The 137281-nt window shown below is 41.0% G+C and overlaps 6 protein-coding genes and 3 long non-coding RNA genes across 11 annotated transcripts; 3 read left to right on the top strand and 6 right to left on the bottom strand.

The window, feature by feature from the left end:
* Positions 1 to 3493: 3493 nt before the first annotated feature.
* Positions 3494 to 6543, bottom strand: LOC120438249 (programmed cell death 1 ligand 1-like). 2 transcript variants are annotated; one of them, XM_039608696.1, is made up of 5 exons: positions 6400 to 6543; positions 6162 to 6213; positions 5982 to 6077; positions 5400 to 5747; positions 3494 to 4873 (listed from the first exon to the last, which is right to left on the bottom strand). In XM_039608696.1, exons 3-5 carry the CDS (start codon positions 6049 to 6051, stop codon positions 4716 to 4718), a joined length of 576 nt encoding a protein of 191 aa, XP_039464630.1. In that variant the 5' UTR covers positions 6052 to 6077; positions 6162 to 6213; positions 6400 to 6543; the 3' UTR covers positions 3494 to 4715. The 2 variants fall into 2 exon arrangements, with proteins under 2 accessions (XP_039464630.1, XP_039464629.1); XM_039608695.1 differs by having other exon boundaries at positions 6162 to 6543.
* A 6149-nt stretch (positions 6544 to 12692) lies between these two features.
* Positions 12693 to 15423, top strand: LOC120438286. Of its 2 annotated transcripts, none has more exons than XR_005611774.1 (3): positions 12693 to 12748; positions 13163 to 13258; positions 14929 to 15423. It is a non-coding gene; the product is annotated as an uncharacterized LOC120438286 (long non-coding RNA). The 2 variants fall into 2 exon arrangements; XR_005611775.1 differs by lacking the exon at positions 12693 to 12748 and adding an exon at positions 12884 to 13014.
* Positions 15424 to 33236: 17813 nt separating this feature from the next.
* LOC120438287 lies at positions 33237 to 40147 on the bottom strand. The gene is made up of 3 exons (XR_005611776.1): positions 39958 to 40147; positions 36807 to 36909; positions 33237 to 33297 (listed from the first exon to the last, which is right to left on the bottom strand). It is a non-coding gene; the product is annotated as an uncharacterized LOC120438287 (long non-coding RNA).
* Positions 40148 to 43794: 3647 nt separating this feature from the next.
* Positions 43795 to 45282, bottom strand: LOC120434349. The gene is made up of 4 exons (XM_039602255.1): positions 45181 to 45282; positions 44906 to 45077; positions 44556 to 44683; positions 43795 to 44150 (listed from the first exon to the last, which is right to left on the bottom strand). The coding sequence occupies exons 1-4, from the start codon at positions 45280 to 45282 to the stop codon at positions 43830 to 43832; spliced, it is 723 nt and encodes a 240-aa protein (XP_039458189.1). The 3' UTR covers positions 43795 to 43829.
* Positions 45283 to 72941: 27659 nt separating this feature from the next.
* LOC120438239 lies at positions 72942 to 76590 on the top strand. The gene is made up of 6 exons (XM_039608681.1): positions 72942 to 73022; positions 73475 to 73608; positions 73736 to 73883; positions 74390 to 74638; positions 75303 to 75573; positions 75685 to 76590. The coding sequence occupies exons 2-6, from the start codon at positions 73566 to 73568 to the stop codon at positions 75877 to 75879; spliced, it is 906 nt and encodes a 301-aa protein (XP_039464615.1). The 5' UTR covers positions 72942 to 73022; positions 73475 to 73565; the 3' UTR covers positions 75880 to 76590.
* Positions 76591 to 77839: 1249 nt separating this feature from the next.
* Positions 77840 to 80355, bottom strand: LOC120438243 (G2/M phase-specific E3 ubiquitin-protein ligase-like). The gene is made up of 4 exons (XM_039608686.1): positions 80191 to 80355; positions 79445 to 79617; positions 78743 to 78957; positions 77840 to 78277 (listed from the first exon to the last, which is right to left on the bottom strand). The coding sequence occupies exons 1-4, from the start codon at positions 80332 to 80334 to the stop codon at positions 78030 to 78032; spliced, it is 780 nt and encodes a 259-aa protein (XP_039464620.1). The 5' UTR covers positions 80335 to 80355; the 3' UTR covers positions 77840 to 78029.
* A 6-nt stretch (positions 80356 to 80361) lies between these two features.
* Positions 80362 to 92148, bottom strand: LOC116326768. Its single transcript, XM_039602242.1, has 13 exons — positions 91970 to 92148; positions 87205 to 87357; positions 85700 to 85894; positions 85383 to 85612; positions 85165 to 85265; positions 84873 to 85011; positions 83843 to 83923; positions 83451 to 83498; positions 83195 to 83320; positions 82931 to 83101; positions 81333 to 81448; positions 80932 to 81094; positions 80362 to 80367 (listed from the first exon to the last, which is right to left on the bottom strand). Exons 2-13 carry the CDS (start codon positions 87323 to 87325, stop codon positions 80362 to 80364), a joined length of 1497 nt encoding a protein of 498 aa, XP_039458176.1. The 5' UTR covers positions 87326 to 87357; positions 91970 to 92148.
* Positions 92149 to 115549: 23401 nt separating this feature from the next.
* On the bottom strand, positions 115550 to 130015 carry LOC120438230 (zinc finger protein 665-like). Its single transcript, XM_039608669.1, has 3 exons — positions 129704 to 130015; positions 119341 to 119441; positions 115550 to 117101 (listed from the first exon to the last, which is right to left on the bottom strand). Exons 2-3 carry the CDS (start codon positions 119356 to 119358, stop codon positions 115929 to 115931), a joined length of 1191 nt encoding a protein of 396 aa, XP_039464603.1. The 5' UTR covers positions 119359 to 119441; positions 129704 to 130015; the 3' UTR covers positions 115550 to 115928.
* Positions 130016 to 131909: 1894 nt separating this feature from the next.
* Positions 131910 to 136102, top strand: LOC120438263. The gene is made up of 3 exons (XR_005611742.1): positions 131910 to 133598; positions 133756 to 133896; positions 134053 to 136102. It is a non-coding gene; the product is annotated as an uncharacterized LOC120438263 (long non-coding RNA).
* The last annotated feature ends 1179 nt before the right edge of the window (positions 136103 to 137281 follow it).

Below are 137281 nucleotides of genomic sequence, written 5' to 3'. Positions count from 1 at the left end.
TGAAAGATTCATGGTTCAGTCTTAAATAAACACCTTCCTCTGTCAGCTACAAGGACTGAAAACTTGTGGAAAAAAAGCCAATGTCCAAAGAAAAACTTTGAAAGAGCCTCAGAAAGCTGCCGCTTAAGATCACTTTAAAAATGAGAAAAAAAAAAGGCTGTTTCCTTGGAAACAAAACATAAAGAAGTCACGGGTGGTTCAAGACTTTTGCACAATGATGTGTTGTTTTCATAGTATTTTAGCTGCTGACTTGTTCAGAAAATCACATGAGGTCAAAGTGTCTGCAAAGCACAAAATGGCCTCAGCAGCTGTTTATCAGTTTATCAACTGGAAGAAATCAATTTCTAAGATGTTGCAATTCAGATGCTTACAGTGATGATGAGCCTAATTTCTGTTAAGGAAAATCACACTGCCTCCACCAATCAGCAATCTGCACCTATCAGTGCAGCGATCAGCGCTCTCCACGTCGTCTCCACACTTTGACTTCATGACCCACCTGCTCTAGTCAGAAGGAGTTTTCTGTTGTTTTTGATTCAGGGTAAAGGAGAGTAACTGAGTAACTTTTCTTCTTTATGTTGTGTCAAATAAAGTCTGACAGTAACAGCTCCCAGTTTTCAGGTCAAAACAGCTTTGAGCAGTGATCAGCAGGATTCTGGTGCACAGCTGTTCAGGTTTAGGACGGAGCTCAGACTATCCTGGTCACACTGAGCAGTGACTGTTTGCTGATCTGGACTCTTTGTGTTGCACGTCCTTTGTTGCAGCAGCTGTTGTCATGATGTTACCTTCTGTACATGTTTATTAATGTTCAGGTTATTTTTCATGCTGTTGTTTCCATTCATGTGTTTATCAGGAGCTCACAGACAGCCATGAGTGAAGGTGTCCTTCACAGTAACACTCCATGAATCCTCCAGTGATCACACTCCACCTGTCAGCTGGTTACAAATAATCTAGTTACTGTTAATCTGTGAGACTGATAACACAGATTTCATCTACAACTCTGTACATAATAAATAAACAGATAAACTGATGCAACCAGCATCTGTCTCTGCCGCCTCGCCTCAGCACTGTCTGTGGGACAGTCCACAGTTGGTTTTGAGTGTGGATCTGTGACCGTGAGAATCAGCTTCCTGACGAGAGCCTCTATCTTGAAGAAACACACAGACTGGAAGTTGAGGTTCCATCAGCATCAACAAGTGTGAACATTTCACAGATTATTGTGATTGGTTATTATCAGGATGTCCTAAAATCTCCCTGAAACACCTTCAGCTGATCCAATGCTGCAGTAGAGTCCTGACAGGGACAAGAAGGAGTGAGCAGCTTTCTCCTCACTGGCTCCCTGTTAAATCAACTATTTAAAATCCTGCTCCTCACATACAAGGTGTTTGATGATCAGATCCATCTTATCTCAGAGACCTCACAGTACCAAATCTCCATATCATGGGTCAACAGCAGCTAGGTGGATGTCAGCAGGTTACATGGTGGAAATAAATCCAGGGTTTGGGTTTGCTTAGTTATAAACTCGGCTTTTAGAGACTTTAACATAATTACTAACAGATAACACACTCGGAGTAGAAACACACGGTGTACAGGACTGTTTGTTTTTTGCACAGATGAAAATTATGCAAACTGCTGAGCTGTTGAACCAGCTGATCCAGCCTTTTGTCTGAGTTGGAGTCAGTCATGCAAACAGATTGAACAGGATGTGTTCTGTGCAGCAGCTGCATGTAAAACAGAAGCAAAGCTGTTCCTGTGAAATGAAACTGAAAGCCTCTCTGAGCGTCTCCCTGTAGAAAATGGAGGCTGAGCTCAGTCAGATCACTCAGCCTGCAGACAAATGGAGGAGTGTTTGAGACGTGCAGATAAACAGTCACAGCTTTGTGTTGATCTCTGAGGGCTCAGGGCCGTCCTGTTGTCATGTTATCAAGTGCATGACGGCTCTCTGCACACACTTTGAGTCCTTGTTCACATTTTCTATAAGTCCTCATCTCTGTGGACCTGAGGGATTACCCACAGTTCATAGTGCTGTGATGGTCAAAGCATTAAGAACAAGAATGGAAATAAATAAATAACAAACATGGAAGGAAGAACCAAACCAAAAGTTCAGAGGACTGTAGCTCATTAAAAACTTGCTTCATGATGAAGTTTTAACCATAATGAATAATTTGATTATTTTACAGTTTCTTCGTGTAAAGTTAGAGCCTGACAACAAACAATAAATGTCAGATCACATGACGAGGTCTGAGGGACCACGACAGTTAACATCACAGCATAGGTGACTTTTTGTGGCCTGTTTATCTTCAGTTCTTTGAATTTAATTAGACATTGAGCAAATTCATTTCAGTACATTAAACATTAGCAGAAGGATGGAGAGCGTGCTATATGCAGCTCTTCTTTCTGTTGTCATTGAATCCAGAACAGAATTTAGATCAAGAACATTTCATGATCATTATGATTTTATTTTATAGGAAATGCAGTTTGACATGTTTCCAATACTGAGGATGAAACTCATGCTCTGTACAAAGATTTTAAAGCCACTGTAAATTTTCCTGAATGCGTTGTAACAATAACATTTTTGTTAATTCACAGAAAATGACGGGGTTTTTTTTCACATTTCTTTATACTGTTACTTTTTTGTTTTGCTGAGGTTAAAACGATGCCACCTTAAATGAAACTGAAAAATAATATTGTTGAGTCTGTGTTTCCACAGGCCCCGCTAGTTTAGAGACTTATTCCTCATGAAGAACAAAACCAAGAAAGAACATCTTCAACCAGTCTTTTACTTGCTAACGAGGGAGAGCTTGGTCATACGTGTGTGTGTGTGTGTGTGTGTGTGTGTGTGTGTGTGTGTGTGTGTGTGTGTGTGTGTGTGTTGTATCCTGTATTGGTTCAGCATACACAACACAGGTGAAGCCATAACAGGGCAGGAAGCTTATCAAACAACAAACAAACCTTCACAAGGGATGTGCTTGTGTCACCATCGACATGCTGGGGAGGGGGACAAAGGAATGCCTTTGACCACAGTGTTTGAAACAATGTAGAGATGGTAAGCATAAAAATGACAACTTTTAACAATTCACTTTAACAAATATGTCACGTGATGCCAGGGCAAGCCGTGTGAATTACTAAAGGACCCAAAATGCAGGTGGCTTCTGAGGTGAGCGAGATTTATTGTGACAGTGATGTACAACACAAAAGAAAGGGTGGCGAGAAACAGAACTGAAAACACTCTAAACTGGGAAAACTAAAACAACAAAACCTGAACATGAATGAGGGAGAACAACGTGGGGAGAAGATGGAGGAAAATACACAGAATGACGGAGGGGAATAACACAGATGAACCAGCAACAAGGACGAGGGAACACACACTATAAATACACACACCAGTATTCAGGGGATGGGAAACAGGAGGGAAACACACCAGGGAGACATAACAGCTGACGAGGCAGGGAAAAATAAACAGAACACACTGACATCAGACAGAGACCTTCAAAGTAAAACAGGAAACACACCGACTGAACACAACACACACCAACTAAACACAGACTGGGGGACACAGACATAGGAACAAGAAACGTGAAACAGGAGAGTACAAAAACCCAAGATAACCAAAACCACAGAATAATAATAAACTTAACATAAACACGGAGTCACAGACTCCGGACCATGACAAAATATTGTAATTGAAATGTATTGAACATTTGTCTTGATGTTAAAAAAAAAGATTAATTGAAACTGTAAATATTGACATTAAAACAAAAAAACTCATAACTAAGTTTTCACAATTACATCTTTTTTTTCGCTTACAGATTTGTTTTTTCAGTTTCCATTTGCTGGCATTGTTTTGGCGTCTGTGGGCTCGATTGTCAAAGACACGGATATTAAATCTTTTGAATCTGTGTTCACATGTGACATGATGATGATATTCACATGATTTAGCTTCTCTGCCAATGAAACAAATTAAAAAATGAATAATTTAAACCAAAGTGACTGAGACTCATTCATGAAATAAGAGGATCAGAATTATCCAATAGTTTATTGTTCAAAATACAGAGACACCCTTCACACTGATCTTTGTTCTCTGTCCTTCATGCAAACATTTGGAGCTCACAGACTCTGTAAACAGTGAGTTTTCAAGCTTTTCTAATGCTGTGTGTGAGCAGCAGGAAAATACAGTCAGAGCACAAACATACATACATGGTCAAACATACAAAACAAGTAGCTACACTTTTTAAACACAACTCAGACGAAGAAATAACTGATCACTGATGTGAAGTCAGGGAGTATCGAGGTAAACTTTTCTTATCTTTGAGAACTACTGAAACAACTACCAATGACATTAAATTGTACTGCTGAGTGACAAATGTACATGTAGTAAATACATTACAGGGTTACCCAAGCGACCAGGAATGCCTATAACCATCTGTCAGCAGCAAAGTGATGCATGAAGGATGGAATCAGTTTATACTTGGATGTAATTTTATTGAAACAGCTGATTGAGGATTAGTGTTGTTGAAGTTTTGTGGTCCAAAGCTCACACTCACATAATGAGGTCATATTTGATCTTATAAACAAAAACACTGATCCCAGGTCTGTGACACTGTTCATGGATACTGAGGGTAAACAAACCACACAGCTCACAAAGATAAAGAGAAACTGAAATCAGATCTTGATTGAAACATTCAGGTGTGAAAATATTTCATGTTCAAGTGTTGCCTTCATTTGTTTGAAGATGTAAAAGTTCTTTTTGCTGACAGCAGTTGTAGAGAGCTGTCTCTGACTGCAGTTTCAGGTTTAGTTGAGCCAGCTAACACAAAGACAGTCTGACTGTGTTGAAGCTGATTTGTAGTCACAGCCCTCTGGATGTTCCAGTGAACTACAGAGCGGAAATGTAAAGACTGTTTTTAAAGATGAAACTCTTCCACTGAGATGAGCTGTCAGCAAAAACAGAAGCAGCCGTTAAAGATAAAAATGAAATAAACCTACAGTACTGTGGGCCTGCTGTCTGTGCTCAGTTCATCTGTTTCTGCAGATTTTAAACACTGACAACACCCAGAACTGTGAACAGCAGCAGCAGAATCAACGCTGGAAAAACCTCTGAGAGATTTAAACCTGCTGCACTTCAACAGGAGGCTGATTTGTTTCTACACTCTGTTGTTGTTTACGTTTGTAGATCAAAAAACCAACAACAGCAACAACAACAAGAAGCACAGCAGAAACTGACAGACCAACTTTCAGTCCAGTCAAACTGCTGTCAGACATTATCTACTGCACTCTGATCACATCACTCAGACCAGCTGCTTTCTACAAAGTCTCATCAACAACATCTTTAGAAACAAACATCAACAACCAGGAAGCAGCTTCACCTCTGATCACACACACACTCAACTCTACTCACACACCTGGAGGAACAACATGAAGGTGGATGATGCTGACACCCAGATTAGCTCCCTTCCTGCGGTTTGTTCCTGTTGTGATTACACGACACTCGTATGTTCCAGCATCATTAATCGTCACATTCTTCAGAATCAGAGACACGTCTCCATCCTTCATCTGTCTGTCCTGCAGATCCACCCGGTTCTTAAAAGATGGATGCTGGTCGTCTGGATCAAAACGATCATTGTGGTACAAAAGCACATTTTCATCTCCCAGGTCAGCTCTGCTCCACTCTAAAACTGTGATGTTGTTGTTTGGACCTCGACATGTCAGAGTGACGTCCTGTCCAGACTCAGCTGTGATGGTTTTCTGCTCTGAAAGAGGAAACAACACAGAGCAGAGAGGTTAAATTAACTGCAAAAGCAGCCAGTGAGACAGAGACCACTGAGCTCTGCTAGAGATCTTAGAAACAACTATACTGGAATAACCAGATACACGGAAACTAAACACCATTCCAGATATGTTTCACTGCCCTAATACAGACTGATTTAAAGCAGTCCAGAAACAGAGCCTGTTTAAATTAGGTTTTAAAATTATTTTAATCTCACCTGCAGAGACGAGCAGGAGGCAGACAGACAGCAAGGTCCAGCAGAGAGATGCAGAAGCTACAGCAGACATTTCCCACAGATAACCAAAGGGTGCGACTGTTTGAAAATGTCAGAGATAAAAACCTGACCAGACCACAAGTTAGTGAATAAAATGAATTTGAAAGTAATTCAGAGTTTTACCAGTTGTAGTTGTATGTGTGGGTGGGCGGGTAGATGCCTTCAGCTGATCACTCTGAAAAGAGAAAAGTGAAGTCAGAGTGATGACAGCATTTCAGAGCCCTGAGGCCTGATTAGCATGCAGCGATTTTCATCACACAACCAGATCGGTTTTTAATACAGTGTTGCCCAAGAGCCTGCGTCACAAGTGATAGTCAGTCCGGTTTTGTAGCTTTATCCTGGTATGCAGAAATTTTCCTACATTCTCTGAATCTTTGAGTGACACTTGAAGACAGAAGGCTAACAGATCACCAGTTTTTCATTTTAACCCTCACAGCTCGTCCGACTGTGAGTCCCAGCAGCTCAGATCTTCAAATTAGACTTTGCGTCTCTGAGCTGTGACGAGGACGACAGCTCTGCTGGATGGACTCTGAGGAGAAACACAAGTAAACAACACAGGACTCAGTGTGGAGATGGGTGGGGAAAACCAGCTCCTCCCATAATATCAGTCAAATTTTCATATAGTACACTGGAGTTTACTGGTGTGAGCCCAGAGAGGTAACATGGTTAACCTCACAGGTAACCTTAACCTCACTTGTAAGCTGAGTGTGTGGAGTTTCTCATTATAATTCATTATATGATCAGGTTTTTCAATTTTCTGTGAATACAAAGTAATAGTTTTGACTGTTATTTAATGAAAATAGAAAATAACCATTTGAACATGTTTGAGAACATAGACTCATAGTTTTATTATATATTAGTTGCACCAATTCCAATTATGTGGTGTAACAGAAAGAAGAGTAAAGCTATGCTATCAGTTTAGAGATCCCTGTCTGGGTGAGGCTTCAAGTGATCCGGATTCACATTTAAAGTCTTCTGCCACCTATTGGTAACCTTGGTGTATTGCAACAGAGCTGCATATTTTTGCCACAAGAAGAAACTTAAAAGTTATTTCTAAATACATTGAAAAATTGTAACCTCAAAGAACTTGACGTGACACATAAGTTCACATTTGACATTTTTATTTTATTCACAATGTCACTGTTTGCACTGTGCAGCGCACACTGCTGCGACTCCAGATCTGCGCCGGTGCTTTTCTCCAGCAGTTTTCCTCCTCTCTCACCCGGCCGCTACTCAACTAGGGAAGGCATGATTAAATAATGCTCGCCGGCTATGAAAACCAGCCTTCCCTGACACCACACCCTGAACCTGCTGCTTTACTCGTTCCATGCAGCCGAGCCACCAACCACACCCCGCCTGTCGTGGTCCTGGGCCACGTTGGCCCAGTATTTTTAGTTTTCATGTATTTTGTTCCTTATTTAGGCCATGCTTCCTGGGTTTGCTCTGTTACGTTGTTTCCTTATGTGTTTTCCCCTTGTGACTCTTACCCCCTGTGTGTCCCTCTGGGTCCCTCTGTGTATCTGTGAGCCCTCGTCTCTCCTTGTGTTTTATTCCATGTTTTCCCCTGCCCGTTATGTCTGTGCTCTCCCCGTGCTCTCTCTCTCCTCCTGTCTGAACCTCTGTACTTCCTGTTTTACTTTGACAGTCTCCCGTCAGTGTTGCGTTCACTCCTGCCGTGTCTTTTTATGATTATCAGTGTCACCTGTGTTCCCCGTGTGCTCCCACTTCCCTCATTAACCCTCTGTGTATTTATGTCCGCGTCTCCCTCAGTTCTGTGTCGCGTTCTCCCTCATGCTGTGTGTGAGATTCTCCCTGTGTTGCCTAGTGTACATTATAATTAGCTTTTCCCAGTTTAGTTTGTATGGTTTTTTCTGTCCAGCAATAAAGCTGTGTTTTCAGTTCATTCCTGCCTCCTTGAGCTTGCGTTTGGGTCCTCATCCTGCCTGCACACAGCCTAACCATGACACCGCCACAAAAACATTTTACAGATCATTTCATGACCATGTTTGGTTGTGGATCAGTGATGGTCTGGGGAGGCATATCCTGGGTTCCTCCTGGTGCACAATAATGCCTGGTATCATGTAGCAAGAGTATTTAGGCAGTTCCTGAAGGATGAAGAAAGGATGGATACCACTGACTGGTAAAAAAAAAAAAAAAAAAAAAAAATCCAAATAAACACCTCTGTGACTTTATATTTGGGTCGATCTCAGATGATCCAGGAGCTCAGTGATGCCTTGGACCATGTCTTAGAGGAGATCCCCAGGATACAATCCATCATTAGCATGACCTGATGTTGTCAGGCAGACATACAAGCACATGGTATGAGTTACTAGTACTCATGCTATAAAATTGACTAACCTGCCAAATCTTTTTTTTTACTTTGATTTTCGGCGTGTCTTTACATTTAGCCCACTGTAGGGTGATTGGTTTTATCACTATCAAATTAAATGGTAAATGCCCTGTATTTGTATAGCGCTTTACTTGGTCCCTAAGGACCCCGGAGCATTTACACATTCAGTCATTAGCACTCATCAGGCAATGTCTATGGGCCACTGACTGCACTCAGACCAAAGGGGGCTGAATAATTACACACACCCCACTTTTCAGTTATTTATTTGTAAAAAAAAAAAAAAAAATGTTTTGAATCGTGTATGATTTTCGTTCCACTTCTCATGTGTGCTGCACCTGTGTGTCACACCTCTTTGATACATTAAAGAGAAAAGAAGCTTCTGGAAAGGATCACCTGTGCAGCCTCCTCTGTCCTCTGTCCTCCACATGTGTTTCTAATACATCCTTCAACATGATCTTATGAGCCTGATTTCTGGGTCACAGCAAGAGAAATTAGACAAGCATCACTGATGGTCGGTTGAAGGGGTGGCTGCTCAAAGTTAAAAAGGGGCACATAGAACCAGGTTGAATAACAACAACCCATATTCTTTAATAATCTAATATGGAATTGCATCATACTATATCACTGTCATCAGGTGCGGACAAAGCAAATGTAGACTATGTCTTACCCACAATGTTACTGTTGAGGGGTTGCTGCTGCTCTTCAATTTGTTTGACTATCCTCCCTGTGCAGGCAGAAATCTTTAAACTGTGGAGATACAATAATGTTGCTACTGTAAAATCAGCATTTTGTCCTATTTGAAATATAAATCTAATATAATCTGTTTCTTAATGAACTTTTAATACAGTGTTCATAATATCGTAGTTATAATAATCCATATTTATGTGCATATGCATATTAGATCGTTTTTAGTGAAATATAATACCTCCAGAAAGGCAGGAAAAGCCCTGTAACTTCCTTTAAAACTAAACCTAAACCAGTGGACAGAGTTACAGACCCATGACATCCTTACCCAGTACTGCTAGCAGCTAATGACCAGGACAGGTAATGTTTTGTTGCACTGTCACACATATGTGCTCATTAGTTTCAAGTAGCCAGTTGTCATACTTTGCCAACATGTACATAACAACCTAATACTGCTGTGTGCTGTAGACTTTAAAGTACGCTGTACACCTACTTACTGGTTTTTGTTGCATCAGTCTAGGTCTCCCAATTAACTTGTTTTTCTCCTACTGCTCCGCACCTCTCAGACGGCAAAAAAATGCGTGTGGTCTTTGCAAACTTGTTCCCAGTTAGTAACCAGCGTGCTCTACTGTCAAGGGCGGACATAGTAATAATAAAAATAAAAAATAAAAAATTTGCCACAAGAAAAGGGCACTTTCTTCCCCCCCCCCTTTCTGCACATGCCTAGTGTTTAAAGTCCAACATCTCCCTCTAGTGGCCATATATAAACCATGTGTGAGGATGGTGTTAATGTAAAATGTGAATCATAGTGTCAAGTGATCTCTGTCTGTGAGGTGCCCACACTTTTGCTTCTTGGAAAGCTCTCCTTACCAGGATGGCACCCTTCTGTTTGACAGGAGTCACAAGACCGAGTGGGTCATATAGGCCGGAGACTTGGCTTAGCAGTTCTCGCCTGGTGAGTGGATCAGGTGTTTGCTCTCCGACTTCTTCTCTGAGCAGGTCTTGACCAAGGCGCATTTTCCTCCTTTTCTTTGAAAAGTTCACTGCAACCATGACATGAAGTTTGTCATCATTGATGGTGTAGCCAAGGCCAAGGGCTTTGTTGTCATCTTCCGTCAGCTGGTTTGGCAGGATCATAGTCTTTGGCTCTGATCGATGCAACTCTTTCTTTGACTCCTCCCTCCCACTTTGACTGGAGTAGACCCAAGGCTTCATGTAGAATCCTCTAGCTCTCAGGATGTGCTCAATGTTGGCCGTTAGGCATCTCAGATGGTCGAGGTCATTGTGTCATGTCAGGATGTCATCGACATAAGCATCTTCTTCCAGCACACGTTTCTCTTCTTTGAAGTGACTGAATGAAGGTAGGTTTGCAGTTTCTCTCATGGCGACTTGGCCTACGCAACCAGCAGGTTTGTCTCCAATGTTGACTCTTGTTATGGCATAGTCTTCTATGCCTGCATCTTCTGTGTCACGCCACAAGAATCTGTGCAAGTGGACCTCTCGATCTTCCATCAGTGTGTCTCTGCACAGCTGTAATTAAAATGTGTTCAGAGGGCCTCAGTGTCTGAATGGTTCCAGTTCAGCTCCATAACAGCAGCGTCCCTGGTTTGATTCCTGTGTTTCAGCTCATATCTGCCTCTCTCACTGAGGGGGACGTAACTACATGGAAAGGGATTTGTTCATCAACCAAACTACAGATCACTGAGAGCAGAGGACATCTGATTGTTTTTAGTTTTTCCTTTTCATCTGTAGGAACTCGTAAATGTCTGATGTATGTCACTGTGTAAAAATTATATGTTTAAGTACTAAAAAAAATCACTTATGTTTCTTTTAGAATTTAGTCCCCCACCTCTGTGTTTGAACCAATAGAAAGCTGGTGCTCAGAGGAAGAGGGCGGGCTTTACTTGGTGTCAGTGAGAGAAATGAAAAAGCTGAAATGAGTGAGAAGGACGATGAAGGAAACATCTGTGCTGTGTCTGCTCTGTAAGTAGAATCTCTGTGTTTGTTTGAATTCTTGTACTTTGACTGTCTGCTCTCCTGATAACTGATGATGGAGGAGAAGACATGAAAAACAAATCAGGCTGAATTCAAGTTCAAAACACCACGAGGACCAACTGCAGGTCTGAACTGACTCTTTATCTTTGCTCTGGAGTCGAGGAAACACAGCAGGCAGTGAAAAGATCAAATCATTCACTCATTATAATCAACACAGCTGCACAGTTTAAGAGAAATATTTATAATTAGTGCATATTTTGCCTTATATATCTCCACAGTGCAGTCAGTGCACCTACAGTAACAATAATGATGGTTTAAAGAGCTCTTTAGGTAAAAAGGAGCAGAGACTGTTTAACATTTGGTTTCTCAAACAGAAAACTTGGTGTAAAACGTTAAAACATGTTCACTTATTGTTTGAGGTTAAACAGGTACTAAATCAGGTTAAGTTGGACTGAGGTGTCATTATTGTTATTGTGTTTTATACATTGTCAAACCTCCATTGGACTTTAGTGAAGTGTGACATTAAGGGTTAGCTGTCACTGCTCAACCAGTGACAGCTGGGCTCCAGCTTTGAAGACCCGAAGATGAGAAATTAGTTAAGAAGATGGATGATCTATCACATGTTCTTTCTTCTGCTTTGTTCGACCTCACACACACTTTTCAGTCTTTTGTCAAACTTTATTGAAACATGTTGCTGGCATTAAATAGAAAATGACCAGATATTTCAGACAGAGACAGAAGAAGTCACTTTGATGAGTGACGAAACGTTTCTCCCATTGAAAATGCTACGTCTCGATGAACAGAATCAACCTTTTAGGATTTACTTACCTGGATGATGCATGCATCAAGCCAGAGAGTGTATTTGTCAGCTGTTTGTGTTGAGTTGTTCTTTATGTTGACCTCAAATCAACCTGAGTGTCATTTCTCTTTAGTTCTGATCTCACTGCTGAGCTGCACAACAAACCAAGGTCAGTAACCTTCTTCTGTCACAGTTTAAACCTGAGAAATGCTCACTGATATGACCTGATTCATGTTCATGTTTCACAATGTAAAGTCTAACAGATCATCAGTTTTTCATTTTAACCCTCACAGCTCGTCTGACTGTGAGTCCCAGCAGCTCTCAGTTCTTTGAAAGAGACTTTGTGTCTCTGAGCTGTGAGGAGGACGACAGCTCTGCTGGATGGACTCTGAGGAGAAACACAAGCAAACAACAGAGAACTCTGCATGGAGATGGGTGGGGAAGAATAGCTGGTTCTTACTGTAAGATCAGCTACACTTATCCATTAGACAGTGGAGTTTACTGGTGTGAGTCCAGAGAGGGTCCCATCAGTAACATGGTTAACCTGACAGTCACTGGTAAGCTGAGTGTGTGGAGTTAGTGTTGATGAAGCTGTGTGTAAATGGATGAAATGCTGTAGTTTGTCTCTGTGTTGAGGTGGATCAGTGATCCTGCAGAGTCCTGTCCTCCCTGTGATGGAGGGAGATGACGTCACTCTGCTCTGTAAAACAAAGACCACTCCCTCCAACCTCCCAGCTGCTTTCTATAAAGATGGCTCCCTCATCAGGAAGCAGCCTACAGGTCACATGACCATCCAGCATGTTTCCAGGTCTGATGAAGGCCTCTACAAGTGTGACATCAGCGGTCATGGAGAGTCTCCATCCAGCTGGATCACTGTCACAGGTGACACACTCACCTGTCTGTGTTTCTGCAGCTTTCAACATTCACAATGTGACGACAACTTAATGACTGTGTTTGCTTTATTTTAGACAAACACACCACCACACCTCCACCTACATCCACACCTCCACCTACATCCACACCTCCACCTACATCACTCTCTCGTCCTGCTCTCTCTGTGTTGTCATTTGTTGGTTCAGTCTGTGTTGTGGTTCTACTGGTGTTACTGGTTCTGTTGGTGAAAAAAGATGTTCATGGGAAATCTGAAGGTGAGACTCAGACTTTCTGATCTTTCATGTCTGAGTTTGTTTAGTAGAATAAAGTTGAAATTCATTATGATCACAGTAACAACTTTCCTAAATGCAGTTTCTGTTTAGATAATTAATTTTTATTATTATTAATTATTTATCATTTCAGCAAATCAAAAAGAAGCTGGAGAAGATGACATCATCACTCATGTCATGTACATTTCAACATCAGGTCATCAGCAACATCCAGTCGGACAAAGCAAAGGTAGTATTGTGTTTCCTTCAAAGTATTGTACTTACTGAGTGTTGTTCACTGTGAGCTGGACTGTGTGTTTGTGGTCTGTGGTTAACTGAAAATAACAGCTCTGCGGTCGTCCAGCATCCTGTTTCTGATAGAAAGAAAACACTTCAGCTGCAGGTGTTTCAACACAGGGCTGTTCATTTTAACAGGAAGGAACATGGAGACATCATTTAGAAACTCTGCAAACAGACATTTATAATCATATTAAGAACTTTCTGATGGCAAGAAAAACACTCCAGCTGCAGGTGTTCATTTTAAACACAGGAAGGAACATGGACACATCATCAATCATAAATTTATACAAAGAGAATATTAACAACATTAAGTACTGATAATATCACCTATACTCATAATTCTTTGAATACCCTCACGCACACACAGTTTTCCTTAAAAATTAACCTTTGACCTTTTGAATTTATCAGACGCTAAAATGTAAATTTCTGTCTCAGTGTCTTTACTATAATTCTTAATCTGACTTTTATAAATTCAACAATTATATATTTTCTGTGACATCCTGCGTTGAACTATGTGGCAGTACCCAATCGCAGGGCTGCGAGACATGGGATTTAACTAAGTATGTAGCTTTATTCACTGTTATGCAAAAGCTAAAAGAAGTACAAAAAACAATAAAGGACATAAAGAAAATATAAACAAGAAACTAAGACTCACAACTTGGCACAAACCAGGGAACACACACAAGAACATAGCTAATGTGGAGAACACAACAATAAACAGAGAGATCCTGAAGACTTAAATACACAAGCACAGTGATCAGAGAAGTGGGGGCAGCTTGGGAACACAGGAAGAATTAATGAGGCATAATGAGAGTAATGGGGTAGCAAACATAAAGACAATGAACACAAGACAAAAGACTTCCAAAATAAAACAGAAAACACAACAAGCATGAAAATTAAGACATGATTGTGACCGGGGGAGAAACAGGCAAGAGGAAGAGAGGGAACACGGACCAGGAAGACCGAGTTATATAGATATGAAGACAAGCATGACAAAATGAGAAACGTGGAACACAAGACACTGTAACAGAAAACAAAAGACTAGAAACTACAGGTGAAACATAAGTAGCAAACAACTAAAAGAACTCAAATCACGAATGACACTAAATCAACAAATATTAATTAAACCAGAAAACACATAAATGCTGGATCCCAGATCCAATACCCCCTGACATGTTGAACCTTCATCCTGATGATGAACTCTTACAGCTCTGTGGTTATTCACTTCTTCCTGTATTTAATTTATTTGTTAAACTAACAGCACTTCCTGGATACTCTGCTTTCTCTGTGGCTCCTGATAAACCCGGAAAATTCATAATCATACAGATTTATACTTTTTGTTTGTGTGAGTCACAGTAACCTACATTGTGTGCTGTTGTAGCTCATAATCATGTTCATGCTGCGAGAACATGTCTGCTCTGAGCTGAAGGAAGTCAAGTCGTCCACTTTTCTTGTTCCACTTCATTGTTCTTTGTGCTCGCTCTGTGTTTCACAGCAGAGATGTTCAGACCAAACCAACTGTGAAGAGCTGCTTAAAAGAAAATAATAAAATGTATTGCTGTCGCTGTATTGTAATAATGTGTCAGTACTGTGTCAGTAATTTTACTGTTTTATTTACAGAGACTGATTCAGCTGTGGTCTACTCAGCAGTGAGAACTGAAGACGTCAGTTATAGATAAGCATCCATCAGAACAAGGAAGCCCCAGTACAGCTGCTCTTTCTCTTTGACTTTATGATCTCAGATTTCTCACCTCTGTCAGAAATAAAGTGTTTCCTGTGAAGTTGACAGTTCCTTTAAAGAGACATGAGCAGCAGAGTTTTAGGGCAGTTATAGATCTGTGTTCCTCTTTGTACTCACACAAAATAAAACTAATTTCTACGCAGAGTTTATTTTATGTCACATCACATGTAATGTGTCAATGTTCTAGAAAATGTGTCAGTTTTTGTCTGTTTTGTGACAATAAGTAAGAAATATTCCACACAGTTTAAACAGAACCTGACAGCAGCCTGTTTCTATTGAGACATGGAAAAAAAAATTGATAATCTTTGTTTACAGAGGACTTGTTTGGTTTTTCTTGTTTGCTGTCATATATCTGTTGTTTCACTGGTGTTTCTATTAAAGGGTTCAGTGTATGTAAAACTCCTGTGAGTCAAAAGCTCAAGCTGCAGAGCGGTCTAAATTTATCCCTAATATGGCTGTTTCTGACACAGAAGCTCTGCCCACTTGTTGATCAAAACCTGAACAAACCTCCAATCAGAACTCAAATAACAGTATCCAAAACATTTATATTTTTTATATGAGGAAGGGTGGTTATCAGATGCAGGACGCTGATTTAGGTTAGAAAAACATATTTAAAAAAACTGAGCTTTATTAGCTGAAAGTCCAAAATCAAAAATCTAACTCAGTCCAAGGAAAGAAAGCCAAAATCCACAAAACACACAAACAAAACCAAAGAGAGGACTAGAAAGAGCTCTCGCTCACACACATACACACCAACACAGTGTGTGATGGGACAGGTGAAATTAATCAGGACAATGAGCCAATAACATTGAACTAACAAGTAAACCAGTAAATTAAGAACAACCCAAACGGACACAAGGAACACATGAAGGATAGAGGGAACACACATCGGTGGTGACTTGTGTGGACTTGGTACAGTTAAATATCCCAGAATGCATTTCGTCCAAAACTCAAACACGGCAATGGTGGACGAATGCGGCTAAAAACTTTTAAATATTACTGTTTCTGGGTCACAAAATAAACTTTAAAGTAATTTTCAAGCGAGAATGTAGCTGTGTAAATTTCAAATATCTGCGTCTCCGGCATTTTCGGAGACGTCTGTTACCCACCAGCTCCATAGCAGACTGGGAGGTCGAGGATTACTAGAGCCGTCGAGAACTCCCGGCACATCGTTTTCAATTTCACTGTTCTATTTGTTCCTGAATAAATCGGTTTGGCTGAGATTAAACTTAAGCTTTATAACACACTAATCACAGTTAAATTAAGAGGGGATGGCAGTAAAATCTCCGGACCTGTGACATCATCAAGTACGCTGTTGTTCCAATTGTACAAATCACGAGTCCGTACTGGCGTTCTCGGCAAGTCCGGACTCGCCGAGAACACCAGTACTGACTCGCGTATAGTGATGTGTCGGTCGCGAACGAAATGGCTCGTAGAGCCGGATCTTTGACGTGAACGACGCGAGCCGGCTCCTAATCGCGAGCCGTGGGTTTTTTTTCCCTTCTCTCACCCTCTCTCTCGAGCCTTGTGCTTTGCGCTGGGAAGAGGGGGGAGGGGCGGTAGTTACACTCAGTAGCACAGGAATAGAGCGGGAGGGAGAGAGAGAGAAAGAGAGCCAGGGACAACAACGTCACATTAGAAAGGTATAGTAATCATCCACAACTATTTTCAGTTGATAAAGGATTCAGAAATTTTATTCATGCAGGCCCATATGACAGAGAATATGTCCATCTTCTTTTTGTTTTCATATTTTAATTTATATTTAATTGTGTTGTGGTTTGCAGTGTTTTGTGTTTGTTTGTTTGTTTGTTTGTTTAAAAGGAAAAAGCTGAAAATTTAAATAGTTAAAAGTTGAACTGTGACTAGTTGGTTTTTGTATTATATGATTTATTTATTACATTTTATGTAGAGTGAATAAATAAAAGTATATTTACGGTGGCCCCTACAGACAAAGCACGTACAAACCTCAAAACACGTATGAACTCTGAAGCACGAACAAACTCCAAAACACGTAAAAACTCCAAAACACGTACAAAACACAACAGAAGTGCTCCAGGATGCTAGGGTGCAGTGTTGAGCTTTTGTTACCTAGTGGCTACACAAGCCAGCAAGTACCAACGACCGGATTTGGTGTGTGGTAGTAACAGGTAAATGTGCTTTTTTTTTTTTTTTTTTTAATTATTTGAATATGTATGAGTGGTTGTGTATAAATACACAAACAATACACATATGCTTTCAATTGTGTAATTTAAGTGAAGAAGTGGACTAACGCAGCAAAGCAGGAACTGCAGGACTGTTTTGACTGCACTGATTGGACTGTTTTTGAAGCTGCATCTGATAACCTGGATGAGCTCACGGACACTGTGACATCATACATCAGTTTTTGTGAAGACGTGTGTGTGCCAACAAAGACCTTTTGCACATACAACAACAATAAACCATGGTTCACTCCTAAACTCCAACATCTTCGTAAGGCCAAGGAGGACGCCTACAGAAGTGGTGACAGGGCCCTGTACAAGCAAGCCAGGAACACACTGACCAAGGAGATCAAAGCAGCTAAAAGGATCTACTCCCAGAAGCTGGAAGAACGGCTCTCAGCCAACGACCCTGCGTCAGTGTGGAGGGGCCTGCAGGAAATCACCAACTACAGACGCCCCCCACCCACTGTTGAAGCAAACAAAGACCTGGCCAACGAGCTAAATACATTCTATTGCAGGTTTGAGACGGACAGACTCCCACGCCTCACCCTCCCCTCCCCAGAGACACTGCTTCAGACACTGACCCCCAACACACCTTCCACCTCTCCCACCTTCACCCTCACCCTCCCAAATCCAGTCTCAACGACCACCCCCACCCTCCCCAATCCAGACCCAACTACCACCACCACCCTCCCCATTTCAGACTCAACGACCACCATCACCCTCTCCAATCCAGATTCAGCGACCTCAATCACACCTCTCACCCCCCCTTCCTCCTCCCTGAAACTCAGAATACACACTGAGGATGTGAGCCGACTATTTCAGAAACAGAAGCCCAGGAAAGCCCCCGGACCAGACGGTGTCTCACCCTCCTGCCTCAAGACCTGTGCTGAACAGCTGGCTCCCATCTTTACGCGCATCTTCAAGAGATCCCTGGAGCTGTGTGAAGTTCCATCCTGCTTCAAACGCTCCACCATCATCCCTGTTCCCAAGAAACCCACCATCACAGGACTGAATGACTACAGACCTGTCGCCTTGACGTCTGTGGTCATGAAATCCTTTGAACGACTGGTGTTAGCCCATCTGAAGGACATTACAGGCCACCAGCTGGACCCTCTGCAGTTTGCCTACCGGGCAAACAGGTCTGTGGATGATGCAGTGAATATGGGGCTGCATTACATCCTGCAACACCTCGACCGCCCGGGAACCTATGCCAGGATCCTGTTTGTGGACTTTAGTTCAGCTTTTAATACCATCGTGCCTGAACTTCTCTCTTCCAAACTCTCCCAGCTCAGCGTGTCTCCAGCTACCTGTCAGTGGATCACCAGCTTCCTGACAGACAGAAAGCAACAAGTGAGGCTGGGGGAGATCACCTCTGAAACTCGGTCCCTCAGTATTGGTGCCCCTCAAGGATGTGTCCTCTCACCACTACTGTTCTCCCTCTACACTAATGACTGCACCTCCAAGAACTCGGCTGTTAAACTCCTAAAGTTTGCAGATGACACCACCGTCATTGGCCTCATTCAGGATGGTGATGAGTCTGCATACCGGCAGGAAGTTGAGCGGCTGGTACTCTGGTGCAGTCAGCACAATCTGGAGCTGAACACGCTTAAAACCGTAGAGATGACAGTGGACTTCAGGAGACATCCCTCAACTCTGCCCCCCCTCATCATATCAGACAGCCCTGTATCCACTGTGAAGATCTTCAAGTTCCTGGGTACCACCATCTCCCAGGACCTGAAGTGGGAGACCAACATCAACTCCATCCTCAAAAAGACCCAGCAGAGGATGTACTTCCTGAGACAACTGGGGAAGTACAGTCTTCCACAGGAGCTGCTAATCCAGTTCTACACTGCGGTCATTGAGTCTGTCCTGTGCTCCTCCATCACAGTCTGGTATGGTGCAGCCACTAAACAGGACAGGAGCAGACTGCAGCAGACTGTACGGGCAGCAGAAAGGATCATCGGCACCCCCCTGCCCTCCATCCAGGATCTGTACCTCTCAAGAACCAGGAAACGGGCAGGGAAAATCATCACAGACCCCTCACACCCTGGACGCAGACTTTTTGATCTGCTGCCCTCTGGCAGACGGTACAGAAGCCTGCAGACCAGGACCACCCGACACAGGAACAGTTTCTTTCCCCTCGCCATCTCCCTTCTAAACAGTTGACCTGTCACGCTGCTCCCACTGCCAGACTGCAACTGCACCTTATGTACATTCTGAAGAATTCATTCCACCTCACTTCATTTCTGTATTTTATGTATATATGTTTAGATTACTTATTTATAGTTGGTTTATACAGCTTTGTGTATGTATGTGTATGCATGTGTAATGTATATATAGACATGTGTGTGTGTGTGTGTGTGTGTGTGATTTACATTACTGTGCTTGAGAGCCACCATCTACCGGAACCAAATTCCTTGTATTTGTCTGCACATATACATGGCCAATAAACACGATTATGATTCTGATTCTGATTCTGATCTAGGTAGCTCTGTTTTGGAAGTTCAGTTAACGCTAGAAATGTGTTTTGGAGTTTGTACGTGTTTTGTCTCTAGGGGCCACCGTATATATTTATATATAAACATATGTAAATATAACCACTTTTTTCTTCATTAGTAATTCCTTTTGTGCATAATTTTATATTATTGTTAATAATAAATTAATTAAAGCAACAAAACAACCTGAAGAGCCGGTTCAGAACCGAAACAGCCGGCTCTTTTTAGTAAGCCGAGCCGAAAGAGTCGGTTCTCCAAAAAGAGCCGGAAATCCCATCACTACTCGCGTACTTGAGAATTGAAAAAGGGCCACGGTGTGAAAGAGAGACAGAGATTAATAACAGGTATGATTCAATGCAGAGAGGTCTATTAACACATAGTGAGTGAGAAAGGTGACTGGAAAGGAAAAACTCAATGCATCATGGGAATCCCCGGTCTATTGCAGCATAACTAAGGGAGGATTCAGGGTCACCTGTTCCAGCCCTAACTATATGCTTTAGCAAAAAGGAAAGTTATAAGATAAGAGGTAAACCAGGTGAGTGCTTTTCCATTGCTGCCAATAAATGCTAATCTGTGAAGAAAGATGCAGTGGGAGATAATATCAAAAGCTGCTGTAAGGTCAAGGAGAATGAGGATGGAGATGAGTCCAGAGTCAGGTGCAAGCTGTAGAAGATCATTGGTCATTTTTACTAGAGCGGTTTCTGTAATGTGACATGTTTTATGTGAGCGGGACTGTCCCTTAATTGGGAAACCGTGGGTTAACCTAACGAGTTTTAACCAGATTTGTGTGGACGCTTATTGTGTTTATGAAGGTTCAGGTCAGTGAATCCAGATTACATAAAGATATCCAGGGTTTGTTGATCTCCTGGAGCGTCCTGGAGCACTTCTGTTGCGTTTTGGAGTTTGCAAGTGCTTTGGAATTTGTATGTGCTTTGGAGTTTGTATCTGTTTTGGAGTTTGTATGTGTTTTGGAGTTTGTACGTGTTGTGGATAGGCATAGCTTTGAGTCACGTGGTGTCTGTAATAGTATTAGCAATTGCTATATCACCTGTTCGCCGCCCGAACAGGTGATATAGCAGATAACAAATAAAGGAGCTTTTAAACTGGAACTTTGACTCAAATGCTTGACAGTCGCCAATAGTACGTGTTTTGGAGTTTGTACGTGTTTTGTCTCTAGGGGCCACCGTACTCATCTACAGGTAAATATATCAACAAACAAAGGCTGTTAGAGCTCATTTAACAGGCTGTCAGTAAAGCACTCAGGGTCAGGGCAACGCTCAGTTTTATATATATGTAAGGACAAGAAAGACATTGTGGACAAAACAGGACACCCCCCCAAATAATCTTTAGTTACAATATTATAGTTAGTTAAATTGTCTGATTGTTCAAATATGTATTTTCTTTGATTGTTGGAAAATAATCTGTGCCCCAGTCTCCAAAAATGACATAGTGCAGGAAGGGTAGTTATTCCTCCGTTAACCACAAGAGGGAGTTTCGCCTAAAATGAGCAGCTCTAGCGGGAGTAAATAAGCCCAGCCACTAACCATAAGGCAGTGCTCCTATAAGAGTTGTGTGAGACTGCAAAAGGTGTAACGTTGTGCTATGTCTACATATATGTTTTGCAGGTAAGCAGATACGAGATGGTAAATAACTTAAAATGTATCTACAGATGAGTCCACGGGGTTGCAGAGAATGTGGGAAAGTTGGCCGTTAATCCCCATTATGTGCCATTAGTATATAAGTTATTGGTAGCGATGTGAATTAGCCGTGCCGCTAACAATTAGCAGCTAGAGATAATTCATTAGTTTGTGCGGAAACCTCGTGGCGCTTTTGTGGATTTATACCTGTACCGGGCTTTAATCACAGCAGATATAGACTGGTGGATCACACTATCTTTTGTTTGTGTTTATTTCATTGTTGTACTGTAAGAAGTATTAGTGTTTTGAGTTTACAAACTAACCAGAAGGCAGTGCGCCTATAAGAGTTGTGTGAGACTGCAAAAGGTGTAACGTGCTATGTCTACATATATATTTGCAGATACAGTAAAGGCGAACTCACAAAGTCACACTGGTTTCAATTCATTTTAATCCACGTGCAACACACATGTTGCTTTAACATCTTCAGACTTTCTCCAGTAGGTGAAGGTGAAGACAGAACTCTGCACTCAGTCTTTATTTCTTATCCACTCTTTAATACAGTGCACAGGAGGTTTGGCTGCTTTGGCTTTGTGCAAAAGAAAATAAAACTGGTGGCTTGTTGAACCAGATCAGTAACCAGAACAATCAGGAAAACAAACTGCACAAACAGTGTGTGCTATATGAATCATCTGCATGTGAAACTGATTAACTTTTTCTTGTGAAATGAAAATGAAAGCCTCTCTGAGTCTCTCCCTGTAAAGTGGGGTGAAAAAAATCAAGGTTGGGTTCAGTCATGAGGTTGCAGAACAAAGTGGAGTGTTTGAGAAGTGGTGATGTGAAGCAAAGATAAACAAATTATGAAGTCTAGCTCAGTTCCAGTGTCAGAGTCACAGCCCTGAGGCGTGGCAGAGTATCAGCGCTCAGAGCCGACCTGTTGTCATTTTATCAAGAGCCTGAGCCTAAATGAAAAGGTGTGTCCAAACTTTAGACTGGCTCTTATATAGCACTTTTAAAAAAACTTGCCTCATTCACCCATTCACACACTTTTCTATGCTCTTTCTATCTAACATTCACACACTTAACTTGGAGTTAGTGTCTTGCCCAAGGATATTTAGCATGCTGACTGGAGCAGACAGAAACTGAACCACCAACCTTCCAGTTAGAAGGTAATCTGCTCTTCCACCTGAGCTACCGCCACCCCAAAGTGCAGTGTAGTAGTGTAGCTGCCCTTGGTCTTCTGCCATGGCACAGATAAACAGTATCATCTTGATGCATTCTCAATCATCCAGGAAAGTAAATCTCAAAAAGTTGAGATTTTTGATGATCATGAGAATTTGCATAATTATGATTAAGGAACTGACCTCACAGCCCATTGTTCCTTCAGTGGGCTGGTTTCAGTCGTTATGCAAATGTACTGTTTATAAGATTGGGGAAACCTGCAGTCAGCTGAGACTGAAGAAGTCACCTGGATAATTTGCGAAATGTTTCTCCCACTGAAAATGCTACTTCCAGATGAACAGAATCAACTTTTGGAGAGTTATAAACAGTACATTTGCACAATAACTGAAACTAGCCCACTGATGAAACAATGGGCTGTGAGGTCAGTTCCTTGATCATTAACATGAAAACTGTCATGAACATTGAGCAACAACCACTGAAAAAGACCATCTAATTTTTGTGATTCAAATTCACAGAATAAGTTTATAAACAGCTGCTGAACCTGAAGCTACAAGAAAAAAAAAAACACTCATTGATTGTTAGATTATGCCTCATAAATTCCTGTATGTTACAGTTTTAGTTTGTGTCAGTGAATCGCATGAACAGGCTTGATGGATAGTTGATCCTCCAGGTAAGTGAGTAGAGGATGAATAAACAGACAGCACAGACTCAGACCAACAGTGTGCGTCTGTTTCTCATAATCAGAGAAATGAGAAATAAAATCAAATTATGGATGTTTGAAGTCTACAGATGTCTGCTGGACATTTCTCTCTATCTGGAATGCTTATTTGAACAACATGTTCAAACATTTTTTTGCATTTTCTTTGTACTTCACAAAACCAACAGAAGCAGCAGCTACAAGAAGCAGACTAAGAACTATCAGTCCCACAGATCCATCCTCCTTCTCTTTGTCTTCCTTTCCTCCATCTTTGTTGTCTTCATCCTTCTCTTGTCCTCCTGTCTGAGCTGCAGGTGAGAAACAGGTGTGAGGTGTCAGCTGTCAGGTAGGTGATGAGTGAAGAACAGAACAGAATCCATTTCCTCTTCAAACTGCTGTCAGACATTATCTACTGCACTCTGATCACATCACTCAGACCAGCTGCTTTCTACAAAGTCTCATCAACAACATCTTTAGAAACAAACATCAACAACCAGGAAGCAGCTTCACCTCTGACCACACACACACTCAACTCTACTCACTCACCTGGAGGATCAACATGAAGGTAGATGAAGCTGGCACCCACATTTGGGCTCTTCCTGCGGTTTGTTCCTCCTGTGATGACACGACACGCGTATGTTCCAGTATCATTAATCGTCACATCCTTCAGAATCAAAGACACGTCTCCATCCTTCATCTGTCTGTCCTGCAGATCCACCCGGTTCTTAAAAGATGGATGCTGGTCATCTAGATACAACCGCTCATTGTGGTACAAAAGGACATTTTGCTGTTCAGCTCTGGTCCACTCTAAAACTGTGATCTTGTTTTTGTTTGGAGCTCGACATGTCAGAGTGACGTCCTGTCCAGATTCAGCTGTGATGTTTTTCTGGTCTGAAAGAGGAAACAACACAGAGCAGAGAGGTTAAAGTAATTGCAACAGTAGACAGTGAGACCACTGAGCTCTGCTAGAGTTGATGGACTCTGTTGAACTTAAATGTCCACTTTTTTGGCACAAAAGTTGATCTATTTTAATTCAGTTCAGTTCAATTCAATTTAATTTTATCTTATAGCACCTGTTATGTATGTTTGCACTGATTGCCGATCACGCTTCAACTGAGTCGTCCTCGGTCAGAAGGAATGGCACTCCACAGTGATGTAGTTCAAGTAACTTTAATAAGGAGGTGGCAGATGACATCAACAGGATGTACAGCGTCGGTGGGGAAGCGATTGCATTACAGCATTCACATGCAGGGAAAGGGAGTGTGAGTGTGTATATGAGTGTGTGTGGTCATCTGTCAACAGAAAGAACAAACATTTGTATTAACCCCTATGAATAGCAGTGTACCGCTTCTGCAGTACTGTGGGTTTCCAGCGTAATGTTATATGAGCTGCCATAACCTCATGGCCACTAGATGGCACCCTAAGACCATAAATGAATTTCTAGCTGGTATATACATTAGCAAACAGGATCTCTACAGATTACAACGATTCAGATAATAAACACAGTAAATAGTTACATCCACCTCCAACCGCAATGCTTGACCGTAGGTCGTATATTAAATGAGATATCAGCTGCGAACAAGGCTGCCTGTAGTAGGCCAACAACGTAGCTTAGCGATAGCAACGGGACTAGCTTCTTACGTAGCAAATTACACAGAGCAGATTACACAGATAAAGTCAAACAATTATCACTCTCATCTTATAATACTCACATGATAAGCACGCACACAGGGTTAACACACACACGAATGCAAGGAAAAACGTTAATCCTCCGACACCTCCGACACACCTCTCATCTGTGCAGAACTGCGCTGAACACGTTCCCAACCGGAAGTACAGATACCGAGGTGCATCATGGGTAACGTAGTAGTCTAAACAGTTAAAGTGACCAAGCGGACTTTTAACAGCCGCCCCTGTATTTGTATGGAAATACACACATGCTAAAGTCCTTCTATTTTGAAACAGTATCATCTGAGTCCTCAGGAACTTTGGGAAGTTCCACCAGCTTAGTTACCGGGCGAACATAGATACTGTCTTTAACCTTGACTTGACAGCTCGAACAATGCCATCAGTCCCTGGAAAAACTTGGGAAATGGTACCCACAGGCCAAAGGCCTCTAGGCAGATTAGCGTCCACAATCATAACAGCTTGTCCCACGGCCATGTTGTCAGTGGACTTCCTCCATTTCTGTCGGAGTTGCAGTTCTGGGAGGTAGTTCTGTATGAACCGCTTCCAGAAGTGGTCGCCGATGACCTGACTGTGTCTCCATCTTCTGGTTGAAAGAGTGCCTGAGGGGCCGTAAACTGCCTGGGGCAGTGCTGAATCATGCCGCCCCATCAAGAGAAGATTTGGTGTGATGGGATCTGGGTCAGCTATGTCAGCTGATGCATAGCCGAGTGGTTTTGAGTTCAAAATGCCCTCAATCTCTATGAGGGCTGTGAGTAGGACTTCTTGGCCACAACTTGGTCCTTCAGGACTACTTGCAGAGCTGACTTCACTGCTCTGATTTCCCTTTCCCAGGCTCCTCCGAAATGAGGAGAGTGTGGGGATTGAAGCAGAAGTTGATAGTCTGCTTGGCTAGCTGCTGCTTGAGGTCAGGCTCCATGTTTTCAAACGCCGTTTGGAGTTCTCTGTGACCACCTCTGAAATTGGTCCCTCGATCAGACCACATCTCGTATGGCTTTCCTCGGCATGCGATAAATCGGGCGTAATGACATAAGGAAGGAATCGGTGTCAAGACTAGGGAGGAGATCGAGGTGCACGCATCTGGTTGTAAGACACTTGTAGATAATTCCCCAGCGTTTCTCTCTTCTACGACCTATCTTTATCGTGGTACGGCCCAAAACAGTCTCGCCCGTTGACCAGAACGGGGCTTATAGAGTCTCAGCCGTGATGAAGGTAAGTCAGCCATTTTGGGTGTAGAAGGTGAGGCGCGCCATCTCCTACAGTCCACACACTGGTGCTGGTGTTTCTTAATGGCTTGGCGTCCTCTGAGAATCCAATAGGTGCGCCCGTATTTCCATAAACAGCCTCTCTGCACCTGGATGAAGGAGCTGGTCATCATAAGTTTTATGATGAGCTTGGTCAGGGGATGTTCAGCTGCTAACACAATGGGATGAATACTGTCTGGATCTAAGTCGGCGGCTCGACGGAGGCGGCCTCCGACTCTGATGAGACCGGTAAGACTGTCATATTCAGGGGACAGCACGCTAAGACGGCTGTCCGAGCGGACTGGGTGACTGATCTGGAGGGCTTTGGCCTCCTCTGGGAAGCTGTCAGTCTGAGCCGAGCGAAGCAGCATGGTCTTGGTTTCTAGTTGCTCCGCTGCTGTAATAGGAGTGTCGGCCGCCCCGTGTAGGGTACGGTGTGTAGCAGCAATCAGCTCATCTAGTGTGGCATACTGTGTTGGATCCGGTAAGGTCGGGGATACAGAAGCGTGCCCACAGAATGCAGTCTTCCTGAGCTCTGCCTCGCTGCATGCCGGGAACTCTGTTGGCAACTTTGTTTCCAACATAGCTACCGCCTCTCTGTCCTCCTTTGACCGTGTGACCTTCTTCTCTGTCCTGTAGGGGGAAGCGTCTAGTTGCCACAAACGCTTCACATCTTGCTGCAGGGCCTCTGCAGGAGAAAGGCACATGTTCAGGCACTGCAGGTCCCCCTCAGATGTAGGCATACTACTGGCCGGCCCCTGGATGGCCCATCCGAGCTTGGTGCAGACGGCTACCGGCCCTTTGGACGACCCCCGAAGGACAGGACGGACAGGGGTGATGAGATGAGCGTTATCTGAGCCAATCAGCACCAAAGGTTGGACCTGGTTGAATCCTTCAATCTGGGCTTTCTGCAAGTGAAGATACTTCTTCTTCAGCTGGACATGACTGAGTAGCTAGACTCAGCTGGTCGGCTGTGAAGGCATGTGTTACTTTGTGCCTCACTTTGGGCTTAGCCCTTGGTGACACCTGAAAGGAGACAAAGCCTCCCTTCATCTGGATTACCTCTCGACGGATAGTTCTTAGTGAGAGTGTTGCTTCCTCCTGTTCCAAACCTAGAGATTTAACTGCCGCAGGAAGCACAACAGTCTTCTCTGAGCCGTCATCAAGCACAGCAAATGTGTCCAGAGATTTGCCACCATGATGTAGTTGGATGGGTACTACCTTAAGCATAACACGACCTGAGTGACTTGAATAGTCTAGGTAAACCATACTAGTACTCACAGTTAGTATGTTAGGGTCCCGCTTCTTGGCCTCAACCAGGTCATGGAGCACCGACAAATGCTGGTCACCACAGGTGCTGCACGGCTTCTTCAGAGTACACTGCTCTGGAGAATGTTTACGGCCACAGCGCCAGCATTTGGCCTTCTCGGTAATCCAGGTAGCCATAGCTTTGAGGTCTAGCCTTTTGAATCCATCACAGCCATTCAGATAATGCTCTGTCCCTTCACAGTATGGACAATAAGGTTTGAACTTCTGTCTCTTCTTAGGTTGGACTGTCGGATCTGGAGCTGTAGATTCTCCCTCTTGTTTTAGCTTGGCTTGGGCTGGATTTGGGCCGTAGTAGATGGACGCAGATTTGTTGTGTGGCTTGAGCCCTGCTGAGGCTTTGAGTAGGTTCTTCTCTGGACGTGGCCTGTCAGGGGGCATTTGAGAGGCTTGTCTGGATAGCTGAAGGACTTGGGATTTCCGTTCCAGCCATTCTGAGAAGTCGTACATGTTGTACGTTCGGCTGCTGCCAGTGCGGATGATCCCCCGGGTGATACAGTACTCGATGAAGCTGTCTCTGTAGTGCAGGGGGAGCTTGGTAAGCAGTCTGTCCACATGTGAACCACAATGGAGCTCACTGGCTGCTACTTCATCCATGGTACTGAGAAGCCCGACCAGGCTGGACACAGACAGGGACAGGTCTTCAATAGCTTGAGAGTCTCCGGTTCTAATAGGGGGCAGTTTAATATAGTGCTAAGCTCACTTTGGACTAACTGCCTTGGCTGTCCATACCTCTGCTCTAGCGCCTCATTGCACTAGTATAGGGAGTGCGGTCGTGAATGTAGCGCTTGGCTACCTGTAGGGCGCTGGGATGCTCTAGATGATCTAATAGGACCTGAAACTTGTAATCTTCTCCCAGATGAGAATGTGGCCCTAAGGTGCTGTCCAGCCCTTTCTTTAATAAGGCGAAGTCACTCTCTCTGCCCGACCTGAAGATCACCAGCTTAGGCTTTGGAATGCCATATGAAGACGCTACCATCATCTCCATCAGGTTTGGTAGAGGCGTTCCTGCTGGGTAAGTTGTGGCAACCTGTGGATTATGGTGTTCAGCAGAGGAAGATGATGGAAAGTTACTTCCTGAGGGATAAGGAACATAGTATTTGCCAGCTGGATCATGCAAAGCTTCAGGATGCAGTATGTTGGGCACAGGGCCATGAGCTTCTGCCCACTGTGATGGCTGGGTCGCAAGTTCTGGTGGACGTGAAGGTTGGTAGGTAGGATCAGCAGGATGTGGTGGTTGCTGCAAGTACACAGGATTAGCTGGATGTCTGGCTTGGAAGACGGGAGCAGCGGGATGTGGCGTCTGCTGCAGACTCACTGGGTCCACAGCCTGTGATAGCTGGTGTACTGAAAGATGAGCAGGTTGTAGTGGCTGATCAGCTGGGGATGCAGGATGTAATAGCTGCACTTGGTCTGGCCTGCTTATAAGGAGCTGATGTTCCGATCGCTGATATGAGAAGGGTTCAGCAGTGCATCGTTCAGGTCTCCTGAGTGGCGTCGATGCGGCTACATAAGTGGCAGGGTGCAGCACGGGCTGAGTGTGAAGGCGCACTTTACGAGGAGGTGATGGAGCGGATGTTTCCACTGGCGTCAGCATGTTCACAGGTGTTGTGGTGTCCTGCTCTGAGGGTATTACAGGCACAGTTAGTGGCTCTGTGGTCTCATGTAACACCTCACTGCTAGGTTGTAGTGGTGCAACTTCTGTTATGGAGGAACTAGGTTGGAGTTGTTCTAACGCTCCTGTTTCTGGGGGGAGAGGACTGCCAGGTTTAGAAGCCTGCTCCAAACGCTCCACCCGCTTTAGTAATGTCCCACGAGTTTCCTCCATAGATACCTGCAATTGAGTCATGTGACGGAGGACACTGTTCCAGGCTGATTCCATCTTCTGCCATCTCTCCTCCTCTTCATTATCGGAGCTGCTTGAACTACTTGGAGCTCTAGATGGCTCGGATGGCTCAGTTAGGTTGTGCTCATAGTCCACCAGATGTCCCGGAAGTTTCTTCTCCCGCTTTGGACGGGGGCTACTCGATGCACCTCTATCCTGAGGGTTTGCCATCTCATTAACTCAGCCAAGGCAATCCGGCTCGAAGGACCACTTGTTATGTATGTTTGCACTGATTGCCGATCACGCTTCAACTGAGTCGTCCTCGGTCAGAAGGAATGGCACTCCACAGTGATGTAGTTCAAGTAACTTTAATAAGGAGGTGGCAGATGACATCAACAGGATGTACAGCGTCGGTGGGGAAGCGATTGCATTACAGCATTCACATGCAGGGAAAGGGAGTGTGAGTGTGTATATGAGTGTGTGTGGTCATCTGTCAACAGAAAGAACAAACATTTGTATTAACCCCTATGAATAGCAGTGTACCGCTTCTGCAGTACTGTGGGTTTCCAGCGTAATGTTATATGAGCTGCCATAACCTCATGGCCACTAGATGGCACCCTAAGACCATAAATGAATTTCTAGCTGGTATATACATTAGCAAACAGGATCTCTACAGATTACAACGATTCAGATAATAAACACAGTAAATAGTTACATCCACCTCCAACCGCAATGCTTGACCGTAGGTCGTATATTAAATGAGATATCAGCTGCGAACAAGGCTGCCTGTAGTAGGCCAACAACGTAGCTTAGCGATAGCAACGGGACTAGCTTCTTACGTAGCAAATTACACAGAGCAGATTACACAGATAAAGTCAAACAATTATCACTCTCATCTTATAATACTCACATGATAAGCACGCACACAGGGTTAACACACACACGAATGCAAGGAAAAACGTTAATCCTCCGACACACCTCTCATCTGTGCAGAACTGCGCTGAACACGTTCCCAACCGGAAGTACAGATACCGAGGTGCATCATGGGTAACGTAGTCTAAACAGTTAAAGTGACCAAGCGGACTTTTAACAAGCACCAAATCCCAACAATAGTCACATCAAGTTGCTTTATCTTGTAAGGTAAATATCCTACAATAATACAAAGAAACCCCAACAATTAGATGACCCCCTATGAGCAAGCACCCGGCAAAAGGGGGAAGGAAAACCTTATAGCTACTTTACTCTCATTATCAGTCAAAACATACACCAGCTGATGTATTGTAATAATACAGTAAACTAATATAATAGATACATCTAAACATAAAAATATAAAATCTAAGATATACACATTATCGAAATACTGTATTTTAATTGTGTTTATAAATATAACAGTAAAAACTGTACAGCATCTTAGAAACAAATATATTGGCGCAAACAGAAATGCAGAAACTAAACATCATTCTAGATATTTCACTGTCCTAATACAGAGTGATTTAAAACAGCCCAGAAACAGAGCCTGTTTAAATCAAGAGGAAATCCTGTTTGATCTAAAACAAGTTTAATCTCACCTGCAGAGATGAGCAGGAGGCAGACAGACAGTAAAGTCCAGCCGAGAGACAGAGACACTACAGCAGACATTTCACACAGATGACCTAAGGATGGTGTGATTGTTTGAGAATAACAGAGATAAAAACCTGAAAAGAATACAAGTTATCTAAGGAAATGAAAGTAACTGAGTTTCATCAGGTGTGGGTGTGATGGGTTGGGTGGGTGGATACCTTCAGCTGCTCATTCTGACTGGTTTCTGAGAAAGGTGGAGTCAGAGTGATGAGGATGATTCAGAGCTGAGCCCCGAGGTCTGAACCTCCTTCTCAGTGGAGTTTTATCCTTTATCGGGACATCAGCATTTCATTTCCATCACTAATTATTTTAAATGCTATTAATTTAATAATTCATTCTGATTAGAGTGCAGTGATTGACTGGTTAAAAATCCAACTGAACAACTCTGTGACATTATCTTTTGGTCCAGCCAACGCTGCCAGGTTGCACCTCAGATGGTCCAGGATCTCAGTGATGCCTTGGTCCAGGTGTGGGAGGAGATCCCCCAGGATACCATCTTTTTTTAGCATGCTCTGATATCATCAGGCAGACACGTGAGCCATACAAATCAATAAGTATCACTATGAGTTTACTGCAAAATGGACTAACCTGCCGGATCATTTTCTTACTTTGATTTTTGGCATGTCTTTAAATTTAGCCCATTGTAGGGTAATCATTTTCATTTCCATCAAATTATGTGGCATCCTTTAATTCCTAACATGTTACCCAATCCATATCAGCATACCTATCCAGTATGATCTTTAATGTCTGATGTGTTTTTAAAGGTGCTCCTTTAATTGTTTTGAGCAGAATATTTCTAATCCTACCTTGATGACAGTATTTATTAATGCTTTTTTTTTTTTTTTACTTTAAAGCTTGATATCAAGATTATAACTTACAGGAATCTAAAGAATGTCTAACTACCTGATTGTTGGACAGGCAGCAGTGTAATCAGATTAAATTTTATCTTTGGTGTTTTGTCATTTCAAAACTTCTTTTCTTTCTTTTTTTCCTATTTTATGTCATGTTGGCTTGTGAGGCAGATGAACATATAATGAGATCGTTGTAACTGAAAAGCGCTGTTATCCTGCACATCATCCATGTTCTTAATCACACCTTGATTCTGTTCATGGTTTCATGATCTGAAAGAAATAATAAAAGTAATAAATATAATATATAATATAATATATTATATCAGGGGCGATTCTAGGATCAGAGCTTTGGGGGCACCCAGAGAGCTGTCCAGCCAGGCAAGATAAACTTTACTCGTCACGATGAGACGTCTTCCCTGTCTCCGTCAGTCCCTGCATCCTTAAATGTCTCCAGTTGTTCCAGAGTTCCCAGAATCCTATGAGATTTTACCCCTGAATGACGTCAGGGGATTCTGCGCATGCAGGCTCTCAATTGAACTCAGTTACACAGCGATAAAAAGAAACACAAAAAATGGCAAGAAGCTGTTGTATTATTAACTGCAATAGCCGATCGCATGACAGCCACGGGAAGCCGACGGGAAAAGAGAACAGTTGTTATCGGATTACGTCGTTGAAGAGAAATTGTTCAAGCCATGTTTCCAAAGTAACAAAGAGCCGACAGACGGCCTGGATTGCAGCCATTTAAAGACCAGATATAACGTCCCAGGGCACTCCAGCTCACATAGTAGTCTGCTACAAACATTTCCACAAAGGTAAGTGTTGTGTAGTAGTTAATACGTCATTTTTCATAAGATAATTGTTGATATAGGTTACATGCAAGTCTGGCGCTGAACAGAAATTGTCGCACTATGCTCCTTTGTTTATTGTGCATAAATACTGAATTGTCCTGACAGAATATTGTGAACATTGACAAAAACATATACTTTTATTCACAGGATTTATAAGGTCTCTCCTCAGTGTGGATAAACGTGTTGTTTTAACTGTGCACCTGTTGCAAACAGTTTCCCACACTGATCACAGCATTAAACATCATTTCTAGTGTGAATCCGTAGATGAATCTTTCGGTAGTGTTTGTCACTGAACGTTTTTCCACAAAAGTCGCAGGCCTTAATTCCAGAGTGGGTAACTAGATGCCTCTGCAAGTTTCGACTTAGAGCAAAAGCTTTACCACACAAGCCACAGATGTACTCTTTAACTCCACTGTAGATGAGTTGGTGTTTTTTCAAGCATCCAGCCCGTCTAAAAGAATTTCCACACAACTCACAGCTGTACGCTTTAACTCCACTGTGGATGAGTTGGTGTCTTTTTAAGTGTCCAGCCTGGGTAAAATCCTTCCCACACTCATCACAGCTGTAGGTTTTCTCTCCCTTTCTTCTGTGAGGTTTGTCGGCCTCCTGAGAGCGCTGACTTCTCGCTCCATGTTGGTCCTGCAGTGACAGAGATTGATTGATTTTTTGATTTGATTGATTGAATTGAATTTATTTCAGTCAACAACAACAACAACAGATTATAATTTTACATAAAAGTACTCAAACAGTAACCTAAAAAGGAATAGGCTGAAGCCTTGTGGCTTATACTTATCCTATCCCTTACCCCCATAGAAATAATCAAATCCTTAACCAAGAAAATAAATAGCATTGATAAATAAGTTGTATAATAGTTTGAAAAGAAATCAATGATAAATCAAGAAATTAAATCAACACACACAAAAAAAATTCAACAAACCAAATTTCTATAACCTTGTATAATATAACTTTTTAAAATCTTCCTGAAGAATAACAAAGAAAAGTACATGTTCAGTTCATCATTAAGTCCATTCCATAATTTAACTCCCAAAACTGACACACATCTATACTTAACATTGGTTCTCACTTTAGGTATTTCAAACTTATAAGACCCCCTCAAATCATATTTTCCATCTCTTAGTTGAAACATACTTAAAATACAAATTGGAACATTCTTTTTCATCACACGATATATCATTTCTAAAGTTTTCGAATATATAATGTCCATGAATTTTAACATAGATGATCCTACAAAAAACTGGTTGGTGGACTCCCTATATCCAACTTTATTTATTATTCTAATAGCTCTTTTTTGCAATTTAAATATTGAATCCAAATATGTTTTGTATGTGTTCCCCCAAATTTCTGCACAGTAGGTCATATAAGGCAAACAAAGGGAAGTATACAATAAATAAAGGCAGTTCTTATTCAAAAAATCTCTTGTTTTATAAAGAATAGAAATAGACTTGGATAATTTCCGTTTCACATGTTCTATGTGGGGCTTCCAACAAAGTTTATCATCAATAATTACTCCTAAAAATTTTGTCACATATACTCTTTCAATTTCAACATTATTTAAATTCAATTTTACTTTAATATTACTTTTACTACCTCCAAATAACATAAATTTTGTTTTACTTTCATTCAATGATAGCTTATTAAATACAAACCATCTATTTAACTTCATGAGTTCTGTTTCCACTGTTTTCAGTAATTTCTTTATGTCTTTTCCAGAGCAAAATAAGTTTGTATCATCAGCAAACATCACATATTTTAAAGTATCACTGGCTGTACAAATATCATTTATATAAAGTAAAAATAACTTAGGTCCCAAAACAGATCCTTGCGGAACTTCACAAGTTACTTTTCTAAGTTTAGTTATTAATACTCACATATTGGAACCTATTATTCAAGTAACTATTTAACCAAAATTGTACAACACCTCTTAAACCATACCTTTCACACTTCTGTAAAAGTAAAGAATGATCTATCGTATCAAAGGCTTTACGTAAATCAATAAATACACCTATTCCAAACTGTTTTTCATCCACAGCCGTTGCAATATTTTCAATAAATTCCATCACAGCTAGAGATGTTGAGCGATTTCTTCTGAACCCATACTGATGATCATTCAATAAATCATATTTATCAATAAAAGAATCTAGTTTGTTTGCAAATAGTTTTTCAAGAATCTTTGAAAACTGAGGCAGTAAAGATACCGATCTATAGTTTGACACAATCTGTTTATCACCAGTTTTATATAGTGGGATCACTTTGGCAATTTTCATTTTATCTGGAAAAATTCCAGTTTGAAATGATTTGTTACAAATATATGTTAACGGTTGAAGGACACTATAAAGAACTTCTTTAATTAACGACATATCAAGGTCGTCACAATCCATGGATTTTTTACTCTTGAATTTGCTCACCACTTCTACAATGTCACTCTCACAGACTCCACCAAGAAACGTTGAGTTACATTTACAAGAAGTAGAATCTACTTCATCATTTCCTCCTGGTACAGAAATCTCTTTTGCCAAGTTGGGACCTACATTAACAAAGTAATCATTAAATTCATTAACTATGCTCTCAATATTCTCAATCACTACATTACCTCTTTTTACAATGCGTGTTGGAGAACATATATTATGGTGACTTTCTATTATCCTATTTAATACGCTCCAGGTAGCCTTAATATTATTTTTATGTTTTTGAAGCAGCTGTTCATAATATCTTTTCTTTTCATATCGCATAATAGATGTTAATTTATTTCGATATTTCTTATATTTGTCTTCATTTTCCTTTGTTCTATGTGTCAAAAAAAATCCTGTATAACCTATTTTTCTTTTTACAGGCTCTTTCCAGACCTAGTGTAAACCATGGTTTTTTTCTTTTTAGAATTTTCGGAAAACTTTTGAATTGGACAATGGCTGTCATAGATTGACAAAATTATATACAAAAACGCATTATATGCATCATTAGTGTCTTCCACATAAACTTTTTGCCAGTCATAATTTTCTAAGTCTGTTTTAAAAGCCGCAATTTGTTCTGGTGTTTTTATTCTACCACTGTAATCAATTTGCTTTTCCTCTTGAAAATGAAGTTGATTGTTCATTTCAAACACTGAAAAGACAGGCAAGTGGTCACTTACATCTGTGACTAACAGTCCACTATGCATCTTGCCGTCTATCTTATTGACAAAAATATTGTCGATCAAAGTAGCACTATCCATCATTATTCTGCTCGGCTTTAGAATCAACGGATGGAATCCAAAACTAAACATTGTATCAATAAATTCTGAAGTCTTATTATGGTCGTTTGCCTTCAACAGATCAATGTTAAAATCACCACAAAAAAAGTCACCTTCTCCTTGTGTTTTTCTAATATTACAGACATTTCTTTAGTAAACTGATCTATACAGGATGCAGGTGTACGATAAATGCAGCTAACTAATATGTTTTTAGATCTTTTAACCTGAATTTCAATGGTTAAATATTCCATCAAGTTATCAGTCACAGCAGTCATATTGTTAACAACTTTACATTTAAGATACGAAATAACAAACATGGCAACACCTCCTCCTCTTCTATTCTTCCTATTTTGCCAAAACATTTCATAGCCCTTTAGTCCATCCTGCAGTTCTCTGTCATCATTCAACCATGTGTCTGAAATTGCTACCACTGCAAACTTATTTTGGAATTGATCAAGATACGCTTTGATTTTAGAAAAATTACTGTAAAGACTCCGACTGTTAAAGTGGATTAATGATGTCTAATGATGAGATACAAACAGAGGCAGTGAGTGAAATGCAGTCATGGAACAAATTGAAACTCCCTCCATTAGTGGAATTTAATGTGACAACAAACACATTGTTGGTGTGTTTCCACCACCTTCATTGTATCACATTACAATGATGTGCTACAATGAGAGTTTTAATGAAAATGACATTATTGAAGAAATACTGAGAGGTAGAGAAAATCTTTTAGTTCATAAAATATTTTGAGTTCAACTGATGATATTGTTGTTTCAATATGTGCTGATAAAATATGATCTTTGTATTTTCTTCTAACTGCTGTTGTTAACGTGTTTTTAAAAACCAACCAGCTGTGCACACAGTTTCAATAACAGTGTAACTGTGATATTTTTCTCACCTTCTGTGTTGAAGTCATTGTTTCCTCTGTAGTGGCTGAGCTGAGTCCAAAAGGCTGAAATTGTTCCTCTGTTGCTCCACCAGACTCTTCTGCTGTTACTCAGCTGGGACACAAAAAGTATATAGACATATAGAGCAAATAAACATTACTGCACTCCTCAGTGACAACAATACATATGAAGCTTCAAGGTGAAACCCCAGAAGCAACTACAAAAGGAAAGTCATCAGTTGCTTACAAGAACTTGAAAGGGAAAAAGCCACTGACTGTCCTGTATGTCACCGCCTTTACCCAGTGGATACGACACCCTGTGTATATGGACTTCCATAAATCCACAAAGGAGTCCCGCTCAGAACCATCGGTAGCAGTATAAACTCAGCCAACTACAACATTTCCAAGCACCTCATGAGGTTTTGAAAAAACATTTCAAAAATCACTTTGTTAATGTGGAATTCAAAAAGTATTTAACAAATGGAGAATTTATTCTACAATTCATTATTTAAGCACAGAATTCTTTATTTCGATGTGCGTGACTCTTGTGGTCCTCCATATGGGACTAGCAAAAATCATAGAGGAAGTGGCACACATCATGAGGGGGTACCTGTTGACGGTGTTAACAACACCTTTACATCCACTTGGTGAACTCGCAAACGCTTAGGATTTAGCTGTACCTGACTTTAGATGTTTCTGAAACAAGAAGGACATATTGATTTGCTCTCCTGATTTTTAGACTGTTTGGTCTGTTTGCAGCATCCTGCCAATTCGATTGCATTCGTCTCTAACTATGAGGAATAGGGATGGGTACCGGTGTCCGGTGCCATGATGGCACCGGTTCTGACATAAACGGTAGTAACCAGACCGAAAAGCAGCGCACATTTCGGTGCTTTTTTTTTTCCTGAGCCAATTCTAGCCAATCATTTTACGTTTCCGAGGATAGTAGGCGGGCCAGGTGCGTGCACGTTCTTTTAGAGCAGAGCTACAGATTAAAAATGCCCAAGGCGAAGCGATCAAAAGTCTGGCTGTACTTCACAGCAAAAGATGCAAACTCAGCAGCCTGCAACAAGTGCTTTAAGCTGATACTGTGATACTGTCAAAGGAGGTAACACCTCAAATCTGATGAAACACCTGGCGACGCATAGCGCTTTTTTTTAAAGCCGAGAAATGCGCCGTGTTTGATAGCTTGCTGCGAGACCTCACACCGAGCACATCTACTGCGGGTGTGGTGCCTGTTCTCGGACCCGGTACACCGGAGTTAGCAACATCCCCCAAAAACCCGAAGAGTAGAGTCCTGGCCCCTAGCCCTGTCAGTGTAGCAGAAATGATGACGGATGATGATGGCAGCAGCAGCCATTCTTCTCTGCGTGAGTAACTTAATGGTGTTCGTGTGTAATTAACGTTGAGTACGCTAACCACATTATTACATTAATGCATGTAAGGTGAACTAGCAAACACCGTCATAGTTACATGCGGCTGTCTTCTTGTTTGATGGCAGATACTCCCTTCACCCTGGCCAAAAAGGCTAAAATGACCAAAGAAAAAGTGGAAAATAGCTAAAGATGAGAGGTTTTTGGACAAAGTTTGTGTTTTTTTCCATTGTTTAAGCACTGCTTCCATCCAAGAGTGATACCATATATGCCCTATAGCTGCAGAAAAGGCTAACATTGTTATCTTTTTACAAAAAAACAGCTAAACATGAGAGGTTTTTGGACCAATTTTGTGTTCTCCATTCTTTAAGCACCGGTTTGAGCACCGTTTAAGCACCGGCACCGTTTCAAAAGTACCGGTTTGGCACCGGTATCAGATAAAACCTAAACGATACCCATCCCTAATGAGGAACCTTCACGTTAACTTTTATCGAGTGGAAAAGTATTAGCGTTTATCCTCCAGCTTCACTGTTTATGTTATGCTAACATAGCTGTGCCGCTAGCGGTCACGTAGCACATCATTATATACCAGCTAGCCCAACTTCAGTAACCTCACAAACGTCATTGCTGTTTAGTTTCCTGTCTTCATTTATGTTGGAAGTGATAGCAGAGCTGTATGTTTGAAGTTTCTCAGAAATCTCTCAGTCAGAACATGCTACATCATGCTTAGGTAACTGGCCAAACTTCCGCTAACTTCCTCTTAACTTCTAACTCTGTTAAATGTAATAAATTCTGTTTTCATGGATGCCTGGATGTTAAATGTTAAACTTCATAGTTACATCTGATAAAGCAGTAAACCAATTCTGGTTCATCTGTTTCACTGAAAGATCCCCTTTCTCCCTTCTCATTCTCCGTTACCGCCATGCTTTTTCGGCCATGTGCGCACGTGCGTTTTACACATATTCTATCGCGATATTTGATTTTCTTATCGTTGCCTAACATTGTACCGCTATTACAGTAAACGGTATAATATGTTCGGCCCTAGTCCTTACTGCACTCTGCATGCTCGTATGGGTCTGACACTTTCACTCTTTTGATTTTTCCTCATACTTTTTTTTAAATGCCTTTTCGTCAAGTCTGTCTTTGTACAGACCTGCCGTGTTCACAGTCGTTTTGTACAGAATTGTTTTTGGGCCAAATAAAATGAAAGTAGGGATTAAAACTACAGAATTAATGCCCTACCTGGCATTAACAGGGAAAGGGAAATTCTAACAACAGCTGATCAAGCTTAAACGTGCTGCTATTGTTTCATGCGACCTCCGCTGGTTTCCTCTTTCTGGCGCAGAGAGAAAAGCCGATCAGCTGATCACTGATCAGTTTCATGACTGAATTAGCAACTTTCTAGCTGAAGTAGTGCGGGACAAACCGCGTTCCTTTTCACCTCAACTTTAGTTCGACTTCCTCGGATGTAATTGGTCCAGCCCAGAGTTGATCATAACCAACTGGCCAATCCACCACCATTCATTTATACCGTAAAAAGAGAAAAGAAATAAAACCCCATCATCATATAAAAACGATGGCCAGTCCAGCCCTGCCCGTGATGCCGCCGATGATGGTCTGTCAATCTCTTTATGTATTCTTCCCCCTAAAAACCGCCGTATTATAATTTTGCAAGCAATCACAAACTCTACAGTCTGTCTAACTCCAATGTCTACCAAACAATCTATTATTCTTAACAGAGGTAAGATCAACATAAACTGAACCCACATTAAAGTTAGCTCGGTGCTTACCTTTAGATGAGCCCACAAACCGAGAGAAACTCCGTGATGAAGCTGGAAATCTTAAGAAACAGATCAGGGAGCAGAGACCCACGTGGTTCACGCTGATCTGAGCTACGAACCAGGAGACAATGGTGTGCAGATCGATGCAGATATTGATCCCAACGTTGGTAGTGGTATATGTTCCCGTACGTTTACTACTTTACTCCGCCCCCTTTTACCGGGCTCCGCTGTGATTTGTTACTGTGCGGTCACGTGACTCAGCTGCACAACGTAACCCCGTGGGGTGTTATTTCAAAATTAGGACCCATCTCCTTCTCCCAAACTCTTTTCCGTGGCCTCGAAGTAAACGTCATAGTGGGAAGGAGGATTGCTGAGGACTCAGGAAAAGAGAGGATCAGTGCTGACAATTGGAACAGCCTTACACTCGTTTCTCTGTAATAAAGTGACACCGGATGTCCGCCTGTTGAAACTACATTGTGCAGAAGATGGACTACAAAACAAACATCTTACTTCGTCACAATGTGTTTTAACCCTATTGTTTTATGGAAGTCATATAAACGAGAACAAAATATCCCTTTATTACAACGTTTAGGGATGCACCGATACCACTTTTTTGGAAACGAGTACAGAAGCTGCATGTTGCATATAATGATGCGATGAGAATCCTTTCCAGGATACCTAGAAGTGGTAGCGCCAGCCAGATGTTTGTAGCTGTGGGTGTTTGGACTTTTAAAGCACTTTTAAGAAAGTTAATGTTCAATTTTAGAGAACGACTGGATGGTTTGAGTAACAGATTTTAGTTTCCCCTAAACCACTGTGACAAATGCCAGCCATTTGACTTTCTGGTAGTAATAAGGGAAATGTATTTCATATTATATATATTGCGGACCCACCCGGGGGCAACCAGGCCACCAGGCCAGTAACCAACGTCCGCCAGTACAGACCCTCCCCCATCTCCGCTGTACGCAGCCACAAGGAAAACACAATCTACACAGCAAATCCAGCATGTCCAAATTAACACCGTCAGATTTGATTTCAACACTATTAAAGTGTCTATATGGGTCCACACCAGTGAGTGTTAATTTAACTCTTTTTGGAGAGTTGGTACATTAACTCTGATTTAGTGTTAAATATCAAATCTGCCTGGAGTTGAAAATTTAACACTCATTAACACTAACTAGGTGTTAAGAGTTTATATATTAACTGTTACAGAGTATTTTATTTTGACTACAAAAGAGTTATCGTCTAATTAATTCTAAAAAGTGTAAATTTTACTGTTCTGATCTTTTAGAAATTCCTTGGGGAAAAAAATATTAAAAAGAGCCAATGTTCTTCTGAAAAAGATTTATTTTTATATGCACCACAACTTCAAAAAATTTTCTAAAACATGTAACAATATGGAATAATGTATATGTTCTCATTTTCATTAGAATATTGCTTGTCAAAGGGTCTAACATAGGTGAGCTGGTCAATTGAAATAACAGCATGCTCATTACTTTTTTCTTCAATACAGTATGCATGAAAGTGTTCATCAAAGTACAAGGTGTTGACACTACAGCCTATTATGACTGCATGTTGTTCATGTATTATGATATAGCAAATTTTCTTAAAGACTGGTAGATCACTGGACATTCCAGTGCATAAAAACAAACCAACCTGGTATTCAGTGCCATAATTTCTAACCCAATTTGTAGTTGAAACATTTGCACATGAATCTACATTTAATGACTCGCACAACAAATGTCCACCTTCCATGCTATCAACTCTTTTTAATTTTAAAGGACCGAACCGAAATCTTTTAAAACAATAGTTTTCATAGTAAAAGGCCAATTGACGCTGATGTTGCTTTACTAGAGATTTTGTAAGGTTTTTAAAATTTTTGACAGCTCTTTTAAAAAAAAAATGTGTTTTGCTTCGAAACGCATACACCATATGTGGATAAGAGGGCCAATTTTCTTAATACACCTTGGATAGTGAATCATTAGGTGGTGTTTAGGAATTAATTTTCTACCAGGGAATAAGTTTTTAAACATGTTATGGTGATCACAGATCAGATGTTTCAAGTAACATATCATGCCATCAGTAAGGACTGGGGACAACACAATATCAACAATTTGCAACAACAGGAGAACAAAATTCCAGTGGCTATTGTCCCGCTCAACTATGTCTCCAAAAATTAGTGGAGTATTGCGTAGGATACATAATGACTGAATGGCATTTAAACCTAAGTGTTTGCTGTTATCATCTATTTTTAACCCACTTGGTTTATTTTTACGCTCTACAAAACCATAATTAAACGTCTGTATCCTGTCAAGTAATGTGCTACTGGAGATGTAGCCATTTTTGATCATGTATTGAAAAAAAAGTTTGAGCTCATACTGCACAACTCCTTCCAATAAATCGTGCATTATATCAACTGCATAATTGTCAGTGCTGTGAAAATATTCCAATGAATTGAGCACACAAGATCTTTTAACTCCGTAAACGGAAGTGAGAGCAGGGTCTTCACTTAATGCATTACAGTGTTCAATATGAAGTTCTCTGGAGCGCAGAACAATGTCTGAACTGTCTTCATTAAACACAGACTGAATTTCTTCCTTGTTTACTAAACAAAACCTGCACCAGTTTGTTGCACTAAACGATTCAACAAAACCTAGTAAGCCATTTAAAGCAAGATTGTCTCCTGTAACTTGAACAACAGAACCAAACACTGGCTCTTCAGTAAAGGGAAGCAGGATTCCTTTAATTTCTAAAATTTTCAAGTCATCAATCAAAGGCTTTAGTATTTCTTCAAAACCATATTTCTTTAAGTCTTCTGTGTAGAAAAGAGCAGCTAGATGTACATTCATCAGCACAGAGTTAACCTTTGGTGGGAGATTTTTTAAAGTGAAATAAATACAGCCCAGTTTGTGGATCCCTTTCTTCGAACCTAATGGGTTAGCAGTTTCAAAATCATCATAATACAGTAAAATCTGTAGAGCATATTTCTGTTGTGAAAACAGAGGATGGTTTTGGAAATATAATCCATCATTAATGTCTTTGTATAACCCAGCTTGTGTTTGTTTCTCATGCAAGAAGCATTCTCTAATGTCTTTATTCTTGAAAATTGAATGTATCGTACCTAAAATGGGCACATACATGTATTTGTCTCTGACAGGTGTTTCGCTATAAACCCCTGTAGTTCTATGTCTACGTGTATCCAATCTTACACCAAGTACAAATTCTTTAGGCTCAACTATTTCCCATTTTTCATCATAATATTTCTGTCTTTTTTTCTCAGTGTTAAATTTTGAAAAGGGGTTATCCAATTGGTTTAAATTGTGCTCAACTCTTTTGTAAATGTCTGATTCCTTACTATCAGGGGAAAATGTTTGGAGTACTACTTCTCTTGCTTGACTCTGAACATCCCTGACAACTTCCTCAACAGAACAAATTATTGTTTGAACAGCACTTTCAGTAAGACCAGAAGCTTGTAAGTGAGCGACAACAGATCCACACATTCCAACAAGCGAGTCCTGTGAAATAACAGTGGGAACCTGTGATATAGATGCAGAAGTAGATGGTTGATCACAAAAAGAGTCTCCTAGAGAATGTGTTTGTTGGGCAACTTCCTGTTCCGTCCCTACATGTTTATCGTGATAATGACTATGTACATTATGAAGATGTTTTCTAAAGCCATTTAAGTACAAAAAGATGAAAGACATCCCTGCTCTTCACATTTTAAACGCAGATTTTTGTTTGGATATAAACCATGATGAAATTTTAAATGTTGACATAGAGCTGAACAATTTTTTTGGTGCATTTTACAAACAAAGCATTTGAACATTGTCAAACAGTTTTTTTTTTAAATCCTCCTAAAAGCGTGTGGACCTTGCGGGCATTTAACGGTCTCGCAGCAGACGTGCTCTCAGTTCCTTGACTCGAGGGCTTTCTTTTGTGTTTCCAACATCAATGTTGTAGATTGTGGTTTGAATGAAGGTGTAGAAACTGGAAAGAGCTTCATCATATGAGAGGCTGAAGACAAAGTGTGCTTTGAAAAGCCCATCAAAAGCAGCTGCTGAAGTTGGAGCATCACAGGGGATAGCTTTCTGGTCCACAATGATGAAGAACCTCTGAATGTTCTTCTTTTGCTCACCAATGCAGAGAAGGAAGGGCTGCCTGGTGTTAGCTTTCTCCAGGAAAGTAGTGAGGCTGACTCCTTTCTGGAATTTGAATAGCACATTTCAATCATGAGTAAAATTTTCTTTTCAACTGTTTGGCTTGAATATAAGGTCTATGGGCCCAAGCAAGTAACCCATCTTAACACAAATGGATCCTAGTAGAATAAAACAGAGTAATGCTTTATTTTTGAAGTTCACATTCTTCTGTTTGCAGGGGCAATGAGTGTGTGCTGAACCCAAATCTGTGGATTAACTTCTTTTGGAAAGGAAATACCAGATTTTATCTCTTCTGATATCTATAGATACAACATGATTTCATACCAAATACACAAAAGGTAATTAATTTACTGTATCTTTTCTGTTTTTATCTTGTGGCTTACCATGGACCAAAGATCATTAATTACAAATAGTTTTTACAAAAAAATAGAGTAGCGTAATAGAGCATACCTTGACGAATCTCACAAGATGATTGGCTGCCTGTGCAGAGCTAATTTTTGCTGTTTTTGTGTGGCCTTTTGATGTTGGGGGCAGGAGATGCAGCAACAACAGAAGGGCTGCCATGTCACTATCCCAGCCTTAAAGACAAAAAGCATATTTGAGACAAAAGGTTAAACATGAACTAGAAAACAGTTGGAAATTCTGTTAAGCAGTTAAATGATGAGATTTCTGGAAATGCTTACAACCACAAGGATGCATAAATTACTAATTTACTAGTCTATTTCCGCTCAGTTAACTGTATTAAGACAGACAAATGGAAATGTAAGTATTTTATATACTGAAACATTGTCCAAATTTACCCCAGTCATTTGAAGCCTCCGTATCAAAAGATGCTCGTAACTCCTCAACACAAGGACTTGATGGAAGACTTTGGCTTTCGGCGATGATTTTTTGCTTGAAATACGAAGACCACTTTGTAAGAAATCTTCCAGAGGCCTCATCTCCAAGCATCATTGCAAAATCCTGATCAATCTATTAATAAGACAAAACAGGGACCAAATACTGGTTACTTAAGTGTTCTTGGCAAAATGTTATCTTTAGTTTCAGATCATGAAATGTCTAAAAATATACTCACCAACCCCGGTGTATCAAGGAAATGAGGGAAGACATCCAAGATTGATGATGTTGCATCTGGGTCATGTACCAGCTTCTGTCTATATTCAAAAGTAGCTTTCATCTTCTCTTTAACCACAGACCTATCTGTTGAGTGTCTAATAACTCTCTGCACTCTTCACCAAAAAGCTGTCCACTAACAAACAAAGATTCTCTTCGGGTTGTTGGACTGTCCTGGAAGTTTGGCCTGGGACACCCACTAGCACCATCATAGGTATTGCGTTGGACAGTCTTGAGTCTCCAAGCAAGATAGCCAGTATTGGCCTCCGGATCATAGTAATGTTCCTGCTCATGCATACACATCAATCACACACAAAAACAAACAAAAAACATACACAACAAAAAATGCAACAAAGGAATGCATATTTGGTACCACTTTAACAACATGTATAAATTACAGAGATGTTGCATTTCAGAGATAACACTTACATAGCCATTTTTTGAGTAAGGATCTTGGAGATATGGAAAAAGCGTTGCAATCCCCAGTGCATAGTTAGTCCGAACACTTATGGGCGGAATCCTCCTTTCAAAAACAAAACAAAGTGTATTGCTCTTCTGCTCACTCGACAATTGTTTTTATGATCATCAAAGAATACTTACCCGTGTGATTCTATCATATCTGCAACCAGTATGTTGACCATTTGTCGACGAGTTGGATCTGACAATGTTTTAGTTTTGTCGTATTCATTGAAAATTTCTTCACCCTTTGGGTTTGAGCTCAAGACACTACACACCTTCTGTTTAAAAAAAAAAGTCATACTGATTAAACTGAAACAAATTATACAAAAAAGTTAGTGTTTGTAAAATGCTGTTAAGCACTGGAAATTGCTTTAGGCTTTGCTTTTGACCTGCTTCGCTTCATCGCGATCAAGCTCTTGTAGGCCCTTCTTCCTGTTCTTTGTACTTTTGAGGATCATAGTTGAATCTGATGAACTGGTAGAAGCTGGGGACGATGGATGGTCTGACAATGACACTGGCGATGTCAGGAGGGCAAGAGGGATTGGCTGTACCGATGACTCTGATTCATCATCAACCACACTGATCTCAATGTCTTAAAGGGAAAAAAAAGGGACATAAAAGGGATTGAAAAAAAATGTGCAAAGTGCATATGAGAAGTCACAACAACTGCAATAATGTTCAACCACATAAATTATATCTGATAACAGCATGTAATATGCACTCAACATGTAAAAGCATTTTACAGTTTTTCAAAGAAGAAAATTGGAATCTGAAAGGTTGTTAAATCTGGCCAATATTCATTTAAACTTTGAAGATCATGAAGAAATGTACTCCTCTAAATTATTATGGATCTACTGTACCTGTTGCTGTCTGCATTCTATATCCAACTTTGAAAGCTCGAACTCCAGACTTTACCAGCTCATCAAAAATGTCTGAGTCAACTTCAGTGTCAGAGGTATCAGTGAGGATGAGTACACCTTCTGTGAAGAGTTGAGGCTGCAAGCTGAACTTGTCCATAACTAAAACAAAGAAATCCGAAATGTCACTATACTATTAAAACCACCAATTCAAGTCTTACTGTTGATCACTTATAGGTGATAATTTTATACTCATTTAAATTGCACATGAGTACAAACCATCTTTAAGAAACTGGTGGAAATGAAAGCATTCATCACTTTCTGGAACTTTGACATACTTCTGCACTCCCCCATATTCTACCTTTGCAAGCATATCCTGTGTGGAGATTCAATAAAAAATTAGTTGTACAGTAATTAATTGGACAAATAACCTGGTAATCAATTGAAAAAAAAAAAAGAATCATGATCCATAACTTGTGTTAAGCAAAGCATTTTCCCAAAAGACAATTCTAGATACTAAACAAATTGTCCATCTTTCAAGTCAATATTATACCCACAACACATTTGTTAAAATGATGCTCTCTATAACAACTGAAGAACACAGACAATAGTTAATTCCGTAATAAATTCAAAGCCTTGATCGTTTTAATTTTTACATAAAATGAGTGCACAAAACTCTGAAAAGATCTAAATGTTAACGTAGAACCCAGTCAGCACGTCTGCTACTGCAGTTCACTATGTTGGTTTATGTGGGAGATAGCTTTCAGGCTTTAAGTGCCATCATAATTTTATGCCAACCTAAACATTGTTTTAAGTGTATTTGAGTTAGCAAAAAAATGACTGAACACTCATATGGAAGTCTTTTGCCCGCCAACAATACATTTCAGCTAGCTAAAACAGATTTTTATGCTATCACCGAGCAACGTGCTAATGCTTTTCACACAGCTTTGTCTCGACTCAAAAAAGCCACAGAAGTAAAAGGTAGTAATGATAATTACAAGAATCTCAGAAAAAATGACTTACCAGGCGTGGCAAACAACTCGGAAAAATGGAGAGCTAAATGTTCTGAAATGGCTTCCCTTCAGCTTCATTCGGAACCTGTGATGCTGGGGCGGAGTCTGTGAATTTACTCTATTAGTGTCATAGCCCCTTTAGGAGTTCAGAGTTAAGAGATCAAGAGTTAATGTTTCCATTTTGACACCTCCAGATTTAATATAGAAACACTCATTTTTTACACTCGATTTTAACTACTAATGTTTTACACCTCGTAGTTACATTAAAAGAATGTGACTCTACTTAGAGTAAAATTAACTCTGCTTTTGCACAAAGTCTACTAACACCAATACATTTAACACTTTTGAATTTGCTGTGTAGGAGCCATCAGAGCCCCTAACCAGGTCATGGCCACATCCCCTGGGTTAGGCCCTCCAGGGAAAATGTCCCTAGGGACTCCCCAGATGCCCTAAGGCCGTCCCTACCCCCATATCAACAACAATAGCGAACGCAGGACCAAACCATGACCCCCCACCCCCACTAGGTGATGAAGCCGATCAAAGGCACCCAAAGGAATGCTTTCATTCTTGACGCCGTGGTCTGTTTCTCTGTTTAGAAGTCTCACTAGCACAGTCACAGCTGGGATGACATCAGAGGCTAGTGCGTCGTAGCTCCTCACTTTTTTAGTTAGATCCTCAAAGGGGGTGAGGATGGCAACAGTCGTCTCCATAAGAGCCCATTGGTGAGCGGTGAGATAGTCAGGGAGTTCATGTTCGGACACACACACCCCCAGCACTCGCTTTTGCTCAATGAGGGACTGGAGCATGTAATACGTGCTGTTCCAGCACGTCTGTACGTCCTGCTGCAGTCTCTTTATTGGCTGGTTGAGCTGTCCCTAATAAATGTCCTCAAGGCGGGAGTGGGCTAAGGCGGAATGTTTAAAATGCCCAACTTTTTTCCGTCCCACTGCTATAGCATCAGCTATGCTCCTCTGTTCTAATAAGCATGGGTAAATAAGGGTGGGTAAACTCTTTGTACTCGTTGTCGAGTTGGGATTTTAAGTGCTTGATTAAATTACTTGTGTTAAATGTGCTACCTTTTGAGTCTCCTCTGGACATTTTCGCTGAGCACAATTTGCAGTCCGCCTTTGTTTTTGCGTCAGATTTACTAACATCTACAAAAGAGAATAGACTGTATAGACAAAGATTGCGTTCAGAGGCGAAGCAGCGGTACTTGCAGAAAATAGCGTGCATTGGAAATATGGACCCATATGAAATACGGCCGTGGAGTAGAAACCGTGAAGACCAACCACTATTGATGTAGCCTGACATATTTTCGTACCTTGTCTGTGGAGTCAGCGCGTACAAGTCGTCATTCAAACTAAATTCACTGAAATTACAGTGAGAACATGTGGAGGTTGTTAGAGAGATAGAGAGATAACATAGTGAGTTCAGTGCATTGATGAGACATTGTCCTGAAGGACTTAGTTATTCTTTATGGTTAAAGAAATTGCAATAATTTATTCATATTTATTATAAATAATTATAATTATACATCTTGCTTCCATGTTTGTATCCTGTCACGGCGGGGCGAGCTACACACGGTAGCTCGGCGTGCCTGTGTGGCGTGCTGACTAGACCCAAGCGCGGCTACGGCTAGCGGTGGGTTTGGAGCAGACACGCAGTTTTTCTAGTAACGATCAGTGCACGAAGCGTGGCTTCGGAACTGTCGTTACAGACGGAGAGCAAGCGGAGCCGGGAAGAGAAAGAGAGTTGAAGGGAAAAACACTCACGGTTGCTGAATCAGGCGGAGACTGACGTCGGCAGAGTTTCGGAGCTCCTGACATGAAGAGAATGATGTCTGAGCGGCGAACAGGTGGGTGGCGCCTCTCTTTTAACCCCGGCCCCGTGATCAGCTGATCACCGGCAAACAGGACCCCCCCCCCCGAGGACCGGCACCCGACGGGCCAGGACGGCGGCGACGGAAATCCGAGATGAGGGAAGGATCCAAGATGAAGCGGGACGGCACCCAGGAACGCTCATCAGGGCCGTAGCCAGCCCAGTCCACCAAATACTGGACCCCCCGGCCCCGGGGACGGGAGGCCAAGATCCGCCGGACAGTGTAGACAGGACCCCCATCGACGACCCTGGGTGGGGGCGGGGGCCGGGAGGGGGGCGCCAGCGAGGAAGTGACGCGCCGCTTGAGCTGTGAGACGTGGAAAACCGGATGGACCTTCATGGCGGGTGGAAGCCGGAGACGGTAAGCCACGGGGTTGAGCCGGGCAGTGACTTCGTACGGGCCGACGAACCTGGGAGTGAGCTTTTTGGACTCAGTGCGCAGCCGCAGGTGCCTTGTGGAGAGCCAGACACGGTCCCCCGGCTGGAAGGGGTGACCCGGGCGGTGGCGGCGACGATGCTGCCGGGCGTACAGAGCGTTGGCCCGGGTAATGGCAGCCCGCGCCTTGATCCAGGCCTGACGACAGCGGCGGACCATCCGTTCAGCAGCAGGCACGTCGACCCCCGCTTCCTGATGGCTGAAGATAGGAGGATGAAAACCATGACAGACCTCAAAGGGCGAGAGACCGGTGGCAGAAGAGACGTGAAGGTTATGAGACAACTCAGCCCACACCAGGTAACGAGGCCAAAGCGACGGTTGGGCGGAGACGAAGCACCGTAAGAAGCGCCCCAACTGTTGATTGGTCCGTTCAACCTGCCCATTGGTCTGAGGGTGATAACCGGACGAGAGGCTGGGAGACGCTCCAATCAGGCGGCAAAAGGCTTTCCAGAACCTGGCGGTGAACTGGGGCCCCCGATCGGAGACTATGTCCTTGGGGAATCCGTGAAGCCGGACGACATGGTCCAGGAGGAGCTCGGCCGTCCGTTTGGCGGAGGGGAGGCCGGCCAGGGCGACCAGGTGCACCGCCTTTGAAAAACGGTCCACAAAGGTGAGGATGGTGTCAAGACCGTCCACAGATGGGAGGCCGGTAACAAAGTCAAGGCCGACATGGGACCAGGGACGTCTCGGCACAGGGAGAGGGCGAAGGTCGCCAGCGGGCGGCTGGGTGGAGGACTTGGCCCGAGCACAGGTGTCACAGGCGGAAACGAAGTCACGGACGTCCCGAGTCATGGAGGGCCACCAGAAGGCACGACGGAGGAGTTGGAGGGTCCTGTCGGGCCCCGGGTGACCAGAGAGCGGGGAGGAGTGAGCCCAGAGCAAGGCCTCCTGACGGCACCGGGATGGTACATAGAGCCTCCCAGCCGGGGTGTCAGGCGGAGGCGGTTCGGCGGTCAGGGCATCCCGGATAGAGTCCTCCAAGGGCCACCGAAGGGGCAGCGAAACAATGAGACGGTAGGATAGGTCTAGGGTCTGACGGGAGGCCGTCCTGGGCGAACTGCCTGGAGAGAGCGTCCGCCTTGGTGTTCTCGGAGCCAGGGCGGTAGGCGAGGTGGAAGTTGTAAGGTTCGATGAATAAGGCCCAACGGGCCTGCCTAGGGTTGAGCTGCTTGGCAGAACGAATATGGATCAGATTCTGATGATCAGTCCAGATCAGAAATGGTTCCTTCGCTCCCAGGAGCCAATGCCGCCACTCCTCCAAGGCCCACTTGATGGCCAGGAGTTCTCGGTCGCCGACACCGTACCGTCGCTGCGTGTCAGAGAATTTCCTTGAGAAATAGCAGCACGGGTGAAGTTTTCCGTCCGGGCCGTGTTGAGAGAGGACGGCGCCAGCGCCAACATCGGAGGCATCCACCTCCACCACGAAATCTCTGGCAGGATCAGGGTGGAGCAGGACGGGAGCCGTAGCAAACCGGCGGATAAGGTCTCGGAATGCCTGTTTCGCACCTGGGGGGAGGCAGAAGGGCTTGGGCAGGTTAGCTGGTTTGGTGAGGGGCGTCAGTGGGCGACAATCGTGCTGAAATTGCGGATAAAGCGCCGATAGAAATTGGCAAAGCCCAGGAAGCTCTGTAGCTGCTTAAGGCTGGAGGGCTGAGGCCACTGGGTCACGGCTTGGACCTTTTGCGGGTCCATGGTCAGGCCATTGGAGGAGATGGTGAAGCCCAGGAAGGTGGTGGACCGCTGATGGAAGGCACACTTCTCCAGTTTGCAGAACAGCTGGTACTCGAGCAGCCTACTCAGCACGGCCCGCACATGGCGAACATGGTCCACTTCAGTGCGGGAGTAGATCAAGATGTCATCCAGATAGGCAAACACCCACCGGCCCAGCATGTCCCGCAAGACATCGTTGATCAGATGTTGGAAGACAGCAGGGCTGTTGCAGAGGCCGAAGGGCATTACCAGATACTCCCAGTGCCCGTTAGGGGTGATGAAGGCCGTCTTCCATTCGTCCCCTTCCCTAATCCGCACCAAATTGTAGGCGCTGCGTAGGTCTAGTTTGGTGAAGACGCAGGCCTGGGAGAGGGAATCGAGTGCGGTGGATAGCAGAGGAAGAGGATGGCGGTTCTTAACAGTGACTTTATTCAAGCCCCGGTAGTCTATGCAGGGGCGAAGCCCGCCGTCTTTCTTCTTGACAAAGAAGAATCCCGCAGCTGCAGGGGAGGTAGAAGGGCGAATGAAGCCCTGTTGGAGAGCCTCAGCGACGTACTCCTCCATGGCTTTGTTCTCTGCGGGTGACAGCGAGAACAGGCGACCACGAGGAGGGACCGCTCCCGGGAGGAGCTCGATGGCCATGTCGTAGGAGCGATGAGGAGGGAGAGCAGAGGCTCGCCTCTTACTGAAGACCGCAGACAGGTCATGGTAAGCGGAGGATCTTCTCCAGGTCAATGGGCTCCGGGGGTGACGCCTCTGCTGACTTTGAGTCCTTTTCGGTCCGGAAGAGAAGGCAGCGGCGTGAACACCGGGGACCCCAGTCCAGGATCTGGCAGGAAGACCAGGAGACGTGGGGGTCATGTTGACGGAACCAGGGGTATCCGAGGATGAGAGGAGAGGAAGTGGCCGAGACTACTAGAAACCGGATCTCCTCCTGATGATCCCCGACAGACATGCGGACTGGCTGGGTCTGGAACTGGATCGGGTAGGGTTGGAGTGGTCGCCCGTCTACTGAGGTCACCGGGAGGAATCGGTCGACGGAAGTCAACGGAATGCTGGCCGAGAGGCTAGTTTTTGATCGATGAAGTTCTCAGCGGCTCCGGTGTCCAGGAGGGCTTCAGATGAGAGCTGTTGGTGTTTCAGGTGAAATGTTACCGGCAACAGAAAACGAGAGGGGTCAGAGGAGTGGGAAGGGCCAGGCGGAACACCCCCGCAGTCTACCTGGCGTCGTCGTTTCCGGCCGTAGCGGGCACTGGGACGACGGTGTCGAGCTGATCCACAGTAGGCGCAGAGGCCCTCACGCCAGCGTCTCTCTCTCTCCTCTTTGGGAGTCCACCCAGCTGCATGGGCTCCTCGCTGGATGTGCTGCTTGGGCTAGCCGTGGCTCCATCAGAGGGGGGAGGAGGTCGCGACGACGTGGTCCTCTGAGGCTGGAAGGGTTTGAAGGCCCGAGGGGTATGGCGAGGCCGCGACATCACACGTTGGTCAATCTTCAGCGCGAGGTCCACGGCCTCATCCAGGGTTTAGGGGCCTCACGGCCGGTCATCTCGTCTCGGATGTAGTCAGCCAGTCCCTCCAGAAAAATAGAGCGCAGAGAAGCATCTCCCCACTGTAGCTTAGCGGCCAGGGTGCGGAATTGAGAGGCAAAGTGACAGGCGGGTCGACTGCCCTGGCGTAGATGAAGCAACTGTGACTCCACTTCCACTTCGCTGCTGGGGGGAACAAACGTCTTTTTTAATTCCTCCACAAACAGGGCATAGTCATTGCAAGCTGCCGATTTATTGTAGTAGAGAGCTGCGGCCCATTCCTGAGCCTGGCCAGACAAGAGAGAGGTTAGTAGTGCAACCTTTGCACGGGCGGTGGCGTATTTAGTGGGCTGGCACTCGAACAGCATGTCTAAAGTGGCAAGCAAACCATCAGGCCGGCCATCAACTCCGTTCCACTTGTCTGGCGGTCCGATCCGGGGCTCCGCGCTCACCGGCGCCGGCTGACGTTGCAGCGAGGTGACGGAAGTGGAAAGTTGGAGGACCGTTTCGGTGAGGGACTCCACTTTTGTGCACATCCGATCTACCACACCGCGAAGATATAGAACTTCGGCTTTCAGCCGTTCGAATTCCGCTGGGTCTATAGCAGGCTCAGACATCCTGTCACGGCGGGGCGAGCTACACACGGTAGCTCGGCGTGCCTGTGTGGCGTGCTGACTAGACCCAAGCGCGGCTACGGCTAGCGGTGGGTTTGGAGCAGACACGCAGTTATTCTAGTAACGATCAGTGCACGAAGCGTGGCTTCGGAACTGTCGTTACAGACGGAGAGCAAGCGGAGCCGGGAAGAGAAAGAGAGTTGAAGGGAAAAACACCCACGGATGCTGAATCAGGCGGAGACTGACGTCGGCAGAGTTTCGGAGCTCCTGACATGAAGAGAATGATGTCTGAGCGGCGAACAGGTGGGTGGCGCCTCTCTTTTAACCCCGGCCCCGTGATCAGCTGATCACCGGCTGACATATCCTGTGTCACTAAAAATACATTTTATTTTAGTTTTATATATTGATTAATGACCTGCAGAATCTCCTTATCATATTAAGTGATTCATAATTGTCACTTTATGCTTTCTCCATCTTAAAAGTGATTACATCCTTGCATTACATGCTTTAGGTTCATTTTCTGCAGGCAGGTTTCTGAAAGATAACAGGCAGATTTAGAATATAACATGCAGCGTTCTATAGATGGACACATAAAGAAATGAAAAATTACATGTATGTGCTAACTTTCTAAACACTTTTAAAACACATTTATGTCGGCTTTGGCTCATTAGTTCTTGTCTTTAAATGAACTTTGTGTATGTTTCAGGTGCTGGAATCTCAAAGACTGAATGAACCAGCATTGCAGCCATGGGTCACTGTGAGCATCACAGGAAAGGTTGAAGCCGCCCACTGCACCTGTATGGCCAGAGTCGCGGAGACCTGCACCCATGTCACTGCTCTTCTGTTTAATGTAGAAGCAACAGTGCGGATCTGTGGCACAAGGACTGTTACAGATGAACCTGCATACTAGGTTTTGCTGGGTAATATGACCAAGATACAGCCAGAAAGGTATTGTTATTGAAAGGTAAAAGGAGCCATCCTCAAAAAAGAAAAATCCCATCTGCTACTGTGGAGGAGTTGTCACCGCTATTGGATACTTTGCTGGAACACAGTAAAGCTGTGGGTGGTGGGAATGACCCATAATGTTTTATCTAGGGGTCTAGATTTATGCCTGTAGTGCACTGCCATGTAAATAATTTCCATTTACTGAATATGTACTGACTGAGTACCACTGTTCAAAAATTGAATAAAGAAACAAAAAAATTAAAACCACTTTGTAGAACATCACATGAGTTACAATGTAGAATCCATGACATTTATAGTTTACAAATGACAAAATGTTTACACAAAATCATGACAGTGTTTACATGATATCACCCACTACTAACATTACTTTATTTACTGTATCTTTTGAAAAAACACCGCTATTTATACAGCACAGTGCGCCCCAGGGTGGCTGTGGCTACAATGTAGCTTGCCATCACCAGTGTGTGAATGTGTGTGAATGGATGGATAACTGGATGTGTAAAGCGCTTTGGGGTCCTTAGAGACTAGTAAAGCGCTATACAAATACAGGCCATTTACCATTTACAAGACTTAAGAATATTTAACAGGAGCAAGTTTCATTTTTCCCTGGTTTTACTACCACACTGTTCACCAAATGCAGCAAACCTTCACCATCTTATCCTGAATGGTCACCTCTTCACCCTCACATAGAAGAAGTAATCTGATTGGTGGTATGTTTGAAGCAGGTCCCTTGTGTAGCACTGGAACCCAGTCACGATGTTTTATCCATTTCATAGGCTGGTTTGCTGCAATAATGCCAAATAATTAGCAACTCTATAAACAGAAGGTAGTTCTGTAAAATCCCTCAGTAGGATGTTTGTTGTAATTTGCTATGACCTCAGAGCGCATCGAAAATAAAACTAATAGGCTACAAAGAGTGATGTGAACATACAGAACTTACCGGAATGAAAATGTCTGGAGCACCAACAGATATCTGGGGATGGAAGAGAACTGGATATCAGCTCATCTCACAGCTGCTATCCAGACTAGACGCCTTCGTTTGGTAACATCCAACACATAAGCTCCTTCAAGTTGCTTCCAGGTTGGGAAAGCATAAAAAGACAACCCAAGCTTATTCCCATGCCGGTCGTAAGATTGAACATTGCAGCCGACCACACAGCAAGTACGAACCATGGCTGTGCCTTCACTCCGTTTTCACTTGCAATTTGTTTTGACCCCCAAAATGGCAGATCGGGCCAAAATCCTTTCCACGCCCACCCCCGTGACATCACGCTCCAAAGCCCTATATTGGTATGATCTGAGCTCAGACACTAAGGCAAGGCAAGGCAAGGCAAGTTTATTTATATAGCACAATTCAACAACAAGGTGATTCAAAGTGCTTTACAGAGACATTAAAAACAAAAACAAATAAAAAGCATGATTTAAATTTGATTAAAACAAGCAAACAAACAAACAAATAAACAAAACAAAACAGTATATAAAATCAAATATCAAAACAGTAGATAAAATCAGTAGTTAAAAAGTAGGTTTTGAAATTTAAACGTAAGTGTGGATTTGGTGCTTTATTCAAATGCAGCTGAGAATAGGTGAGTCTTCAACCTGGATTTAAATAAACTGAGTGTTTCAGCTGATCTGAGGCTTTCTAGGAGTTTGTTCCAGATATAAGGAGCATAAAAGCTGAATGCAGCTTCTCAGTGTCTGATTCTGACTCTGGGGACTGATAACAGACCGGATCCAGATGACCTGAGGGATCTGGAAGGTTCATACTGGGTCAGGAGGTCACTGATGTATTTCGGTCCTAAACCATTCAGAGCTTTATAGACCAGCATCAGAACTTTAAAGTCTATCCTCTGACGGACAGGCAGCCAGTGTAAAGACCTCAGAGCTGGGCTGATGTGGTCCACTTTTTTGGTCTTAGTGAGGACTCGAGCAGCAGAGTTCTGAATGAGCTGTAGTTGTCTGACTGATTTTTTTAGGTAGACCTGTAAAGATGCTGTTACAGTAATCAAGCCTACTAAATATGAATGCATGGACTAGTTTTTCCAGGTCCTGTTGAGACATCAGATCTTGTATCCTTGAAATATTCTTGAGGTGATAGTAAGCTGATTTTGTTATTGTCTTAATGTGTTTTTTTCTAAGTTTAGGTCTGCATCCATCACTACACCCAAATTTCTCGCCTGGTTTGTGGTTTTAGGTGTATAGATTGAAGTTCTCTGGTGACCTGTAATCGTTTTTCTTTTGCACCAAAGACTATTACCTCAGTTTTATTTTTGTTTAGCTGGAGAAAATTGTGGCACAACCAGCGATTAATTTCCTCAATGCATTTACCAAGAGCCTGTACAGGGCCTCGGTCTCCTGGTGACATTGTGATATATACTTGTGTGTCATCTGCGTAGCTATGATAGTTTATTTTGTTGTTCTTTATAATCTGTGCCAGTGGGAGCATGTAAATGTTAAACAGAAGGGGTCCCAAGATGGAACCTTGGGGAACTCCACATGTGATACTTGTCTGCTCAGATGTGAAGTTACCTATTGATACAAAGTATTTCCTGTTTTCTAAGTATGTTTTGAACCAGTTTAGTACAGTTCCTGAAAGACCTGCCCAGTTCTGCAGTCGTTTGAGTAATATGTTGTGGTCAACTGTATCAAATGCTGCACTGAGATCCAGTAAAACTAAGACTGACATTTTTCCACTGTCTGTATTCAGACATATGTCATTAAACACTTTGGTCAGAGCGGTTTCAGTGCTGTGGTTCTGTCTAAAACCTGACTGGAAGGCATCATAGCAGTTATTCTGTTTTAAGAAGTAATTGAGCTGTTGAGAAACTGCTTTTTCAATAATCTTACTTAAAAATGGGAGATTTGAGATTGGCCTGTAGTTATTCATTTGTGTCTTGTAAAGATTGTCCTTTTTCAGTATAGGTTTAATTACAGCAGTTTTTAGTGATTCTGGAAACACACCTGATATTAAAGAAAAGTTGACGATCTGTAACAGGTCTGACTCCAAAGTCTTTGTGACCTTTTGAAAAAACTTGTTGGCAGGACATCTAAACAGCAAGAGGAGGAGTTCAGTTGACCTAAGATGTCCTCCAGGTCTTTGCTGTTAATAGGGTAAAACTGTTTGATGGTGTTTAAACAGTTTTTCGGTGGACACAGTACATTTCCTGGATCTGCTGTTGATGTATTAATTGCTTGTCTAATCTTTTGGATTTTTTCTTTGAAGAATTTGGCAAAGTCATTGCAGGCCATGGTCGAATGAAGTTCAGCTGCCACTGACACAGGAGGGTTTGTTAGCCTGTCAACTGTAGAAAATAAGACCCGAGCGTTATGACTGTTTTAGTGATGATGTCAGAGAAGTAGGACCTCCTTGCACTCCTCAGTTGTAAGTTATAATTGTGAAGTTTCTCTTTATAGATGTCATAATGAACCTGGAGGTTTGTTTTTCTCCATCTGCGCTCAGCTTTCCTACACTCTTTTTTTCATTTTTCACCAGTGTGGAGTTTCTCCATGGAGACTTTTTCCTTCCAGAGATAACCTTCACCTTAATGGGAGCAATAGTGTCCATTACATTTAACATTTTAGCATTGAAGCTATTGACGAGCTCATTGACTGAACCTCTGGACAGGTCAGGTGTTAATGGGAAGACCTGGTTAAAGATCTCACTACTGTGTTCAGTTATACACCGTTTTGTGATCACTGCTGTTGATATATTTGTGTGGGCTGAGATTTTACTTTCAAAGAAAACACAGTAATGATCAGACAGGCCCACATCAGACACAGTAACGTTTGAAATGCTCAGGCCCTTGGAGATCAGTAGGTCAAGAGTGTGTCCTCTATTATGTGTGGCCTCTGTTACATGCTGAGTCAGCCCAAAGTTGCCCAGAGTGTTACTCAGGTCTTTAGTCCCTTTGTCCTGAGGGTTGTCCACATGGATGTTAAAATCCCCAACAATAATTACACAGTCGAAATCAACACAGATCACGGACAGCAGTTCACTGAGGTCATTAAAAAAGTCTGTGCAGTATTTGGGAGGCCTGTAAACATTAAGAAACATAACTTTGGATGGGGCCTTCAGCTGTAAAGCCACATATTCAAAAGACTGAAAACTTCCAGGAGATAGCTGCTTACATTGAAATGATTCATTAAATAAGACAGCAACCCTCCTCCTCTCCTGCTCACCCTGGCCTCACTGATAAAACTGTAGTTAGGAGGGGTCGACTCGATGAGAACAGCTCCACTGTTACTTTGGTCCAACCAAGTTTCAGTTAAAAACATAAAATCAAGGCTGTGCTCGGTGATTAAATCATTAATTAAAAATGTTTTCCCAGCTAAAGATCTAATGTTTAATAAAGCCAACTTAAGTGTTTTAGAGGTATTATTTGCCCCTCGTGTTTGGGAGCAGTCTGTGGCACACAAGGTATGTTTACTATATTTAAAGATCTTTTAGAGTGCAGCTCTCTGTGTTTTGACCAGGCCACATGTCTCCTTCTGTCACCTAAAAGTACAGAAATTTTAAAACCTTCTAATAAACAGGGTCCCAGCTTCTCCTGGGAAAAGTCACCACTGCCATAATCCTCGCAGCCCGGACCCTCCACACATCACACATCAGACTGCGGAGACAGGGCATGAAGGTGGTAAGGAGGAACTAAGGGGCGAGGCTGTGCAATGTAACCGACTGCTCTGTTGAGGCGGGGCCCGATGGCGAACCTTGGCTGCTCTGGTGGGGGTTTATGGGGACAAAAAGGATTGGGCCGGGGGTAGATCTGAGCCCAGCATTGACCCGCTCCATCATCTCCTCAGTGAATTTCAGGTGTGGGGAGGAGGGAGAAAGGGAGGGGAGGAGGGTGATGGCCTATCAGGGGTTAGGGGACTGGGAAGGTCGTGGTCCCTGGTCCTGGTCGTTGGTGTTGTTGAGAGAGTTGGAGGCAGTAGGGACCCCTCTTCTTGCCTCAGATGTCTCTCCTTTCTGAGGCTCTTCCGGGTGGGGGCAGATGGAGCTCCTCCTCAAGGTTTCTGCAGGGCTTTGTCTGTTCTCGGAGTACTGTTTGTTCCTCTTTATGAGATAACTCCTCGTTTATCTCAGCCTTGGCACCAAGCACAGATGGATGACGTATGGAATAAAACAAGTTGGAGGTGAACAGTTTCACCCCAGACTTGTTAAAATTAAATCCATTTGCTTTAAACAGATGCCTGCGTTCCCAAAAAATATTAAAGTTGTTGATAAAATGCACTGAGTCGTCAGTACATGCTGATACGAGCCATTTATTCAGTGCAAACAACCTGCTGAATCTCTCATCTCCTCCTCTGATGGGCGGTACAGGTCCACTGATGAATACAGCTGCATTCAGAGAGTTTACAGTGTTTAATAATCCAGTAAAGTCCCGTTTCAGAACCTCCGACTGTTGTTTGGACACATCGTTTGACCCTGTATGCAGAACAATGTTTGTCACGGTTGGATATTCATCTGCAATTTGAAGAATTCTCTCCTTTAGGTTGTTGACCATATCCTTAGGAAAGCAGAGGACTTTAGTGTTCTTACCGCACATCCTTTGTACATCCTTTACGGCAGAGTCACCTACAATCAGAGTTTCAGGCCTAGCCTTTAGCTTTCCCTGTGGCCTTTTACTTTTCAACAGATTTTCAGACCTTACTTCGCTACTTTTAGATGGGTGGTTGTCCGATATAGATCCAGGGTCCTTTGATAGTGGAGCAAATCTGTTCTGCAGTTTCACATTCAGTTGTTTTGGAGGTTTGTTGTTAACTTTCCTATTCACGGTTGTCCAGTCCTGTTTCCTCCCGTGTACAGGGGTAGAAGAGCTTCTCTGTCTCGTAGGAAGTGAAGGCCAGTCGGTTTCAGAGATTTCAGCTCGCTGTGCTCTGCCTGTGATACGTCCTCCCCCTTCCAGGAGACATGATTTATGTCTTGGTTTTGCACCAAGACAGTCCAAGGGGGGATTATCGCTTGAGGATTTATAATAATGCACAGAGTCTACTTTCTTGGTCATGTTATCTGTCCTCCTTAGCTGTGTATTAGCTTGCTCATCGCCATTGTTTTGAATCAAAGGCAAGGTTGTTTCATTTCCGCACAGTCCATTTACCTCCACGTTTACTTCTAAGCGATGAATTTTTGTCTCCAGTACTGCAATCTTCTGCAGGAGGCTGTGGTAGTCATCTGTGGAGAGGAAGGCATCTTGTTGCTAGTTAGCCTAGCGGTTAGCACCTTTCCAGGCTACTGAGGCTGTTCGGTGCCCAGGCGCTGTAATCAGGCTTCAGCTGTGTCTAGGCCACAGACACACGGGCGCTGAGGATAAGGTAAACTATAAAAATGTTGCTGTTTCTGTTAAGAACACTTTAGTCCTAATGATCTATAAGTGTCCAGAAGCTCTCGCAGGTAAGCTCATACAGAAAAAAGGGAAAAAATCAGCATAAAAATCAATAAAAATCAATAAAAGAAGCAAAGCATTTAAAGAGCAAAGAGAGGAAGCGTCCACGCTCACAAAAGGGGTGGACGCTTCTGAGCGAGGGGGCGGGGGGAGCTGGTGCCTGCGAGTGCGCTGTTGGAGAAACGGAGCCAGGCAGACAGAGAACTGAAGTTTGACAAGGTACCAAAGCAAATCATTCGTACTGTACAAATAATGTAAATATGACGGTGTATCACAAACTGTTTGGAGGCTGGAGGCTATGATCAGCAAGAATACTGTTAACATCAAGACCATGTTCTTGGAAGGAGAATCTTTGAAGAATGTCACCCAAACAGTTAAATCTACTTGTGAAAAAAACAGCAGCAGATTGTCTCAAGTAGAACTGAAGGTCAGCGAAGTTGAACGATACCATCGGAGATGGAATCTCAGGCTCTCAGGTGTCCGTGAGTAAAAGCAAGAAGACATCACCAGAAAAGTACTTGACATCTGCTGCACTGTTGCCGGGGAAACAAGTGCAGGATTCAAAAACAGCAATGATGTAGTTCATCCCCTGGGCCGCTACTTCGAAACTCAGAAGAAACCAAGGCTGGTTATTATTTGATTTGTGACAAGATCAGCTCGCGACCTGATCTGGAAGAAAGCTAAAAACTGCTCCTTTCTAAAAGAAAATTACATGAGGTTCATTGAAGATCTGTCCTCTGCCGACAAAGCGACTCGAGAGAAGCTTTGGCCTCTTGTTGATGCAGCAAGGAGAGAAGGAAAAGGAGCTCACGTTGCCGGGGTCCGTGTGATCATTGAAGGGAAAGAGGTGCACCCAACGCTCACTTAGCCTGAGGATCAAGCTGCACCTGCGTTGATGGAGGTTTCATGCCCTCCTTGAGGTATAAAGTTACAGATGTCAAAGGAGTTATTTATAATTTTGAGGTTCAGGATAAATGTTAATACCAGTTGTATGTTAACTAAGGGAAGTAAACTGTTCATTATTTTGTGTTAAAGCCGCACTGTCTAATCACTTTGTTCTCTCAATGTCAGGGGTTTAAGAGACACTGTCAAGAGAAAAGCTTTGTTTTTGTTTGCAGATCAACAGAATACGGACTTGTTTGTTTTTTTCTAGAATCACACTGTTATTAAGAATACTGCTTTTTGGAAAACAGTGTGGCAAGGACCTATGGTTCTCAAATGGATCAGAAAGATCGGCAGGAGTTATTACTCTGAAGAACAAATTTAATGGGAACATTATGCACTCTGAAATGGACTCAGAAGGACCCTATGTGTTAATGATTGTCAACATTGATGGTACACTTCTTCTTCTTGCCAACGTGTATGGTTTTAATCCTAAGTCTCACAATGACTTCTCATTGGATGCCTTGAAACACGCTTTTTGTTCTGGTTATCCAAATACCCTAATCTCCTGTTATTAGTTGGAGGCGATTTTAACATTGCTCCAGATCCTTCACTAGACAGATGACCACCTAGTTCAAATAACTCTGTCCTGTTGTTTAAATACATTTATGTAAAAATTTCATTTAATAGACATTTGGAGAATTAAAAACCCTAAAGCCAGACTATTTACATGGAGTAACAAATCCAACTCTTCTAAATCCCGTATTGACTTCTGTTTAATATCTGATAGCTTAAATAGGAATAATGTTATAGCCAATATAATGCCAACTCCACTCACGGACCACAAATCGGTATCACTTCAGGTCTTTTTCAATACTAATGCTGCCCAAATTTGACCCTAACCCATTTCTGCGGTTATAGAGTCACTCTTTCAACTTACTCGGCGTTGCTTAGCGCGTAATATCAGCCTCGAATCCCGCTGATCGCCATTCATCGAGGAGAGAAAACAGACAGCTAATCCACGGACCCAATGACAAATTCTCACGTCTCGGGACTTTATTACAGGAACTTCTATAAGTCCGGGCTAACGTCAGTCTTTCAGCGTGTCTCTTCTCCCCTCTGTAAATGTCAACTCTAGGGATCCGGCATCGAAGGACCAATTAATGATAGGTTTGTAGCTTAAACCTATTCGCTGGAACGTTGAAGACAATATAATTACACAGCAAAAGCAAGACACGAGTAGGCAAAGTTCTTTATGTTTCTCGTGCACAGGAGAGAACTGGACAAACGCCGTTCCTTCGCTTGACCCCAGTTGCTTTCGTCTGCTCTCCCGTAACACTGCTCTTTTATTGAGGGTACATAAATATACATAGGTGTCACGGTCGCAGTGGCTGACCGTATGGAGAGTGTGTGGAGGACTCAGGCGCAGACACTGGCGAAGACATGAAACTGAGTTTTGAACGAAAAGCGAGCCTTTATTTCAGCTGAAGACATGGGGTTCAAACAAGGCAAAATCACTACACTATAACTAAACTGGGGAATTAATACTATGATAAATTATGAAGACACGGAAAACTATGGCTGAGAATACAAAAGACCAGGCATGGAAACATGGAGGGTGGGAACACAAACGACATGACATGGCGACCCATCACTAGTTCCCTGACTGGTCATTTCCGGTAGTCCACTATCATTTCTCTAGTTTTGTTGATGTTGAGAGTCAGGTTATTTTCCAGACACCACTCGTACAGTGCCATCACCTCCTCTCTATAGGCCGTCTTGTCGTTGTCTGTGATGAGGCCTATGATGGTTGTGTCATCCGCAAACTTGATGATGATGTTGGACTCGTGTTTAGCAACACAGTCGTGTGTGAACAGGGAATATAGGAGGGGGCTAAGCACACAACCCTGGGGCGTACCTGTGTTTAGGATGAGTGATGAGGAGGTGTGCTTACCAATTCTCACCACCTGGGGCCTGTTTGTGAGGAAGTTTAGAATCCATCTGCAGATTGGTGTTCCCAGCCCAAGGTCGACGAGCTTCGTGGCAAGTTTTGAGGGGATGAAGGTGTTAAATGCCGAGCTGTAGTCGATAAAGAGCATCCTTGCATATGTATTCCCTATTTCCAGGTGAGTGAGGGTGGCGTGCGTTGCCAGGGCGATGGCATCCTCTGTGGCTGTTTGTCCGATAGGCAAACTGAAGAGGGTCCAGTGTGTCAGGGAGAGAGGAGCAGATGTGAGCTTTGACCAGCCGCTCCAGGCACTTCATGATGGCGGATGTCAGTGCAATAGGACGGTAGTCATTCAGACAGGAGACCACTGATTTTTTTGGAACAGGAATGATGGTGGATGCTTTGAGGGACGTGGGGACCAATGACTGCCTTAGGGAGAGATTGAAAATGTTGGTGAACACCCCTGCCAGCTCGTCTGCACACACTCCGAGTAGCCGGCCTGGGATGCCGTCCGGTCCTGGAGCTTTGTGGGGATTGACCTTTTTAAAAGTCCATCTCACAGCTTCTGTTTTCAGAGTTCAAGTTGCAGCCGCACTGTCCTCCTTAGGGTAGAGGATCTGCTCTCTGTTGTCTGCATCAAAACGAGCATAGAAGTTGTTAAGCTCGTCTGCGAGAGATGCGGTGGGCTGAACACTGACTGTGTTGACCTTCTTGTAGTCAGTGATGCAGTGCAGTCCATTCCACAGTCGCCATTTTGTTCCTGTAGTCCTTTCTGGCCTTTTTTATGGACTTTGGGAGGTTGTACCTGGCTGCTTTATATGCATAACCATCCCCGGAGTTAAAGGCAAAGGTCCGCACGTTTAGCTTGGCACGAATGTCTTTATTTATCCAGGGTTTCTGATTTGGATATATGCAGAGTCTGTGAGTTCATTGATGTTGCCATCAGCTGCATCCACAAATATCTGCAAGTCAGTTTGTCTCAAAGCAGTCCTGCAGGACCTCCTCAGCCTCACTGTCCCATTTGTAAATAACCCTGGAAGCTGGTTTTTCCTGTTTTAGTCTTTGTCTGTATGCAGGCAACAGCAGTATGGAACAATGGCCTTACCAAAAGCTGGGCGGGGGAGGGGTTTGTAGCACTCTTTGAATGGAGTGCAACAATGGTCCAATGTTTGATCACCTCTTGTGGGGAAGGAGATGTGCTGATAGTATTTGGGGAGAACCTTCTTTATGTTGGCTCTGTTGAAGTCTCCCAGCACAATAAAGTCCAGTAATGATGTCATACAGTTCTTCCATAGCCGTAGTTTTATCAGCATGTGGGGGAACGTAAACAGCTGAGAGGAGAACTGAGCTGAACTCCCTCGGGAGGTAAAATGGCCTGACTTTAATGGTCAGCAGCTCGAGGCTCTGAGAGCAGTAAGTTTTTAAGATACACACATCTCTAGCCCACAATGAGTTAACCATAAAGCACACCCCTCCTCCCCTTTTCTTGTCTGAGTCTTTCGTTCGCTCTCCCCGGTAAACAGTGAATTAATCCGGCGTGATGGCGCAGTCGGGGACGCTGGGCTCCAGCCATGTCTCTGTGAAGGCCAGAACGCAGCAGTTCCTGATGTCTTGTTGGTGTTTAATCCGTGCACGTAGCTCGTCAAGTTTGTTGTCCAGAGACTGGAGATTCACAAGCAGGATGCTGGGGAGAGGTGGCTTGCTGTTTCTCTGTCGCGTTTGGCACAAAACACCGGCGCATTTCCCCCTCTTTGTTTTCCCTCGACGTCGAGCAAGTAAACAAAGGATCCCAGGCAGCAGAGCGTCCACGGAGTCGAAACCCGCTGTAAAGTCTGAACTGGCTGACGAACGTAGATCCAGAAGCGTTTGTCTGTCATACCGAGTGTATGATCGCGCTGTGCGCACAGAAATAGAAAGCAGTACAAAATAAATAATAACATTTTTGCTGAGATGACTGGGAGCTCTCGTCGGTGCGGCCATCTTACGGAGCAACCGGAAGTCCTACTTCCGGTTGCGCCATAAGATGGCCGTGTGATCTGTGCCAGATCACTCTGAAGAGGAGTGAATGCACTCCCCTCTTCATGCTACACAAAGTTGTTACAGACCTCCTAGGATGAGACATTTTTTCAATATGCCACCAACTATATACTTCTAAACACAAATGATTACATGTTTCTCAATACAAATGACAATAATAAAATATAAATCAATCACAGGGCTCAAACTACTTGTTGTGAGACCAATTCTTTATTTTTCACACCAAACTGTTTAATAAGACAAACTTTACAAGTGTAACGAGTTAATCAAATATAACTAATTCTTTAACATTATCAGGATTTCATAATAAAAACTACAGATTCCATCTGAACTCTGTGGAGCCTGATCTCAAGGTTTTTAAGTCTGACCCTGAAACCAGGAGAGGATCTCCCTCTTTCTTCAGATTCATTTGATCCAGTGATTTCAGTCCTGCATGATCAGGCTGATGTTTGCACAGAGCAGAGGATGAAGTGAATGTTTTTGCACATTGGTAACAGTGAAACAGTTTATTTACAGCGTGGAATCGTTTGTGTTCAGAGTATGAACTGAGATTCCTGAAGCTCTTGTCACACTGGTCACAGCTGAAGTTCACTTCCATGTGTGTATGTTCATGTTTGTTACGATGACCTGATTGTGAGAAGCTTTTGTCACAGTGTCTGCACTTGTATGCTGTCTTTCCTGTATGGATTCGCTTATGTTTGTATTTTAAGCTCACGTGCAGTGGTGAAGGATGACCCACACTAGTCACAGATGTGCTTTTTCACCACTGTGGAAGAGTTCATGTATTTTAATGTACTTGGTGTGTGGAAGCCTCTCCCACATTCTTTGCAGTAGTTCATTTTGGCTCCAGTGTGTCTACGTTGATGTGGTTTTAGGTCCCATTGATGATTGGAAGTTTTTCCACAAAGGTCACAGAGAAACTTTCCCACCACCAAAGTGACGACAGGGTTGAGAACTGGATCCATCTGCGTCGCTCTGCTTCTAAACAATGACAGCGTAAGTGATTTCTGCCAATATCCAATTACATTTTACTGTTTACATTATAACACTCAGCTTACCGAGCGAAAATGACTTGACATGACATTTTTCCAAACTGTTCATTCAGTATAACTCCATAGGTTTACTGATCAGACTTGTTCCAAATACTCAGGTTAAAATTACAGTATAAGACAAATCAATACATTCTCACAGTAACTGCACTTGTAGAGTTACTTTCTGGTGTGGGTCTGTTGGTGTCTTTTCAGGTGATATGGAGATTTAAAAGTCTTCTCACAAAGGTCACATTTATAAGGTCTCTCCTCAGTGTGGATAAATATGTGTTGTTTTAACTGTGCATCTGTTGTAAACGGTTTCCCACACTGATCACAGCAGTAAACATCATTTCCAGTGTGAATCAGTAGGTGAATGTTTCGGTACTGTATGTTGTTGAAAGTTTTTCCACAAAAGTCGCAGCTGTGCACATTAATTCCCGAGTGGGTAACTAGATGCTTCTGTAAGTGTTCATTTTGAGCAAAAGCTTTACCACACAAGCCACAGATGTACTCTTTAATTCCACTGTGGATGAGTTGGTGTTTTTTTAAGCCTCCAGCCCGGGTAAAAGACTTTCCACACAAGTCACAGCTGTACGGTTTAACTCCACTGTGGATGAGTTGGTGTGTTTTTAAGCCTCCAGCCTGGGTAAAAGACTTTCCACACAAGTCACAGTTGTACGGTTTAACTTCACTGTGGATGAATTGGTGAGTTTTTAAGTGTCCAGCCTGGGTAAAATTCTTCCCGCACTCATCACAGCTGTAAGGTTTAACTCCACTGTGGATGAGTTGGTGTTGTTTAAAGCCTCCAGCCCGGTAAAAAGACATTCCACACAAGTCACAGCTGTACGGTTTAAATCCACTGTGGATGAGTTGGTGAGTTTTTAAGTGTCCAGCATGGGTAAAAGACTTTCCACACGAGTCACAGCTGTACGGTTTAACTTCACTGTGGATGAGTTGGTGAGTTTTTAAGTGTCTAATCTGGGTAAAATCCTTCCCGCACTCATCACAGCGGTAAGGTTTAACTCCACTGTGGAAGAGTTGGTGTTTTTTTAAGTCTCCAGCCCGGGTAAAAGACTTTCCACACAACTCACAGCTGTAAGGTTTAACTCCACTGTGGATGAGTCGGTGTTTTTTTAAGTCTCCAGCCCGGGTAAAAGACTTTCCACACAACTCACAGCTGTAAGGTTTAACTCCACTGTGGATGAGTCGGTGTGTTTTTAAGCCTCCAGCCTGGTTAAAAGACTTTCCACACTCACCACAGCTGTAAGGTTTAACTCCACTGTGGATGAGTTGATGTGTTTTTAGGCTGTAATTCCGGGTAAAATCCTTCCCACACTCATCACAGCTGTAGGTTTTCTCTGCCTTTCTGTGAGGTTTGTCGGCCTCCTGAGAGCGCTGACTTCTCGCTCCATGTTGGTCCTGCAGTGACAGAGATACAAACAGAGGCAGTGAGTGAAATGCAGTCATGGAACAAACTGAAACTCCATCCATCAGTGGAATCAAACATGTCAACAAACACATTGTTGGTGTGTTTCCACCACCTTCTGGTGGCAGTATCACATTACAATGATGTGCAATAAGAGTTGTACTGAAACTGACATTATTGAAGAAATACTGATAAGTGGAGAAAATCTTTTACTTCATAAATTTTTTTGAGTTCAACTGTTGATATTGTTATTTCAATGTATTCTAAAAATATGATATTTGTATTTTCTTCTAACTTCTGTGGTTTTTGGTTGTGAATGTAGATTCTGTATATATGGATGAGACAAGATGGAAAAGATAAAGCTGCTGTTAATGTGTTTTTAAAAACCAACCAGCTGTGCACACAGTTTCAATAACAGTGTAACTGTGATACTTTTCTCACCTTCTGTGTTGAAGTCATTGTTTCCTCTGTAGTGGCTGAGCTGAGTCCAAATGGCTGAAATTGTTCCTCTGTTGTTCCACCAGACTTTTCTGCTGTTACTCAGCTGGGACACAAAAAGTATATAGACGTATTTTATCCCTGACAAAAAGAAGCAGAGCAAATGAACATTAATACACTCCTCAGTGACGACAGTACCTATGAAGCTTCAAGGTGAAACCCCAGAAGCAACTACAAATAGAAAGTCATCAGTTGCATACAAGAACTTGAAAGGGGAAAAGCCACTGACTGCCCCATCTGTCACCGCCTTTACCCAGTGGATGCTACACCCTGTATATATACACTTCCATAAATCCACAAAGGAGTCCCGCTCAGACTCATCGGTAGCAGTATAAACTCAGCCAACTACAACATCTCCAAGCACCTTATTACCATCCTACGGGGGCTTGCAAAAATCATAGAGGAAGTGGCATACATCACGACAGGGGTACCTGTTGACAGTGTTAACAACACCCTTACGTCCACTTGGTGAACTCGCAAACGCTTAGGATTTAGCTGTACCTGACCTTAGATGTTTCTGAAACAAGAAGGACATATTGATTTGCTCTCCTGATATTTAGACTGTAGTATTGATATTTTAACCTTTAAGGAGCACAAAATGTATTAATCCTACTAACACATACACGCATGCAATGAAACTCAAGAAGACCAGATAGTATTGTTTCTGATTTTATGGTTCACTTAGTGGGATGAGAAGCAATATATGAACTAGTGGACTAATATTATATTAGGAAAGATGATTGAATAATAGCAGGGGTGAACAGAATGCAGCAGAGGGATTAAATGAGTGAGACTAACAGATTCTTAGGTTCTTGTTCCTGATGTGTGGGGGAGGTTTTACCATGACATACACCTTGTTACATGGGATGAAACTTGCATTTTTGTTACCAAGTGGAACCTGACAATTAGTTATGGTTTCATTTATCCATATAAGGAGAAGAGTATATTTTGACAAGTCATAAAACTAGGCTTTCATATTTTTTTTTCATATTTTGTGGAATTTTATTTTATTTTATTTATGTTTGAGGAGTGCACTGAAAGTTTTGTTTGAGAATTTACTCTCCTTCAAGCAGGCCTGCATGATTGGAACTAAAAGTGCTATACAACACTGTTGCTTTAAAAAACGATCGTAAAGTGAGCTTCTCCACATTACAATGGGCTCTGGAGAAAGTCACCTATGTGGGACACGATTAGATAGTAAGTCCTAAGTCCTTGCAAGGATTCAGCAAGGTATTCTGAATTCGTCTTTTTTCTGTTTTGAAATGATGTCATGTTGCTGGCAGTTAGTGATGGGATTTCCGGCTCTTTTTAGAGAACCGGCTCTTCAGGTTGTTATGTTGCTTTAATTAATTTATTATTAACAACAATATAAAATTAAGGACAAAGGGAATTATCAATTTTTTTTAAAAAAAAGTGGTTTTACACATTTATATATGTTCATATATAAATATATGCGGTGGCCCCTAGAGACAAAGCATGTACAAATTCCAAAACACATTTCTAGCGTTAACTGAACTTCCAAAACAGAGCTACCTAGATCACTTAAATTACACAATTGAAAGCATATGTGTATTGTTTGTGTAATTATACACAAGCACTCATATATTTCATCTTTTTCCTTTTAAACAAATTTAAAGTGAAACAAAACAAAACACTGCAAACCACAACACAATTAAATATAAATTAAAATATGAAAACAAAAAGAAGATGCATATTCTCTCTCATATGGACCTGCATGAATAAACTTTCTGAATCCTTTATCATCTGCAACTGAAAATAGTTGTGGTTGATTCCTATACCTTTCTAATGTGATGTTGTTGTCCCTGGCTCTCTTTCTGACTCGCTCTGTTCCTGTGCTACTGCGAGCGTAACTACTGCCCCTCCCCCCACTTCCCAGTGCAAAGCACAAGGCTCGCGTGCGGAGTGAACCGGAAAAAAAAGTGCGACAGAGGGTGAGAGAAAGAAAAAAAACCCTACAGCTCGTTACGTTCACTTCAAAGATCCGGCTCTAAGATCTGTTTCGTTCACGACCGACACATCACTACTGGCAGTAGAAACCTAAGTTGACAGAAGAAGTTGTGCTTTCAGCAATAAACATACGGGGACTGACTGGACTGATAATGGGGACAAATGGTTGACTGACTTGACACCGATATGCAAGATTGCACCTACTCCAAGCAGACAAGGAAAGGGTGGATGTATGTATGGTTTTTCAGGAGCAGGGAGATGACAGCGACATCCTAGTAGGGCTGTGCAATATGACCAAAATCTCATATCTCGATATAACAATTCTATCGTCCCGATAACGATATAACTCACAAAAATGTAACATTTTCTGTAAATTCTGTGAATCTCTGGCAGCTCGACTTGCGGGAAGTGTTTCCAGCTGCGTGTCGTGTACCTGGAGTCGAGTATTTTAACCGATGCATGAAACGATACATTTTAGACACAAGTTGTAACAGCCGCCGTTTTCTTTGTGAGTATTTATTACACGGCGTGCTGCGGGGAAAAGCCTGTTCTAACGTTTGAGTCTAAGGTTTATTTTTTAGCACCTGGCAGCTCTTTTTTACTTCTCATCCGTAAATAATCTGCATACTATTTCACGTGATTCAGTTTATTTTGAAAAGTCTCAACAGGATCTTGAGCTTTATTGTGAAAGGTTTATGTGGAACATAAACAAGCGATGTTGTTACCATCGTTGTTGCTAATGACAATGCATAAAAGCAGGTGCTTTTCCGTCCATAGTGTGGTTATATTAAATATAGGAGAAAGAGAGAAATTAAGAAATTAATATAGCCACTACAGTGACCAACAAAACGGTGAAAAAATATTGCCGTAAACAGTTTATATGGAGGACCACAAGAGCCACGCGCATCGAAATAAAAATTTCTGTGCTTTAATAATGAATTGTAGAATAAATTCTGCAATTGTAAATTCATTTTTGAATTCCAATTTAATAAACTGCATTTCAAAATCCTTTTCCAATTACATTTCAAAATCCTTTTTGCAATTGCACTTTAATAAACTGCATTTTAAAATCCTTTTTCAGTTGCAATTTAATAAACTGCAGTTCAAAATCCTTTTCCACTTGCAATTTAATAAACTGCAGTTCAAAATCCTTTTTCCACTTGCAATTTAATAAACTGCAGTTCAAAATCCTTTTTCCACTTGCAATTTAATAAACTGCAGTTCAAAATCCTTTTTCCACTTGCAATTTAATAAACTGCAGTTCAAAATCCTTTTTCCACCTGCAATTTAATAAACTGCAGTTCAAAATCCTTTTTTCCACCTGCAATTTAATAAACTGCAGTTCAAAATCCTTTTTCCACTTGCAATTTAATAAACTGCAGTTCAAAATCCATTTTCCACCTGCAATTTAATAAACTGCAGTTCAAAATCCTTTTCCACTTGCAATTTAATAAACTGCAGTTCAAAATCCTTTTTCCACCTGCAATTTAATAAACTGCAGTTCAAAATCCATTTTCCACCTGCAATTTAATAAACTGCAGTTCAAAATCCTTTTCCACCTGCAATTTAATAAACTGCAGTTCAAAATCCATTTCCCTTTCCTGTTCGCTCGGGGATTAGCTGCTGGATTAGCTTCTGGATTAGCTGCTGGATTAGCTCTTCGATTAACAACTTGCTGGAGGCTATTCAAATGAGCCACACCGTGGGATGTAAGGAGCTCTCTGATTGGTCAGAGAGCTGCCCGCTTTATTCACTGTTACGCGCGCACACTTTAGGCGCCACAGTGGAGAAGAAGAAAGGTAGTGTAAACAGATATGACGGAAGAAACCTGTAGAAACGATCGATGGAGAAGTACAATAGAGGATCTAATTTTATTAGCTGACTATGTAGAAGGCACTGTTTCTGTTGATTTTAACTATGCTTTGACCACACTACTCCAGCTAAGAGCAAATGCTGAAGTCTTGAGCCACCACTTTGAGGACAGTGTTTGGGCTAAGTTTGATGAGGTGGAGCATTTAATACGGGAAAATTGTTATACTCTTCCGCTATTTGACATAGAAAGAAAACAGTTACAGAGGCAACTCTCCTCGGAATCCCGCACAAGGATATATCGAAACATTTGGGTGTGTCTTTAAAAACTGTTCAGCGCAGGATTGCCTGTTGGGGACTGAGGTAAGAAACTTGAGTTAGCTAACGAAGTATAATGTTGAAAGCTACATTTTGCATTTATAAACTACGTTTTCTACTGATGGGAAGGGGATGGTTTATGGAGGACCACATAATGGTTTGGATACATTAGTATGTTGTTGATTTGGTTCATGTGGCACGTTTCACTTGTAAACAATATTACTGTTGGTGATTAAGTGTAACAAAGTGCAGTTTAACCATTTTATAGCTAAATGTTTGTCCCACAGTCTTAAGGAGCTACACTGTAAGGTGATACACACCTTACACAAGATGGGGTTTGCCTGACTTTGTATTTTATATACTTATGTCATATTTAGTTATGTCCCCTGAAACTATAGTCAGAATAATCTCTGTGCAGTCTATTTAGTATCTATTTGGTTTTATATTCTGTATTTAAAGCTGCAGTTCTGATAACATGTAATTTTCTGTGTACTTAGACGCAAGGACTTGGACAACAGTGTCAGTGATGAAGACTTGGATGTTATTGTCTCTGATATTCATCACCACCATCCCAACACTGGATATAAGATGATACTGGGTCACTTAAGATCAAGAAAAATCTTGGTTACAAGTATGATGAATTGGTATAGTTTTGTCAAACATCAACAGTAGTAACATTCTATATTTTAGCATGCAAATAGATTATGTTAATTGTTTAACTTTTAAAGTGAATTATAACTGTTTCTCTCTCTTCATAGGGAGAAGAGTGTTGGCATCATTAAGACGTGTGGATCCCCAGGGAATACAGATGCGCAGGTTCTCACTGCAAACCACACGGCGACGGCGTTACTTTGTTCCTGCTCCAAACAGCATGTGGCATATTGACGGCAACCATAAGCTTATAAGGTACAACATTTTCAAGACTTAAAAAAAATGTTAAAAGCAGTAAAATCCTAAAATCTACGTGTATATAGTAAGTGGGAGTTCATGTAATGTGGAATTTCTTCTCTGTTATTAGCTGTTTTGAAGAACTGAAAAAAAAAATTGAGCAGAAAATGAAGTGCAAGCTTTTCCATTAAGGACTCCTGCTTGTTTGTAAACTTCTTATCCTGTGTGAAACCTAAGTTGTTCAAATGCCACTGGTATTGCTATTACAAAACATGGGTCCCCATAATCAACAAGCAGATATGACATGTGTATTAATTTAAAATTAAGCATTTTTCTTTCATTGACTTAATCAGTTGGTGAAATCATTCAGAATCCTTTCTGCATCTGTATTGTTTTCTGCATCCTTAAGATGTATAGGGCATTTACAAGAGCTGACATTCTCAGCAACTTCTGTTTATTTTTTGCATTTCAATTACATTCTCTCTGTAAGGTTTGATCAAGTTACAGTATTTTTATTTTTGCAGATGGAGAGTTGTTGTGCATGGTGGCATTGATGGATTTTCCAGACTCATTGTTTACCTCACTGCTACAAACAACAACAGAGCCCAAACTGTCCTGGAGAGTTTCATGACTGCAGTACAGCATTATGGTATCCCCTCTAGAGTCCGTTCAGACAAAGGAGGGGAAAACATTCTGGTGGCACGCTTTATGGTGGCCCACTGTGGGCTCAACAGGAGGTCCCACATTGCTGGAAGAAGTGTCCACAATCAGAGGTGATTGACTATATGTTAGAATACTTGATGTAATATATTATAAAGCCACTGAAAAAAAATGTTATGCAATGATTAATTATATATTTTTAATCTTGACACATTATAAAAAATCATACATTACACATGTTTTCAATTAACACAGAAACTTCATATATCCAAAGATTAACAAAATCTTTGAATTGAAGTGCCTTTTTTGGGTCTTGTTTTCAAATGCATGTATATGTTACCTTACATTAACCCTTTTATGCATGAATTATGAAAATGTCAATCAGTATTTCTTGCCTTAAGTACTTTATATTCATCTTTAGGCATTGAAAAAAAATTAAACTTCATGACTTTAAAGATGTAATTTTCATAGACTGTTTTACATGTCCACTTATGTTGACAACATACCTTTTGACTTTTGAATTGAATATGGAGTGACAGATTAGTGTCCAATGTAGTTGTTAATGTACAAGTATACCATCAACACTGACACAAATACAAGAAAACAGCCTTTGAATAGCTGTATTGACCACTTCGTGATAGGGATCTTGAAATGTGGAAGTTATAGCTTAATTAGAAATACTCCACAGTTTATATGTAAAGCCACAGTTTTAAAGTCTTTTATTATATTAAATAAGTAGTTTCAGGGATTTTTAAGTAACTGTTCTTATGGTTTTAGAATTGAGCGACTATGGAGAGATGTATTCCACAACGTCCTTGATCTCTTCAGCACTACTTTTCTTCGCCTTGAAGCTGAGGGATGGCTCAGTCCAGACAAGGAGACAGACCTATATGCATTGCACAGGTGTTACATGCCACACATCCAGTCACATCTGCAACAGTTTCTGAGAGCATGGAACAACCACTCACTGAGATCAGCGCGGAACCAATCTCCTGTTCAGCTGTGGTTGAGCAGAGAAAGAGATGGAAGCACAGCGCATTTGTGTCAGGTAATGGTTTTCAATGACTACAGTGCCTGTGATTTATTTTAAATGTGTAACCTTAAGACGGTACCATAAAATATATTTTACAATTAACATTAAATGATGCCGGATTTACAGGCAGCTCAAGACTGTGTAAACAACTGGAGAGGGCCACCTGAGTCAGGTCAAGTTTATGTCCCAGAGTTGGAGCTTCCCCGTGCCCTATCGGCAGCAGAACTGGCAACACTTCCGAATGCAAATGTACCACTGACAGAGACATTGCAAGTTTACATTGAGACTGTTTCCCTTCTCCGAGAAATGATGGACAGGTGATTCACCAGCACATGCATCAAAGCAAGGAGGTTTTTACTGCATTAAAGATATGGAAAACATCATAAATTTACTAATAAGTGTTTGAAAATGTTGGGTCATATTAACAATTCAGTCACACAGCATTTTTTTTTTCAGCAAATCCCTAAAAGTCTCTAACTTTTAAATATCTGCTAGTTTATGTATCAAAATCAAGTTCTCCTGTCTGTGTGCAAGACCCCATCTCGTTTAGGAAAAATCTATTTTTCTCTGCCAGATGTCTTTGACGTATGCTGTATATATTTTATTTTTACAATGACATTAACTTTTTTTATTTCAAGCTTCTATTGCTAAGTGTTCTAAAACAAATTCTGAATTACATTTTCACATAAACTCACATGCTTTCTAAATCTACGTGTTGTCCTTCACAAGAACCTAAACTTAAATAATTTGTAGTTTAATATCTTCCTTTCTTTCTATTGTTGTATTATTGCTGGTATATGGCTCATATGATCAGTTTGTATGTAGCCAGTGAAATAAAATGATTTTGGCAGTAATGGTTCACAACAGGTTTTTCAAACTCGCAGCCCAGGGGTCATTTGCAGTCCATGTCACCCTATTGGCAGTCTGTATATTTACATGAAGTAATATAATTCAACATTAAAATAAGTTAGTTCCAAAGCAAGCAATGATTTCATATGAATATGCTCACAATATGAGCAGAGAGTACAAACATGTTTAGGGGTTGTCTATGTTACTTATGTGAGACGGTTCTTTGTAGATTAATCAGTATTTTCACCAGCAGTCCAAAACTAAAGTGTACACTTATATCTGCATTTTTATTAGTTAAATACTAATAACATGTTAGCAGAAGTGCACCCACATGGCTTACCAGAAAGAGTAACAATTTGTTTATCTGGTAGTTCAATTAAAGGCTTCATTTAATTAAGACTGACAGAACATAATCTGAGTTCACGTTTGCAGTTTTGTATTCTTATACATTAATTAAAATTTGAAAAGATTTTATTATACTCTTTAGATTTTAGTAAATATTTGCGGGTATTTTGTATTAGTTGAAGTTGTCCCTGAAGCAGTGACTAACGGGTCATTTAAGTTACAGACCCTGATCTCTAAGAACCTCTGTAGGTCAGTTTGCCATCTTTAAATGCCATTTCCATTTTCTGAGTAACCTACTCCTTTTAGTCTGAGCAGTCTTTAAAATTTGAGATTTTGACTGTCTTAAAATTCATAGAAGTCTGATTTAATTTGAACCAAGGCTGAAAATAAGCAGCAAATTTCAAGAATGACAAACAATGACAACTGTTTCAGATATCCACAAGTTTTTTTTTTTTTTTTTTTTTAAAAGCTTTAATTGTAATACTTGGATAACTTCAGTTGTTGACCGTCATCATCCTCATGATGCAATTGTCTATAGAAGTCCTGCTCTGACTCCTGATGACTTATTGGAGTGGAAAAAAGACAGTCAAGACAGTTGTAATTATCCCAAAAATGTTTTATTTCCATGGATTTAAAATAGGTTTGAACAATAAATAACTATCCAAATAACACTGAAATGTATCAGAGAACACTGTGATGCTTTGTACAACCTTTTGAGAATTATGTCAAGATGCATAACAGGAATTTTCAAGTAGTTTTCATTACATCAGATGAATTTAGCACTTTTGAACAGCAATTGGATGTTTCCAATAAAGGAATACACCTTTAACAACAATGCTTTTTGGCTTTGAGAATACATTTTGAAAGAGTTAAATATTTTACATGATAAAGAACTAACATACAAAGACACGGTGCATTCAAGCACAAACAGCATGTGATGCTGTGACAGTTTAAAAACACCAAGTTATGTTCTGACTTTCATAAACTAAAACAGAAAAGGTCAGTTCAATACTAACTGGACAACCACTGTCCTGAAAACACATTCCTGACTACAAAAGGGCTGGTTATGTAGGTCGTGTGCTTTTACTCCTAATTTCTGTTGATACCCGTCTATAAAACTTTAAACCTTCAACAACAAAAGAGTATTGAACTATTACTTTTAATCTTACAGTCATAGCTTTCATAATAGTGCTATATGAAACATAAAATAGTTATAAGCAATAACTCAAAATCTGCACTGTGAAGTATTCAAAATGGACAATGTAAATGGTGTCCATCTATGCCACGCCAAATGTTGGTGCCCAAAGTATAGCATTGCACATTTGTGCTTTAAATGATTGATAATCTTTGTGCACTGGTAATTTCAAAACAATGTTACATGTATTTGCCTCAGGAAAAATCTTGCCAGAATCCTCTGGAAGAATCTCGATTGTGGGCTGCATAAGAAAGCCATTTGGGGGTATTGAAGAGGATCCAGAAACAAATTCCAGGACATTCTCCAAGGTCACAGGTGCACATTCTCCATCTAAAATAGAAGACCAGTTGAGTGTTAGTGTGGCGGTGCGTGGTTTGAGCAGCATCTGTAATCACCCTTCCCATAATAAAATGTGTTCTGGGTCCTGTCAGTCGTTTGTTGTTGGCGGCGAATTGTTCAGCTGCAAACTGGAAAGCTGCAGGTAGGTGTAGGGGGTGTGTGTGTGTGTGTGTCAGCAGTGATTAGCAGCCAAATGATAGCAACCAAGAGTGAATAAAGAAAGATGCTGAAAAGCATGGAAACATGGTTGGGTCTGCCATGGTTCTGTTACAGTTAGGTATTTGAAAAAGGACTTTCAGACTACAACTAAACAATGTATTGGCTTTTCTCTTCTATTCCTAAAACTGACTGACTATCAATGACAGCATCATAGTCATGATAATTTATGCCTACAATTGTGGGTGCACAAATTCATGTACAGTATCTTACAGACCATATTATACTAATTTATTGTACCTTCTACATCAATGAGCCAGTCTCTCCAGAAGCATATCGTCTGGCTTTCGATCTCTCTTTTATGTGTTCCTGGTGTTGAAAAGTTGACCTGAAATACTGCTGAGAGGTCAGCAGCTTTTAAAGGTTCCACATCCTCCACAAACAGATTTCTGAATAAATCAGGGTGTGCCCTAATATCCTGGAGGAGGCCTAGGGTGTTGAAGCCCTCTGTGAACCTGAACACATCAATTTTACATGAGAAAATTACACCAGTCCAATCTGTCCAAAAATGTATTTTTGGTTTTTCCTCGATCACTTTGCCATAATTCCCACATCAGAAGATGTATTTTCAGTTCAGTTCATTTTATTTCAAAAATATACATTTCATAAAATCTTTCCATGCAGTTGTTTGAAAAGGAGTAGGCAGAAGTATATACTTATTTAGCCCTACCCACTCAGGTTTGCATCCTCATCATCTAAATTTGAACAACAAAACCGTATACAATTTTCACTACACTTAATGCAGTTATCAAATAAGTAAGAGACTTTCCAACCAACCTTTTCAACTTCTGAACAGGAACAACAAATACAGTGTGCCAAATTGTATTTAGTGTGACTGGCCTATCGGCCTATTAATTATCTGCACAGATTGTATAAATAATATATTTTCATTCCTGCTGTGGGGAACAATGTCAAAGTGATTGAGAAAACCGTAATACTTACTGTTGCAAAGCCACATTTAATCTGCCCTCAACGAAGAAGTCAACAGCGGACTGCACCAGGGCATCCCGCTGTCGCAGTGTTGTGATGTTTCTCCAGGCCCCAACAATGGCAAGACTGTCCTCTGCCTTCTCTATGGCCGCTTTTGCATCTTCAACAGTTGTTGCGTTCTTAATCTTTAACAGTAATCAAAAATGCTTAGTAATTAAGAAAAGGGGTGCACACAAGTGCGCATTCGCTGTCCAAATAAAAAGCGAGCACTAGATAAGTTGTTTGCGTACATATAAAAGGCACTGTTTTTGTCCAATAGAGTTGGATTTTCGCGGCATATTCTGCACCACATCTGTGCGTTTGTTTTTTGTTTGTTTGTTTGTTTGTTTTTTTAAAGCTAGCTCACCTCCTGCAACCACCTTTTTGGAGGTGGAGGAACACCAAAGTAATTGCTTAAAGGAGCTTGCTTCTTTGACATCTTTACAACTTATAAACAAATGTCTGTCCTCCTCCCGACAATATTATGTATGCAAATGCGGATTGCAACTTCTTATCTGGTGCGCATTTTTTATTTGGACAGCTAATGCGCACCACTTGTGTGCACCCTTTTCAGAAGGGTTGTCTACCCCGATTATAAAAATGCTTTGATTGTTTTGTTAGTTGCAAATGATACATTTTTTTATAGATTTCGAATTTTCAGAGAGGCAGTTATACTTTAAATTACAACCCTACTACTGAACACATAATTTAGGACTCACCTCCAAAAGCTTTTCCTTAAAGGTGAAATCACCCACTTCTTCCAAGGTTGCAGGAAGGCTAGGTTTCCCACAGATTTGATTAAATAATCTGTCTGAAAAGAAATTAGGTGCCACGCCGCCATGGATTACACACACAGATATCATTCGCGCGATCTGTGTGTACAGTTTCCCTCAAGGCTGTAAACGGAATAACATTGATAAAATATCAAACTTTAAATGTGACATCACATACAGAAAATTCAATTTCTCTTGTCTGGTGAGATATTTAAAGTATTTATCCCTATTGAGATGCAAGTTGATTTTTTTTGGTAATCTGGTGATGACAGTTTATCCCCAAAAATATGTTTGAATTTATGCTTAGTAAAACAGGTGAACATAGAAATACAAATTGCTCATCAATTCCCAAAAGTGAAACAGAGCAAAATGTGTAACAGAATGAAAAGTTGAAATCAAATACATTTCAAAGATCATTTTAGCTTTCCTGTGAGGTGTCACTATCAAACATAACCAAAGCATAATTAATTGTCAAATTAAAATGCATTTACAAAAATAAATTAATTAATTTATTGGTGTACCATGAGTGTCGAGGGTCAATCTCTTGTCCTTCTCCGGTCCTTCAAATATGTTAGACTGATGAATGGCCTTCATCAGCAACCTCAAATACTCTCTTGTGGGACCACCACCATCTACTGCACCTTCAGATGTTTTTTCACTGTCAACAAAAACAACATCCAATCTTGCCGCAGGATTGAAACGTCGGCGTCTGAAGGCCTGCAAGGTACTTTTCATTATGTTGTGGACATTGCCAGTGTAGTCTCTGCATATGTTGATCTGATTACTCGTGGGGCATGAAGTGTTATCAATCTTCGCCCAAAGTCCATTCAGAATGGTTTTAAGGTCAGCCCTGTGTAGAGATACAAAATGTGACATAATACAGACAGATTTGCTGGCACATGCACTGTTAGTAATTCTCTAATCTAGTGACATGAACTTAACACAAGACATCTGACACTACAGAGATTGTTTTTGTAATGACTCTAAACTGGCAAAGATTTTTTTTTTTTTTTTTTTTTATAAAAGTTAGTATCACCACACATGTTAAGTACAGAAATGTGACTAACAACTAACAAATGCAAACATACCTCTTGGGAGAGAAAGATCGCCCATGAGCAGGAGGAGAATCAGTCAATGGGGAACAAGACATGTTGTTAAAGCTTGGAGCTACTTCATGATTGTTGTAATCAAGTGCAGGAACAAACTGCAAACAGTTAGAAACAGGAAAATGTCTGCATACTTTCATCCTTTTAATCAAGTAAGCATCCAGTACTCAGAGGGTTGTTGGTTCGATCCCTGGCTGCTCCAGTCTATATGCCAAATCTTCTTGGGCAAAATAATAACCCCAAATTGCTCTCTGATCATAGCTAGATAAAGGTAATTTAGATATATAATTGTCAAAATACTGCTTGCGTTTATGGATGAATGACGCATCCTGTATAATTAGCTTTGAAAGGTATGGAACAATAGAAAAATCAGTATATAGTAATCAATCGACTTGCCATTGAAAAAATACACCAAAAACATTCGTATTTTTTAAAGTGCTACAAAGGTTCATTAAAAGTTTAAAATCCATATGGAGATATTAACCTCTTGTTATTGTGAATAACATCACTGTAAATGTTGCCTAAGGAGTTTTGAAAGAAAAGCAGCGGGACTTCTTTAACTTTCTTGCAGACGTTTCACGTCTCCCACTTCAAAAACTCAAAATCTTACAGAGTATATTTGTCTTATTTCCTTTCAAAATAATATCATTACACTTAAAATGACACATTCAGCTACAGAGTAACATTTCAGTGAGCTATAAATACTTGTTTTTAAAACAGTGCGTGTTGAAACTTAAAATTTTCATTTGTTCTATTGGCAGACTACTTTAACTAAAAAGATATTTTTGCTTCAATTAATCGTGGAAATGGTGAAGAGTGACATCTTGAAAAGAGTGACCTTTGTCCTTTGGATTAGGGCTGGGTATCGTCACTGATTTCTAGAATCGATTTGATCGACGATTCAATTCAATTACATTTGAATCTGGGAAATTTTTGCCTCAAACAGTCAGAAATATTAAAATTCAGATCAGTACATTTACATATCTTTTAAATATAAAAGGAAGCTGACACTTGCAAGACTATCAAAGTTGTAAGCATCACAGCAGATGCTTTTGTGTCAAAGTAACTGAGGATAAAACACAGAAAAACCATGAAGGTGATTTTCCTGGCCTGGATTTTATAAAAATATTCTGCAGTACATCAAAAATGAAATACCATCAATCAATATATGAACATTACCTGATGCTGCTGAAGTGAAGCAGATCAAAGTTACAGAGGTCTTATTAGAGACACAGCTAAGCGTTTTCAATTTTGCATAATTTTAAAAGTTTCAATTTGTTCAGTAGCCTACTGAACAGCAGAAATTAGGTTTTATTGTGTGATGGCTCTGTGATGTCGTGCATGGAGAAGACTTCGAAGTTTCTCTGTTAAACATACTACATAGCGGATGACAGAATCTGCCCAGTTGGAGAGGAAACTTCTTTTCTGTGAATCTTTGAGGATTGGATGAAGGCCCTGTCGTAGTAAAAACTTCATATTGTATCTTCTATTTTTTTCTGCCTTTGCTCCTTGAAGTCAAAAGTAAACATACTGTGTAGTGTAACCGCAAATGTTAAACGATACCCAATCTCAGCTCTCACCTCTGGAGACTCAGGTTGAATCCAGTGGACATACAGTGTTTGTGACCTTATGATGTTATTATCCAGAAAGGTGCCAGACATGTTGCTGTTGAGTCTAGTTACTGAGAGAGCATCTTGAATATGAAAATATTCTGTGGCATCTTCATCTTCTCCGACAAAGTCAAACAATATCTGCACAAAAATTTAAAAAATTAGAACAGCTTTCCTAATCCTAAACATATTCAAATTAGTTGGAGTGTCTGATGAAGTGAAGAAATTACTAACCTGAATGGATTCAGTTAGGACAAATCGCCTTGTTCTGGTAATGCCGCTAGGGTATTTAAATCTGAGTGGTATGCCATGAGCTTGCTCTGGAACACCAATCAGTCTCAACTGCCTCTCAGATATGGCCTTAAAGTAGAACGCAAAAAACTCTGAGAATGTCAGTGAGGTAATATGGGATGGAACAGCTCGTAGTGATGGAGCTTCTCATGCCCTTGGTTTATTCGTCATCTCTAAAACGTTATTTGTAAACAGTTACCTTTATCCGTCTCTCTTCCATTTCAGCCGACTTTTTCTGTAAGTCAGACTGTGATAAAAATGAAAAACAAGAGAAGTCAAACTTTTCAGATCTTCAGATGCAGAACAAACATATTGGCTCAAATCATGATCATAAATATGTTTCCTTGTAAATCAAATGCGTAGTTGTGAACTGAGTTTTGCAACCTTGGAAACCAAAGAAGGTCAGTAAAGCACCCCACCATCAGCCAAACCCATCTGTTCTCTGATTGGATTGTAAAGTCTGTAATTTACATGTACAATCATTTATGACCACAATTTCAGTCCATACCAAACAAAGCTGGATATGTGTTGCTGAAAAAATATGTCTCCCTGTTGTAGAATAAAGAGTAAAATTCAGACTTTGAGGTGTACCTTCTCTTGATCTGCAAGCAAGCAGTCTTGGTACTCTTGATCCTGCTGGGAACGCATGGCTCTCCATTCTTCCAAGGACTCCTGATGAGAAAGAAGACAAAGAAAAAGAAAATTTCTGTGTATGTTAAACATCAGTGTTACGTCCCCACATGAAAGCTCGGCGAAGAGGGTGGGGGACAGTAACAGTTGGATCCGGGTTGAAATGAAAAGAACGCCAGGCAGAGGTATTTAACACAAAATATATCTCTATTATAATCAATTAACTCGATATTCATATAAACAGTAAAAAGACAGCACCGCTGCCTTAATGATAACTCAGATCAACACAAGGAGAATGGTGACCACTTCAACAAAGAAAACAACTATAAGGCTTCAACAGAAAAGACAGCAACGCTGCTATTAACGATAACCAGGCAGGCCAAACAAAGTAATGGAGCCGCCGTCACCTAAGCAAAACCACTACTCGGTTAAGAGCTACTCACAAAGAGCCACGCACGGTGGGGCTGGTCTCACACACACACACAGCAGGCCTTTCCACACCTAGGCTGGAAACACACACTGACCAGCACAGAGGAAAACCACCAGAAACCTCTCCCACTGCACCTACCACTCCACACCTTTGGCAGGACAATCACACACATAACTACTTTGTGGAGACACCAGAGAAAGTCACTCTCCTGCTCACAGCTCATCCCCAGCTTAAATAGCCTAGGAGAGGTGATTGCTAACTGGGCCCAGGTGGTAAATGATGCCAATGAGCAGCAGCTGTGTCCTGGGGAGAGAGAAGAAGCGAGAGAGACAGGGGTGGAGCAAGACAGGAGGAGGTGGAGAAAAACACCACGCCCACACAAAGGGAGAATCAGGAGGCCCAGCTAGGGGCCGTAACAATCAGTGTTATGTCTTTTAGTTTTCAACACGATCAAGTATACTATGATGAGATTTTACTTATCAGCAATCTCTTTTACACATACACACACACACAAATAGGTAAGTAAAATGAAATATAACATATAATAAAATATGTGTTTACCGGAACTTGGTCATCTGTTAAGTCAATGATTCCTGTATCAGAGGATGAGTTATCTCTGTCTGGACTAGTCGGAAAAGGAAATTCTGGGCTCACTGGATGGCAAATTTCAGGTAATGCTGTGTCGATCTCATTTGGAGACCTTTAGAAAAGAGATACATAGAATTTAGATTTTACAAAATGTTTCAAATATTAATAAAAAAGAAAAACATACTTTACATTACAGAGGACCACATTAAAACAGGACAGTCAGTCTACAAAAATATGTACAATGCAGATAAGGCATAGTGCATACTTGCAGTGTTTGACATGATCCTTCAGTTCACTGAAAAAGAATTCTTCTGAACACGTCAGACATTTTTCCTTGGGACCATAACCGCCAGTCTGATGTTCTACCTATTGTTAAAAGTTTTTGTGAGTTATTGCTTGTCTTTGTTATACACACAGAACACAAAGAACGATATCTGTATAACAGCATCTCCACACAATAACTTAGTTTAAGTTATGACTTACAGGAGTTGTGTCGATATTCTTTTGCATCGGACGGATGTAGATGAGGGAGTGTTTGATATGTATCCTGACAGACTTTATGGTATACCCTGTCCTTGGGCAAGGTATCACAGAGAGCTTTTTGCTCCTTGTTAACCCAGAAACTTTTAAAAGCTCAAACCCTCCACAGCCATTTAGTTTTGGGTAGGCAACCAGAATGTGACTTCGAAATTCCTCTGCACTGCCTTCATCACCTGTAAAACAGTTTTGAGGGAATTACAATTATTTTTGAGGCGATATAACAGTGGCTACTCACCCAACAACTATTATATAACCCTTACCAAAAAAAGTAATTCTCTGCTCCCCTAGGCCAGCAGCACTAAGAAATTCTTTTTCTTCTCTAGTCGGTGCTATAGTCTGATCAATCTTGGACAAACAGAAATAGGCTCTTGTGTATGTAGATCGACGTCGTGCAGCAATGGAAGGGTTGCCAGGGACCCTGTTACCATATGAGGCAAATATTCTGCACACTTCAGCTGGAAAAAAGAACAAAAAGATATGTTAATGTATTTCAAATGTACTGTGCAAAGTTCTTTGGTAATTTCAATTATTATTTAAATTCCTATGAAAGTTTCAGAGTTACTGAATATTGCTTTTGTTTGCTGTGATCAAAAACAAATGATTGATATGACAAAGTACAGACAAAATGGTATGATGTACTTTAATTGTTTAAATTAAATCTTGAGACTGGCAAGTTTAATAATTGGTTAAAAACAGTAGGCCCCAATAATACTAGTCTAGGTAGCTTAAGAAACTGATGAAGAATAAAAAACTAAGGGCTAGGGAAAACAATTTGACACAAAGCTAAACATAAACTGGGAAACAAGGAAAATAAATGTGACAACCTTAAACATAAAAACCTGGCATGGATGCGTGGAAACATGGAGACGTGGTGTGAACATAACAGACAACCTGACAATGAATGACAGCAGACCTAAAAACACATGAGGGTGACGAGGGAAAACAAAACACAAAGGGTACATAGCTGGGACAAAACAACATAATAAGAAGACAGGAGGAAGCACACTAAACATGGGATGCTAGACTGTCACAATGAAAAATGAAGCACAGGCATTAGGGAAATTGAAATGGGAGATGGAGCATGGACATAACTAAGAAACAAGCACAGAGACCCTGACGGTTAGGGAGAACAACCATGACTGATACAAGAAGCATGTAATCAAAATGAGGCTAGAAAGAGAAGGACAGAGGAGGAGCAGATACCTGACAGAGAAGAAACTAGAGCAACAACAAGGCAGAGAAAGACATCAATGAAACACACAAAGGGTGACAGAGACTTAAAACAAGGGACATGGCACTATAGACAACGTAGTGGGGAAACACAGACATGGGAGGAACCTAAAGAGACAAAACTAAATACTAAAACAGAGAACACCAACAGTACTAAATGTAGCTTTAACCATAAACGCTAGGACATAATTTTACAAAAGGCATAAAATTCAACTGTGACACTCTTGTGTTCAAAAACATGTCATAATCCCCTAACCCCCTAACCCTAACCCCCTCACTTTTAATAAAATGACAAGAGCTATAATATATGCAGAAATAGCATGTACATTGTCCTTTTTTACAGTTTATTTTGAAGTTGTGCCGTGACTAGTTCTGACCTGGTATATTTGCTGGATCGATAGCTAGCTAGCGCTTCTAGTATAGATTTTAATGAGCCAGCACAAGCCTAAGTTTACAAACTTCAGTGAAGTTTTAACAATGGATTAGCATTTTACCATTAGCCTAAATAAACATGACTGTATGGAACATTTGTTACCGTCAACAGGGTGTCTTGACGGCACGGATGATGATGAGAGTTCTTCTGTCGACGAAACAGTCTCTGCCCTCCGCTCCATCTCACTGGCAATGTCCCTCAATATGCGTGATATGCTGGACATTTTCAGGTTACAGACGGACCAGGCAAAACGCCCTGGCACAAGCACAAGCACCGTTAATTTTCTAAAGCATTGTGCAATGTGGCGCCTAAAGTGTGCGCGTAACAGTGAATAAAGCGGGCAGCTCTCTGACCAATCAGAGAGCTCCTTACATCCCACGGTGTGGCTCATTTGAATAGCCTCCAGCAAGTTGTTAATCGAAGAGCTAATCCAGCAGCTAATCCAGAAGCTAATCCAGCAGCTAATCCCCGAGCGAACAGGAAAGGGAAATGGATTTTGAACTGCAGTTTATTAAATTGCAGGTGGAAAAAGGATTTTGAACTGCAGTTTATTAAATTGCAGGTGGAAAATGGATTTTGAACTGCAGTTTATTAAATTGCAGGTGGAAAAAGGATTTTGAACTGCAGTTTATTAAATTGCAAGTGGAAAAAGGATTTTGAACTGCAGTTTATTAAATTGCAGGTGGAAAATGGATTTTGAACTGCAGTTTATTAAATTGCAAGTGGAAAAAGGATTTTGAACTGCAGTTTATTAAATTGCAGGTGGAAAAAGGATTTTGAACTGCAGTTTATTAAATTGCAGGTGGAAAAAGGATTTTGAACTGCAGTTTATTAAATTGCAAGTGGAAAAAGGATTTTGAACTGCAGTTTATTAAATTGCAAGTGGAAAAAGGATTTTGAACTGCAGTTTATTAAATTGCAAGTGGAAAAAGGATTTTGAACTGCAGTTTATTAAATTGCAAGTGGAAAAAGGATTTTGAACTGCAGTTTATTAAATTGCAACTGAAAAAAGGATTTTAAAATGCAGTTTATTAAAGTGCAATTGCAAAAAGGATTTTGAAATGTAATTGGAAAAAGGATTTTGAAATGCAGTTTATTAAATTGGAATTCAAAAATGAATTTACAATTGCAGAATTTATTCTACAATTCATTATTAAAGCACAGAAATTTTTATTTCGATGCGCGTGGCTCTTGTGGTCCTCCATAAGTTTATTTTGCAACACCATGAAACAAACGATAGCATAAAATGAAACGATAGACGTTTTTCTATAGTCATCCGATATATATCGTTATATCGAACAGCCCTACATCCTAGGGTTGCATGATCTTGTGGGCCATGCAGACTTAATCTTATAATTGTTCAACTCACTCATGTAGGACATTTTAACAAACTAGGAGAGAGACTGTGGAAACAACACTATGATTCTTAGCGTTTTGTTAGGTTGACTTTGTTAACCCCTGTTTAAAGGACAAAAATTGACTTTTGTTCTCCAAGCATTTCATGTCACCTTAAATCTCACAAGAATGACAGTGGGGGTCTGCCTGTCATAAAATAAGGAGTAAGGGCTGCCTCAGCCAGATAGACAGCCTGGGGAGGACAGGCCTCGCCCCCCACTCTATGGCTGTATTCCAATTCAGGACAGGTGTCAAAATCCATAGGATGCATCCTCTTGAGAACACATCCTACAAACGTACTACAAATGCGGCCTCAAGAGGATGCAGCCCATGAATTTGGACATCCCCAGAGTCTGCAACCTTGAAAGCAGGATGGAACCCGCACTGCTTGACGGATTTTCAGAGCATTACGGCTATCGTAGTGAGGAGCCTCGCGGAGTGATACGTACTGTGCTTCAACATAATATTACCGTATTGTGTGTATAACCTTTTTTTTTTTTTCAGTTTTGTGGATATTATACATGGCTATGCTCAGGATGTGTCAGCCAATTTCCACTAGAAACTGATGAGTCTTTCTAGCGCAGACCCACTGCTGGTACGAGACGATTCTACTACAACAGCAAAAAGCATTGGACAACAAGTAGAGCTCTTTGATCTCGTGCACGAGGGAGAAAACTATGACAAGCGCCATTTCTTCGCTTGACCCAGTGGCTCTCGTCTGCTTCATTGTACCACTGCTCTTTATTGTGGTTACATAAATATTCATAAGTTCATTAACATATGACATCTTACATAGGTATACAAAGGGCTGCTTGATTATGGCAAAAATGATAATCACGATTATGTTCAGTGAAATTGAGATCTCGATTATTTGACGATATTTAACAATAACAAATATTCAACAATATTGAATAATGGCTTTAAAGATTGTCAAAATGTAATATAAATAGTGTGCAAATACTGATAACAGTACAATTGTTTGCAATATACAAAATAAATGAAAAATGTAAACATCTATGTTTAGTGAACTTCAAAATACTGCAAATAACCAAACAAGGCAAGCTGTGTAGCCACACAGTTGCATCAAACTGACATTGAGGTATGTCAATTTGCAGTGTTGCTCTGTGGTGCAGCTACGACGCCGTAGCAAAGTTTTCACACTATGTCTACTTGATCCACGTCTGACTCCGCGAACCCATAATGTTTCCATACCACTGAAGTTGTTTTACCTCTTTTCAACCAACGGCATTCTTTCTTCAGCACCCATTATCCTCTCCAAATAACTTCTGCTTAGCTTTCCGAGCTTTCCTCGGGTCCTCTTAATTGTTGTGACGCGTGTTTGAAATGCAGAGAGGTGCGCTCGATTTGCTACACAGAGCAGCACGAGAGTAAGGCACGAGGGAGGTGCTAATAATCGTCTCAGTCATTTTTAATGATCGTTGAAAGCCCAGATTGTAATTTAGATTAAAATTAGATTAACTGAGCAGCCCTAGGTATACATGTGACCAAAGAGTACCAGTCTCTGCATAGTGTAGGCATGTGTGTGTTCATGTTCCAGATGTGACCCTTTGAAGACTCCCCAAAGCAGGTACCAGGAGTCCAGCGGTCCACCTAAACAAAGAGCTCTTATACTTAATCAGATATAGAGTACGTGTCCCTCTATACCCAGGGGTCAGCAACCTTTAACACCCAAAGAGCCACTTTGATCCAGTTTCCACGCAAAAAAAACACTGGGAGCCGCAAATACATTTTTCAATATCACAATAATCTTCCAATTTAGAACTACAATTTTTTTTAAAAAAGAACTAACCACAATTAAATTACACTTCAGCTAAATACTTCTAAAGGAGCAAACATAAATTCTCTTTGGAGGGTGTTTGAGTCTTAAAGCTGCCAGCCACGCTAGTTTCCGATCCTCCTTCCTCGGCATAGAGTGCAGCGCGTAGGGCGGTGGGCACGGACAGAAAGCCTGGAAGCAAAAACAAACCCCACCCCCCTCTACCTTCGTCCAAAAAATAACCATGTCGACCAATCAAAAAAAAAAAATGATATGGCAACGTGGCATCTAGTTGTTAAGAAACGGGGGGAAGTTTTAGGAGTGACGGCTGTGATTTGAGACATGAGAGATTTGAGACGTTTAGCGCAAATCTTGTGTAGTTAGTGTGTCGATAGTCAATAGTTTTGTTGTGTGTGTCAGAACAATGAGGCGACTGCTGAATGTTACAGGTGTTACAGCAGTGATACATCTCCTGTTGTCAGGCCTGCAGGTATCAGGCTGTTGTTCTCCTTTATCTCATAGTGGACAGAAATTATTTTTTGGAGTAGCACAAATAATTTGTGTGGCATCAGATTTGATGCAGAACAGCTGACTGTTCTGTAAATAGTTTGAAATGTTTCTTTAAAATTGCCTTGGCTGCATTTAAAAAAAAAAAAAAAAGCTGCAAAAAACTTTGTTTGCCAAACTGAGTTAATTATATAGTTACTTCTTCAAAAAAGTAACTGCCCAGCATTGGTCATTATTTACTGTATTTTGTAGACAGAGTTACAGGACTCTCTCCCAGACCACAGAGTCATAATACAAGTCAGAGCTTTTGTGTTTTCAAAATTGGAGTTCAAGTTATTTTTACTTCCACTAGTGTTAATATACTACACGGTTAATGAACAAGATTTATTTATTAATTTTTATTGTAAGTGGGCTAAAGCAGTTAATTAAAAGACGTCTAACATAAAGGTAAATGCTGTAATTTGATTATTTTAATAAATCATGTAACTTGGATGGATTAGATGCTGGCGTGACCACAGTGTACATGTCTGATGTCGCTCACAGTGGTACAAGGGATCGCTCAGGGAGTTTGTGTGTCCGCTCAGACATGTGAAAAATTAGAGGGAACATTGGACGCTGCTCCAGCCAGCCAGAGAATCCCCCGCCATCTCCTCCCTGTGCCCCAAGCAGCAAATGGGCCGTAGAAACCGATCGGTGCCTATGCCATTCCCAAAATCTACTGGCATGATGTCGGGGCAGCATGAGTACGAACATTTTTCTTTGCCGATGCCCGTGATGTCGCCCCGGGCTGTGCTGCCACACATCTGTTCGACCAAAGCCAGTTAATCTGCGACGCCAGTTAAGCTGAAACACCGGTCTCTACTCAAAATGTCCAGCTCTGAATGCATCTGGAGATCAGAAGTCCTATTCTAAAGGCTGATTTCCTCCCCCACGCTTGGACCCGTGGCTTCCTGTCCTGTCCTGGGGGTTTGTTGTTCTCCTGCCCTGCACTCCATCCTTTTGTTCATATCCAAAGACTATTTTTCTATATCTATTCTTACCCCCTAAAAACCGCCATATTATAATGTTGCAAGCAATCACAAACTCTACAGTCTGTCTAACTCCAATGTATACCAAACAATCTATTATTCTCAGCAGAGCTAAACTCAACATAAACTGAACCCACATTAAAGTTAGCTCGGTGCTTACCTTTAGATGAGCCCACAAACCGAGAGAAACTCCGTGATGAAGCTGGAAGTCTTAAGAAACAGATCAGAGAGCAGAGACCCACGTGGTTCACGCTGATCTGAGCTACAATCCAGGAGACAAGGGTGTGCAGATCGATGCAGATATCGATCCAAACGTTGGTAGTGGTATTTGTTCCTAAGTTTACTACTTTACTCCCGTTTCATGAAAAAGCAGCTCTCTCTGCTCGACTCTCTCCTGTATTCACACTTTGCTCCGCCTCCTTTTCCGGCTCTGCCGTGATTTGTTGCTGTGCGGTCGCGTGACTCAGCTGCACAACGTAGCTATGTGAGGTGTTATTTCAAAATTAGCGCCTTGGAGCGTGATGTCAGAGGGGTGGGCGTGGAAAGGATTTTGGCCCGATCCGCCATGTTGGGGGTCTAGCGCAAGTGAAAAGGGAGCGAAGGCATACACAACAGCCATGGTTCGTATTTGCTGTGTGGTCAGCTGCAATGTTCGGTCGCACGACCGGCAAGAGAATAAGTTTAAAAAGAGTTTATCTTTTTATTCTTTCCTAGTGATGGGTAGATGAGGCCTCGTGAAGCGTTTCAGCACATTCCCCAAACTGTATTGATACTGTGTCGACACAGTGTTGCTGTTTTGCTCCATACTGACACCTGCTGGACCTTAAATATCATTGCAGGCAACTTACTTGAGACTCACAACAGACACTGATTCAATGACCTAGTCCAGGGGTCTGCAACCTTTAACACCCAAAGAGCCATTTGGATCCGGTTTCCACGCAAAAGAAAACACTGGGAGCCGCAAATACTTTTTGACATCTAAAATGAAGATAACACTATATATTGTTTTTTACCTTTGTGCTTTGTGTGAACAACTAAAGTAAGTAAATAAAGTTTATTTATTAAGCGCTTTTCACAGACAGGCAGTCACAAAGCGCTGTACACAAAGATTAAAATAAACAATACAATCAATAGACATTATACACAATGTAAAAGATCAAATGTAAATAATGTAAAGAATATAAAATACGTAGATCAACAAAAGGCTTGTTTGAACAGAAAAGTTTTTAACTGCTTCTTAAAAGAATCCACAGAGAAACTAAGGTGTGTTGCTTATAAAATCCATGAAGTGCTACAGAGAAAGTTACATTTTATTTATGTAATTAACACATGTTGAACTCTTAAAGAAATATAACAAAAGGAAAGACACCCAGCTGAACTAAAATGATCCATGTAACAAACAAAAACTGTTGTTAGCCGCCACCCTCACAACAGTTTTTTTTCCAATTAAAAAGTAATTGGAAACATAGCACTATGCCGCAAAAAAAAATAGATATTTGCAAAATTCTGCCTAAATATGTATTTTACCTTGTTAATGTGTGTGGCGGGGCGTGGTCTGCAGTGCCGCTGCATGGGAGTCGGACGCACTTGAGCGGCACCCGCAATCGCGCCTCGCCGCCTTTAAGTCTGTGCTCTCTCTGCTGTTGTGTTGTCGGGCTGTGAGCTGAAAAGCTACAGCCGGCTTTATGCGTATGACAACCGTGTGTGAAAAGTGGTCAATAAAGAGATGCTGAAAAGCGTGTTCATGCAAACATCCTTCTGTGTATTTTAACCTCGTGTCTGCCTCTGTTAGTTGCTGGTTCGTCTGCGTTGTTACCCTCCATGTTCTCGTGTGTTCTCCCTGCATCTCCGTTTCATGTTTCAGGTTTGTTTTTGCTTAGCTTTTCCCAGTTTAGTTTACTCTTAGGTTTTGGTTTTTTGTCCACCTTATCTCCGTTTGTGTCACTCTTTGGTTAATAAAGCTCGCTCACCACTTAAGCAGTCTGCATCTTGGGTCCATTTATATTTACACACGGCCTGCCTCGGCACCCTGTGACAGATCCTTTGGGAATCTTGTCTCCCTTCAGTATGCCAGCTAAACTGTTGCTACAAGACCTTTGCCGACAAAATTTGAAGTGGGATGAAGTTATTCCCCACTCTCTTTCCCAGCGGTGGCGTGATTGGCTGGAGGATCTCCAGCTGATTTCAAATTTCAAAGTGGAATGTTGCATTAAACCAAGACCAGATAAGGCACAACTTCATCATTTTTCTGATGCAAGTCAAGATGGTTATGGAACAGTGTCATATTTAAAGTTGGAAAAGAATAACATCACGCATGTTGCTTTTATCCTGGGAAAAGCTAGAGTTGCTCCTCTAAAGCAAACTACAATTCCCAGGTTGGAGTTGACGGCTGCAGTTCTTGCAGTTCGAGTGAATATGCTTCTGCAAAAAGAGCTGCAGGTAAGGTTGGAAAAATCGTTTTTTTGGACTGATAGTAGAACAGTACTGAAATACATCTCCAATGAAACCAGAAGATTTAATACTTTTGTTACAAACAGAATTGCTGTCATTCGAGAAGCAACAGATGTGAATCAGTGGAGATGCGTTTCTTCTAAGGAGAATCCTGCAGATGACGCATCCAGAGGCATGAGAGCTGGGGATTTCCTCAAATGTAGAAGATGGATAAAAGGTCCAGAATGTCTCTATAAGTCAGAAAAGGAATGGCCTAAACTGGATGTGGAGTACAGTGTAATTTCTGCAGATGACCCAGAGGTCAAAAAGGACCTGACAATGAATGTCATTGTGAAGGAATTAGAAAATCCTACCAACTATCTTATCCATTACTTCTCGTCTTGGGCAAAACTTAAAATCTCTGTAGCCTGGCTTCTAAAGCTGAAAGGGGCTTTGGTGTTGCTAGGGCAGAAAATAAAGAGTTGCTTGCTGCAGGTTTGAATAAGAATGATCTGGAAAGTCAGAAAGAAGTGGAGATAAGAAGACCACTTTGAAGAAAGGAAATCTGACTTCAGAAGATTTAGTAAAGGCAGAACAAGCTATTATTCAATATGCACAACAACAGAAATTTAAAACTGAAATGGTTTTAATGGAGATTCATTTGTAGACGAGGCCCAGTTTTGACCATCAGATCTGATAATGCTACAAATTTTGTTGGGGTGAATCGAGAGTTGAAAGAAAGTTTGACTGAGCTGGACCATGCTAAAATTCAAAAGGCTTTTGTTCAGGATGGCATGAAATGGAACTTTAACATCCCAGCAGCCTCTCACCAAGGCGGTGTGTGGGAGCGCCTCATTCGTTCAATAAAGAGTATTTTAGCCTCAGTTCTCAAGGAGCAAGTTTTGGGTGATGAATGACTCCAAACAGTCTTCTGTGAGGTTGAAGCTATTTTGAACAACAGACCCATTACTAGAGTTTCAGATGACTCAAATGATCTTGAAGCACTGACACCCAATCACTTGTTGCTAAAAATAAACCAGTTTTACCACCAGGACTGTTTGATCCAAGTGATCTGCATGTCAGAAAAAGGTGGAAACAGGTACAGTACATGGCAGAGTGGTTCTAGAAGAGATGGCTTTCTGAGTACCTGCCTCTGATGCAAGAAAGACAAAAATGGACGAGGACTAAAAGATGTCTTATACCTGGAGACAGTGGTATAAGACAGTACAGTGGACTTCTTTTGCCACTACAGACACTATGTGTTAATGATTGTCAACATTGATGGTACACTTCTTCTTCTTGCCAATGTGTATGGTTTTAATCCTAAGTCTCAGAATTACTTCTCATTGGATGCCCTTGAAACACCCTTTTTGTTCTGGTTATCCAAATACCCTAATCTCCTGTTATTAGTTGGAGGCGATTTTAACATTGCTCCAGATCCTTCACTAGACAAATGGCCACCTAGCTCAAATAACCCTCTGTCCTGTTGTTTAAATACATTTGTAAAAATTTAATTTAAAAGACATTTGGAGAATTAAAAACCCTAAAGCCAGACTATTTACAAGGAGTAACAAATCCAACTCTTCTAAATCCCGTATTGACTTCTGGTTAATATCTGATAGCTTAAATAGGAATAATGTTATAGCCAATATAATGCCAACTCCACTCACGGACCACAAATCGGTATCACTTCAGGTTTTTTTCAATACTAATGCTGCCCAAATTTGCAGGAGCTGCTACTGGAAACTTAATAATTCCCTTCTAAAACATGAGAAAGTGATTGAAGATATTTTGTCATTAATCAAACGTTTCTGGGATACAGCCCTAACTAGTCATCTCTACTGTCAAAATTGGGAACTCTTTAAATTTGAAGCCGGTAAATATTTAAGAGAGTATGGCTCATCTGCAGCAAAACAAAGGAAAAAAATGAAGAAATTAATGTAATTACTAGGATATCTGCTCTCACTCAGATCCCACCAGAGAACCCATCTGAAGAAGATAAAACTGACTTAGCTTTGCAACAGAGTAAGTTAAATGATATTGTGACAAAGTGGGTGAGAACACCACTTGTCTATATTCTTAGTTAACAATTTTGTTTTGTTTGATTTAACCATATTTCACATGTAATCTGCAATAGGCAAACATCTACTATCCCGGGTTTGTTTATGTTTTGCACTTTTACAGACTATATAATATAACTAGTGATGGGAGGTTCTGTATCGAGGCTTCGAAGCTTGTGTTGAGTAATGGAGGGGGTGTTTCCGCGATGCGCGTATCGAGGCTTGCTTCATTTATGGGAGGAGCTGAAAATGATGACGCCCGAAGCCTTGCTGCCCGGCTGTACCGCGTGACTGGTTCAGGAAGTGGTTCAAACTTTGCCGCGAGCTCTGACAGCAATATAAACCCCTCAGACTTCATTCAAAATGTGGGTGTTTGATGGGGAGTTGCGGTTAGTGAGAGTTTGGAGACAGTTTGGAGGTTTATGAGAGTGAGGAGAGAAAGTCAGGAGAGAATGGAGCCAGCTAAGAAGAGGAGGATGTCCTCCCCTGTGTGGGAACATTTTGATCTTATTCCTCCAAACAAGGTGTGTAAATTTCTACAGAAGATGTATTTTCATAATACTGATGGTGCAATACAGTTTATGTTAAGCTGTCTTTACTTTTGTACAAGGTGAAGTGTTTGCTATGTGCCAGGGAGCTGGGATATAACAACAACACCTCATCCATGCTCAGGTGCTACAGAGCTTTGCATGAGAATAAGGGGAACACCGATTGTGGAGCAAGACCAGGTGAGCCATCAAATGCCATGATAATATAGCATGCAGTAATGTTACTAAATGATATAACAATATTATACAACTGTAATAAGTTATGTGTGTGATATTTATATTTGTGCTTTGTTCTCCTGAGGAAAGACAATAAAAACAATCTCCAATAGATGAAGACCTGGTTAGCATGGTGATTGAGGACTCCCAGACATTTAGCATTGTGGAGGACAAAGGATTTAAAAGATCTGTTAAATCATTAAATCCTAGCTATGTTCTCCCCACTAAAAAGGTCATAAAAGCAGTGAAAATGTAGTTTTTACAGAATAAAATGTGAACAGGCAGGACTGTAGCTGTCAATACCTCAACGTTACAAAAGCACAACCACTGTCCAAACCCCAACCACACCTCACCTCACAGTAAATGATCATTTCCATTTTAAGCATTTCCAAATAATCATTTTCCATACTGCCAGTATAAATATACACAGTATACTGCCATCACTACAATATACATGTTTTACACACTCCTTTTGTTGTTGACATTTACAGGCTGTGTGCAAAATGCCACACTCTTCAAATCCATGCCAACTAATATTTTTACGTCCAGTAGATGTCCTACTAGAGCAAATGAAGCTTCAAGACGCTTTGCGCTGGGGTGAACCAATTGGATGAAAAGCTTCACTGCTTCATCAGTCATGGTACCTGTGCCTCTCTCTCTCACCTGCCGGGGCGGTGCTCATTATGGGCTCCCGCCCCTGGCCCATGCACCTGCTGCCTATCTGGGTAATCGCAAGACCTACTTAAGACGGCAGCACTGTGTTACTCATCGCTGGATCGTTGAGCTATCAGCATCTACCCCGGACCTTTCCCTGCCTGCCTGTTACTGTGTGGATGAGTGAGTGGATTTGTGGAGAAATAAGAGAGCGCGTTTGGAGTGTGTCTGTTTCCCATCCTTCCCCTTACATGCCCCGGAGCCCTGGACCCCCCTCCCTCCAGCACGTTGTAAATAGTTTCACCTGGTGTCATTTGTATCCTCTCTTTTTGCTCTCGGAGGAGGCGGACGCACTTTTACTCCTCTCCCTTATCTTCCCTGCTAGTTCTTATGTCCTTGTCTAGTCTCGTGTTTTTTTGTATTACTTTCCCTGGAACACTCTCTCACAGTCTGTGTCTAAAACCTAAAAGAGAATTATGGATTTGATCAACTGGTCTCTGAACGCTATTGACACCCTTTTCTCAATGAGAAGTCTGGGCTCGGGAGAGCCCGAGTGCCCTGGAGGGACTTTCCCTGCCGGATACACGATGGACGGGTGGCAGAACTGGAGGATCGTGTGCCTGGCGGGACTGTCGATCGAGGACGCTGAAGATATCTACCTATTCGGAACCATGATAACAGGGTTCTTGCTGATCGGAGCTGGCTTGGCCCTGGCTTATCAGAGAATTAAAAGAGCGGAACCGGCTGTTCAAACCCCTACAAGGCTGCCCGCTGGAATTGAAACGATGGGACGAGGTGCGACTTCTCAGAAAGGGCTCACTGAATGCAGCATGGTTAAGAGCTTGGAGGCGCTTACGAGTGCAGTAAATGCTCAAAATAACACCTCTGAGCGTATATTGGATTTCATCAGGAAAGAATCCACCCAAAACAACAACAGCTGGATTACATCTCGGATCAGTTGGCTGCGGTCGTGAGGTCTCAGAATCTGCTCTGTGAGCACCAGAGTGACAAGATCACGGGATCGACGGTTAAGAACATCATGGAGAAACTCGCAGCTATCCAAAGGGAAATTGAGAGACCAGTGTCGGAGTGCTAAAAACAGCTTGAAATTCTCATGAGTTGTTTGCAAAAGAAAAATCACCATCATAATGCGGCTACCCCCTTCGGCGCCAGCTGTGGGCTCAAGGCTGGAGCTGAACAAAAACTTCCTGATAACGACTGTGTTGAGTCTGTTCCTTCCCATTCCATGCAAGGCCACCTAGGTTGGCTGGAAGACTGTTTACTTAGCCTGACAGGGCGAAGGACACTGTCTCAGCTGAACTCTGGACACGCACACACATACATATACTGATACTGATAAGCACTCACCAACGCATCACCCTCCCTACCCCGGATCCACCGCCACCTCCAACGCTTACCTCCCCTCTGATGTGGACATCGGGTCAGTTGGAGGCGCAGTCGAAGATTGCAGCGGTCCCAGATCAGATGTACACACTGGAACTCTTTCCCATGTTGCTTGTCTGCGTTTATTGTGCTATGGTGTGTTGATATCTGTGCATTCCTGTATTATCCTTTTGTGTTACACATTTCGACGTTTTTTTCCTCGCTACCTAGCCTGACCCGTCTCCCCAATGTGATGTTTGTGTATTGTATGTACGGTCGGCAAGGTCTGTCATCTCGGTTGCGGGCAAAAGACCTGCAACTGACAAATAAAGGCTATCTCATCTCATCTCATCTCATAAATAACCTGACTGTTACCCCTGCAAGGATCTCCGGTCTGCGCCTGAGTCCGTTAACTAAAATCTGACATCATCTGCCCATCACTAAATATAATATCTTGGTTTAAATCAATTCCTACAAGTTAAGTTAACATGTTCTTTATTTCAACTAGTGATGGCCCGCTTGAAGCTGACGCTCCGGAGCGTGTGTCGAAAAAAACAACACACTGGTTCAGAAGCACTGTGTCGAGGCTTGATTCGTTTGGCAAAAGTCACGTGACCAGTGACGTCCGAAGCTTCATTACGCACGTAATTGCTTCGGTACCTGATTCAAATGGAACGAAGTGAATCATTCACAGGATTTGTGGAGTGTTTTGATGGTGGCAGATAGCAAACCACTGATCATTCTACTGAGAGATTTGGTTCTGTTGTGTGGGAGTATTTTGAGTTGATTCTGGTCAGTCGGGTGGGTTTTCCAGCTTTGTGTTCTGGGTATTTGCTTTTGTTTTGTGCATGTTTATTTTATCTGAAAACGGGAAAAACTTAAAATGTCAAAAATCTGCTTTTCATAATATAAATATCATTAAATAACTTTAGAAAAACTTCCATTTGACTCGTAACATTTAATGTTATAAATAGATATATTTTATTTTAAAAAATAATCTTAAAATGTTAGTCTACAAAATGTGCAGCAATTTAATTTATTTATTCTCTTTAGCTGATAGTTTATGGAGCCCAGGTAGACTGTATAACTGCAGCTCTACCAGTTTCTCTGCACTCCAGCCTCTTCTGTGCCATGTGAAGGGATTTTCCTTAAGGCAGGAGAAATTATCTTAACGAAAAGGAACAGGTTCGGCCATCGCACAGTGGAACAAATTCTCTTCTTAAATAAAAATGAAAAAGGGTTTCCTTAAATGCATCATGTTTTTAATTTGCAAGTTTATAAGCATTTTCTCTTTCCAATTCACAATCAATTCTGCCCCCAGGTCAAAAATATGTATAGGAAAATTTCACTAATATAATATTATTTATAAATATGCCCGTCTAGCAATTAATTGCATAAGTACATGGAGGCAGGACCTCACAGCAGAAGCATACTCCATAATGTGCATTATTATATGTATGTTATATGTAAGGTGGTATTTTTCAATTATTGCATTTACCAACATCAAGAAGTCACAAGCAAAGAAAGACCACACCATGGTGCATGTTCAAACAAAGAAAGTTTACTGGTCAAAATTATTTATTAAACAAATAAACCACATTTTTTAACGCCAAAAAATACGCGTTCAAAGCAACACAACAGCAGCCCAATATCAGACAGAATTCCACTCTGTAGAGTGGGCAATCATTATGAAGCAGTTGGTTTTAGTTTGTGGATTCAAGCTGCTCTTCATATTTTTGGACACAAGATGTCACCAGAGAGGACTGTGTTGAAAAGCTTCAAGTAACGAACCGTTTTTCAATACAAGCTTCAGTGCTTCAGAAAGCTTCATTTGGCCATCACTAATTTCAACTGTTAATTTGTATTGCTTAGAACTTACCTTACCTACCTGTCTTCCAGAAACAAAAGGAGGAAATGTAGTTTTACTTCCTGCTTTATAGCTTCTGGGTTCATCTGAGGTCACAGGATGAGACCAAGTGCAGAAGGGGAAGAATTCTTGTAATTTAATAAAGTTTATTTTAGAGTGTTTATAAAGAAATAGATTTATTTTTGTAATATGTATTGATTACACCATAGAGTTTATTTTGTTAGTAAAGACTAGCAGTAGAGGTTTGAATATAATCATGTTTATCTTATCTACCTACTGAATGGAATAGTCCAGAGGAGAAATTTTTTTGTTAAGTGGACTATTTAAGCAGAAGAACTCAGGTGTTTGAGAAGAAAGGCTCAGGTAAGTGTTGCTGTGTGCAGTTTGACCTTAATTGCTGTTGATTTAAGTTAAGTTGTGTTTATTTGAACTGAGTTAATTATAGAGTTGAGTTTCTTATTTGTTTCTTTGTAAATATTGTTTGGGTCACAAAATGGTGAATAAATCACTTGCTACACTGGACAGCATCAGTCTCCAGCACTTCTTTGACCGCTTAAGTCAAGTCGTACCACAGATATCTATAAACTAGTGATGGGTAGATGAGGCCTCGTGAAGCGTTTCAGCACATTCCCCAAACTGTATCGATACTGTGTCGACACAGTGTTGCTGTTTTGCTCCATGCTGACACCTGCTGGACCTTAAATATCATTGCAGGCAACTTACTTAAGACTCACAACAGACACTGATTCAATGACCTAGTCATACTTGTATACACTGTAAGGTATTGTACTTTCCATGGAATCATTTTATATCTTTTACATTGCAAATACTGTAGACACCTTTAAAATATATTGTGAATGACATTAAGTGAAAATTAAAATGAAAGTAATGTGAATGTAACTTTACCCATTTAAATGTAATTGACTCAGACTTTATTATACAATTCTATTCAGAAAAATAAGTCTATCCATTGTTTTTGCATTCAGTCTATTGCGGGGTTTTTTTTTTTTTTTTTTTTTTTTACATCATTTCCCCAGCTTTGGAAAACTCACAGGCACAGATGAAGCTGGGATACACAAAAACTGTAAAGCCAGGTGGAAAAGGTTCTGATAAGATGTCTTCCTATTCCCCCAGTACGTTAAAGGATCCTCTGATCTTGGAATGTTTCTCTCTGACACTCTCCACAATACTAAGGGGTTGGGCAGTCCTCTATAATAAAATTCAGGACTGCCTGGTCCAGAACAGTCTTCCTAGATGCTTGATTTGAAAATAATAAAACACATATTAATGAAAAAAAAAAAAAGATGATAAAGCTGTTCAGTGTCAATATAGGCCTGCCTGAGTTCATTCTCAGTGTGTTTGTCTCCTCATTTTCATGTTTGGCTCTGTAATGCCTAAACACTGAGGAGGTGCTTTTGTTTGTGTAAGAAACGCAGAACAGATGCGACATTTAACCTGCATAAAATGAAATAAATAATTTTCACTGCAAGTCACATTGCTGTTTTTCCTATTCTGACAGATTACACTGAAACAAAGACAAACTATTACCTTATTTGCAGTTAAAAGATCAAAATGATCCCACACAGCAGAAACAATTCTTTTTCTTTCGGGCTCCATTTTGTTATAGAGAGATGTGTTTTGTTTTTTAACTTTGCAAGAGTAATTTTGTGTTTTGTTTTGTTTTTGTTGGCGACTCATTCCGTTGGCAGATGCGGATGCGGATGCGGTACCTTTTAAACAAAGTTTGGCGCGTTGGCAATGAGCGATACAGCAGCTGTATCGATCACGTGACTTTTTCTTAAAGCGACACACGCACCGATACAGGCATCGCTAGGTGAGCTTGATACATGCGTCGGTGCGTCAGTGTTGCAGGACCCATCACTACTATAAACTGAAAGCAGAGGGAGCCTTTGTGAGATCAAGGAGAAGCTGGTTTGAAGAAGGTAAACAACACTCATCCTGCTTTTTTAAATGAGAGAAATCTCGTTCTAAACTTAGTTCTGTTCGGAGACTTAATATTGACGGTATTATAACTGATGTCCCCCGAAAAGTCTCCACCTATTGCTCCAATTTTTATAAAGATTTATACAAGTCAGTTTGATGAGAGTGCTGCTCTGAACTTTATGGAACAAATCCCTGATGTGCGAACAGTAAAAGAAGATCAGATGAGTTTCTGTGATAGGCCGATATCTATTGGTGAAGTGCTGCCTGCTGTTCGACATCTTAAACTTAATAAATCCCCAGGAACCGAGGGCTTAACCTCTGAATTTTACATTACTTTTGCGGATCAACTGGGTCCATTTCTTCTTAATGTATACATTGAAATTCTTATAAATCAGTCTCTTCCCCCCACTTTATCGCAAGGTCTGTTAACCCTAATCCCAAAGCCAAAGAAAGATCCCACTTATGTTGACAATTGGAGGCCAATTTGCCTCCTTAATAATGATTATAAAATCCTAGCTCAGATCTTTGCCAAAATACTGGAAGCTGTTTTGAATTATATTATTGATGAAACTCAGTCTGGCTTTATGGCTTACAGACACATATCCAACAACAGTAGACTTGTTTTTGACCCAATTGATTATGCAGATTTGTGTAGGGATGATAGCTTTATCTTATTCGTAGATTTCTGCAAAGTGTCTGATACAATTGAACATGGTTTTATTTTTCAGGCTTTTTACAAATTTAGCTTTGGTCCTTACTTTCAGAATGCAATTAAAACAATGTACAAAAATGTAAATTGCTCCCTCAAACTACAAGCAGGTATATCACCTAGGTTTAACATGAACCGCGAAATCAGGCAAGGCTGTCCCATCTCCCCATACTTATTTCTCGTCTGTGCTCAACTCCTCTCTGATTATATTAAACACAGTCCTCTGAAGGGTATAACAATTGCGGATAAAGAAATATTCATTAGTCAAATTGCTGATGATACCACTCTCTTTTTAAAAAATGCTTCACAGGTGCAGATGGCTATTAACACAATTAATGCCTTTTCTTTAGCTTCAGGACTCGACATTGGCAAATGTGAACTGCTTGCCCTTAGAAATTGTACCAGTCTATCTATTGCTGGCATCCAAGTGAAAGAGTCTGTCACTTACCTTGGTATCATCATTAGGGATGGGTACCGGTGTCCGGTGCCATGATGGCACCGGTTCTGACATAAACAGTAGTAACCAGACCGAAAAGCAGCGCACATTTCGGTGCTTTATTTCGGTGCTTTTTTTTTCCTGAGCCAATTCTAGCCAATAATTTTATGTTTCCGAGGATAGTAGGCGGGGCCAGGTACGTACGTTCTTTTAGAGCAGAGCTACAGATTAAAAACACCCAAGGCGAAGCGATCAAAAGTCTGGCTGTACTTCACAGCAAAAGATGCAAACTCAGCAGCCTGCAACAAGTGCTTTAAGCTGATACTATGATACTGTGCAAAGGAGGTAACACACCTCAAATCTGATGAAACACCTGGCGGTGCATAGCGCTTTTTTTAAAGCCGAGAAATGCACCGTGTTTGGTAGCTTGCTGCGAGACCTCACACCGTGCACATCTACTGCGGGTGTGGTGCCTGTTATCGGACCTGGAGTTAGCAACATCCCCCAAAAACCCGAAGAGTAGAGTCCTGGCCCCTAGCCCTGTCAGTGTAGCAGAAATGATGACGGATGATGATGGCAGCAGCAGCCATTCTTCTCTGCGTGAGTAACTTAATGGTGTTCGTGTGTAATTAACGCTGAGTACGCTAACCACATTATTACATTAATGCATGTAAGGTGAACTAGCAAACACCGTCGTAGTTACATGCGGCTGTCTTCTTGTTTGATGGCAGATACTCCCTTCACCCTGGCCAAAAAGGCTAAAATGACCAAAGAAAAAGTGGAAAACAGCTAAACATGAGAGGTTTTTGGACAAAGTTTGTGTTTTTTCCATTGTTTAAGCACTGCTTCCAGCCAAGAGTGATACCATATATGCCCTATAACTGCAGAAAAGGCTAACATTGTTATCTTTTTACAAAAAACCGCTGAACATGAGAGGTTTTTGGACCAATTTTGTGTTCTCCATTCTTTAAGCACCGGTTTGAGCACCGTTTAAGCACCGGCACCGTTTCAAAAATACCGGTTTGGCACCGGTATCGGATAAAACCTAAACGATACCCATCCCTAATCATCATTAATAAAAAATAAATCCACCAGGTGCTCCCTTAATTTCACTCCAATTTTGGACAAAACACAACATAAGCTAAATGCTTGGCTGCAGTGGGATTTATCCATTAAAAGGAAAGTTTTGCTCACGAAAGCAGTGGGTTTACCTTGTCTAACTTATGCTGTTTTGTCTCTTGATGTAAATAAAGAAACCCTGGCAGATATTGACAGACTTCATATGGAAGAATAGAAGTCATTATATTAAAAAATCAGTCTTATCCAACTCATACCAACATGGTGGAGTAAATTTTCCTGACTTCTCTCATTAAACAATGTGTTTAAAATAAACTGGATTAAAAAAAATTTCAGGAACCCAACCTCAATTTGGAACTTTATTCCCAATTATATTTTCTCATAAATTGGTGGTCTTAACTTTCTTTTGCTTTGTATTTCATAAACTTTCATAAACAAATGCTTGTTTCCTGGTCATTGATTTAAAAACACAACTTTTCTCCACATAGATACTATATTTGGAACAATAGAGACATTTTATACAAACATAAGTCTCTGTTTTAAAGTAACTGGTTTGATAATGGGATTCATAGTGTTGCACAACTTATAAAACCTGTTGGAGGTTTACTGTCTTACTCAGAATTTTTGAATACATATGGTCTTCCTGTTCCACCAAAGGAATATGCCATAGTGTTTGATGCTATCCCTGCTGGGGTCTTAATGTTGTTTAGAAATCCAGTTGTTAGTGATTTGACCCCTTTACTACTTATGTCGGTCAGGTGTGTTTCCCCTCTATAGAGAGGAAAAACAATTGTGAAATACGAACTCTGTTTCAAAAAGACAGAACTTGTGTCCCAACGGCTGTCTGGAATAACTTATACCAGGACCTGGAATGGGAGAAGATTTGGACCTTGCCATCAAAACTTCTATTAAATAACAAAGTAAAGGAAATATCTTTATTTAAGTTATTCATCGTTTTTACCCAACCAGATCTTTTCTTGTACATTATAAAAAGGACACTGACGTTAACTGCTCATTTTGTAATTGTGTGAAGGAAGACATTTCTCATTTATTTTGGTCATGCTTATACACAAATCTTTTTTGGCAAGAATTTTGTGTTTTTGTTGTTTTCTTTATCTTTTCAGATTTGATGCGTTGCTGCCTGCAGTGTGACCGTAGCATAGGCTACGGTCACACTGCACACAAAAGCGCATCAAATCTGACTTTTTTGACCCTATGCGACCCTTATCCGATCATGGTATGACAGTGTGAACAGCACAAATCCGATATTTTCAATTCCGATCTGGCTCACTTTGTATGTGGTACTGAATCCGATACATATCTGATGTTTTAGAAAGCGACTGCTGTTTGAAGAAGAAGAAGAAGAGCGGAGGCTCTCAGTGGAGGGCCAGCATTTATGTTACAAAACCACGACCAAGTGTTTTAACCTGACAGCCTGAGATGTTCTTTGGTAAACTGGTCTACCCGACAGAAGGACCCGAGGTCCCGCCGCACTTTTGCGGTAAGGTAAATGTGTTTGTAAGCTAATCTGTAACTACTGTCCTTAGCTAGGTCCTCAGACCTAGGTAGCTAAGATGAGCACTCGGCTGTCGGGGAAACTTGTTTTGTAAAGCACCTTTAGCTAATCCATGCAGGCGAATGAAGTTACCCTGACTAAAGAAATCAAGCGAAACGCCCCGGGTTGCTCAGTCACTAATTACTGTTACTGTACTTTTATTACCACTATTGTACTTTCAATGCAACAGGCTGCACTCTGCTTCAGCCCCTGTGCAGAACTGATTATTAAATATCTTCAAACAGCAGCATGTTTTCAGTCTCTTGCCAAATCTTTAAAGACAGTAATACCATTTGAAAAAAAAAAAAGTTTGTACTTCAGTAACTCCTCATTAATCAGTAACTATGGAAATCAAGAGAAAACTGTGAAAAAAGTCAGTAACTAATTACTGATTACTTCCCCCCAAAAGTAATCCCGTTACTTTACTGATGACTTATTTCCAAAAGTAACTAATTACTTAGTTACTTAGTAACTTTTTAAAAATATGATTTACAACCATATAGGACAAAATGCTGTTGAACACAGAAACTTGTTTAACTGTCATTAATTATAATCTATGCATGTGATATTCTTTCTGACGTGAGAAGGGGCGTGAACTCTGACATAATAAAACTATTCTGAAAGTATGTTTTGACGGGAGATCTGTGTTGACAGTATAGAGCTGTGTATCTTCCCACACATGTGTTTAATAAAATCATTGTTTTGACGCACATGGACCAGTGGTCGTTTGTCTCACACCTCAATCATGAATCAGGACAGTAATAAAGAAGTAGATCTTTTAGCCCAATTTTACTTTTTTGCTTAATCTATCAAACAAAATATAATCAAATGGAAAAGTCTCTTTTCAAAACTTTTTTTTATTAATTTTAATCTTTTAACTTTATGCATCAAGAAAAAAATTTATTATATGCAACATTCTCTGACTGGAAGAAATTTGTTTAAAATTTAAACCTATTTTCTGCATATTCCAGCACATAAAATAAAATAATTTTTTTTGTGTTGACACTGAGTCTTTCAAATAGATGCAAGTAAAACACAACAGAAAATAAATAAAATCAAAGACTCAGCGGTCCTGTTGCTCTGTATAGCAGGAGTGGGGTAGGCGGAGGTGTGCCCTGGTGCAGGTGTGCCGCAGCAGTCAGTGGAAGAATCCGCGAGTTTCTCTGTAAATTTCCCATTCCGTGGTAGTGCACTTAGTGTTTGCTCGGAAGTTTAGGGTTTTTTCCGCTGTAAAAAGAAATTTTCTTACCACGCACAAAGGACACTAATGTTGTTGTCAATGTTTATGGAATCAAACTCAAAGTAAGGTCAGTACTTCCACGCTTTAAACGCTGCATGCTCATACTCTCTCCCGCACTTGATATATTATCCATTGTTGATCTGCACACAGCTGTTGTCACCAATGTCGCACTCGATTACATCATTGTCATGAGACATTCTCGCAAAAAAATCATGGTTTTAGTAACGCAATAACGCAGATGCTTATGGGAAAGTAACAGTAATCTAATTACATTTTTTGCAATAGTAATCCCTTATTTTACTCGTTACTTGAAAAAAGTAATCGGATTACAGTAACGCGTTACTGCCCATCTCTGGTGAGGACAGAGAAGGATCAGCTTTATTTCAATTTTGAGGGATAAAATTTATATCTGAGTTTGATGGTTCTGTTCTCTTTGTGATTACAGGAGCTGCCCTCAGATTCAGACCTCAGCACCACCCAGTGACAGCAGACAGATCATCCATCATGTTCACATGTTAACTGCAAAATGAGCTGATGAAAACAGTGCAACGGTTAAAGTACCACATGTGCTGTAGTGAAAGCTGCAGTTGTTTTACTGATAAAGTTAAAGACAAAAAGTTAAAAGGATTCATCACCCATGTAACTGTGTCACTATCAGGGTTTTAACAGTTTTTCAATTTTCATTAGTTTTTATTTTTATTTAGTTTTGACTTCAGATTTTCAATTTTATATCAGTTTTAATTAGTTTTTACCAATTGTTTGCTAGTTTAGTTTGAAAATCCTTAGTTTCACTTTAGTTTTGATTAGTTTCAGTTATAGTTTTAATTGTGTTTGCAATAATTAAGTGTAACAAAATCCCAGTTTCATCATATCAGTCATTCTCTTCTGCTTATCCTTGGGTATATTGCTATTCCAGCTACCGTACCCTGCACCCTGGACAGGTCGCCTGTCTGTCGCAGGGCTAACACGCAGAGACAGACAACTCACATTACCACCTATGGGTTCTTTAAATAAATAAAGGCAGATGAACAACCATTGATACCAGGCAATAGAACTCGGCCATAACATCCTTATACTGGGCTCGCTGCTTCTGGACGTCGGCGTTGTAATCCTCATAAAACTGGAGTTTATGTCCACAGTACTCCAACGTCCCTTGGCGTCTCCGTGCGTCCCCAATCAGCAGCTCCTTAACCTGGAAGCGGTGGAAGCGGATAATGACTGAGCGCGGCTTCCCATCAGGGCCCAGTTTGGGCATAAGGCTACAGTGGGCTCTGTCAAGCTCCGGGGGGGGGGGGTGGCAAAGTTTGTGCGCCGAAGACCTCCACCAGCAGCTGGGAAAAAAACTCAGTTGGCTGTGGACCCGGCTCCACCGATTCCGGCAAACCCACCAGACGGATGTTCTGCCTTCTGCTTCTACTCTCCAGGTCGGAAAGTTTAGTTTTGAAAAGTTTGTTTTCCTCCTGTAGTGAATCATACTTAGCTTCGAGCGCTGCCAAACGCTGAACAACATCCACTGCGTTTGCTTCAAGCTCACCAATACGTAGTTCTTGATTTGCAACTTCCGATTGAATCTTGTCCAGCTTACCATTAATTACATCCGATGTAGACTTGAAATCTGCGGCTATGGCTGTTCTGTGCTGTTCGAGCAGGGCGACAAGCGCCGGGTTCAGGGCTGCACTAGCATCCTCTGCTGCGCCAGCATTAGCACAACTTTCGGCAGTAAGGTTTTTCTCGGTTTGTCTCCTTCCCTTGGACATCCTTCCAATGTGACACTCATAAATGACCCGAAAAGTTTGTGTCTAACAGCAAAATGGGGCTCAGAAAGTAAAATTTTAAAAAAGTTAGGCAGGCCGACACACCTTACTCCATTGCCGGAAAACGGAAGTCCCACAGTTAAATAAAATCTGATGAAGGTCAAAGGTCTTCACTTGTATGTCGAACTACAAACTTGTGATCTGGAATTCTTTCAGTTTTTTGCAGATAGTCTGTTATTTACCATAAAGTGATTCAGAATCACGTAGTCACGTAAAATTACTACTGCGCAGACTCTGGCTCCAAAAAATGCAAGATGGCAGCCTCCACAAGCGGGATATTTTGGCTTCATTTTTGCACAATGGGAGGAGGCGCTGTCGTGTCGTCCATGTTTGCTACAGTCATTGGGAGATACCCGAGGCGGCCACCGGTCCGAGTGTCAGGTAAACTGAACTTCAGGTAAGAAGTTATGACCTGCAGTCGATCTGGGTCAGATATAAACCAAGTTTAGGTGTAGTTTATATTTGTTGTGCTGACTTTTTACAGTTACAATAACTCGTCCTGTGTACTAACTAGCATGACGGAGTTTATATACGGCTGGGTGAGTGCTATGATGTTACTGATAGTGAACTTTATTTTATTCATAAGGCTAGTTAGTAAAGTTGCCAACCGTCCCATAAAAAACGTAATCGTCTTGTATTCAGAGAAAATATTACGAGTTTTGTATTGAGCCGAAAAGGAACAGTTTGTCCCGGACTTCAGTTAGAATGGAAAAAGACACAATGCTGGATTAAGGAGCTTGGAAAGAAAAGCCTCTGTACTTCTTTGAGTTGCTTGAAGACGTTTCACCTCCCATCCGAGAAGCTTCTTCAGTTCTAAGGGTCAATTGGTGGGGAGTCCCAGATTTAAACCTAGTGGGAGTTTCCCCCCAAAGGGGGACAAAGGACCCCCTGATGACCCTCTACCTAATCACATGAGCCAAGGTGTGAAAGCGGGTGTGGGTCCCAATCAGCCAGGGTTTCGGGTGAGCTCATTGTGAAACCTGGCCCCACTCTGTCATGTGATTTCCTGAGGTCAGATGGCCCAGGATGTGAGTGGGCATTAAAGCGTCTGGGAAGGGATCTCAAAACTGGATTATAGATGGCAGACAGTTGGTGTCGTAAACCACCGCCTCTGTTCAAAGATGGTCGCTCACAGTTAACGTAAATGGCTTCTTTCACTCCTCTTTCAAACCATCTGTCCTCTCTGTCCAAAATGTGAACATTGGCATCCTCGAAAGAGTGACTTTTGTTCTTTAGATGCAGATGAACTGCTGAGTCTTGTCCTGTGGAGGTGGCTCTTCTATGTTGTGCCATGCGCTTGTCTCAAAGAAGTCCAGACGCTTTTCTTTCCAAGCTCCTTAATCTACGATGACCTGGATGACTGAGAACCTTCACAGACACACAATGCTGGAGTTATTCTGCATTTTTATGCCGTCAGCTGCCTCTTCTTCTCTCATTCTCTCCCCTCCCTCTCCTCGACTTTTCTCTCGTTTGTTTATCGTCCACTTTGCACTAGAAAGAGGAAACCAGCGGTTGTCGTGCTAAACAACAGCAGCACGGTTAATCAGCTTGATCAGCTGATGATTGCTGAACAGGTTTCTGAGAGACAAATAACACCAGCATCCTTTTCTAAGTAGCTGACAGCTGGTAACCGTGCACGGGCGGGTCTAGCAAAGTTTTGCCAGGGGGCCAGGTAGGGCATTAACAGGGAAAGGGGGGCACAAAGAAATACTTTTCTTTCTTATTCTCTTTTAAAATGTCTAGCTTTTAATAAATAATTATCTGAATCTTACAACCAAAGTTTTATCTGATGTAAAATGTACAGAAATCATACATATACCAACAAGATAGTGTACATCACTGTCACAGCAGTGTTTGTTTTCATTCAAAGGCTTTATGGCTTTAATACCTGGCGGGCCGATCTCCAGTCAAAATGCCTGGGCCAATTTTTTGTCGCAGTCCAGCCCTGACTGTAGTGATGGTTTTTGGTACCCCAATATGTGTATTTAGATAGTGATCAGCTGTTCGGGAATGTATCCAGGACTGAGTGTAAATGTAGAGGAGAGAGTGCTTTTGCTGTAGCAGCTCCAAAACTGTGGAACAATCTGCCTTTAGAAATAAGACAAGCCACTTCTGTTTCTTTTTTTGTTTTGTTTTTATTAATTATTCCGTACTGTTTTATCTTGTTTTAAATATAAGGCTGTTTTCATTTTTATTTATTATGTGCTTTTTTTTTACTGTTTTCTTTTATTCTATTGTTCTTAACTTATTTGTTGTACAGCACTTTGGTCCTGTGCTGGGTATTTTAAAGTCCTTTATAAATGAAGATGGTTTGGAATAGATGACATTAAATACATCTTGTTTTCTTAGAATTCACTGTTGTGATCCAGTGGAACTCTTTTCCTCCTCCCTTGTTGTTCAAACCAAGTATTGATTTGATTTAGATGCATCTTTTGTTCATTCACTGCATTGATGAAAATATGGTGATTTTCAGCTAGCAAGGCTCAAATTAGAACAGAGGTCAGTCGTATTTGTAGGTTATTGCCAATAACCTTTAACTATTTAAATACATTTTGCTAAAGTGACTTTAATGTCTCCTTTTTTAGAACAAAATAAGAAAACAGATAACCGCTGTTGTGATACCCTTTATCTCTCGCCTGGGTTTGTTGGTTTTGTCAGGTCAAGTAATACAAAGAAGGACTGGCTTTGTTGAGCTTCCTCAGTAAAAACACTCACACAGGTAAACAATTTCTGTAGTAAATTTACATTCTGGCAACTTAAGCTCACCGTCTGCAAACTTTACATGTGAAGTTCAAGGTTACAGAAAACAAACTGAAGCAGAATAAAGAGCTAAAAGTATATATATATTTTTTTAATCAGTACCCGTGAGAACACTGTTTATACTTTGTTCTCTCTGCAAAAGTTTCTATCAATACATCTCAGAAAGACACAGCAAACATTGATGGGAATAACGGTGTTACAAGTAACGGTGTTACTAATGGCAGGCAGCAGCAAACGGCTCATCAGAAGAGGCCGAGATGATGATTAAGTTTACCTAAACTATTGCCAAAGAGTGCCAAAGCACTTTAACCACAAGCATTTTTTTTAACTAACTTATCTTTCTTGTAGAATTGTGCTCCAAATAAAGAACTTTGTGCTGAAAAAAATGTTAGTTACTCATTTAAAAATCAATATTGTCTGTAAGGACAGCAATCCCCCGTCTACATCCCTGCATGTGTGACTCCTGTGATTAAAGCATCTTTCTTTTAGCTTAACGAGTGAACCGTCAGCAATATAACATAGCTAACATTAACAGTGCAGTGAATCCTGCTTGTGCCATGATATTCAGGACTGCAAACCGAGCAGCATCACTGACTTTCAGCTTGTTGTGTTTGTGGATATATCACTGACTTTAATTATCAATAATATCATCATATTCTCTGTAAGATTAAGATCAACTTTTGAACGGTGTATATTTTAAAGTTAAGGCTTTAAAACCAAGTTAAAGCTGAAAGTACAAACATCACTAATGTCACATAACTTTGCCGACATGTGGCCAACAGTAGTGATGGCCCACTTGAACCTGAGGCTCCGGTGTGTGTGTCAGGAAAAAAACAACACATTGCTTCAGAAGCACTGTGTCGAGGCTTGATTAGTATGGCCAGAGGAAGGTGAGAAAGTAACTGATTCAGTGGTTCATAAGGAAGTCAATCGTGGGATTTATGTAGTGTTTTGATGGTGAGAGACAGCAAACCACTGATTACTCTATAAAGAGATATGGAGCCAGCGAGGAAGATACTGTCACTGCGTTGATTGATACTGTCACTGGGTTCAAACTAAAGGAGTGTTAAAGAAATCATCAGTATCAAACTGTGACAATAAAAAAATTTTCATTAAAGCAATCAAGAATGGGATAAGTTTGATGTGAATCTTTGGTAATGCATAGCGGAAGCTCTGTGCCAATTTTATCAACAAATAAGGATTTTATAATAATAATGATAATGGATTGCATTTATACAGCAATTTTTCGAGACCCTCAAAGCGGTTTACAATTCCACTATTCATTCACTCTCACATTCACACAGAGGTGGAGGTAAGCTACAGTTGTAGCCACAGCTGCCCTGGGGCAGACTGACAGAAACGAGGCTGCCATATCGCGCCATCGGCCCCTCTGGCCATCACCAGTTTTTGTCTTTGGACTGTGCAGACAAGGGAATCTGCCAGTAGGCGTTAGTTAAATCCAGCATCATGCTTATAAAGTCCAGGTCAACCTTGGGCATGGGATAAGCATCAAACCATGAGACCTTGTTCACTTTGTGATAATCATCACTGAACTGTATAAAACCCTGCGCTTACTTCTTAATTCCCTTGAAGTACCTTAAAGACAACCGGCCCCTCTCAACAGCTGGGACAAATCATCTGGCAAACAGATAAGCATAAGAGACCAAACACTGAGGGACAAATCCTCATTTCATCCTATGATAACAGCATTTTCAACATTTCATCCAAATTAGAGCTGGGCGATAGAACGATAACAGTGTGTATTGCGAAATAACTTTTTCTTGATAGAAAAATTAAACTATTGCGATAGGCCTCATCTCGCTTGTCCGCTTAAAAAAAACAAAAGAAGAAGAACAGCCAATCCAAATTAAGTAGCGCAGAGCCGAACCAATCACAACCGCAGCGTCACGTCACATGACTTGTTACATACAGCACAAGTGCCAAGCTGCACATGTGTATTTGTTTGGGAAGCAGCCAGCCGCCGTGCCGTCCCGGTAATGGAGGAAATTAGTCTGCCGACTAGAGAAAAATCAACCGAGAGCGTGACCGAAGGTTACCAAAGAGAAAACAGATGATAGTTCCAATGCCGGAGAGATTGTCAAACGGAAGGGCCATAGAAGTTCTGTAGTGTGAAGGTATTTCGGCTATTTTAAGTCTGACAAAAAACAGTAGCGCGCAATTTAGTAGTCTGTTTTGTTTGTTCTGTTTTGGAACTTAAACGCTTTAGCAGCTGCCTTTTGTCTAGTTTGCAATATTTGCCTTTATTTATCTGAAAAAGTCTCACGTTCCTTAAGTACATCTACCCTGTTGAACTTATTATGGAAAATAAATATTTAAATTAAAACAAGCTGCTGATTATTTCACATTTTACTTGTGAGCAACGGCACATTTAAATCTTACAAATATAGTTATTTGGCTTATATCGTGATATATATCGTTATCGCCTGAAATGAAAAAAACATATCGTGATATGAAAAAAATCTTATATCGCCCAGCTCTAATCCAAATCCTTTTGCACAATTTGTCTCTTGTGCTCAGGCAACCTGTTAGGCCACTTTCACACCAGGCTGCGTTTCGAAAAGGTGCACAACACATCTGCAAACCACTGTAGCAATGCAGGAACATCAGCTTTATTGGAATGTGAGAGCTGTTAATCACAATGTATCTTAAACACACTCTCTGTTCAGTGTGAGTGGAGAACAGCCAAGTCTCCTCCTCTTTCAAACCTCCACATGTACCACTGAAAACAGTTAAATTAGTTTGAATCGGAAAACAGGGCTCAAACTACTTGTTGTGAGACCATTTCTTTATTTTTCACACCAAACTATTTAATAAGACAAACTTTACAGAGTTGATCAAATATAACTAATGCTTTAACATTATCAGGATTTCTTAATAAAAACTACAGATTCCATCTGAACTCTGTGGAGCCTGATCTCAAGGTTTTTAAGTCTGACCCTGAAACCAGAAGAGGATCTTTCTCTCTCTTCAGATTCATTGTGATCCAGTGATTTCAGTCCTGCATGATCAGGCTGATGTTTGCACAGAGCAGATAATGAAGTGAATGTTTTTGCACATTGGTAACAGTGAAACAGTTTATTTACAGTGTGGGATCGTTTGTGTTTGGAGTATGAACTGAGATTCCTGAAGATCTTGTCACACTGGTCACAGCTTAAGTTTACTTCCATGTGTGTACATTCATGTTTGTTACGATGATCTGATTGTGAGAAGCTTTTGTCACTTGTATGGTGTCTTTCCTGTGTGGATTCGCTTATGCTTTTTCTTTAAGCTCACGTGGAGTGGTTAAGGATGACCCACACTAGTGACAGATGTGCTTTGTGACCCCAGTGTGGAAGAGTTCATGTATTTTTAATGTACTTGGTGTGTGGAAGCCTCTCCCACATTCTTTGCAGTAGTTCATTTTGTTCATTTTGTGTAGAGTTGCTTTCTGGTGTGGGTCTGTTGGTGTCTTTTCAGGTGATATGGAGATTTAAAAGTCTTCTCACACAGGTCACATTTATAAGGTCTCTCCTCAGAGTGGATAAACATGTGTTGTTTTAACTGTACATCTGTTGGAAACGGTTTCCCACACTGATCACAGCAGTAAACATCATTTCCAGTGTGAATCAGTAGGTGATTCTTTCGTTTGTGTTTGTCGTTGAAAGTTTTTCCACAAAAGTCGCAGCTGTAAGCCTTAAATCCAGAGTGCGTAACTAGATGTTTCTTTAAGTGGCAATTTTGAGTAAAAGCTTTACCACACAAGCCACAGATGAACTCTTTAACTCCACTGTGGATGAGTTGGTGTGTTTTTAAGCATCCAGCCCGTGAAAAAGACTTTCCACACAAGTCGCAGCTGTATGGTTTTATTCCACTGTGGATGACATAATGTGATTTTAAGTCCTTAGGTTGGGTAAAAGTCTTTCCACACAAGTCGCAGCTGTATGCTTTAACGCCACTGTGGATGAGTTGGTGTCTTTGTAAACCTCCAGCCTGGGTAAAAGACTTTCCACACAGGTCACAGCTGTAAGGTTTAACTCCACTGTGGATGAGTTGGTGCGTTTTCAAACCTCCAGCCCGTGAAAAAGACTTTCCACACAAGTAACAGCTGTACGCTTTAACTCCACTGTGGATGAGTTGGTGTTTTTTTAAGCCTCCAGCCTCGGTAAAAGACTTTCCACACAAGTCACAGCTGTACGCTTTAACTCCACGGTGGCTGAGTTGGTGTCTTTTTAGGCTTTCAGCCCAGGTAAAATCTTTCCCACACTCATCACAGCTGTAAGGTTTAACTCCACTGTGGATGAGTTGGTGTAATTTTAAGCTTCCAGCCCGGTTAAAAGACTTTCCACACAAGTCACAGCTGTAAGGTTTAACTCCACTGTGGATGAGTTGGTGTGTTTTTAAGCTTCCAGCCTGAGTAAAAGCCTTTCCACACTCACCACAGCTGTAAGGTTTAACTCCACTGTGGATGAGTTGATGTGTTTTTAGGCTGTCATTCCGGGTAAAATCCTTCCCACACTCATCACAGCTATAGGTTTTCTCTCCCTTTCTGTGAGGTTTGTCGGCCTCCTGAGAGCACTGACTTCTCGCTCCATGTTGGTCCTGCAGTGACAGAGATACAAACAGAGGCAGTGAGTGAAATGCAGTCATGGAACAAACTGAAACTCCCTCCATTGGTGGAATCAAATATGTCAACAAACACAATGTTGGTGTGTTAGCACCACCTTCTGGTGATAGTGTCACATTACAATGATGTGCAATGAGAGTTGTAGTGAAAATGACATTATTGAAGAAATACTGATAAGTGGAGAAAATCTTTTACTTCATAAAACATTTTGAGTTCAACTGTTGATATTGTTGTTTCAATGTGTGCTGATAAAATATGATCTTTGTATTTTCTTCTAACTTCAGTGGTTTTTGGTTGTGAATGTATAGCAGTGCTCGCAAAATCGCTCGCCCGACGTCCCGGGGCTAGCGAATTTCCAGTCGGGCTACCAAAATCTATCTCAGTCCTGCCCGTCGGGCTATCATAGGAAGGAAAAATATATGTCAATGCTTTTGCATTCTTTCGGAAATGTAGCTGAGTAATTATGTCATTGGCATCGGGGAGCCACTGTCAATATGTGACATATTGAAATCGCATTTGAATCTGCGCTTGTTTTTTGCTTTCACTTTGCGATCGCGCGAACTGTGTATAGAGAGCGGCAGTACTGATTGGTGAGTGACGATTAATTGCGCACCAATTCCTCTGACATCGTCTTATCACTCATTAGCTTACTATTCAAACCTGACAAGTGAAATCTCCCACAGCAAGCTTAAACATGTGAGAGGTTGATTGCGCAGAGAATCGCTGACCGTTATGTGAGTGCGTGTGTAAAAGCAGCAGGATATATATTTTAGCTCTGCAGAGCCAAATAAGACAAGTCAGGGTGAAGAAGTGACAGCCAAAGAAAAGCCTACCACAAAACGGAAAAGTTATGACAAATCAGAATATGAGGGAAAAAGAAAGTGCAGCTTTATGGTTTCATGGACAAAAGAATTTCTGTGGCTGGAATATGACAAGCTAAATAACCAGGGGTGCACATAAGTGGTCCGCAGGTGCGCATTCACTGTCAAAAAAAAAAAAAAAAAAAAAAAAAAATGCGCACCAGATAAGAAGTTGCAACGTGCACCTCCAGATTTTCTGGAGGAGGACAGACATTTGTTTAGAACTCCTAAAGATGTCGAAGAAGCAAGCTCCTTTAAGCAATTACTTTGGTGTTCCTCCACCTCCAAAGAAATGTCAGATGGAGTCCGAACCACAAAAGAAGCGCGTATTCTCGGAAAAGTGGTTGCAGGAGGTGAGCTGGCTTCAAACAAATGATGAACACACAGAGATGTGGTGCAGAATATGCCGTGAAAATCCCACTCTAGCGGACAAAAACAGTGCCTTTTTATATGTACGCAAACGCGTTGCAACTTCTTATCTGGTGCGCGTCTTTTATTTTGACAACAAATGCGCACTCTGCGGACCACTTATGTGCACCCTGTAAATAACAATGTTCTGCCGGGTGTGTTGTTGGTTTTCCTCGATTTCTGAGTCGACAAGCGCCTTTGTTACTGGGACCAGTAATTTTAAGAAAGACCCCCATTAGAACCCATGAGAAATGCAAGAAATGCAATATTGCTCAGTCTGCAATATCTTTCCCAGAACAAACACCAATTGCAAAGAACATACTAAAAATAAACCTGAAAAATCTGTTTAGAACAGCGTACTATGTTGCAAAGAGTGAACTATCATTGGCAAAATTTAGCAGTCTTTGCAAACTTCAAAAAAAAAATAAAGTCCTAGATCTTGGTTTCACTTATCTCTTACCTGTGACTTCAGTGGAAATTCCAAATTCAGGACCTGTCACAGACTGATTCATGTTCTACACAGTTCTTACAAGTTCATAGAAATTTCTGTTCAATTAGAACCAAGTATTTGAGTTGATGATTGTAATTTTTATACAATGTTTAATTTGTGTTTCAACAATGTTTTGATTAATGTTTTGTTTCCGTTACAATATTATACATTAAACTATAATATTGTAACGGAAACAAAACAGGAAACAAAACATCAATCAAAAAAAATTGCTCTCTTTTTTATTCGGGCTACTTAAATTTATTTTGGGCTACCACAAACTGAAGAGTCCCTGCCCGAAGGGCTACCAGGGATTTTGAAATTTTGCGAGCCCTGTATAGTCTGTGTATATGGATGAGCCCAGGATAGAAAAGATAAACCTGCTTTTAACGTGTTTTTAAAAACCAACCAGCTGTGCACACAGTTTCAATAACAGTGTAACTGTGATATTTTTCTCACCTTCTGTGTTGAAGTCATTCTTTCCTCTATAGTGGCTGAGCTGAGTCCAAATGGCTGAAATTGTTCCTGTTGTTCCACCAGACTCTTCTGCTGTTACTCAGCTGGGACACAAAAAGTATATAGACATATTTTATTCCTGACAAAAAGAGGCAGAGCAAATAAACATTACTACACTCCTCAGTGACGACAATACCCATGAAGCTTCAAGGTAAAACCCCAGAAGCAACTACAAATAGAAAGTCATCAGTTGCCTACAAGAACTTGAAAGGGGAAAAGCCACTGACTGTCCTGTACTTCACCGCCTTTACCCAGTGGATGCTACACCCTGTATATATGGACTTCCATAGATTCCACAAAGGACTCCCGCTCAGACTCATCGGTAGCAGTATAAACTCAGATAACTACAACATTTCCAAGCACCTCATTAAAAATCACTTTGTTAATGTGGAATTGAAAAATAATTTCACAAATGGAGAATTTATTCTACAATTCATTATTTAAGAACAGAAATCTTTTTTTCGATGTGTGTGGCTCTTGTGGTCCTCCATATGGGGCTTGCAAAAATCATAGAGGAAGTGGCACACATCACGATGGGGGTACCTGTTGACGGTACGTCCACTTGGTGAACTCGCAAACACTTAGGATTTAGCTGTACCTGACTTTAGATGTTTCTGAAGTAAGAAGGACATATTGATTTGCTCTCCTGATATTTAGACTGTAGTATTGATATTTTAACCTTTAAGCAGCACAAAATGTATTAATCCTACTAACACATACACGCCTGCAATGAAGCTCAAGAAGACCAGATAGTATTGTTTCTGATTTTATGGTTCACTTAGTTGGATGAGATGCAATGTATGAACTAGTGGACTAATATTATATTAGGAAAGATGACTGAATTATAGCAGGGGTGAACAGAATGCAGCAGAGGGATTAAATGAGTGAGACTAACAGATTCTTAGTTTCTTGTTCCTGATGTGTGGGGGAGGTTTTACCATGACATACACCTTGTTACATGGGATGAAACTTGCATTTTTGTTACCAAGTGGAACCTGACAATTAGATATGGTTTGATTTATCCGTAGCGCAATTCTACTACAACAGCAAAAAGCATTGGACAACAAGTAGAGCTCTTTGATGTCGTGCACGAGGGAGAAAACTATGACAAGCGCCATTCCTTCGCTTGACCCCAGTCGCTCTCGTCTGTTTCCTTGTACCACTGCTCTTTATTGTGGTCACATAAATATTGTGACCACAATAAATATTTATATACAGGGAGTGCAGAATTATTAGGCAAGTTGTATTTTTGAGGAATAATTTTATTATTGAACAACAACCATGTTCTCAATGAACCCAAAAAACTCATTAATATCAAATCTGAATGTTTTTGGAAGTAGTTTTTAGTTTGTTTTCAGTTTTAGCTATTTTAGGGGGATATCTGTGTGTGCAGGTGACTATTACTGTGCATAATTATTAGGCAACTTAACAAAAAACAAATATATACCCATTTCAATTTTTATTTTTACCAGTGAAACCAATATAACATCTCCACATTCACAAATATACATTTCTGACATTCAAAAACAAAAAAAAAACAAATCAGCGACCAATATAGCCACCTTTCTTTGCAAGGACACTCAAAAGCCTGCCATCCATGGATCCTGTCAGTGTTTTGATCTGTTCACCATCAACATTGCGTGCAGCAGCAACCACAGCCTCCCAGACACTGTTCAGAGAGGTGTACTGTTTTCCCTCCTTGTAAATCTCACATTTGATGATGGACCACAGGTTCTCAATGGGGTTCAGATCAGGTGAACAAGGAGGCCATGTCATTAGTTTTTCTTCTTTTATACCCTTTCTTGCCAGCCACGCTGTGGAGTACTTGGACGCATGTGATGGAGCATTGTCCTGCATGAAAATCATGTTTTTCTTGAAGGATGCAGACTTCTTCCTGTACCACTGCTTGAAGAAGGTGTCTTCCAGAAACTGGCAGTAGGACTGGGAGTTGAGCTTGACTCCATCCTCAACCCGAAAAGGCCCCACAAGCTCATCTTTGATGATACCAGCCCAAACCAGTACTCCACCTCCACCTTGCTGGCGTCTGAGTGGGACTGGAGCTCTCTGCCCTTTACCAATCCAGCCACGGGCCCATCCATCTGGCCCATCAAGACTCACTCTCATTTCATCAGTCCATAAAACCTTAGAAAAATCAGTCTTGAGATATTTCTTGGCCCAGTCTTGACGTTTCAGCTTGTGTGTCTTGTTCAGTGGTGGTCGTCTTTCAGCCTTTCTTACCTTGGCCATGTCTCTGAGTATTGCACACCTTGTGCTTTTGGGCACTCCAGTGATGTTGCAGCTCTAAAATATGGCCAAACTGGTGGCAAGTGGCATCTTGGCAGCTGCACGCTTGACTTTTCTCAGTTCATGGGCAGTTATTTTGCGCCTTGGTTTTTCCCACACGCTTCTTGTGACCCTGTTGACTATTTTGAATGAAACGCTTGATTGTTCGATGATCACGCTTCAGAAGCTTTGCAATTTTAAGACTGCTGCATCCCTCTGCAAGATATCTCACTATTTTTGACTTTTCTGAGCCTGTCAAGTCCTTCTTTTGACCCATTTTGCCAAAGGAAAGGAAGTTGCTTAATAATTATGCACACCTGATATAGGGTGTTGATGTCATTAGACCACACCCCTTCTCATTACAGAGATGCACATCACCTAATATGCTTAATTGGTAGTAGGCTTTCGAGCCTATACAGCTTGGAGTAAGACAACATGCATGAAGAGGATGATGTGGACAAAATACTCATTTGCCTAATAATTCTGCACTCCCTGTATATTTTCCCAAACCACCCGGAGCCGCAGTACAAGGACTAAAGAGCCGCAGGTTGCCAACCCCTGTCCTATACCATGAATCAGTAAGAGAAGGTGCGACCTCTCTCATGACCTTAAGATGTGTGTGTATGCCAGAACTCTCTGGAAGGCACACAGCGTCTTTACAGACTACTAGGGATCAAACCTCTATCAATCTACAAACAATTATAGACTTCTAAGCATAAATGACAATCCAACACTATAAACCTTACAGAAATGCCTTTTGATTAAACTGTTACCAAGGAATTTGAATTTGAATTTGCACTTTGCGTTTTTATATAACTACAAAAAACAGCTGCTTGTTTAAGTGAAAATACATTGATGGGGTTTTTTTTGCACCAATAAAGTTGTGGAGTTGTAAAGTATTTTGTCTAGCGTCAATTATATCGTCAGCTATATTGTTATTGCAAATTTTCAAATGTATATCGTGATAAATATTTTTTATCATATAGCCCTGCACTATTTAAAAGTACTGAATGCTATGCCACTTATTTGAGTGCAGTTATGTGACATTAGTGATGTTTGTACTTTCAGCTTTGACATGTTTTTAAAGCCTTTACTGTAAAATATGTAGTATGTAAATCTTTCAGAGAATTTTATGGATAAGTACAGCAGGGCGATATGGCCAAAAATATAGATCACGATATATATTTGAGAATTTGTGATAACGATATAACTGACGATATAATTTCTGCGAGACAAAATACAACTCCACAACTTTACTAGCGCAAAAAACACCACATCCATTTATTTTCACTTAAACAAGAAGCTTTTTTTTTAATGTGCATTAAAGCTATATAAACATTTAACAGTGAAATGCAAATTTCTTGCTGAAAGTTTAACCAAAAGGCATTTCCAGTAGAAATGGGCTGACATATCCTGAGCATAACCATGTATAATAACCACTGAAGTTAAAAAGAGGCGCTTTGCAACATTAAACTGCAGTGTGCCAAATAAAAAAGTCAAATACGTATTTTTCGGACCATAAGGTGCACGGGATTATAAGACACATTAAGCAAAAAAAAGCAGTCAGATAAATCAAACTTTATTCAACTCATTCTTCTTGCTTCCTCCACTTCTGTACAATTGATTCATTAATGCTGTATTCCATCACAGCTGCTCTATTCCCATGTTGTTGCAGTATATTAATGACTAACCTCGTATTGTGGATGGATTATATCAGTTGTTCTCCTGACTAAAGTTTGGTCCGTTTACAGCATCCTGCCATGCGATTGCATTTGTCTCTAACCATCAGGAGCCTTCACGTTAACTTTTATCGAGTGGAAAAGTGTTAGCGTTCATCCTCCAGCTTCACTGTTTATGTTATACTAACAGCTGTATGTTAGAATTTATTCAGAAATCATGCTTAGGTAACTAGCAAAACTAGCGAGCTAACTTCCTATTAACTCGTTTACCGCGTTAAATGTAATAAATTCTGTTTTCATGAATGCCTGGATGTTAAACTTCATAAAGCACCAATGCTGATCTTTTTATTAAAGATGAAAGAATTTAGACAGTTTTAAACTCTCAGTGACGCCGCAGTGTTCGTTTAACTTTCCGACCTGAAATGGACGAAGTTTAGGACCCAGATTACTCCCAGATTTGCGAGCACCTTAGTCGGACAAATCCGGCAATAACGACGGCCCGCTTGCATGTTCTACAAAAAAAAATGTGCTTTATTGTGTATCTGACTGACAAACACCAAACCAGTAAAGTTGCAACATTTTTGCAAACCAATTCTGATTCATCCGTTTCACTCAACAATCCGCCTTCCCCCGGTTCTCATTCGACGTCGCCGCCGTGCTTTTTCGGCCATGTGTGTATGAACACAAAGGCACTGCGCATGCGCGTTTTACCCATATTCTATCGCGATATTTCATTTTCTTATTGTTGCCTAACAATGTACCGGTATTACTGTGAACGGTATAATATGGCCCAGCCCTACCTTCAAATTAAACACTATGAAAGGCAGAAACAATTTTAATATTCAGAAACCTAAAGTATGTATCAGCAGCAGAATGGACCTAAAAATAAATGTGTGTTTCAGTTCTATGAAGCTTTGAGTATTTTGGATTAGTAGTACTGCTGTGTTGGTTGCATCATATTGCTGTAATTGTTTATATGCTTTAAATATTCTGAGGCAAGTTGATCTATAGTGTTACATCATATTCTATAAGGATGTTATGTGTTTGTATAGTTTCTGCCCAGTTTGACCCATTTAGCAGAAGTCGGCCTGTTTAAGGCTCTGATATCTATTCTGTATGACTTAAAGCAGTTATGACATGGTCTGATTTTCTCACCCAATAAAGGAATATTCAATATATCAGTCTGATCTTCATTCTATCAGACACAGTTATCACAGCTCGTACATTTTGTTGTTACACACACATATATATATATATATATATATATATATATATATATATATATATATATATATATATATATATATATATATATATATATATATATACACTCAAAAATACTTGTCTTTGAAGATTTGATGGTGATAGGAAATAAAAATAAATTTAACTTGAATCTTTGCTGAAGCTCAGTTTTTGACAGAGTTCAATTTCACTGCTGTAATAACTAATAATGTTTACTAGAATAATAACTTTAACATTGGCCATATTATATTTACATTGCCAAAGTGAGATGACTTTAGTCTCATGAACAACATTAGCTAATTGTTAATTACTAGCTAATCTTAAAATGAATGTTCAGTACAGAAATGAAGCCCAACAATCATGTTTTTACAGTCCTGTGGTCTCAGCCTCAGATACTGAACATACCAAACAAAGATCATATAAAAACAAAGAGATAAACAAAGATTTTCTTCTTCATTTCTGTCAAACAGTGATGTATGAAACGTTTCCAGCGGTTAGTATCATGGTTGCTAGGCAACCTGAGCAGCGCCACAGAGGCCAGACCACCTAATAGACTCTGTGCAGCATAGCATATGCTACTTCCGGTGGGGAAACTCCTGTACGGAGCTTTGTTTCCAGTGTGATATTCGCTCCCTGTTTACTGTTGCTTTTTCCAAAACAAGTCAACCAAATGGATGAATCAAGTGGTGATTTACATGCCTCGAGATGTCTTGAGCATTTACCGAATATATATGTAGATGCTGTTCATACCCTGTCGAAATTTTTCCCCCGCGCCTCAGAGCAAAACAGAGAAAGGATTCAAATTCTATATTTCTCAGTATTTGTAAACAGCGGTCTCTCATTTATCACGGGTGTTATGTTCTAAAAATAACCAGAGATAGGTGAAATCAAGTAGCCAATTTTATTTTTTGACGGTGCAAAGCGTTTCGTCAACATTATTGTGTTTGTTGGGAAAAAAACGTACAAACATACAGTACTGCACTTCAGAGTCACACTGCTAGCGATCAATGCAGCGATTCTGTACTGTACAGGAGAGACGGCACGGAGGAGATCGACATGGTCTGCAGCGATCAGGGCGCGGGACACAATGTGATGTAAAAAAACAAAACATGCAAACTTGCACTAAAAATTCTGCGAAACAGCGAGGTGACAGGTGAACCGCATTATAGTTAGGCACCACTGTAATTTAGAAGGTAAGTCACAACATTCCTTTCGTAAATACGAAATAAAAATGTTTTATGACAATTTCTCAATAACTTTATCCCTGACCTGTCTGGTGTCTAAATCCAATCGAGAATCTGTGGCAAGATCTGAAAACTGCTGTTCACAAATGCTGTCCATCTAATCTGACTGAGCTGGAGCTGTTTTGCAAAGAAGAATGGGCAAGGATTTCAGTCTCTAGATGTGCAAAGCTGGTAGAGACATACCCTAAAAGACTGGCAGCTGTAATTGCAGCAAAAGGTGGTTCTACAAAGTATTGACTCAGGGGGCTGAATAATTATGCACACCCCACTTTGCAGTAGGGTTGCCACAAACGATTATTTTGATATTCGACTAGTCACCGATTATTTTTGCGATTAGTCGACTAATCAGATCATGCATCCATTGGATGTAAAACGTACAGCTTATTTCACCAGCATGCATCTGCTCTTAAATAACTATCATTAGCTTACAGCTTTAAGTGTTTAAGCTATGTGCCAACTAAAATTAAAGACAAGATGATAGTTTATTAAATTTTAATGACATTTGTAGTTTGTTTGGTGGAGTTTAAAAAACTCAGCCGTCTGCTCCTTGCTATCTAAAATATAACAGGACACCAGAGTATATTCTCGAGCATCTCACACTTCTGATAATCAGTTGTCTGCTTGACGTTTATTCAGCTGTGTAAAAACTATAACTTTAATCTCAGCCAACCCGATTTACTCAGGAACAAATAAAATACTAAAAAAAGCCAAACAATATCACTTTTAAGTTATCTAAGTGACTAATATATCATGTTTAACCTGAGTAGCGAAAGACGGCGGTGAGTTTGAAAACGATTTGCCGGGAGTCTGGTGTTCTCACTGGCTCTAGTGAGCCGTCAACCCCAGCTAGCTATCGAGCTAGTGGGTAACAGACGTCTCCGGAAACGTCGGAGCACTTTTGAAAATATGTGATGTCTTGATAAACTGAGCAGATATTTGAGGTTTACACAGCTATATTCTCGCCTGAAAATATGTTAAACGTTTATTTTGTGACCCAGAAAGAATAATAAGAGTGATATTAAAACTAACTAGCTGCCGCCATTGTTGAAAACTGAGCAGGGCCGCGCTATGAATTCTGGGACACAGCTTCTTCTTCTTCGGGGTTTAACGGCAGCTGGCATCCTTGTACATGCAGTGCTGCCATCTTCTGTTTCAGTCCGTCATTACACTCTTAAATACTACTACTTACTCCTGCGTCTTTTGGGATCTTACAAAGCTTCAAACGACGCGTCGACTATTAAATTAATCGTCGACGATTTTAATAGTCGACGTAATCGTGACTAGTCGACTAATCGTGGCAGCCCTACTTTGCAGTTATTTATTTGTAAAAAATGTTTGGAATCATGTATGATTTTCGTTCCACTTCTCATGTGTACACCACTTTGTATTGGTCTTTCACCTGGAATTCCAATAAAATTGATTCAGGTTTGTGGCTGTAATGTGACAAAATGTGGAAAAGTTCAAGGGGGCCGAATACTTTTGCAAGCCACTGTATGATGAAGCATTTTTTCACTCTTAAAAAAAAAAAAAAAAAGTCACAAATGTTGGTATTTTTGCAAAGGTTGCCTTTAACGTTTTTACCTGAGTCTTCATGCAGTTGTAAGCGCTTTAAATGAATGATAAAATAATTGCCTCTAATAACTCTGTTAACATGTTCTTCATAAACACAAACCTAAGACTTTTACAGCCCTTGGGGCTAATCTCTCTGGGACAATTAAATGAAGCCATATATAGTTTTGGGAGCATGCAGCTGGTGTTAATTACTAACCACGGGTGTAAACTTTCGTTAAAATTGAGACTTTGCTGCTAATAACCAGCTAGTGCTGATACTAACGCCATTCACCATAGGCTATTATTTAGAAAAAGTAAAGAATTGCGTGATTAAAATGTGAAATGGTGGCAAACCACATTTACACTTTCACTTACCAGTGTTGTACCAAAAAGTGATTGCCTGCCAAAAACTGAGTTCCAATGTTTCCGTGTATTTTTTATGTGTAATATCTTTACCTATGTTGGTAAATAGACTTTGGTGAACAGCGTTTACAAAGGGGTTATCTATAGAATTAAAAAATTATCTGTTTTTTTCAAGTATCTTTAAAACTCTGTGTTATTGTACTTACATTATAACCAATTCGCTCATTTGTCCCCACTTAAAATATATTTTCAGAACTATTGTAATATTTGCTGCAATTTCTGCTGTCCTCTTGGCCAACTTACTCTTACAAAAGACATTTTTAATGTTAATGACTTTTTTTAACTGCATAAATAAAGGTTATATAAAAGTCGCTGCCAAAAACTGATTGCGCCTTCTACCTTGTTACACGAATGTTGTTTGAGCTCAATATGACTTTGTGTCATCCATGAGGGATGCATTTGACATATGTTTCACATATTATAGCCCAACAGTTACTTATAGCAGTTTAAATAATAATAATAATAATAATAATAATAATAATAATGATGATGATGATGATGATTGGATTTATATAGCGCTTTTCAAGGCACCCAAAGCGCTTTACAATGCCATTATTCATTCACGCTCACATTCATACACTGGTGGAGGCAAGCTACGTTGTAGCCACAGCCACCCTGGGGCGCACTGACAGAGGCCTTTTATCGATAAAATGAAAGGAGCAAACATAAATTCTCTTTGGAGGGTGTTTGAGTCTTAAAGCTGCCAGCCACGCTAGTTTCCGATCCTCCTTCTTCGGCATAGAGTGCAGTGCGGACGGCGGTGGGCACGGATAGGCCTTTCTAAGTTGTTGATGCTTAAGGCAAAATGTTTCTAATGCGTTTTTCAGTTTCCTTGAATTATTGTGGCAGCCGACAACAGCACACGTTGAACCCGAGCTCATCCTCGAACAGGTAAAGCCACTTATTACAGCACAAAGTAACTGATTTTGTTGTTAGCAACGACTGAACGCTGGGTCTCGCTTTGCGTAACCGGAAGTATAAAACCGGACAACTGATGTAGTGGGTCTGCTATGGCAGCCGACGTACGCTCTTACAGAAACCTGTGGATAAAGGTGTGTGTATGAGAAGTACTCTCCAGATCCACTTGGTGTTTGTTGTGACTGCATGTAGTGGGATCAATGCGCATTAGTAATAAAGCTTTGATGAAAAATACTTCAGCCTCATCTGAACCTTCTTTTCCAGATGGGATATCAAAACAACAAATAAGTCCGTATCATAATCTCTGCTGTTTTCGTGTTTGTTGGTTTGTTTTTATTTTATTTTGCGGGTTGGTCATTAGACGCTGCTCCAGCCAGCCAGAGAATCCCCCGCCATCTCCTCCCTGTGCTGCAAGCAGCAGGCGCACCTCGCAAACAGAGGGTGGCCTTACTCCCAGCAAATGGGCGGTAGAAACCGATCGGTGCCTATGCCATTCCCAAAATATGCTGGCATGATGTCGGCGCAGCATGAGTACGAACATTTTTTTTTTTCTTTGCCAATGCCCGTGATGTCGCCCCGGGCTGTGCTGCCACACATCTGTTCGACTAAAGCCAGTTAAACTGGAACACCGGTCTCTAGTCAAAATGGCCAGCCCTGAATGCATCTGGAGATCGTCCTATGAAGACCTATTCTAAAGGCTGATTTCCTCCCCCACTCTTGTACCCGTGGCTTCCTGTCCTGGGGGCTCGTTGTTCTCCTGCCCTGCACTCCATCCTTTTGTTCATATCCAAAGACTATTTTTCTATATCTATTCTTACCCCCTAAAAACCGCCATATTATAATGTTGCAAGCAATCACAAACTCTACAGTCTGTCTAACTCCAGTGTATACCAAACAAGCTACTATTCTAGACAGAGCTAAACTCAACACAAACTGAACCCACATTAAAGTTAGCTCGGTGTTTACCTTTAGATGAGCCCACAAACCGAGAGAAACTCCGTGATGAAGCTGGAAGTCTTAAGAAACAGATCAGAGAGCAGAGACCCACGTGGTTCACGCTGATCTGAGCTACAATCCAGGAGACAAAGGGTGTGCAGATCGATGCATATCCAAACGCTGATAGTGGTATTTGTTCCTATGTTTACTACTTTATTCCCGTTTCATGAAAAAGCAGCTCTCTCTGCTCGACTCCTCTCCTGCACACACACTTTGCTCCGCCCTCTTTACCGGGCTCTGCTGTGATTTGTTGCTGTGTGATCACGTGACTCAGCTGCACAACGTAACCACGTGGGGTATTTTAAAATTAGGGCCTATCTCCTTTTCCTAAACTCTTTACCGTGGCTCGAGGAAAACGTCATCGTGTGAAGGACAATTGCTAAGGACTCAGGAAAAGAGAGGAGCGGTGCTGAGAATTTGAGCAGCCTTACACTCGTCTCGCTGTAACAAGGTGACACCGGATGTCTGCCTGTTGAAACTACATTGTGCATAAGTTGGACTACAAAACAAACATCTTACTTCGTCACAATGTGTTTAACCCTGTTGTTTTATAGAGGTCATATAAACGAGAACAGCCTGTTAAAAATATCCCTTCATTACAACGTTTGAATGTTAAAGAAGAAGGAACATTTAGGGTCAGATTTACTAACATCTGCAGCACAGTGGCGGAGCGGGGGGGGGGGGGTGGCTTACTGGGCTTAAGCCCGGGTTGTTTTTTCAGAAGCCCGGGGTCTTTTGGAGTGTAATTTTTTCATAGTTAGATGCCTGACTGACAACTGTATAAAACAAAAAATACACACAATATTCGAAGCACATAGTGCACAATGTGGGAATTTATGACTGTGCGTAAATCCCCCCCTTATATTGGTATGATCCGAGCTCAGACACTAAGCGACTGAGCGAGTGGCAGCTGGTGCCTGCGAGTGCACTGTTGGAGAAACGGAGCCAGGCAGACAGAGAACTAAAGTTTGACCAGGTACCAAAGCAAATCATTCATACTGTACAAATAATGTAAATATGACAGTGTATCACAAACTGTTTGGAGGCTGGAGGCTATGATCAGCAAGAATACTGTTAACATCGAGACCATGTTCTTGGAAGGAGAATCTTTGAAGAATGTCACCCAAACAGTTAAACCTACTTGTGAAAAAAACAGCAGCAGATTGTCTCAAGTAGAACTGAAGGTCAACGAAGTTGAACGATACCATCGGAGATGGAATCTCAGGCTCTCAGGTGTCCGTGAGCAAAAGCAAGAAGACATCACCAGAAAAGTAGTTGACATCTGCTGCACTGTTGCCGGGGAAACAAGTGCAGGATTCAAAAACAGCATTGATGTAGTTCATCCCCTGGGCCGCTACAGCAAAACTCAGAAGAAACCAAGGCTGGTTATTATTTGATTTGTGACAAGATCAGCTCGCGACCTGATCTGGAGGAAAGCTAAAAACTGCTCCTTTCTGAAAGAAAATTACATTTTGTGTTAAAGCCGCACTGTCTATATCACTTTGTTCTCTCAATGTCAGGGGTTTAAGAGACACTGTTAAGAGAAAAGCTTAGTTTTTGTTTGCAAATCAACACAATACTGACTTTGTTTGTTTTTTTCTAGAATCACACTCTGTTATTAAGGATACTGCTTTTTGGAAAACACAGTGTGGCAAGGACCTATGGTTCTCAAATGGATCAGAAAGATCGGCAGGAGTTATTACTCTGAAGAACAAATTTAATGGGAACATTATGCACTCTGAAATGGACTCAGAAGGACATTTTGTGTTAATGATTGTCAACATTGATGGTACACTTCTTCTTCTTGCCAATGTGTATGGTTTTAATTCTAAGTCTCAGAATTACTTCTTATTGGATGCCCTTGAAACACCCTTTTTGTTCTGGTTATCCAAATACCCTAATCTCCTCTTATTAGTTGGAGGCGATTTTAACATTGCTCCAGATCCTTCACTAGACAAATGGCCACCTAGTTCAAATAACTCTCTGTCCTGTTGTTTAAATACATTTATGTAAAAATTTCATTTAATAGACATTTGGAGAATTAAAAACCCTAAAGCCAGACTATTTACAAGGACTAACAAATCCAACTCTTCTAAATCCTGTATTGACTTCTGGTTAATATCTGATTGCTTAAATAGGAATAATGTTATAGCCAATATAATGCCAACTCCACTCACGGACCACAAATCGGTATCACTTCAGGTCTTTTTCAATACTAATGCTGCCCAAATTTGCAGGAGCTGCTACTGGAAACTTAATAATTCCCTTCTAAAACATGAGAAAGTGATTGAAGATATTTTGTCATTAATCAAACGTTTCTGGGATAAAGCCCTAACTAGTCATCTCTACTGTCAAAATTGGGAACTCTTTAAATTTGAAGCCGGTAAATATTTAAGAGAGTATGGCTCATCTGCAGCAAAACAAAGGAAAAATCAAGAAATTAATGTAATTACTAGGATATCTGCTCTCACTCAGATCCCACCAGAGAACATATCTGAAGAAGATAAAACTGACTTAGCTTTGCAACAGAGTAAGTGAAATGATATCTATAAACTGAAAGCAGAGGGAGCCTTTGTGAGATCAAGGAGAAGCTGGTTTGAAGAAGGTAAACAACACTCATCCTGCTTTTTTAAATTAGAGAAATCTCGTTCTAAACTTAGTTCTGTTCGGAGACTTAATATTGACGGTATTATAACTGATGTCCCCCGAAAAGTCTCCACCTATTGCTCCAATTTTTATAAAGATTTATACAAGTCAGTTTGATGAGAGTGCTGCTCTGAACTTTATGGATCAAATCCCTGATGTGCGAACAGTAAAAGAAGATCAGATGAGTTTCTGTGATAGGCCGATATCTATTGGTGAAGTGCTGCTATTCGACATCTTAAACTTAATAAGTCCCCAGGAACCGAGGGCTTAACCTCTGAATTTTACATTACTTTTGCAGATCAACTGGGTCCATTTCTTCTTAATGTATACATTGAAAGTCTTATAAATCAGTCTCTTCCCCCCACTTTGTCACAAGGTCTGTTAACCCCAATCCCAAAGCCAAAGAAAGATCCCACTTATATTGACAATTGGATTATTGATGAAACTCAGTCTGGCTTTATGGCTTACAGACACATATCCAACAACATTAGACTTGTTTTTGACCTAATTGATTATGCAGATTTGTGTAGGGATGATAGCTTATTCATAAATTTCTGCAAAGCGTTTCATACGATTGAATATGGTTTTATTTTTCAGGCTTTTTACAAATTTGGCTTTGGTCCTTACTTTCAGAATGCAATTAAAACAATGTCCAAAAATGTAAATTGCTCCATCAAACTACAAGCCGGTACACTGTTGGGTCTTTCTAACACAGGCCCAGTGCTGGAACGAGACAGTTTAGCTACACAGCAAAGGCACTGAACACCAAGTAGGCAAAGTTCTTTGCGTTACTCATGCACGAGGGAGATCTGCCTGGAGCTAAGTGTCGTTCCAACCACTTGACCTCCGTCAGACTCTCAGCCAGGTTCCCCATAGGGCTTTGGAGCGCGATGTCATGGGGGTGGGTGTGGAAAGGATTTTGGCCTGATCCACCATTTTCGGGGTCTAAGCGCAAGCGGCAGGCGAAGGAGCGAAAGCACAGCCATGGTTCGTACTTGCTGTGTGGTCGGCTGCAATGTTTGATCTTACGATCGGCACGGGAATAAGCTTGGGTTGTCTTTTTATGCTTTCCCAACCTGGAAGCAATTTCAAGGAGCTCAGGTATCGGATGTTACCAAACGAAGGCGTCGAGCCTGGATAGCAGCCGTGAGACGAGCTGATATCAAGTTCTGTTCCATCTCCCGGTATCACTTGGTGTGCTCCAGACATTTTCATTCCGGTAAGTGCTAAATATGTTCATATCACACTTTATAGCTGAATAATATTATCGTTGGTGGTCTTGGAAGTTATAGAAAATGCGATCAAACATTGAATGGACTGACTTTGCAGACATATGTGCTATGTGAAGATTCGCTAATTCTTTCGCACAACTGTAGGGAAGCCTGCCTATGAAATGGATCAAACAAATCAAGACTGGGTACCAACGCTACACATGGGGCACTCCGAAATCCGAACATCACATGCAGACCGTCACAGGAGGCGAACACAACGGGAACAAAAGAAAGCACTAGTAGGAGGTAAACAACAACCGCACCCCCCACCACAATCTCTTATTTTAAAAGTTGATCTTAGTGTCCGTCAATCAACACATACATTTTTGAGTATTCATACGGCCTTAATGTATAAACCACTTAAAAATTTCCTTGTGTATTTGCACTCTTTGTATTGGACAGGCTTTCACAATGGAGCAGCAAAGTGTGAAGGTGAAGCCTCAGCAGAAGTTACCACAGAATAGCAGCCAGAGATGAACACCACAGAAGAGCAACACCATAACAACCCTGTGATTTTGTCTGAGGGCCAGATTTGTGATGGACAAGTAGAAGCAGAGGTAACGGGTGCAGATGCAGAAAACGGTGATCTCAGAGAGAGACAGACAGAAGATCAAAGACCGACAATTGATTGTGTGCGCTGTGTACAGAGCAGAGCAGAAATAAACCGGCTGCTGGAGGAGAACAGAAAGCTTGTCTTGGACAAGACAGAGCTGAATGAAAACTTTTTACAGGGTGACATGGAAAAAGTGAAATATTACACTGGTCTTACTTGTTTTGCTATTTTTATGTCTGTGCTAGACAATGTAAAAGCTTTCCTACCAGCATCAAAGAAACTGTCCCATTTCCAAATGCTTTTACTCACACTTATGCGACTTAGACTTGATTTTCCTGTTGTTAAGAGATTTTCAAATGTTTCAAGTATTATTCCCACTGCCATTTGTACGTTATTGAAAGTTTATCTTTAATTTCAGTGTTAATAGTTGTTTACCCATTTATTCTTTCCATTTAATCGTATTTTACTGCTTCACTAGAAGTGAAGCTGAAGTAAAGACAAAAGCATAGTGTTCTCAGATATGATTTACCCAGTATATTTCCTCTGCACCTGGTTCTCTACGAGCCGTTTCACTCCCAGGAAGGGGAGAGCAGGACGTTCTTATCTATACACTCCCAAATACCAAGAGGGGCCCATTCTTCAGAATCACACACACACACTCTGAGATCATACACACACGCACACACACACATACTCTGAAACGCTATAAATAAAGAACTGCTGCATACGCTGGTTGTGAGCCTGAGACAGCAGCGCTCACCCAGCGTGCGCACGTTGTTACCATCCAAACTGTCTTGAGTGTCTTTATTTCGCCTGAAGAATGTCTTGTTTAAATATTTACTCCTTACATTTATTTGGTCCTTCGAGCCAACAGAGTGACCTCGTCGTTTCCTGGATTCGTGAACCCACGCTGCAAAGTCTGTCGCGACAGCCTGTTTCTAGTGAAACAGTAAAGACCAACTACGTGAATTCGCCGTTGGCCAGCGTTTTTAGCAAGAGGTCCACGATCCCAGGGAGCGAGGAGGATTCTCTCTGACCGGCATTTTCATCCGAACCAGGTGAATATAAACACTCAAGAACACATTGCGGCTAAAATCGGTTTTTAGATTGACACAGTTCTTAAAAGACTCGTCCTTTAAGAACTGGAAGTCAGGGATCTCACTCTTACGAGTGAAAGGACTCGCCTGTAAGACGGAACTGGCAGTCCCCTGGGGGACTCGTTCCGCAATTAAAAGGCTGGAAGTCAGGGATCTCACTCTTACGAGTGAATGAAAATAAAGGGATCTCACTCTCACGAGTGAAAGGACTCGCCTGTAAGACGGAGTTTGACGGTCCTGTGTGGGGTCACTCCGCAGTTTAAAAGGTTGGAAGTCAGGGATCTCACTCTCACGAGTGAATGAAAATAAAGAACATGTCAACTAAAATAGGATTGTAGTACCGCGTGTGAAGTTTGTGTGTTGTTGAGGAGCGAGTGACCTTTTGAATAGAAACAACAGGTTTCTGCACCACTCTTACTGTTTCCTGTGTTGACCGATGTACTGGTGAGAAGGGGTCAAAGGTTGCGCTTCAACGCATAAAATTAAGGCCGCCCTGGGTCTAGACCAGGGTAGAAGGCTGCCTTAATAACCTCCCCCGACTCTAATATCAGCGAAGGTCACACAGAGTGTATGTTGGCAGTATTAATAAATAAAAGCAAAACAAGGTGATTCCAAATACAACAAATCAAAATACATATAGGAAAAATAAAATTATAAGCAATTTACAATAAAATATTATTGATAACTCTAAGCCCAAAAAATGGGAAATAAACCCGCAAAGCCTGAATTGACTGCAGATGAACTATGGTTAGAAAAGAAATGCCCCGGTGCAGGACAAATAAGCGCAAACAGATGGAGAAATCCTAAAGAAAACCTAAATGTCCCACGTGGGAGGGAAAATGCATTAACTAAATTATAAGAAACCCTCCAAGCAGAAATAAATACTGAAAAGGAAGCTAAAAAGAAATCAAAACATACACAAGAGTTGTAATATTTTAAAGCATGGAAAGAGGAATGAAGTGGAATAAACAAAAGGTTAAATTAAGGTTAACTTAAATTAAAGCAATGAAATAATATTGGGAAGACAACCAAGCTGAATGAATGGAATGCGTGAAACCAGATAATTCACACAAAATATATCAAATAAAAAAAGAGAGATGCATAAGGCATATTAAGGCTGTGTCATTGTTCAGCCAAGGAAAATGTCTCCAGCTTGGGAAAGGGTGAGACTGCAGCTCACCCTCAGCCCTTGGTGGACACAAATAAAATATTGTAATATACTATTGCTGTTATATAAAAAGATAATAACATTAATAATGAAATAATATTAAATATGAGGAGGCACCTCAGTCAGTTGTGATGTGAGGTGGATAATTGTTAAAAGTAATCTGTATCAAGCTTAAGGTTTGCTCAAATTCAGTATAACGACATATGAGATGAAGAAAATAAAGAAAATATGTAAACTAATTAAGTGCATAGAGACACTTGACCCGCTTGTAAACCTGTCATCCTAGATGAGATTTTGTTAAGATGAAGCAAACCTATACTACCAAGCTAATGAGCAAGATACACACTTTTTATTTTGTATTAATTTCTTTTGTTTTTAAGAGCAGAAGCTGCATGATATTAAAAGCTCACACATGCAGCAGTCTGTGATCTCAGTTTTTTCTCTCACACTTCTGCTTTGTTTCTGACAGCAGTTCTTTTTCTTTTTGTGTCCCAACTCGTGTGTAAAGTGTTCATGCCATCAGCAACTTGTTTTTGTTTGTTTGTTTTGTTGGTTTGAAAAACAAATTTGTGATCATACTTGAGGATCACAGTGACACGAAATGATTAGGCACATGATTTACTGATGCCTAGTTTTAGAGCTGTGAGCTACGAGCTGTAAGCAATGCAAAGTTTTTCCCAACTTAGAAGTTTGACATATGTAACATATATGAGATATATGAATTATTTTAAAACGAAATAGAAATTGTCCAAAATGCCTTAAGAAAATATGTAGTGCTGTATCTACAGAGAAAAAAGGAAGAAGAAGCATTCA

Source organism: Oreochromis aureus, linkage group 3 (assembly GCF_013358895.1).
Source record: "Oreochromis aureus strain Israel breed Guangdong linkage group 3, ZZ_aureus, whole genome shotgun sequence".
Taxonomy (NCBI): domain Eukaryota; kingdom Metazoa; phylum Chordata; class Actinopteri; order Cichliformes; family Cichlidae; genus Oreochromis; species Oreochromis aureus.
This window is presented reverse-complemented; position numbering and strand designations above follow the sequence as displayed.

Bases quoted from the DNA above. Each gene is read 5' to 3' on its own strand.
- LOC120434349 (XM_039602255.1), bottom strand. From the start codon at position 45,282: ATGAAAGCTACTTTTGAATATAGACAGAAGCTGGTACATGACCCAGAT. The intron at 44,684-44,905 runs GTAAATTTGGAC...TTTGTCTTTAAG, and splicing joins GGAGGCTTCAAATGACTGGG to GCTGGGATAGTGACATGGCA. The intron at 44,151-44,555 runs GTATGCTCTATT...TTCAAATTCCAG, and splicing joins ATCTTGTGAGATTCGTCAAG to AAAGGAGTCAGCCTCACTAC.
- LOC120438243 (XM_039608686.1), bottom strand. From the start codon at position 80,334: ATGATATCTGTGTGTGTAATCCATGGCGGCGTGGCACCTAATTTCTTT. The intron at 78,958-79,444 runs GTAAGTATTACG...TGATGTGTTCAG, and splicing joins TTAAATGTGGCTTTGCAACA to GTTCACAGAGGGCTTCAACA. The intron at 78,278-78,742 runs GTACAATAAATT...CTTCTATTTTAG, and splicing joins CTGGCTCATTGATGTAGAAG to ATGGAGAATGTGCACCTGTG.
- LOC120438239 (XM_039608681.1), top strand. From the start codon at position 73,566: ATGATACTGGGTCACTTAAGATCAAGAAAAATCTTGGTTACAA. The intron at 73,609-73,735 runs GTATGATGAATT...CTCTCTTCATAG, and splicing joins AAGAAAAATCTTGGTTACAA to GGAGAAGAGTGTTGGCATCA. The intron at 73,884-74,389 runs GTACAACATTTT...TTATTTTTGCAG, and splicing joins GGCAACCATAAGCTTATAAG to ATGGAGAGTTGTTGTGCATG.
- LOC120438249 (XM_039608695.1), bottom strand. From the start codon at position 6,051: ATGTCTGCTGTAGCTTCTGCATCTCTCTGCTGGACCTTGCTGTCTGTC. The intron at 5,748-5,981 runs GTGAGATTAAAA...TTCCTCTTTCAG, and splicing joins CCTCCTGCTCGTCTCTGCAG to AGCAGAAAACCATCACAGCT. The intron at 4,874-5,399 runs GTGTGTGAGTAG...TCCGCTCTGTAG, and splicing joins CCTTCATGTTGTTCCTCCAG to TTCACTGGAACATCCAGAGG.
- LOC116326768 (XM_039602242.1), bottom strand. From the start codon at position 87,325: ATGTCCAGCATATCACGCATATTGAGGGACATTGCCAGTGAGATGGAG. The intron at 85,613-85,699 runs GTAAGGGTTATA...ACTGTTTTACAG, and splicing joins GCAGAGAATTACTTTTTTTG to GTGATGAAGGCAGTGCAGAG. The intron at 83,102-83,194 runs GTTAGTAATTTC...ATTTTTGTGCAG, and splicing joins TCCTAACTGAATCCATTCAG to ATATTGTTTGACTTTGTCGG.